General features: G+C 37.8%; 3 protein-coding genes across 8 annotated transcripts; 1 reads left to right on the top strand and 2 right to left on the bottom strand.

Annotated features, from left to right (window-relative positions):
• Nucleotides 1-7,085: 7,085 nt before the first annotated feature.
• On the bottom strand, nucleotides 7,086-45,063 carry LOC128613528 (collagen alpha-6(VI) chain). Its single transcript, XM_053634389.1, has 41 exons — nucleotides 44,823-45,063; nucleotides 38,988-39,075; nucleotides 38,205-38,813; nucleotides 34,107-34,691; nucleotides 33,350-33,979; nucleotides 30,733-31,353; nucleotides 29,724-30,284; nucleotides 29,003-29,560; nucleotides 26,313-26,888; nucleotides 25,451-26,032; nucleotides 24,938-25,284; nucleotides 24,660-24,738; nucleotides 24,434-24,579; nucleotides 23,833-23,925; nucleotides 23,662-23,715; nucleotides 23,427-23,498; nucleotides 23,301-23,327; nucleotides 22,672-22,716; nucleotides 22,509-22,562; nucleotides 22,252-22,314; nucleotides 17,018-17,083; nucleotides 16,722-16,775; nucleotides 16,550-16,585; nucleotides 16,359-16,421; nucleotides 13,902-13,964; nucleotides 13,749-13,811; nucleotides 13,584-13,646; nucleotides 13,411-13,461; nucleotides 13,269-13,304; nucleotides 12,451-12,513; nucleotides 12,297-12,359; nucleotides 12,161-12,196; nucleotides 12,034-12,070; nucleotides 11,902-11,913; nucleotides 11,284-11,777; nucleotides 11,061-11,154; nucleotides 10,247-10,915; nucleotides 9,999-10,119; nucleotides 9,015-9,166; nucleotides 8,527-8,697; nucleotides 7,086-8,395 (listed from the first exon to the last, which is right to left on the bottom strand). The coding sequence occupies exons 2-41, from the start codon at nucleotides 39,061-39,063 to the stop codon at nucleotides 8,208-8,210; spliced, it is 8,373 nt and encodes a 2,790-aa protein (XP_053490364.1). The 5' UTR covers nucleotides 39,064-39,075; nucleotides 44,823-45,063; the 3' UTR covers nucleotides 7,086-8,207.
• A 5,400-nt stretch (nucleotides 45,064-50,463) lies between these two features.
• On the top strand, nucleotides 50,464-55,133 carry LOC128613531 (uncharacterized). Of its 6 annotated transcripts, none has more exons than XM_053634432.1 (3): nucleotides 50,464-51,464; nucleotides 51,567-51,663; nucleotides 54,784-55,133. In XM_053634432.1, the coding sequence occupies exons 1-2, from the start codon at nucleotides 50,746-50,748 to the stop codon at nucleotides 51,652-51,654; spliced, it is 807 nt and encodes a 268-aa protein (XP_053490407.1). In that variant the 5' UTR covers nucleotides 50,464-50,745; the 3' UTR covers nucleotides 51,655-51,663; nucleotides 54,784-55,133. The 6 variants fall into 6 exon arrangements, with proteins under 6 accessions (XP_053490407.1, XP_053490414.1, XP_053490375.1 ...); XM_053634439.1 differs by having other exon boundaries at nucleotides 54,811-55,133; XM_053634400.1 differs by having other exon boundaries at nucleotides 50,466-51,663; nucleotides 54,784-55,131.
• A 526-nt stretch (nucleotides 55,134-55,659) lies between these two features.
• LOC128613563 (collagen alpha-6(VI) chain-like) lies at nucleotides 55,660-99,968 on the bottom strand. Its single transcript, XM_053634451.1, has 39 exons — nucleotides 99,412-99,968; nucleotides 94,981-95,080; nucleotides 92,774-93,358; nucleotides 91,263-91,835; nucleotides 87,585-88,199; nucleotides 86,903-87,463; nucleotides 85,147-85,707; nucleotides 83,131-83,706; nucleotides 81,389-81,964; nucleotides 80,938-81,275; nucleotides 80,667-80,745; nucleotides 80,301-80,446; nucleotides 79,721-79,813; nucleotides 79,555-79,608; nucleotides 79,320-79,391; nucleotides 79,192-79,218; nucleotides 78,582-78,626; nucleotides 76,264-76,317; nucleotides 76,036-76,098; nucleotides 74,706-74,771; nucleotides 74,422-74,475; nucleotides 74,299-74,334; nucleotides 74,111-74,173; nucleotides 73,729-73,791; nucleotides 73,575-73,637; nucleotides 70,288-70,350; nucleotides 70,125-70,175; nucleotides 69,947-69,982; nucleotides 67,018-67,080; nucleotides 66,859-66,921; nucleotides 66,739-66,774; nucleotides 66,618-66,654; nucleotides 66,487-66,498; nucleotides 65,875-66,368; nucleotides 65,657-65,753; nucleotides 64,841-65,506; nucleotides 61,262-61,370; nucleotides 56,691-56,827; nucleotides 55,660-56,151 (listed from the first exon to the last, which is right to left on the bottom strand). Exons 2-39 carry the CDS (start codon nucleotides 95,066-95,068, stop codon nucleotides 55,970-55,972), a joined length of 7,497 nt encoding a protein of 2,498 aa, XP_053490426.1. The 5' UTR covers nucleotides 95,069-95,080; nucleotides 99,412-99,968; the 3' UTR covers nucleotides 55,660-55,969.
• Nucleotides 99,969-130,093: the final 30,125 nt, after the last annotated feature.

Raw genomic sequence — 130,093 nt, forward strand, 5'->3', positions numbered from 1 at the left:
ACAAGAAGGTGTTCAGAAATTTATAGCTAGAGCTGCTAAAATGGTGTTTACATATACACTTTGAAGTGAATGACTCAAATAAGTCATATATTTAAGATGAAAACGTCAGATTTTTATTAAAGGAGACTTTTAAAACATTCAACAACAACAACAACAACAACAACAACAACAACAAAAACCTGAGTAACCAGCTGTCACGATTTCCCCTCGCGCAAAGAGCTAGAGAACGCAGAGCGCGACGGCGCGCTTCCGGGTTTGTAAGTAACTTTGACTTTGTTTACCAGGGGGTATTCCAGAAAGCAGGGGAGTATTCCAGAAAGCAGGTGGGTATTGTAGGCGGGTATTCCAGAAAGCAGGGGGGTATTGTAGGCGGGTATTCCAGAAAGCAGGGGGGTATTGTAGGCGGGTATTCCAGAAAGCAGGTTTTACCTGAGTAAGTTTATTCAGAGTTAACAGATATCCTCAACTTTCAGTTCCAAAACCAGAAACTTTCAGGGTATGTAAGTTTTCTCGCTGAACATAACCTGGTCCAGGGCAGGTTGTTCCAGGGTTAGTTTGTTTCAGAGAGCTGACGGAGCATAGTGTGGCCTTTTGAAGAAGATCCAGTGGACGAGGAAGCACGGCTTATACAAAATCTTTTTTACGCAGATAAATATTTGCGCGAGAATCGTTAATGTAACATTTTGAAACCTCACATCGCCAACGTGACACATCGTGGATCAGCGCTTAACACGAGAATATTTCATGCATTGCTCTTAATTTGATTTTTTTTTTGCCACATGGAGTTTTCTGTATATAACGTGGGTGATGCAGAGCATGTGGAAAAGGCACCTTTGTGTAGAACCGTTCACACAGTATGCCTTGCACTCAAACGGTTCCTACAAAATCTTGTGCAGTTCCCTGGCCATAAACCATGATGAACCACTGACTACGTTTACATGGACAGCAATAATCTAATTATTGACCTTAATCTGAGTAAGATAATAATGTGATTAAGGTGTTTACATGGGTCGCTTTTAGAATACTCCTGTCATCTTCCCGTTTTACATGTTATAGATCATAATTAGATTAAGAGCCCGCGTCATTACGTCACCGCGCCACGCTTTCCGACGTCCCTCCAGAATGTCACATATTAACATACAGCTCCTCTTCGTTATGGTACCGTATACAGTTTTGGGAGTTTCATTTTTAATTTTACGAAAGCTTCAAGAGCAGTTAATCATTTGTCATGCTAAACGTACAAATAGACGACTGCGATTACAAATTATCCAGCAACAGGCCTCCTCTGTACTTTCATTCGGCAACATTTCATTAATGCCACCGCGACAAACTCGGAGGTACTGGATGAGAGTACGAAGAAAGGACTGGTGGGAGAGAGTTGTTTTAATCGAATTTGATGACGCCGAATGGAAGGAGAATTTTCGCATGTCGCGGAAGTTTACATCATTTGTAAAATTATGTTCCGTGATGGAGGGTGTCATGAGTCCCCAGGAAGTCACTGTACGTGCACCTGTGCCGTTGGAGATGCGGGTGGCAGTGGTCCTGTACCGACTCGGTAGCTGCGGGGACTACCGAGTAATAGCTAATTAATTTGGCGTGCACAAATGCACGGTCAAGAAGTTTGTGTACATGTTTTGCAAAGGAATGGTATCCTATGCAAAAAATCTAATCAAGGTTCCTAGTCTGGTGGAGGCAAATGAATTGCCCACCGATTCGAAAAGGAACATCACGTACCACAGATAATCGGATGCGTTGACGGGACGCACATTCCCATACTTCCGCCAAAAGATGGATATAGGGACTTTGTTAATCGTAAAGGATGGCCCTCATACGTGCTTCAGGCAGTCGTGGATGACCGATATTGGTAAGTAGCCAAGAATACGTTTATTTCCCTGTATTAGCCCACATGAATCTTGCCTTTATTGTATATAGCGCGTATTACGTATTTGTTGTTTGATCAATTGTTTTTACTGGTATCTGTCCTATCATAGGTTCCATTTTAAGTATTTATCTCCCCTGTGAAGTGTTTTATGACTTGTCTGTAACAAGCACAATACACATTTTTTATTTACTTTAAAATATAAGTGATTTTCACTTAGATATGTACCTTTCTCTCAAACCTATATATCGTATGCAAAACACTAGAGCCTAAGTTGTTTATCTGCGAATATGACCAATAAACTCAGCTATACTTCTGTAATGCTGACGTTACTTTTTTCTTTTTTATCTAGCTTTTGGAGTGTCAATTGCCAAGTTCCTGGGAGCGCGCATGATGCCGATGTACTGCGGCAATCACAGCTATGCAAAAAGGCCCATCTACGCCCCAGGGTAAACAGTTTTGCCATGGTCTTGGCTGGTAACATTAACTGACATCAATAACTTTGTGTTGTTTTATGACATTTAGGAAGTGAGGGTGAAACCTGTGCGTTTCTTTCTCCTTGGAGATCCAGCTTATCCACTCATGGACTGGCTGATGAAGTGTTACCCACAGTCTCGAGGCCTAACACCTGAACAAGAGTCGTTCAATGTTCACCTCAGCTCAGCAAGAATAACAGTGGAGATTGCTTTTGGGAGACTGAAGTCTAGGTGGAGGGTGCTCCTGAAATGCAGTGATTTTCACTTAACTTTCTCACCTTGCATGATTACAACATGTTGTGCACTGCACAATTTTTGTGAATGAGAAAAGGAGAAGGTCCCCCAGTGCTGGTTGGAGGAGGCAACAGCTATGGAGAGAGCCTTACCTCAGCCCCAAAGTGCACCACAGAAACACACTCCCAGCGCAGATGCTCATGTCATGAGAGAAGTATTATCAGCATACATGGCAGCAACCTTTCCCCTTCGAAGGAGTATACATTAGGCACAAGTGGTTAACTTCCAGCATATTTGCTTGCTTTGAGGAGCTTGGAAAGTCACACTTCTTAGTATTTGTTCAATGTTATTATCTCCAGTCTCTGATGTTAACTGCATTCAAGAACTTATTTTATGAAGAAGTGCTGCACATTTTACTTTAATGTGAACTAGACAATTTCTTTAAGTACTTTGTGTTACTCATTAATCACAGAAATAAACACCATTTATGTTGGGTTTTATATGCTTTAATTCCAGGAACACTGCACACAGGTTTGAAGTGTAAAAAAGGACAACAAAAAGGACAATGAAAAAGGGACCTCTTCAAGTTCTGCTCACTTATGTTAAATATTACTTTACAAAAAATATAGGTTTAAATAAAAAAAAACATTTCAACCTCATCCAGGGTGTAAGTTTCACTTACTAAGCAATTTTATATAACAAAAGACAAGGCACATTCTTTCTTGTAACACAGGCAAATATGAGGTAGGCAAACATGTCTAAACTCAAGCCAATACAGGCATTCACAAACTATTTTACATAAGCAGGTTGTCTGCTAACCTAATGGCAGGCTGCTCACAGGTGAGTGTACGGTTGAGCATTGTTATTTGCTTCTTCTGACCCATGTTCAGCAGTGGATGTATTTGACACAGTAGAACCATGCATGGGAGAGTTAGATGGCTGTGTGTGATAACAATATTGAAAGTGTTGGGGGTGCAGTGAAGGAGGTGCAAACATTGGCTGTGGCTGGGTGCTTTGGAATCCCTCAAGTACTGATATCAGGCGCTCGTTGGAACGGACATTGCTCTCAATTAAAACACTAAGGAGTCTCTCCTCTTTTTGCTCAGATTTCTGGATTTGGTTTTGAAACCATTCATTTTGTTGCCTCATCATCTGCATGATTAACTGCTGATGCTGAGAGATCACAGTGCCTCTCGCTTTCTTCTTTCTTCGAGAGTAACCTACACAATATGTTTCCATTAAAAAAATTTTTAGAAACATCAGTTGAAGTGACAGGCGTTGATAGCAATAACATAGCTAAAAGTCTTGAATAAAAATTATATATTATTAAAAGTGTTTCCATTTTCTACATTATGCATATTTTAAATGTTGGGACAAATATGTGCAGCATACAGTAGCTAGCTTATGTAACAACTACTAAACCTGATGAGTCAAACTAATACATGCCTCCAGAGAGTTGTCTTATACATATACATAGCCCCTATTTAACTGAAATTGCATTTACATGTCACCTTGTATCCTGGGTGGGTCGACATCTGGTGCTGTGGCTGAAAAGCTTTCCTCTTGAGTACCAGACGTATCACCTGATGATGAGGTATCTTCATCTGCATACTCGTTCATTTCCTCCTGGCGAGCTAGAGAACTCACTTCATCCCCAACGACACTCTCTATATGGCAAAGTAAATACATAAAATTAGCAATGTTTAGACTATTTACTGTAACCTACTAGTTAGCTAATAGCAGAAAAACAAATACAACCCGCTCAAACATACTTACCGTCCACTGAATTCAGGTGTTCCGCTGCATCCTCGTCCTCGTCAAACCCAATGTCCACTCCACTCTCGGAAATGTTGGACAAAGGTCGATGACCGAGTATGTCATGCATACTTTCAAAATACGGGAAAGATGAAGGATTAGAACCACTGGTGTTATTCTGTTTTTTCGCCCAATAGTAGCTAGTTTTTAGGATTTTCCAGCGGGTGCGCACTTGTTCAGCCGAACGTACCTAACCTTCCTCTCCCATTCTGTCTGCAACTCTTTTGTCACCATTCCTGTTCTTACGGCCATCAAGGCACTTCATAATATCCATTTCTTTCAGAATACCTAACGTTACCATCGTTTCCTGCTCGGACCAAAAATGTGCCTTCTTGCTTGTAGCCATGCTCTCTTGTTCGCCGTAAAATCTTGAGAACTGCTGTGTGTGATCGTGTCCTGTCGCAAAATGTGGTGAAAACTCTCACATGACGTTCATAATGTGATTAAGGTGTTTACATGTCTTTAATACACGTCCATAATGTGACTAAACAGGAGTGCTCCACCTGTCTTAATTCGATTAGAGTTTACTTAGATTATGACCTTAGATTAAGGTTGGTGTTTACATGGTAGTTTCTTAATCAAAGTATGGTCTTAATTAGATTGAGTGGATTATTGTTGTCCATGTAAACTCAGCAACTGATGAAAATGGCAAGAGGAACCCCAGTAAACAAAAGAGATTACAGAGTGTTACAAGATGTGATCTGCCCACATCATTTCTGATTAAATGACTAATGCACAAGGTGAATATTTGAGGTTAATTGTTTCTTTATTTTCTGTAATTGAAAAAGACATTTGAATTCATAGCTTTACCATTCAAAAATAATTGACAGAATAATAATAATCAGTAGGCAAATACTTTGTCCACCTTTAACCAGTGCTTCAGCAATTTAATTTCAGGTCTGGTCTTTTTTCTGTTCACCTTTTCCCCTACATTTGAAGTTGTAGAAGGTCCACCTCCATGTCACTTTTTCTAATTTGCCTTTGAAGATGGACCTTATAAAGCTCCTTTGCAGGAAGACAGAATGATAATTCAATATAATTGATATTATAAATGTCTGTAACACATACACCAACCAAATATTTTTAATCAGGACAACAGCAATTTTTTTTACACAGCCAGGATTTGGTGTGGAAATAGAGGGACCCTCCTCTGTACAGGAATCCCCAGCCATATTCTTTAAGGGGACAATAACAAAGTTTTAATAATCACATCTTTAAAAAAAAAAAAAAAAAAAAGCATTATATGTTAAATACCTCTCAGCATCTTCATTTTGTACCTCAATACAGGACAAAAACTTACCAGGGAGGCCGCCAAGAGACCAAGAGCAATATTAAAGGAGCTGCAGGAATATCTGACACATACTTATTACTCTCTGCATGTGACAACAATCTCTCATATTCTTTTCATGTCTGGGCTGTGGGGTGGAGTGGCTCACAAAAACAAATAAACATCCAAGCTCAACTAAAACCATGTGGCAAAATGTGTTATGATCTGATGAGACGAATTCCTAAAGGTATAATAAAACCATAATTCCAAAAGGTATGTTTGGTTAAAAAAAACACATCAACAAAAAAACACCATACCCACGGTGAAGCATGGTGGTGGCAGCATCATGATCTAGGGCTGGTTTTCTTCAGCCAGAACTAGGGCTTTTATCAAGGTGGTGGAAATCATTGAATAGCTACAAATATCAGTCAATTTTAGTGCAAAACATTGAGGTGTCTGTTAGTAAGCTGAATGTGAAAGGGAATTTACTTTTCAGCACAACAATGACCCAAAGCATACATCAAAATCAATAAAGGAATGGCTTAAGCAAAAGAAGATCAAAGTTTTTGAATGAATTAGCCAGAGTACAGACCTAAATCCAGCTAAAAATCTGTGGGGTGACCTGAAATGGGCTGTGCACAAGAGATGCCGAATGAGGAAAATATTGCCAAGATGTGCCACACTGATAGACTCTTACCAAAAAAGACTGAGTGGTGTAATAAAATCAAAAGGTGATTCAACAAAGTATTAGTTTAGGGGTGTGCAAACTTATGCAACCAGGTTATTGTAAATTTTTAATTATTCCCATTTTTCCCTCAAATGATTTTGATTGTTTTTTCACAAAATTTTTATATCTAGTAATTTCACATTGAGGGTGGAAAATGTTCTGACATGATTTATCTTGGTTTCATATTTTTTACACTTAAAATACCTGCCATTTTAACAGGAGTGTGTAGACTTTTTTTTTATATCCATTGTGCATCTTTCTCTCTTATATGTAAACAATTTTCCGCACTTACAATATCTGTGCCTGTGAAGCTGTGTGCAGTACTATAACTGATTACAAATGAAAGTGCTTTGCTTTAAGAAGTTCTAAGTTCTATGTGTCAGAATGTGCTTTAATTTAAGTTTGTTGACAAAAAAAAAAATGTTCACTTAATAATTAAATAACCACATGTACTAAGCAATAACAATATATCTCCATATTTTCATCCAGCTTCAAATTAAAATTCACTAAGGTATAGAACACTGCTTTGGGTGTACCATGACAATGTAATGCATGGAACTAAAGCAAGAATTGCAGGGCAACCTGAAATTATTGTGAGAATGCAAAAATTATTGCCAGGAAATGTGAACTATTGCGTAGGAATGAAAAAGTATTTTTTTAAAAAAACAAACAAAAACAATCGTGAGGCTCAGTATAGGGGGCTTTATTTTTCGACATTCCACATTAACAATCTATAACAGACTGTTTACTTTAATCATCATATGAATGCCACTACACATGTTACGCACACTATTATAATTTCTTCACTCTTTCATTCATATTTAGTAACCGCTTTAGCCTGGTCATGGTTGTGGTGGATCCAGAGCCTTTAACGGGAACACCGGGCACAAGATGGAGACACCCTGAATGGGACCCCAGTCTACAGATCCCTATGCACACACACTCACATACTTATTCATACCTAAGGGCAGTTTTACTGTAGCCAATCCACCTACCGGCATGGCCCAATTGTTCCAAATGTGTGACGACACAGTGGTGCAGGCTACTTCACAGCTCCAGGGTCCCAGGGTTGATGTTGAGCTTAGGTTGTTAATGTGTATACATATGTGTGTGGTATCCTGCTGGTATCCCATCCATGGCGTATTCCCACCTTGCACCACAATCATGATCAGGATAAAGCAGTTACTGATGAACAAATGAGTGAATGAGTGAATGAATGAATGCTCCAAATGACATGGGAAGCGAGACCTGTGGTGACAAAAGGAGACTATTCCTACATTCATAATCACCTTCTAAAGACAACATAGTGAACATCTGGAAATGTGAACACTCAAAGTCAAACCAGAGTGGTAAGCAGTTTTAAATGTAGGTGGATTATTATACTGATTAGGGCTGCTGATTTTGGTTATCAGTATTATGATATAAAGATTAGCAGTAAATATGCTATTACAATGTGTGAAATAGTCTTATATATATAATCTAATTAAAATTGTAACTACATAGAAAATTTAATACAGTACCATATACTTCATTCTGTTACTAATGTTTCTTTCATGATGAACTGAAAAATTAATTCCAGTCAGTCACATTTCATTTTATAAAGCTACAGTGTCAGATGAACATCATTTGTCAGCAGCAACTATGAAAATGCCACCATCAGTAGAATATTGAAAACTTAAATGCTATCACTTGTGGTTTAACATGTGTAGGTTATTTGGGCGAAATATCCCGCTGTGCCACTATTTCATATAAAAACTGAGAAAAAGTGTGAGTGTAACTGCTGTTAGTATTATCAGTAATTTGTAAAAGTCACTGTACAATAGGAAGCTCCACACAGCAGGCTTCACAGTCCTTTTCACTGTCAAATCTGTTAGGGTTCCCATCACATCCTCCATACCAGAATTGAATGCATCGATTCTTCTCTTGATCATAGTACCATTTGAGTACATAATTTCTGCAGGGCCCACCATCTTTTTTCAGGAAGCACACATCTGTGTCTGGAGAGGGTGATGAGAGAGAGAGAGAGAGAGAGAGAGAGAGAGATGGATAGAAAGAGAGGTTAGCAAGAATGCTTTAACAATAGGTTGTAACATTAATACTGCAGTGTTTATAGATACAGATGACTTACTATTCATGACACATGTCTTGTAGCATTCAGTTTCCGTACTAAATCGGTTGCTGTTGCCATCACAACCACCATACAAGAAGCGTAAGCATGCACCAAGTTTTTTTTCATAGTACCACCTTTGGACATATTTCCCACACACTGTGCCCCTGTCCTTATGCAGTAAACACTGGGCTAGAAGCAAAACAGTACAGAAACATGCATGGTGCATGCAAGACACAGGAATCACATTACACATGCTTACATTTGCACTACTCACTAAGTGTCACGCAACTTTGCATTCTCTTTTGGTATAATGACATCAAAGTTAATCAAGTGTTAATCAAGTGTTAATCAAGTGTTGTTAATTGTTGGGATTTGTAAGCCTAGGTTTGTAGTATTCTTAGACATAACCTCAAACACTTGATGTGCACTTGTGTTACTGCTGTCATAATAGATGTTTTTGGTTTTTTTACATGCTCAATTCCACAGTGAAAGAGAATACGCTTTACCACTTGAATCTCCACGTCCCGAAGTCAGCAGGTCCCCATTTTTACACTTCATTTGTGGCCCTCTCTGTTCAGTGTACAATATGTATTCTTCCTTCTCCTCCAATTCTTCTGTCTCTGTATTCTCAGAATAAGTCAATATTGGGAGAGGAAATCTGATGGAAAAGAAGTAATTTTAATCAATTTGGCTTTCAGTACACATGTTTTTTATTTGAAAAGCAGACGTTAATAACTGTTGTTCCATATTATCTTGCATGACATAAGCATATACTGTAATATAAATGCTCCACCTGTCCAAAACACTAATTCCAAGCACCTAAATCAGAATTAATGATATAAATTAAATAAGCAAAATATAGAAAATATATATACAATCGAAAACATTCGAAAAACGTTTGTGTGTGCTTGACTTTTAAAAAACATGAATATGAGAAGTCATGGTAGAATTTTTTTGTAGAAAATAAAACATAAGCATGTGATGTTCGCGTGCAACAATGTTTTTAATTGACACTTATTCACTGTGTGTAACTCAGGGCCTTCATTGTGCCAGTATTGCCATGGCAACACTGTTTTTCATTTAACAATTGTTACTGGCAGTACTACTTTTCCCAGCAGGTAAAGGTGCAGTTTAGTCAGTGAATAATGTATGTTTGTTTGAGCATTATGCAAACTCCAATAAATCTTTCTATGCTATCAAACCATTTTAAACATTTGAATATACAACTTTTTTCTTTTTCTTTTTGAATAGGCATGCAAAAAAAAAAAAAACAATTTCATTTAACAGCACAGAATCATTTAAATATTTACTGTGGCACTGGGCTAAAACACTGCACTATGTTATGTAAGCAGTGAAATGGATACCCATGACATGCCATACCCCATGGGGATGTCCTATGCAGTTTGGTCTTAAAGTGAGCTATATCATCACAAAAAAAGGCATGTGAATGCAAAATGAGGATGTCTTGATGATACAGGAAAGTGAGATACCTGTGAATGGGTGGTCTCTTAGCAGCCTCAAAGACATCAGGGACATTGACTTGACCTTGCTGTTGCTGAGAATCCTCACACTGTTGTCTGAGCAATGGAGCAGGGTAGGTGTTCATTTCCCCTATATTCATAAAATAAGAACAAACCCAACTCAACCATACATTAATGCAATACTTTAGAGCACAAAACAAAAGAGGGTAAAAAAGCACTGTAAAAAAAGAAGAAAAAAAAACCCTAATTTCGCTTACGGCTCAGAATGTGTAGGAAAGTCCTTATGAAGCGCCGAGTGTACTCTTGTTCTCCTTGCTTTACATGGCCCAAGTGAACTATGTGCTGCTCTGTGGGAAAGCTGGCAAGCTCTTCCACCTGAGTGCTGTTAAAACGATCCCCGACTATAAGAGTGAAAAGCACCACACCCTGACACTTTGCTTTCATGGAGATAAAGTCCAGTTTTGCTCTATCAGAATATTCGGTCTCTCCTCCAACTATAAGCAGCACCATCTTGTTTTTTCGAGGCTTGGAAACAGTGAGAAGACCCTGCATGATTACGAATTCCATGGCATGACCCAGCCTGGAGTAGCCACCAGTCTGCTGTAGATTTTCGAAGATGCTCTGCTTCATCAGGTTGCGGTCTTGGAACTGCTGGAAAGTGAAGATCTGCTTGACTGGAGCCTGGGCCTCTCTGTATGATGAACTCTGCTGGTAAAGCGCCACCCGTGCCTGTCTGTCAGCTTTGCTGGGCTGACGACTCACTACAAGCTGGTCCAACACAGTGCCCAACACCTGCTTCACTCCCTCATACTGATCTGCCTGGATGCTGTGGGAACCATCCACCAGCAACGCCAGGTCCACATTTACCTGCTCTGGAATGATCAACTCACTGGGGCTGGGACAATCTCTAGCTGGATTGCAAGGATCTGAGAAAGCAGCAGATAAAATAAAACCCTGTTATTAATCCTCTCCATATGGTCTTTATGCCTGACTAAGCCTGCTTTTTTACTTTTTATTACATCACATGAAAATGTATTATTCAGATCAACATTAACTTATTTTACATATTACCAAAACAGATGATACATCGCTGAATCTTCTCCAGTGCTGCACTCTGGGACTCTGATCTCTCCAGAACATTAATAAAGCTTCCTGTCTCATCAGCCTTTATTACAACACAGAACAAAAGGAAAGTTGATAAAAGACTAAAAGGTGCATCACAGCAATCAACCTGATCATCATCAGGCTTCATCTGCTTCAGACATTACTTCAGACTGTTACCATTTTATATTACCTCAAAAGCACGCTGAACATTAGGAGTATCCCTAAAACCAATGACACCAAGGTTTATATCCAGAGCCTTGTATTCTAGAACAGCCGTGGTTATGGATGTCACATCCTGGGACTGTCCACCAGAGAGGAAGATCGCCACCTTCCTGATCAGAACACCCTGACGAATACGTTTGAAGACATTTCTGCCCACAAAGCGCATGGCTGCACCAATGTTGCGTCTGTTGGATGTACGTTCCAGAGGGATGTTCTTCACAGCTTCAATCAAGTCCTTCTTATGACGATGGTCAGAAAAACGGATGAGGTACTTGGTGTTAGAACTGTAAGAGACCACAGCCACTCGTGTCCCTGTGGGACAGTTGCTTTCAGTGATATCTATGCTGTCCAGCAGAGAAAGAAGAGTTGAGCGCATTCTATCAAATAATGCAGGAGTCACGTCATCAGACATGTCCAAACCAATCACCAGTTCAGTGGGGTAGACAGGGCAAGCTGCTTTATCTAGAGGTGCAGACATGCCAAAGAAGAGAGATGTGTTCATGTTTACTGATGACCTTTTAAACATTGAATCTTTATCATTCTAATTAATGGTGTGTTGCATAGCAAAAAAAAATAAGACACCTACCTTTACAGCAGACTGTGGGAGTAAAAAATGGTAAATTAAAGTTTACAAGTATGAGTTTCTAATTTAATGCAATTAAATAATAATTTTTAGGGATACAGTGAATCCAAATACACTATTATGCGTAAACTTTACCACAGTTGTCGCGTACGTAGTTGATCAATTGACAAGTCTAAAACAAAATACAAAGCAATAATTATAGATGTCAGAAAGAAATTGATCAATGACCCCTGAAAATCAAGGAAAAAAAAAAAGGACTTACAGACATTGCTCTGGTTCCAGCTGGTCCTTTAGAGCCCTTTTAGTAAAAATATATATAAAAAAATATATAAGGAATACTGATCAAATAAATAATAAATTTTCAAATATAATGAATAATGTTATTAAAGCTCGCAAACCCTGTGACCAGCTGGTCCGACATCACCAGGATTACCCGGTGCTCCCTGCCTGCCTGAATTTCCCTGTAATACATCAGGCTATCTTTGAGCAAACTGAGCAGTCAGAGAAAGGAACTATTATTAGTTATGGATCATTAATGACAACTATTCTTACCCCTCTTCCTCTCTGGCCCTTAGGACCATTATCTCCATTTCGCCCCATATCTCCATTTTCACCCTGAGCACAAACATGTAAGATTATTATAGTATCTGGGGCTTTGTGTACACACCAGTTATCTCTAGTAACTGCAGTGTAATTTAGTAATAATAAGTTTTGTTCAAAGTGCAGAAAAGTCTGGGCAGAGTGCTTCTGAGGCTGTAGTAAAACCAATCAATTCAAAATTTTGGAATTCTTGAAAGTGTGTTGCATAGCCTAGACATAAATTTTTTAAAATTAATAATTATTAAATTATATATATATATATATATATATATATATATATATATATATATATATATATATATATATATATATATATATATATATATATATATATATAGGTGCACCCACCTAAAACCAGGTGAAATAATTTTCAAAATTAAGATAAAATCTAAGAAGAGGACACCAAGATCTGAATCTTTGTAATGACTTAAACATTTAAGGTTAAGGTAAATGGTGACACAAGCTAGAAGAAAATCTGAATTTATACACTAGAAAATAAACAGCTAACACTTGATAGTTATTGATATCATTGATATTATAGCTATACTCTAAATGCCTCTTTTGATTATTAGCTGACAGTAGACTGATGTTTCTTGTCCTCTTTATCTGAATATGACACTGAAGATTGAAAAAGATTTTTGAATAATTTTACTGTTTTTTTGTTTGTTTGTTTTTTTTTTTTTACCAAAATGAGTAGGAGTAGTGGTAAAACATTGCAATACACAGTATCAATAACGGATATAAACTCCAGAATATATAATGTGGTTTACCTGAAGTCCAGAATATCCTGGAAAACCAGGATCTCCCTGTGAGTAGACAAAAATTGCAATTTAGTATTTTGTTTAAAAAGTCAAGCTGTACCACAAAGAAATCAATTACTACTAATAAAGAGCAATGTGACTATGGTGTAACCTTCTGTCCTTTAGGTCCTGATAACCCATATCCATCTGAACCGTCATTTCCCTGTTGTGGTGGTACAGCAAAGTAGGTTTAAGGAAAAGAAGTCAGAGAGAGAGAGAGAGAGAGAGAGAGAGAGAGAGAGAGAGAGACCAACATATCACCATTTGCTAAATTGTCACGCTTACCGGAAGGCCCCTGGGGCCTAGTGGCCCAGCTGCTCCTTTAATTCCAGGTTCCCCTGGTTGACCCTGCACAAGAACACAGACTTGTACATACAGTAGATAGACAAAAAAACTATATAGAAACTATATGTGATGTTGAATAATATATGGAAAGTTGTGTAAAAATACCTTTTGTCCCCTGGGTCCTACACTTCCTTTAGATCCTATGAGTCCTTGTTCACCAGGTGGACCCTAGTGGAAAGCGATCACCCTTATTAAAAACAAACAGCTTTAAAAACATCAGTTTATTGCAGTGGACTGAGACTTGATCTGGAAGCATACCTGTGGTCCTGGAAAACCAGGTATTCCTTTCTGTCCTGGAACACCAGAAGGGCCCATTGTCCCCTGGTCAAGAACAGAAAGAAAAATCCATCAAAGAAGTAATGCAAATTGTCATAGATGCTGGAAATGTTTATTTTGGAAATAAATGTCTGCTGAAGAAACTCACAGGTTTTGGATTTAAATGGCAGGTGTATTGATAAGTGTCACTAACCTTACAGACTTTCTCCATCTACACTGCAATGGATTTATACTCTGCCTCTAGTTTCTACTTTCCTTCCCCTCAGCAGTCATTAGCATGTTTTTGGAAAATGCCTTAACTATAAGCTAGTGATATAACAATCAGTCACTGGGCTTTCATCAGCAGGAGCAACCACTGTGTTCACCTGAATAAATGTAATATCTATCCTTGATAAACATTAGCTGAATTACATTAGTAGCCTTGCAGAACACTGGTCTAGTGAGGAACCTTCTCAGAAATTCAATTTAAATGTTATCTAAAGTAACAAAGTGTAGTGGGGTATGTGTCGTGCTTAGAACGTCACCCTTATTAACTACGTGGCCAATCTCTCCCTACTACAGTATATAAGTGGTTGTTTATGCCTCCCAGAATGCGTCATGGTCGAAAACCCGCCCCTTCCTTTCGTTGCTAAGGACTACAGAGGTATGTGTTTTTAGCTTTGTTGCTTACCTGTTGGATGCTAGCGCTGTCCATTTACCATGCAATTTACTTGTTTAGTGTGAAGTTGGGCTACCGAGACTGTGTGCAAGTGTGATGTGCTGCTCACTCCTAGTGTGGTGTGCCGTCAAGGCTCCCAACTGTGTAGCATGGTAGTTTAACGTAGCTCCGGTCGGAGCGCCAGCTGTTGCTGTCACAACTATTAAAGACGCTATCATGATTTTCGTATGTGCCATCGTGAGTACTATGTCATCGGATCACGGTAGGTAAATCACTTACTCCTATCACTCGAGCTAAATGATTTTGCATGCTTTCCAAATTGAGGTTGTAACACCTGTTTGTTCTTAGGGTTCTCAATTTTGCATAAGTTAAGGCGGGCTGAGTGAGATGTGGTCGTTTCGGTATAGCTCCTCCCCCTCACTCACAGAGCCACGTTGCTGCTTGTTTGGTTTTGCTTTGGGGCTGCTTGATTCTGCTTGATTTGGTCTTTGATTTGGTTTTATTTTGCTTTGTGTTGGTTATTGTCCCTGAGATCAGCTTTCTTTAATTCAACTGTGTTGTAACAGTCTTTATCAATTATACTGATACTGCTATGTGGTAGTAGGGTTTTTTTTTTTTTTTTGTGACAGTAAGTTTGTCTTTGTTTTATTCCTTTGTGTGTCTGCTTTGAGCATATTGTAATTGACTTTGTGTTTTTGTTTTCTCCTTGAAGGAGCTGAGTGCTTCCTGAGGCTGGGGGGGTTCTTTGCTGCACCGTAGGCTTTACTTAATTAAGGGTCGTTATTATTGCTGTTTTTATTTGCAGTGAATTTTGTGGGTATGACTAGTGGGGTGCTTTTCCCTTTTGTACAGCTGGTGCTGTCATACTAGCCTGCCCTTCATTCAGGAAGCCACAGTCCACCTATGATTATTGTTAATTTCTTCTTGTGACTGTTTGTTTTTATTTGACCAATGCCTGACTGTGTTGGTGGTGTTTTTTTTTTTTAAATAATTCTTGACCAGTCTTTTTAATTTAAAAATAATGTATATTTGTATGGAAACCCATGCCTCTTGCCTGTTCTAAGTGGAAAGTATTTGTGTCTTTATTTGGGTTATTTTCCCCGTTTTCTCGGGGTGGTGTAGTTGTTGTGAAAACGAGCCACATTGCTACAAAAGCAACCTCTGTCATGACAATGCTGGAATCAGCGTCTAAATACTTTCCAGAACTCAAACTCATAACTTGTTTGTAGGTCACGGAGAACTACAACACCCAGACCTTCTCACGTTCACACTCTCCTGATTACTGATTACACACACCTGGACTCTACTGGACCTTCACCACCACACAGTATATAAGGACTCTCGGTATTCACATTCGTTACCAAGTATACAAGCTGTGTCTCTTTATAGCAGCTGTTACCAAGTTGTTTTGATACATTGTTTGCTTCTCTGGTTTTGACCTATTTCTGCTGTTCACATTTTTGATCTTGCCTGCCCTTGTTTGTGCATCGTCTGACCCTTGCCTGTTGTTTGACCACGTTTTTGGATTATGCCCTTGTCCTGGTTGCTAAGATTAATAAAACCGTTGAGTATCTGCACTTGTGTCCTCAACTGAACTCTGACAATCTCATGAAGCTGAATCTGTCAAGTATTCTGAATTATGATCTTAAGCTGTAGCACAGTTTGAAAAAAGGACATATACTAACAAGGACATCAGAATTCAACACACAAGAAACCCACAGCAGCCTGTAATTTAAATAAATAAATAGATAGATAGATAGATAGATAGATAGATGATGCACCTGTGACCCTGGAGGTCCTGGAGCTCCAACTGATCCCAGTTCTCCCAGAGGTCCATTGATACCCTAACGAAAGGAAGAAAACAGCCCAATGAAAATGGAAATTCTTCATTTCAAATCTGGTGTTATATTTATCAGATGACTCATACTCTGTGGTTTGTCTCATTTTGTGATTAGTACTAAGCAAGACATACTGTTGGGCCTGCAGCGCCTCTTCTTCCCTTTTGACCCTGTGAAAGATGATGATGATGATGATGATAATAATAATAATAATAATAATAATAATAATAATAAAAAACAAACCTAAAGGTTAGTCATGTGAAACACATTACAACATGTATATTGTAAAGCCTTGAGGATACCTACAGGACTGCCAGTATCTCCAGGTATGCCTGGGCTTCCATCTAGCCCTGGTTCACCCTGTGATTGAAGCAGAGAGAGGGAGAGATTTATTTTGCAATGACTAGCATTGTGGTGCTCACTGCACTGAAGAAATCCACTGAATGGATCTAAATTTGATTTAAATGTATTATCTTAACAGTCATTGACACAACCATGTGTATATTACATATAGTGGCTTTAAACAGTGATAGTTCTTATTGGCCTTATAATTAGGGAACTGAAAGCCACAAAAAATAGTTATTAGAGGAAAACAGACATACCGGTAGGCCTGGGTTTCCAATCTCACCCTTAGGACCACGGATATTGCTGTGAATGCCTGACTCACCCTTTACAGAAGAGAAGAAGATGACAGGAAATTATTTGTATTAAAATATATACTGTCAAGCTTAAAGGTCATGCCTGGGTATGTTATTTGTCTGGAAAAACCCTTCATGGTCAAATATTTACATTTTTGACTTTATATAATTCTGAGAAGGTTTTCATGAACTGAAAAATGTTTGTTTTGCATCTTTTGAACTTGCTGTAGAGCTTAGATGCCTTCAAAATGATGTATGTATGTATATGTGTGTGTGTGTGTGTGTGTGTGTGTGTGTGTGTGTGTGTGTAATATATATGTGTGTGTGTATGTATGTATGTATGTATGTATGTATGGGGGGGGGGGGGAGAGAGAGAGAGAGAGAGACACTTGGCTTCAGTTAAAAGAGGATATGTTCTTTTTAATTTGTCCATGAAAAGGTACTGATAAATAACTGTGTAATAACATAACACTGTACAATGTATAGCATACATTGTATAAAAAAAAAACAACCAAAAAACAAACACAGTATAAATATAGCTAAATTAAAAATAAAACTTTTTAAAACCAGTAACTTTAAAAAATAATGGAAATAAAATAACTACATAAATAGCAATGGAACAGTTCAAACAGCCACCAATGATGGCAAACCATCCAAAGAACTCATCTTACTCCCACATCTCCATGCCCACATCCACCAAATATGCTGACCAAAAAGCTTCTTCAGATTTTGAGCTTAGGCCACTTGTGCGTCCAGCTCCTTTGTATAGCCTCATCATGCTAATGCAACAGTCCTCACCCATCTCAAATTGCAAAAGATCTGCCAAAGCTTCTCTGATATATGTTCTTGCTCTGATATCAGCCCCCATTCTGACCATGATATTGGCTCTTCACCTGACTCACACACTGGTCCTGGCCCACATCCTGGCCCTAGTCTTCTCTCATACACTGACCATGGCCCTATTCACAACTCAAACATGGAGCATGGTCCTAAGCCTGGTCCTAGCCTGGATGTACTTTGTACGCAGTATTGTTAATGCACACTGTACATCATTTATCAGTATGTATACCTTTTCACTGTCAAATAAAAAAAAAAAACAACATTTAATGTCCCCTTTTACAGTTTTTATTATTGCTTACACACTCAGATAAAAAATAACACACATTTAGTGAAACCTGACACTCAAGGAGCAAAACCCCAGCCCAGATCTGCACAACTATAAGCACATTCTCAGCCTCACACTTTTTGCAAAACACTACACAGTGTTTTGCAAAACACCAAAAACACTTCTCTACATTAGACACAGAAACCTAACATGATGTCACGTCATTGCCATTTCAAGGCACTGCTTGCCAATATACCACTCCTCTTAACCTCGGCCATCAGGTGTACAGACACTTAACTGTTAACAATCAGGTGTTCACACTACAAAAAGGCAACAGGTGAGTTTACCTGTCTTCAACAAAAATGGGTGATTCCTAATTTTTTTTTATTATTATTATTTTTTTTAATCATGCTTTTTTTTTGTCTCCACAAATGTTTTCAAAATCATGATTAAGCAATAGTAAAAAACTGTAACCTAAGCCCAGTATATATTAGAAGTAATGTCCAGTAATAATAATAATAATAATAATAACACAAAAATTACTACTATTACTACTATTACTGCTACTACTACTATTACTACTTCTACTACTACTACTATTAATAATTGCATGAATATTTACATCTCGTGCATTTCATAGGTAGAATAAGACTAGATTTAGATTTAGAAAATGTAATGTAAAGGAATACCAATGTATTTATATTTTAAAAAGGCATCACAATTATTACAACATGACAATGTTTTTCAGTTTATAATGTAATAAATTTCTCATTTATTTATGAGATTACATTATGAGCTCAAGATTGTGAACATTATATTACATTAATAATGTAATATTTATAAAATTATGTGCAGCCATTATATTATTATTTGTTATTACATTATGCGTTTCTACACGCTGTTTTTGACTATTTTTGGCCATCCTGAATAAATATAGTGGCATCCTAAATAAATATAGTAAACTGATAGGCTGTTAACTATAATGATGTTATTTAATGATATTTAAGTAGGACGTAGATTTGTGGTTTTTAGTTCACGTTCACGTTAATTTACCATGACAGAATTGTCAGTCATTTCTTCATCAGGGGAAAAATAATCTCTTTTACCATGTTTTTGTGTTCTGTTGTTTTAATGGAGCGTTCCTACACAAAATGTTTAAAACCTGGCAGGTCTGAAACTATAAACTTGTCCCATGTGTCCATGTGCACTTCCTTCACACCCCACTAGGGGAGAGAGTCCCACAGTTTGAATACCTTTTGATTTATAACCAAAATAAATCTGATCGATTTGTTTGATTGTCTGATTTGTTTGATTGTCTGATCGATTTGTTTATCTGATCGATAAACAACATTACTGATCAATTTTAAACAATTATAAGTTTACAGTAGGACATGATTATCAATTTGATTATTTTCATCATCCACATCAGTTTGTGTCTACTGTTTGACTGAGGGAGGCTCAGTGTTATTTCTTCAGTCGACTGATCTTTGTACACTCACATATCGGTAGGAAATGATCGATGATTAATTTCAGTCAGTTTTGTTCTGTAAGTCTACAGTTCTTGTACATGTCTTTTATTATGCCATTTAAACATTTTAAAACTCTGTAGGCTCACTGAACTATCATTTATCTGAACAGAATGTGTAAGTTTTAATGACGATATGAAAGTAGGAGCATTATGGACATTTTGACAGCCGTAATCTGAGCACAAACTATAGTAGATTAATTCCATTTCACTATGGCATATAGGTCTCCAGAAACCTGATTAAACTGATCAACTCAGTCTCTTGGCAGGCTGATTGTTTTTACAGCTGTGTTTGTTAAACTGGCTCTATGCGTGGTCTTTGCAGGAAGGTTAGAAATGAACCAAAATTAAAAAAATTCTTCATTGTTTTGGTAAAATACATCTATGTGTTTTCTTAAAGTAGATACTTCAAAGTAAATTATTAACAGAAAACTTTGTTCCGCACCTTTTTAAATTTTGTATTAATTTATTTATTTGGGCTGGTTTATAGAATGTACCCAAAGCTAAATTCCCACTGCTTAAAAAACAAAACAAACCAATTTTTAAAAATGGTTTTAATGGTTATAATGGGAATTGTATAGGTTTAATGGAATCTGTAATAGTCCCTGTGGGTCTCTACTGGTAATTTGTTGGTGGCATGTTAGTGGATACCATTAAGAACCAATAATGGTAATGGTTAGCTGATGGATTGTAATGGTATTTGTAGTGGACACCAATAGAATTTCTGTGATGGTTTCTATTGTTTTTGACACACACACACACACACACACACGTTTTAACATGGCACAGCCATTAGTGTTAGATGAAACTAGTATTTCTATTAATGCACAAATCTAAAATTGATAGCGGACACCTAAACTGAAAACTATTTTGGTAAAAGACCCTGACACATCAAGGGTCAATACTGAATAATACTTGAAATATTTTATGATCAGTGCTCCAGAAATATCAAATAACCCTTTACATAGGGTTACACAGTTCACCACACAGGTTTTCTATGGGGTTCAAGTCAGGGGACTGGGATGGCCATGACAGGACCTTGATTTTGTGGTCAGTAAACCATTTTTGTGTTGATTTTGATGGATGTGTTTTGGATCATTGCCCTGCTGGAAGATCCAACCATGCCCCATTTTAAGCTTTCTGGCAGAGGCAGTCAGGTTTTCATTTAACATCTGCGGATATTTGATAGAGTCCATGATGCCATGTATCCTAACAAAATGTCCAGATCCTCTTGCAGAAAAACAGCCCCAAAACATTAAAGATCCACCACCATAATTAACCATGGGCATGAGGTACTTTTCCATATGGCTACCTCTCTGTGTGTGCCAAAACCACCTCTGGTGTTTATTGCCAAAAAGATCTATTTTGGTTTCATCTGACCATAGAACCCAATCCCATTTGAAGTTCCAGTAGTGACTGGCAAACTGAAGACGCTTGAGTTTGTTTTTGGATGAGGTTTTCTTGAAACCCTTCCAAACAACTTGTGGTGATGTAGGTGACTTCGGATTGTAGTTTTGGAGACTTTCTGACCCCAAGGCGCAACTAACTTCTGCAATTCTCCAGCTGTGGTCCTTTGAGATTTTTTGGCCACTCGAACCATCCTCTTCACAGTACATTGAGACAATATAGACACACATCCAATTCCAGGTTGATTCATACAATTTCCAGTTGACTGAAACTTATTAATTATTGCCCCAATGGTGGAAATGGGCATTTTCAATGCTTGTGCTATTTTCTTATAGCCACTTCCCATTTTGTGAAGCTCAACAGCCTTTTGCCGCACATCATAACTATATTCCTTACTGTAACCCATTGCTATGAATGACTAAGGGAATTTGGCCTATGTGTTACCTCATATTTATACCCCAGAAAGTCATGGTTGAACAATTTCCAGTTCCTAGTCACCCAGGTCTACTAAAAAATATTAAATATCAATGGGAATATACTTCAAATATATATTCATAGGGGTGCCAATAATTGTGGCACATATATATATATTTAAACCTGTGTTTTGTTTGCAATTGTTTGATATCCATGAAAGCAGAGTATTTTTGTATTTTGTGATGTTTGTTTTTTTAACAAAATATCAGAAGGTTAAACAATAAAGATAATTTCTCACAGCCTTCTTTGCTCATATTTACTGAATATTGTTTGCTGATATTAGTGTAGGGCACTGTAGGATTAAGATATATAAGAAAACATGACACACAGTATAAGGAAATGTTTATATGCTTCTAGTTCACTTGTAAATCAAACTATATTAAAGTTAGAAAATTTACTGATAGACTGCACTAATAGTGATAAATATAAATAACTATAGATTTATAGACAGTGTTATATATTTGTAAAGAAAGGAGCACTTCATTTTTCACTAGTGCAGAATTACTAGGGTCTCTCTGAATTTAGTGGCTTACACTGTGACTTAGAGGACATCTTAATCCCTTCTTTGCAGTGTGCTTTTGTAAGATAAGAAATTCCTTTTCTTATTTTGTAAAATAAGAAATAATGATAATAATAATAATAATGATGATGATGATGATGATGATGATGATGATGATAAAAACTCACCGGATCACCTCTCAGTCCTTTTTGTCCTCGAATACCTGGAATTCCTCGGACACCCTTCTTGCCCTTTAGCAGAATATATATCTTTAGTAGACTAAACTTTAGACTTCCAAGCAGATTAAATAAACTATTCTCAAGTATTTTACCTAAAATTTAACATATTAAAGAGAGCAGAGCAGTGGATAAGAACTGTATATAATATATTAGATACGTTAGAATTCTAATATCCCACAGTGAAAAATATTGAGCAAAATCATTACTGGGCTGCCTAGATCTCCTGGCTCTCCTGGGTATCCTGCTAATCCAGTAACACCCTAAAGAAAGAAGAGACAGAATATCTGTATCCCACAAATATTGTAAAGATATGTCATGCAAAATAATATACTATCCAATTGTCTAATAAGAAATGTTGTGTTACATTACATGTTCTCCATTTACTCCATCCAAACCATGTTCTCCATCTTCACCCTATCAAATATACCAGAAAATATGTGATAATATTCTGCTTCCTTGCTATGCAAGTACAACAAACTACTGTACGTAATGAAATCCAAACAGAATACAAATAAAGATGTGTATTCATTTACATATGTATTACTTTGTCTGATTTCATCCAGTAAATCTCATTAAGCCTACATCAATATAACTTTGGAAAATATGCCATAATATCAGCATGAATTTCTCATTCCAAGATACCAAGATCTCTTATTCCTGGTGAGCAGTGTTCAAAATCAGTGATGTGATACATCAGTGAGAAACTATCCCCCCATCATTATTATTCTTGTGATAGTGGACTTGCTGTCTACATTTGAGGTTTCAAGTTAAAAACTGTCAGAAAGTAAAGAAACCCCCATTTCATTTTTCTCTTCAAAACCCTTCATGTTACATTTTAGATGGTCAAAATTACTTTTTAAAATATAGAAATTTGTATTTACATTGCACAGTAGCACAGTTAGATCCATGAGATCTGACATGAAACATTTTAATGGTTTGGTGTGTAAACATAAATATGTCTGATGATTATGACATAAGTGGCATATTTCAGTACTTACTGTATCTCCCCTGTAGCCTCTATTACCCTGTGGAGAATTTTAAGGCAAGAATTTTGTAGGTAAAAAGAAGATATGAGCTTGTTTTAATTGTAATATGTAGTATGTACTGAGATTAACCACTGCTACCTTTAGACCTCTTTTCCCTTGGCAGCCTGGATGTCCTTGGGTTCCATTCAGACCTGGTGGCCCCCTCTCTCCCTGCAATACCACAATGAATTCAGTGTGGAAAATAAATAAATAGGATGCCTGCTTTGGGACACATTTTAAGTCATATGAACAGTGGCTCAAGCTAAAGAACTGCTGTGAGTTTGAAATTTTCCGAAGATACATGTTAAACGATGGATCAATAATAGAGTCGTACAATTCCTCCTTCTTCTCCTGGAAATCCATAATGTCCATTCCTTCCAGGAAAGCCCTGTTAAGAAATAATAGACATGCAATTTAATGAAAGGTCATAATGCTTTGAAATGGTTACAATGCTTTGTACAGATTGTATCAAACAGTACAGGATATATATGATATAATGTAATACCTTTGTCCCTGGAGGTCCTCGAGGTCCTCGCATCCCTTCATGACCAGAACATTTACACATCACATTACAGCACTCTCGTGAGGCAACAGCATCCTAGACAGTTACCAAAAGAAGAGAAATGGGCATATATACCCCCTTTACACACAAAGTAATTCTTTACATTATCTATTTTTTTTGCTTACTGCAAATCTGCTTAAATCTAACATTCAGTACATTGAATTTTATATCCTCCCAGCAAAGCAGTGGACTGTGTACTCACAGGAAGTTGTCCATTTATTGATGCGGTTTCATGACAGGTATGGGTTACCTCAGAGTTGAATCGAGTTACTTTGTAGTATAATTGTTATAATAAGACATTAAGATATATTATTTACCATGTGTTGTGGTGGAGTTATAAAATCCTTTTATTTGTATGTATGCTTTCTTGGCAAGAATTTTAAGAATACATAAAATAAACCAAAATAAGCCTTTAATACATGAGAGCACTGCTTGATTCAATAGGTTTTGCTTTTGATATTAAGCTGATATTGTCAATATGAAAGCTAATGTTGATTCTGATTTGCACCTCAGCATTTAATATTGGATAGATATATTCACTCACAATCTGCTTCTGCAGAGCACTGGCCACATTTTGCATGCCAATCATAAGAGGCTCATTGGAGCCAAATCCTCGTCCAAATTCCAGCTTCTGTAGGTCTTTGGTGCTTTTGACTCCTTCCAGTGCTACTGTCATCAGTGCATGGACGCCTGTCATACAAATACAATAAGTAAAAAACACTAGGGACAGTGAGTACCACACTCAAAAGATCTAAATAATGTCCCCTTACCACTTTTCATGAGATTCTCTGAGGCAACCATGAGGCCATCAAAAGACACATCCAGGCCATCAGTGAAAATGATCACTACCTGAGCACATCAGCCAGTGAAGTTTAAGCATTTGGGTTTTTAAATCAGTTTAAGGACGTAGCTCAAAATTAAAATATCAGTAATGCTACTATTTTTACACTTTGAAAGAACACGATTGGTCTGTAAGGTTTTCCAAATATCTCTCAACATGAAAGACTACAGAGTACTCAGTTTACATAATTAAACTAATGCTGCTCACCTTTATACCTGCTCCAGAGGCAGCAAACTTATCCTGAAAAGAGCGCAGGAGCTGGGTGTTAAAGGCCAGATCTTGAGTCTTATTATATCCCATCACTTTCTTCACTGTCCCTTCATTGTATTGCTCAAAGCTAATGTCATGCAGTATCTTGCCATCGCTAGCAACCAAACGGAATCCAATGTTGGTTTGCAGAACAGGCTGCTGGGGTAGGCAGCATAAGTTGTGCAGAGTGGAGATGTATCTGATAATCTCAGGCAAGTAGGCCTGCAGCTTATATTGGCTACTAAATAGTGACTGTGAGGTACCACGGGAGATATCAAATCCAATACCAATATCTACAGTGCAACCTGTAAGAAGAAGCAAATACTGTGTTAATTGAAGGCTGTATATGTTTGATGTCAAAAGCTTATATGAAGCTTCATCACGTAATCAACAAATATAAGTCTTAATGATATTCAAATGCCACCACCTTTATATTCAGTTATATTAACAATGTTTGCCTTCTGTACTCACCCTCTTTTTGCTTTTGTGGTTGATTACAAATGCTATTGATCACCTCCTGTGTTGTTCTATTTAATTTGAGGTGGTCAAAATTGTCCACAAAAAACACCCTGTCAGGTGACCCAGCAATGTAGTTGAGTTGTGGGACTGAGATTTCACCTATTCCAATCACAAACATCTCAATCCCCCTGCCTCTCAATTTATCAGCTGCATCATTGACGTCATCATTTGATTCTCCATCAGTGATCAACAACAGGTTCTGTGAAATTCCATCTTGAATGCGGCTCCCTTTACTGGTGTGGAAGAACTCTTGAACTTGATTCAAAGCAGCTCCAATGTTTGTTCCATCTTTCATTTGCATGATGGTCTGAATGGCCCTCTTCACATCCCCTTCATCATCATATGCATTTAAGTAAAATTCCTTTCTGTAGTTTGAACTAAACTGAGCAACACCAACTCTAAAGAGGTCTTGTTTGATGCGAAGATTGTCAATGAGGCTAAGCATAAAATTGATCATGGTCTTCCAAGCCACCTGTTTAATACTTTCAGACCCGTCAATCAAAATGACCAAATCAGCTGCCTCTTTCTGACACTCTGAAAAACAGTAAAGTCAGACTTAAATCAGATGTTATTTAATGTGTTACTGGAATGTGGTACTCTATATGACAAATCATGCATATGGTACTCTGTATTATATATATTCTGGTTGTTTTCAAACATTTGAAATTATTCAGACTTGAGTAGCAGCATCTAGCAACAGCTGCTGCTTAAATATGTGTGTTATTTTGTTTCAGTTAACCTTACACAGTTAAAATAGAACTTAAAACTTAAAGTCTTATTTTTCAGTGCTGATATGGTAATATTATGCAATTACCTGGTTTTGTGTTGTTGCAGATCACACTGGAAATGTTTTGTTGCAGGGCCTTCAATGCTTCAAAGTCATCAACCAGGAAAACCTTGTTTTTGTCTTTGGTTATGGTTTCTAACTCGCTTGTTTTTGCATTGGCCACTCCAATGCCATAAACATTAACTCCATATTTTTGAAGCTCATTAGCAGCTTTGGGTAAATCATATGAGTCTGTGGCCTCACCGTCCGTGATGACAAACAGCATCTGTGGGACACCTTTTGCACCTCTCCCACCATTGGCTCCACTAAAGTAGTCCAGTGAGTAAAGTAGTGCCTTGGCTGTGTATGTGTTCCCACCAAGATGCTTTAAATTACTTATAGCATCCCGCACTTCTCGTTTACTATAGTACTGATTAAGGGGAAATTTGGTCTGAGGGGTGTCTGAGTAAAGAATAGTACCAAAACGGACACTGTCTTTTCCAACCTGTGTAGTGTTCACCACTGAGTTCATGAAAAACTTCATACTGTTAAAGCCATCATGGGTAATGCTGCTGGAATCATCCACTAAGAAGACAACATCTGCTACCTGTGATTTCTGGCAATCTAAAAAAAAAAAGAACCATGCAAAATCAGGACAATTTATAAGTAGAACATTTAAATAAATCTGTCATATAAAAGGAAAACTGACTATCATTTCTCTTACCATACTATAACATGTGGTTATTATACTGTATCAAGATATTTATTATATTCAGTATACCTATATATGAACAAAAAAGAAAGATAAAATATATCATTGTTTACAAGGAATATAAATGTCAGAGCTCTACTCTTGTCTGTAGAACAATAAACAGAACCAAATATCACATGCTCCCAGTTCTAAAAATTGTGCTGTTTTGCCGTGTCTGTGACTAACAGGCCATTGTCAACCTTTTATTTCTACTGTTTCCTTTTAAGGCTGTATGATGACTAAACAAACACTGCTTTTATTTTACCATGGCCTATACACAGATCAGCCATAGCATTTAAACTACTGAAAGGTTAAGTGAATAACATTGATTATCTCATTACAATGGCACCAGCCAATGGGTGGGATATATTAGGCAGCAAGTCAGCTCTTGAAGTTGATGTGTTGGAAGCAAGAAAAATGGGCACGCCTAAGGATCTGATCGACTTTTATCAACTTGAAGGGAGAAAATTGTGATGACTAGATGACTTTGTCAGAGCATCTACAAAATGGCAGGTCATGTGGGGTATTTCCAGTATGCAGTGGTTAGTACCTGCAAAAAGTGGTCCAAAGAAAGACAACTGGTGAACTAACAACAGAGTTATTGGCGCCCAAGGCTCACTGATGTGCATGGAGAGCGAAGGCTAGCCTGTCTGGTCTAATTCCACAGAAGAGCTAATGTAGCACAAATTGCTGTAAAAGTTAATGCTGGCTATGATAGAAAGGTGTCAGAACACACAGTGCATTTCAGCTTGCTGCATATGGAGCTGCGTAGCCACAGGTCAGTCAGAGTGCGCATGCTGACCCCTGTCCACTGCCGAAAGAGCCTACAATGGGACGTGAGCATCAGAACTGGACCATGGAGCAATGGAAGAAGGTGGCCTGGTCTGATGAATCACAATTTTTTTATATCATGTGGACAGCCGTGTGCATGTACGCAGCTTACCTGGGAAGCTGGCAGAGAAAGTGTGATGCTCTGGGCAATGTTCTGCTGGGAACCTTGGGCTCTGGCATTCATGTTGATGTTACTTTGACACATACCACCTACCTAAACACTGTTGCAGACCAAGTACACACCTTCATGGCAACAGTATTCCCTAATGGCAGTGGCGTCTTTCAGCAGGATAATGCACCCTGCCACACTGCAAAAATTGTTCAGCAATGGTTTGAGGAACAAAGAGTTCAGATACCAAAGAACACCTTTAGAGGTCTTGTGGAGTCTGTGCTTTGATGGGCCAGAGCTGTTCTGGTGGGACCTACACAACATTAGGCAACGGGGACCAACTCAATATTAGGCAGGTGGTTTTAACGTTATAGCTGATCAGTGTATGTTCTCCCTATATGCAACTAAAATATATCCACACTCTCAGAAAAATGTTCCATCTAGAACCCTATTTCAGTTTGTTCCTATTCCCGTAGGTTCTATGCAGTATCACTTTTAGAAAGCTAGACTTGTTAAGTGTCATATATCAAGGAGGTAACAGTGGACTTCAGTTACCATCAGCCACTGCACTGCACTACATGTCACATGACCACCTGCACCTGATTCACGTTTATGTTAATAAGCACACTTATATATAGCCATTGTCTGCACTGTTTCTCTGTCTTTCGTTTGTCTTAGACTTCCGTGTTCCATGTTACCATGTTTCTTGATCTTGTTAGTTTCTGTTTAGTTTTGCCACAGTATTATGCCAAGTTGTCTTAGTGTCTTCGTTCTGTTGTTCGTTTAATAAACTATTTTGAAATTCTGCGATTGCTTCCGAACTCCAACCTTGAAACGTGACATTAAGAATCTAAAGAGCTACTGAGAAACCCTTCTTCCTAAAAAGTAAAATTCAATTTGGTTTGTTAATTAGTTAGTTACACAAATTAAATAAAAGTTGTGAAAGAATGTTCATTGTGTGTCACAAGTGTGTACCAAAATTGCTGTTTACTTTCACTTTTACTGAAATTATATAAAAAATTAAAAAATTATATTTGTATGGCTCACCATCAACAGAAGTGCAGATCTTAAGTAAGATATCTTTATGTAGAAAGTCCAGTGAATCAAAATCTCTTTCCAGATAAACATTGTCCTGAGTTCCGCTGATCTCTCGCAGTTGTGTGCTGTTAGCATTAAGTACTCCTATGGAGTATATTGTAATGCCCTTGTTTCTGAGGGCTTGTGCAGGCTCAGCAACGGCATCCTGAGATTCACCATCCGTGATCACAATAAGGATCTGTGGAGTGCCGGGACGACCCCCTTCTGGTGGATCAAAGTACTCTGACAAAGTACTCAGTGCAGCCCCAGTCATAGTGCCACCGCCCAGCTGCTGCATTTTATTTATCTCCTGCTGTATCTGGAGCTTGTCAGAAAATTCTTTTAGGGGAAATTCAGCATTTGAGTCTGAGCTGAACTGCACTACTCCGACCCGTACACTATCCTTGCCAATTACAGACTTAGAAATTATGGTATTCATGAATTTCTTCATCTTTGAGAAGTCCTCAGGGTCAATGCTCCCTGAACCATCAACCAAAAAGATGACATCTGCCAACATGTCCTTGCAGGCTATGAAATAGAGAAATACTTGATAGTCAATATAATCCAGAAAGGCAATTTTTTAAATTTAACATTCTAAATAAAACAATATATACTGTATATTTATGCATTTATTGAAAGGCTGAAATGTTTTTGAAAAAATTATGATTAAATGCACATTTGACACCCTTACCCTCATCTGAACAAATATCAGTAACGATTTCATTCTTGAGGGGTTTCAGTGCATCAAAGTTGGTGACAAAGTACATCCTCTTTGGGTCAGCTGCTATCTCAAGGAGCTCCTGCTCATTTGCGTCTTTCACTCCAATGGCATAGATGGTCACCCCCTGTGCTCTCAGCTGTGCTGCTGGCTCTTTCACTTCATCCTGGGACTTTCCATCAGTAATGACAATGAGAATCTCTTGAACCTTAGTGCCACGAGTCTTTTCAGCCTCCTTAAAGAGTGGGCTCATGAAAGTCAAAGCCTGTCCTGTCTGTGTGCCTCCACCTATCTGCAGAATGCTGTCCACAGCTCTTTCGAGAGAGGCTCTGTCATTATACTCATTCAGTCTAAACTCTAGTGTTGGGTTACTTGCAAATTTCACCACACCCACACGGACCTGTTTTGGTCCAATAATAAACATGAGCAGAAACTCAAGAACGAACTTTTTCATGTCCTGAAAGTCTGATGGATAAATACTCCCAGAATGGTCAATTAGGAAATAGATGTCTGCTTCTTCTGTCTGGATACATCCTAAAATTGCAATTCAAAATGAATCCCAGCAGCTAAGCTTAACTCTTGTGATAATACTGCAATCCATTGTACTTGTAACACAACCTGACCTCTGACATGCAGAAGTGATTGATTCCAGATTTCACCTTACATCATTTTCTATTTCATAAAACATGAATTTATATATAGCTTTTGAGTTGTGAAAATGTGTTTTAACATCTTTCTAAGATTTGTGCCATAATTCCATTGTTTTCAGCCCAATTTTACTAATGTGACCATTGTGACAGAAACTAGCCATGAGTTCCTCAACCTTGCTCTGGGCATCCATATTTTTCTGAGCTGAAGCACTGAAATTTGTTTGGATTAGAACCAAGGAAAATTGACTTGGCACTTTCTGAGTTCTGAGTACAGTGGATTGCAAATTAGCTAAACTGTTATGATTTATCAGAGTGAAGGTACAACGTCTTACCTTGCTTTAAAGTGTATCTAACAGACTTGTCAACCGTTGAACGGACAACATTGTTACACAGAGTCTTCCTCAGTATTTTTTCCATTGTATTAAGCTTAGCAAAGCTCTCCACACTGAACACAAACCTACTGGAAGGATAAGATGCAATTTCTTTCAGCTGTTCCACATTATCTTTCGTAACTCCCAAGGCATAGACCTGGACTCCACTGCGCCTTAGCTGCATAGCCTGATATGTGACATTATCCAATGAGTCCCCCTCTGTTATGACCACAGCAATCTGCTGCACTCCTAAGGCATGTCGGCTGCCTGTCTCCTTGGTGAAGAGTTTCTCTCTTGCAAACTTAAGGGCCTTGCTAGTACTAGATTTTCCACCCCTAAAGGGCAAAAGTTTAATGTACTGCAGGATCTCTTCTTTGTCATCAAAAGTGTTTAGATAGAATTCATCTGTGGGTGTGTCACTGTACAGCACCATTCCCACCCGCACGCTGTCTGAGCCATCAATCTGCAATCCATTAATCATGCGGTGGAGAAAGTCACGGACCAGCCTGAAGTTTGAAACAGTGATGCTGTCCGACACATCCACAATAAACACTATATCAGCCAATGGAGCTGACTTGCAGTCTGTGATGCAAAAAGAGCAACACACACACACACACACACACACACACACACATATTTGTATTTTATATATATATATATATATATATATATATATATATATATATATATATATATATATATATATATATGTGTTACCAAACAGAGGTAGAAACTTCCTACTTCCTGTTCTTTCCAAACACAGGGACACAGCAAAATCCTTAGTGTGGAATTGACACTTGCTGCATTTATTTATGTTTATACAACAGCTAGTTCTGAATGAATTAATTTGATTGGAGAAGTGGCATTCCATGAGTGCTGATACATTTCTGCACTGGGACATTTCACTATTTGTATTAGGGTCATTCCATCTCAAGGGGTCCAATAATTACAAAAAAAACGTTAGTTTCTTAACCAATTTTAATTTTTCTAAATTATTTTTGAGTAATTACCTGTTTTACATGTATTGTCATTGCAAAACCAATGTTAAATTTTACTTGGTTTAACTGTGATGGCCATCTTTGTGTCATGCACAGAACAAATTTGGGTTATACAGCTGTTTACGGAAACCTCAATATCTTGGCTCAAGATGGTCCTTGCTCCTTGGAACAAAAACTGATCTCTAGAGCACATTACATGGTACATATATAAACATTTTGCACATTCATGACAGAACTTAAGTGCAAATATAATGTTCAAGATTGTTCACAGTTTCACTTTTAGGGTTAAATTATAATGGGAAGGGTTCGAGTCTCAGTCTAAATTTTGGGTGGGTGGGTGGGTGGGTGGGGGGGGGTATCTAGGTAAGTATAGTGTGCGTGCAGAACATTTCAGGTTTGAGTCTTTAATATGGGGGTGAGAAAGTGCAATTGAAAAAAAAATTCTCCTCACTTTCAGGTTGAATATCTCTGGTGGGGGACCAGACCCAAACCTCTATAGTAGCATTCTGCTGTTAAAATTTTTTTTATTTGAGATTCCCCTTTTTACAGAGCTAGGGCTAGTAGAAATCTGGGGGAAAACCTACTTTATTCATGCATTTTGAGAAATGAACAGATGTAATATAAGCCTAACAAATAATAAAGATGAACAGTATTTTACAGTAATTATGTTTATGATTGATATACAATAGCTTATGCTTGTCAACGAGTTCTATGGCAACAGGGAAGCATGATGTATAACAGAGTTCTTCACATCTGCAGAATTTAGCTCTAACCTTCAAACTTACCCGTCTGTAATTTTCTCTCAATCCTGAAGACCTTGGTTAGTTTGTTCAGGTGTGTTTGATTAGGGTTGGAGTTAAACTCTGCAGGACAGTGGACCTCAAGGTCCAGATTTGAAGAACGCTGAGATCAGTTTTTGTTCTAAGGACCATCCTGAGCCGAGATATTGAGGTTTCCTTAAACAGCTGTATAACAAAAATTTGTTATGTGCCACGACACAAAGATGGTTGACATAGTTAAACCAAGTAAAATATATATTTTTAAAAACCTGGTGGTTTTGCAATGCCAATACCTAGAGGTAATCATTAAAAAAATGGTTCAAGCACCCTGCATTGGACCACTTGAGATGGAATGGCCCATTACTCTGCTTGTCTGTGTTTGCTACATAAATGTCCAATTATAGCAATAGTTTGTTACATTGAAACCATAGACAGATATATTCAAAGCTGATATTTAGTACAACAGCCCTCTTGCTCAGCTGATACTACTTAATTAGCTTATGTCCAAATCCCTAAGCGTAAATAGTCTAATTTTACACTAGGGATTGTAATGTGCTACCTCCTATGTGTGTGTATAGTTTAAAGAATTTCATTAACAGTGGTGAAAAATGTACCTGACATTTTCACATTTCAACATTTTCTAAAGTGCTATAGGATGAACATTGATTAATTTTGGAAAGGTAAACTGTATTCTATAGAAAATAGCAGTTTACACCATAACTTTAATTGAGATGTAATTTTATCTGTAATTTTCATCTCATCCAAATATTTTGTCATTTTTAAAAATAAAGACAAACTGACCTCCAGTTACTTTGACCGTTTCCTTAGTTTCCATGAGAGTCTTCACATCTTGTGATATTTCTAAGGCATTTTTGTTTTTTGCACCGTAGACAAAAGGAACACCCTGTGAGCCAGGTATGCTCTGTGGAGGAACACCACGTGGACCAAATGTTCCAGGTGCAGCAGGTGAAAACTCTAGGGTGTGTTCTGTTAGTTCTTTGCTGAAGTCAAAATTGACAAGAGTCACTTCCTCATTCTTTAATGCACGTACTGCTCTAAGTATATTGTCATCTGATTCTCCTTTGCTTATCACCAACAGGTACTGCTTATTGCCCTGAGCAATTCGGCTGCCTGCTTCAGTATTGAGGAGATGAGTTCGCACATAATCCATCGCCTTTCCAAGTTTGCGCTGCCCAGTACCTCTGGGTTTGAATTTGTGGATAAGTGCAAGTGCTTCAGTTTTAGTTTTGTAAGCATCAAAACGAAATTCCACTGAAATCTCTTCACCAAACTGTGCCAAAGCCATCTGATTGGGTGTACTCCCCAAATTAAGTTGATTGGTTAGGCGAGTTAGCAACTGGATGACCTTTTGGGTCTGTTCAATTGAGCTGTCAACCAACACAAACACATCTGCAAACTTTGGAGCTAGAGCTGAAAGAGATAACAGTATAACAGTGAAATAACTGGTTTCAGTAGTAGTGTACTGCAATATTATAATATATTATTAAAGTGTATAATGATTGGGAAGGTATATTTGAATAGGTGAGTACAACATTACCTTGCTGCTGGGCCTCCACAGAAATACATACTTTGTCTACTGCGCTGGTGGTTGCTTTCAGCAGCTCCTCGTAGTCAATGAAACTCAGTACAAAACGCTGATATGGTTTGTTAGCAATGGACTGCAGGTCTGTAATGCTGGCTGCACCAACCCCAATGGCGAAGATTAACACCCCCTTTCTCCGTAGCTCCATGGCTGGAATCTTCATCTCATCAGTGGAACCACCGTCTGTGATCACCACAGCAATCTGCGGCACATTTTGATCGATCCGACTGCCAGCTGCTTTTGTGAAGTAATTATTTAGAATAAAGCTGAGAGCTTTTCCGGTTTCAGTGCCTCCTTTTAGGTAGGTGAGTTTGTCTACCTTCTCCAGCAGGTCATTCTTGCCTGTATACGCCGCCAACAGGAATTCTTGCTGAGGATCATTACTAAACTGTGCCACTCCTACTCTAAATTTATTAGGCTTAATATCAAGACCCTCTATGAAGGTGTGCAGGAACTGCTTCACCCTCAGGAAGTCTGCATCACCAATGCTACCAGAGCTATCCACAAGGAACACAATGTCAGCCAAATTAGCCTTGCACCCTAGAAATAAAAACACAAGAATACAACACACATTGTTTAGGTCATGAATTTTATAATTTAATTATTTAAACAGTTTATTTATATAAACATATCACAAGACACCCACACTTTGTTGGTGTTGCTGTGTTTGACAGGGGAGAGCGTATGCCAACTTTCCCACCCACAGAGCTGGCCAGTTTTGCTCCTGGCCACAGATGGCATTGTCAAGAATGCCATGACGTCTAGACAACAGGGTGAGCACTTTATTGGTTGCACATGGTATATGTATAGGCATACCGTGATTAGTGGAATGCATTGTGGTGGCCACACTCAGTTGCATAATGTGTACCTTTGGTCACAATTTCAGGATAACTCAATGGACTAAATGTCATGTGCCACATGTCAAGTCGACATGTAGCATTATAGTAGTGCATGACACATTTGATTGAATTTTTATTAATTTTGTTATTAATGTAACATTTTCTATTTTCCTCACTGCTTATATGCTAAAAGAAGGTGTTCTTTTATTTTCACAGGCAGTAGCAGATGCCTCATTGGCTAATCGATGTGTAAAAGAAGAGAACAACTAATGTGCAGTTGATTTAGGAAAGTAGTCCCCTTCACTTTTTTTGCACACTTTATTGTATTATATATTTAATTTAAAATTTATTTGATTTACTTTTTTTGGTTACACACAATCCATAATCAAAAGTGATTTTTAAAAAAATTCCCCAAAATTAAAAAAATATATCTCATTTAGCTAAGTATTCAGACCCTTGGTTAAAACACTCCAAACTGAGCTCAGATGTATCCTGTTTTATCTGATTATCTTGAGAGTCTCTAGATTGTGACTTGAGTTCACCTGGGGCTAATTCAATTGATTGGACATTGTTTTAAAAGGCACATACCCGTGTTATCTAATTGTGTCCAGACATAGATCTGGGCCTGGGTATAAAAACATTCTTTTAATGTTCCCAGGAACACAGAGGGTTCAATTGTTTTGAAATAGAGCAAGTCTGGAACCACCAGGGGTCTCATTTATCAAAGTGAGTATAGAACTAGTTCTAAATTTGTGAATAAGAACTGCATATTATACGTATAATGAAATCAGCATTTATCACAACTGTGTATGCACAGCTGTACATGGTAGCAGTTGATAAATCCCACATGTTCTAAACTCCTCTGCTCATCCAAGGCCACACTCATTTTAATAAAGAAATGCCCACAAATCGGCATATATGTTAAACAATTTCCCTTAAAAAGAAAAAAAACAAAGGAGGCTGCTTGTGGTCTTACATTTTGCTAATGACATGGAGCATGTTAAAAGATCTAAAAAAAAAAAAAAGTCAGCTTTCTTATAATGTGAAGCTATTGTTGAATGAAGTAGAGTAAAACAAAACAAAAAAAGATTATTTGGCACTTGTGGTTTGACTAAGGAATAAATGGGAAGTAGCATTTTAGGTTTTATGGCTACATGTGTGTATTCTATTGCACCCAATTACATTGAGAAAAGCTTAGATGATGTGAAACTCCCCCAATATTTTTGGCTTATTATTAATGTATTATTTGCAAATGTAACGTATTGCAGAGTGAGCGATAAGGATGCATATAAGAAAAAGGAATTAAAACTGTGGGGCAGAAATTGCAGGAGAATCCTAGTGAAGGGTGTGATGTAAAACACGCAAAAAAACATATATTAAATGTATGCATCAGTCCTACCAACCTTTATGCATTTTGCATAGGGGCTTTGTATTTTAACATCAGAGTATGCTAGTTTTCAGTCTTACTTTTTTCAAAATAGAAACAGCTGATGACCCAGTCAACATAAAATGATTGATCTTGGTAAGTGGAATGTTTTGAATTTATTAATGTAAAATAAAATCTATCAATGTATGCTCGCATTAGCTCAGATTAGACACGTATATAGTTAACATTAATTAACTGTATTAATTAGGGATGCAAATAAAATTTTTAGGTGAAAAATGGTCAAAAATGGCACTATATGTCCCTGCTGAAAGAGAAAAATGACCAAAAATTTAGACCAGGAACAAACACAAGCAGTTTGTAAAAATCTTATGATGAAAATGATACTGTATGTTTTTTACTGTTTTCTGCATTTACTCCGCCTCCTCCACACACATACACACACAGAGGGCAGGACTATGAATTATTCCTTTTGGGATTGTCAGGTTTGCTGTATTACAGGACTTACTGTCTTGTGAGCAAGCACAAACATCCATATGCATCCTCGCTCAGTGGAAAAAATTTTTACGAGTCACACAACAGATTTTCAAATGGCGGAATGTGACCAAAAACAAAACACAATGCATATTAATTTCTTGTTGCCAGTTTGATGACATATTGCTCTTTCAGCCATGTTTTCATTACTGACCAGTGCTCAAGAGATTAGAAGGAGTAACTCTTACAATTATTAAAATGAGGTCTCTAGTAAGAGATAAATTTCCACAAAATAAAATGGTGGATGCCTAAGATATTTAGAATTATAAATCAATTTAATTCAGTTAGATCAGTGGTTACTCCACCATGAGGGTCAAGGTTTGTTACTGTAAGACACTTGTATTTACAGTTTCTCATATGGTTAAAAGCCTATATAATTTCAGTTTGCACCCATATACTAGAAAGGTAAGTTAACCTCTAATCACTGGCCTAAATAATGCTTCTGTAAAACAACTGTTTTATTAAAAAAAAACTGTATCAGCCATATGTCCAGAAATTGGACAAAACACTGAATGTATATTAAACATTAATGAAACTTGAATGAAGCAATTCCTGAATAAAGATAAATAAACTTCTTGAAAGAACATAACTGTGGTAACCCCAATCATTCTTATGTCAATGATTAATGATTAATTAGAAGTTAATCTTGATTAGAGATTAAAAATTACAGTTCTTGTCAACAATATATCAGTAAATATTTTTTTAAATTTCATTTTGGTTGTTTTGTAATATTTGACACATCCTTCAATCCCACTCATTTCCAAGCACACATCCATCCCTGACCTACTAACGGTTTGTCTATCTGTGAGAAACTGGCTACGTTACATGCATATCAATATTACGATATTATTCGGAATTTGTCAGTATTTTGATTAGTATTGAGTCATGTAAACGCTGCAATCCAATTGCCTGATTCAGATTAAGACTATATTCTGATTCCTCAAATTCTGATTCCCAGCTCTGGAATATGCCTTTTTTAATCAGAAAGTTGTTGCATGTAATCAGCATATTCCGAAAATCCACTGAAAGGAGATACATGCGCATGCTCAGTTCACAAGGAATTGTGGGTGCAGATGTGTAGCTACAGGCTAGGTATTTAGGAATGGCAACTCAGGCATACTTACAACAACCATGTATACAGGAATATTCCGATGCCCGTACACATGTAAACATGATATTCGGAATATGGCTGCAACCTGAATATAGACCTTAAACGTAATCTGATGTGCATGTAAACGTAGTCACTGACTATCAAGTAATAAGGTAAACATAAAGCATATCAAAGTTCTACTTTACCTTGTGGTACCTGAGACACTAGACGTTTGGCTTCCTCTACTGTTGTACAAAGCACCTGGATGAAACTCTGGGAGATTCCTTGCAAAGCTGTGAAATCAGACACACTGTAGATGTGTTGGTCATGTGGCTTAGTGGCAATTTCCTTCAGCTGCTCCATATCAGCATCTTTAATACCAATGGCATAAAGTATGATTCCCTGGTGTTTCAGGTCCTGCGCATGCGGTTCCACATTGTCTTGTGACTGTCCATCTGTGATAACCACTGCAATTTGAGGCACCCCATCTTTAGCACGACTTCCTGCTTCTTTCACAAAGTGCTGCTTTAGCAAGAAGTTTAAACCTAATCCAGTCTTGGTGCCACCTCCTCGGTATGGGAAATTTGTGATGTAGTCAAGAATCTTTTGCTTGGTTTCAAAGCTGTTAAAGTAGAATTCACTATGTGGTGAATTGCTGTACTGCACCAAGCCGATTTGAACCTTGTTAGGGCTCACATCGAAACTGTTCAACAAAGTGAGAAGAAAGTCACGGATCTTCTGGAAGTTTTCTGTGCCAATACTCCAAGACCCATCCACCAGGAAGACAATATCAGCTAATGCTTCCTGTGTGCATACTGGCAAAGGAAAAAGTCCAGGTCACTTGTACAGTATGACTGTTTTGTTAATAAAAGCCATTTGCACTGTTCAGGTCCAGTAAACAACAACTTTTCTTCATCTGTTTCCTCTTTAAATTATTCCATTAATTAAATTAAAATGGCATGCTATTCACTTGTGTGAACTATACATACCTGTTTTCTGTGCACTGCTCACAAGGAAACATGATGCTAAAATAAAGAGAGGCAGCAGTCCTTTTATTTTTCCCATGGCCTCAGTGATCTAAGGGGGAAATTAAGAATAATAACACATATATTCCTAGAATTTACATAGTATGTCAAGACATTCAGTATGTACATTGAGCAAAATTGCTAACATGAAACATAATTCACACTGAATGTCTGGCAAGTTGGAAATTAATACATACTTCTTTACATCTGAGACAGTGTGAGGGTAGTAGACACCACTCAAAAGCCAAAAATTACAAACATATGATGTCTAATATTCTATCACAGTGCATATCTGAAACTAGGTCATATTCTGTTATGTTATTTGAAAACAGCATCTTTTTTTAGCTAAACTAACAAATAGACATCTATGTGATCTGGGGACTGTGGGAAAAACCTGGCCTGTGGTAAATTAAATTGCTTGTGCGTTCCAAACATAACTCTGAGGTTGCAAGCAACCACAAAGTCAAGCATTGGAGCACACGTCTCACATTGCAGAGAGCTCACAGCTCAATAAATATTATTTATATTTGATAGAATTCTGGCAATATATGTTCCAGTAAACATTCCAGTAAACATTGGTTCTGGCCCACAGTCTTCAAAGCCTTGTCCTTTCTTTGAAGCTGTTGTTAAATTTGATTTCAAGGCAAAAAATCTATAAGCATAACCCTGGTCAGAAGTAATCAGAGTAAATGAGATTAGCTCTAGCATTTAGAATCAGTATCTATAAGCATTATTATATATGAATAAATATATTGTGTGATTACTAAATCAAGTTCATTCATGCCATTGCTATTGTAAGTCTGTGAATTGAAGTTTTAACATGCTTTGGTTAGATTTGTGTGCTCAGCTAAGAAAAAGTGCCCATAATTTGAAAAAACACCTATGGAGTTGTATCTAATGACAGACATCAGTAAATCTAAGGATAGACAATGTGAGCTATATTGCCATTGCCACCTACAGCGTAATTCTCTGAGAACTATTGCAATATATCTTAAATGTATTTAATGGATTTATTCAAAATGGAGATTGAACTACTTAATGAAATGTTGTGCACAGTTTCTTTGGATGAGCAAAAATAAACCAAATCATAGGCAAGATTCTATAAAATTAAGAACATGAAATTTCAAAGTGAACATAAAGTAATTAAATACTGAGTAAGCATAATGATTTCATGACTCAGATTTCCAATAGCCACATTAAACTAAACTGCTCATTTCTTTCTACATTGTGTGCAAAAAAAACAAAAACTAACTAAAAAGATGAAAACTCTTAATGGCCTCTCCAGGCTTCTGTACCATTCTCATTAGCCAATCACTGACTCAATGATCATGGTTTTCATTCTTGGTATGTCTGCCCTTCCCAAGCAAAATGGGCTATACTAATCAAGTTTTCATGTTGGCCTATTTGGAATTCTGGCATACCTAATCTTATGTTGGGTTTTTTTAATGCAGTGTACAAAGAATAGGGCCCTGGAATAGTGAGGGCCTCAGGAACTGCTTAGTTACTTTCATTTAAATGTTCACAAATACTTCATATGGTCTTTTGCTTTTATGTTCTCACCTTTCTTATCCTCTTTTAAATTCTACAAGGCTGCAGACCATTTGTTAATAATTTATTTTCATTGCATTGTATTTTCAGTGTATTTCCAGAAACCTTTCATTTCAGTGCTCAAAGGTTCATACCATGTATCCCAGACTGAAACCCGGTAGGGAGACATTAAATCAGAATTCTGTTCCAACATCACCTTATTTTATAAAGAGATTTTCTTAATAAATACATTAAACCAAGGCCACATGGCAATACATATTTCCCAGGCATCTTTACAATGTTTTCCAGAACAATTCAATAATTCTGTTGGTCAATTTGTAATGGTTGAAGAAAAGGCAAAGGTTCTATAAAAATGAGGACTGAACCACTTCAGGGGATTTCACATCAGAGCATGACACCAAATCTAATCATTGTAAGCCAACAATTTTGTGCATAATAGGTGTGACTGGACCCAGAATGTGAGACTAAAAAATGTAAAACCATCAAAGGGCTGATCATGTTACTTACAACCAAAGGTCAATTTTTTTTTAATTAATCCACCTTGTCCTCTTCAGTTCTTAAATTAAAGTTCTCTTATCGATACCAAGAACAGGCAAAACCATGTTAGATTGTAATTAATATTTCTATATGGTGCCTTTTTACTACCACAGAGGCAGTATACAAAACCTTCTAGTATGGTTGTGAATCGAGGGGAGCAGCCCGTGGAGTATGTTTTAGTAGGACACAAGCCAGGTCTTAATCAACTCTTTCTGGGTCGTCTGGGAAAGGGTTTGATGTGTAAAGAACAGAAACACTCAATTGTCCTATTCTATTCTATTCAATGAGCTTGTGATGATGTTAAGCTACAGATGTTCCTCGTCCTTATATACATGGCTGTCTCCTAAATCACTGACATCACTTTGGCCTTTCTTCTTCAAATTCCTTTCTTAATTAAAAAAAGTCTATAAATGACTATCTTTAAGAACAGACGTTTTTATGAAAAGGTGGGAAGATACAGAGAAAGCACGAACGCAATGTGCACTCACCAGCCACTTTATTAGGAACATCTGTACACCGGCATATTCATGTATTTACTGAATCAGCCAATCATGTGGAAGCAGCACAATGCATAAAATCATGCAGATATAGGTGAAGAGCTTCCGTTAATGTTCAACTCAAACACCAGAATGGGGAAAAATTTAATCTCTGTGACTTTGATCATGGCATGATTGTTGGTACCAGACAGACTGGTATGAGTGTTTCAGAAACTACTGATCTCCTGGGATATTCATGCACAACAGTCTCTAGAGTTTACACAGAATGGTGCAAAAACAAATAAATCCAATGAGAAATTGTTCTTGTTGATGAGTGAGGTTAGAGGCGAGATAAGAAGACTATAGTAACTCAAATAACTGTTTTTACAAGTGAGTAGTAAAGCATCTTAGAATGTACAACATGTTGAACCTTGCCTCGGAATGGATGTTATTATTATCTTCACTTGACCAGTTTCGGTGACTCTGTGCCCACCATAGCCTCAGACTCCGATTCTTGGCTGACAGGAGTGAAAACCGATGTGGTCTCCTGCTGGTGTAGCCCATCTGCCTCAAGGACTTATGTGTTTTGTGTTCTGATATGCTTTTCTGCTCACCATGGTTGTAAAGCGTGGTTATTTGAGTTACCATAGATTTTCTGTTAGCTCAAGCCAGTCTGGCCATTCTCCTCTGAACTCTCTCATCAGCAAGGTGTTTCTGCCCACTGAACTGAGGCTCACTCGATTTTAAATTTATTATTATTTTTTTTTCACTTTTGCGCCATTCTATGTGAACTCTAGACTGCTGTGTGTGAAAATCCCATGAAACCAGCAGTTTCTGATATGTTCAATACAGTCTGTGTGATACCATGTGTCATCTGTCTGGAGCCATGCCACTGTTACTGAGGTCACATTGTCTCCTATTCTAATGTATAAATAAGCAGGTTTACAAGTGTAGATTAATAATTTGTTCACAAAGTTTTACAAGATTTTACATTTTAAATAGTTGACCAGAATCATTGCAATGCAACAGTCCATATACTGCTGAGTAGTGAACAGAGTGAGTGCAAGTGATGTAATGCAGCATGCACAACTATATCCATATTTTTTCTCTGAAACTTCAGTAACTCTATCACATTAACAACAGCATGTCATGAGCCGGATCCCTGCTTCCTGTCACTCCCTATAAAACCAAATAAAAATCCTAAGGAAGTTCATAATTATGCCTTATTATGTTTATCAGTGCAGAGGGAGAGAATTCAAACCCATTCTACTTATAAGGGCGCTAATTTGCAGTATGTCGTGTTCAGTACAGTGAACTACAGTGTATGACCAAAAAACAAGAAGTTAAAGACAAATGGAGCAACCTTGTGAACCATTAAAAGGAAAGACACAGGACATGATATTTGATTTGTATGTTTTTTTCTTACAACCCCAATTCCAAAAAACTTGGGATGTTGTGTAAAATGCAACTAAAAACAAAATGCAATGTTTTGCAAATCTAATAAACCCATATGTTATTCACATTAGAACATAGAAAACATATCAAATGTTTAAACTGAGTAAATGTACCATTTTAAGAACAAAAAATAAGGTAATTTTGAATTTAATGGCCGCAACACTTCTAAAAAAAAGTTGGGACGGGGCAAAAAAACTATATTTTACATTCTAATCCTTTAAAAAATTCTTTAAACCCTCACTAACAGCCAGTTCTGTTTGTACAACCAGATTGTTTTAGAAAAAAATAAATATTTTAGGTTGCTAAATGAGCAAACTACACACTTCCTGGACAGATGCATGGCATTGCTATATCAGTGCAAATGTGGTCTATCAAGATGAAACTGTTTACAGCCTTTTAAGTAAACATCCTAATCTCTTAAAGACTCAAGAAACACTGCAATCATTTACTACAAACAAAAGTACAGACTCCTTTTAAGTGAAGAAATGGTACAATGTTATCAGGCTTTCTTTAAAGGGAAAGGTATGGATCATGGAACTTGCACTTCACCAGTAAAAAAAAACAGGACTGGATAGAACTAGCAAATTCTGGTCCTCTTCACTGAATCAGAGCATTTGGCTCAACTAACAAGTAATAGTTGACTCTTTTGACTCCCAAAGATCTCAGGCAAAGTTTGCAGTATTATGACCCGTTATGGTTCTTATTTGTTCTTATTTTCATGTATGGTTTATATCGTTTATCAAAATCTTACTGTACCTAAATAATGAATTAAATAACATTTTATGCACTTGATTTGAAGAATCATGTTTGCTGTGTCTGTGCTTCATTAAGAAGATTATTCTCCATTTTTTTTCCTGATAAATGATTTCTTCCTTTAGGATACTGACCTGATGCATCAATAGATCGTCAACAAGTCAAACACACAATACCATTCATGGAAATGAACAGCTCAGAAGTTGAAAAGCGGTTTTCATAGAAGCAGTAAATTAGCATATACTTCAAGGATAATGGGATTGCCTAGAAAAAAAATCTTACACTAAGTCAAGGTTACACCAATTAAATAAATGACAATGCATACACCATTGGACAACAAATTACATAAGTAATTGTATACACTCTTAGAAATAAAGGTACCAAATTCTACTTTTCTTCATCTAATAGTCAGTACCATAAATGGAACATTTTTTCTACGTTTAGTATGCATCTTTATTCCTTTAAAAAATATTGCACATAATTAAACGTACATAATTGTACATAATTTTTTTTTTAAAAAAAGGTACATAATTAAACTCTAAAGCTTTATTCTTAAAGGTGATTAAAGTTAGAAATAAAAAAAAATGCATATTAAAGGTACAAATGTTTAAATGATGGTCCCACACAAGAGACAAGAAAAAAGTACAGTGAGGAGAGTGTACTCAGCCTAAACTCTGTTTAAGAAAATTAATTTTTATATTTTTTATTAGTAAAACAATTTTACAAAACTGTCTGCCTAGCCATGTTTGTGTTCAAAATTGTTGCAGAAATATACAGGGTAACTTTCAACTATTAATGATTGCAGGCCAGAGAGAGAGAGAGAGAGAGAGAGAGAGACACTGAAAACACGAGTTCTCTTCACGACCTTCCTTCACTACTATCTTAAAGACAATACTGTACAGTATAAAATAAACACGGCGATTTTATGCTTTACTTAAAAAGATAACAAATTAAACAGCATACTGTACCACTCTTATCCGCACCTAAAGACCACTATGTTTTTCAAAAGCTGCTTTTGGAAGTTGCTCACCTCAAAAGTTGCATGTAGATATAATTGAAGCAAAAATATCTTCAAGTTGTCGTTCACAGTCAATTGTGCTAGATGTTATTTACAAAATAAGAAGTATAAACAGCACAGGCGCGGACCGTGCGCGTATGAATTAAGTGTATTAATGTGAAGCAGAAATGTGAGGCAGAAATGTGAGGCAGAAAAGTAGGAGCCTAGGGAGCACTTGAGCCACACCTCCCTCCCCTGTAACACTGACTCTGTACACCACAGGATGAGGCTTCCCAGGCACAGCTTCAAGTCCTTTTTTTCCTTTAAGCTAAATTATATGCACCATTATCAATGCAACATCTATGGAATGTTTCTGGGAGACCCTAACAAATATTAATACTTTGCACAATGAAGGTTTTTCTTCACAGTTGTACTCTGCAAGGTTGATTTGAACTTTCAGTTAAAGGCTTAGTTTAACATTAAACATACATGTCATACATGCATGTTTATACAGCATGGTGTTTAGCATGGCTTTTGTTCAGCCAGACAGCACATTCTTCTGTCTATGATAGTAGGGAGTGTTTTTTTTTTAGGCAGTCATCCAACATATTCTGGTACATAGAGGGCCTCAAATGTTGCCTTTCATCATAAATCTTGTGAATCAACCCTGAGTCTGACACCTCCCTCTGCGAATTAGGTTTTTTTTGTCAACATGCTGGTCATTACAAGTACGCTTCTATGATTGAAATCACACAACTATAGCCATCAGATGAGTCTGTGGTGTTATTTTGACTGAAAATCAGTTTGGGGCCAAGAGCATTCCTGCTTCAATGAGCTTTCAAATAATCAAGAATTTTTCAGGTTTTTCTAACAGATGACCAGTTCTTGGCATGCCGTTTCCCCATGACCCTGAAGAAGGAGTAAGCGGTAGAAGATGGATGGATGGATGGAAAATAATCCTGGTCAAGGGGTGTCATGGAAAGATATTTGTAGCAACAGAAGATAGTGAAGAAAGCAGAAACCTTATCTCATGTACTCCTCCACGTTGTAGTAAGTCACAGAATTTCTCCAGAAAAGTCTACACAGTACTGATAAAACGCATAATGTGTGACACAATGATCATTTTGTAATCACAGATTATATTATTTGGTTAGTACTTATTATTATAAGGTTATTATTATTATATTATTAGAATAACTTATTTTATCTTACAAGAAATAGAAGAACTGCACAGCATGAAAGTCTTCAACCTCCAGACATGCACATTTGTGTATGATTCATGAAAAGAAATATATCAATTGGGAGTTTAAGTCAAGGAAATGCTCATATAGATTTATATAATATGAAGAGTGATTAAAATTACACAAGGGAGAGCCAGAACAACTGTAACAAGCTCGTTTTCTCTACATCATTTCTCAACAAACACCAGTGGGAAACTTGTAATTGTGTTGGAGATATATATTGGTCAAAAAAAAAAAAGAAATAATTTTCTCACCTGAAATATTTTTCTAATATAATGTGTCCAAAAACTGAAATGTATGCAGTTGTGTACACACAGATCTACACAAAGTTTTAGAACAGAGTTTGCTAGAAGGTGAGGAATCGTGCAATTTGTGGTATAATTGTAACACTTCTTATAATTACACAGAATCCAGCTTCAGGGGATTTCAGAGTGTTAAGTGTGGTGGAAAATGACAGAAAGAAAGAACCAAGAAAGAAAACACACTAATTTTTGCTTGCATGAAAACAAGTTGCAGTGGATGCAGAGTGCATGTATTATCCTTTTTACATGATAGAATTATAGTTAAACCCTAGAAACCATATACCCAGTATCTTCCCAGTATATACTGTACTACAGTAATCTCGACTACTATGATTATTTATATATATATATATATATATATATATATATATATATATATATATATATATATATATATATATATATCATAGTATCTTGTACCACAAGATATATATATATATATATATATATATATATATCTATGTATATATAATACATAGATAGATAGAGAGAGAGAGAGAGAGAGAGAGAGAGAGAGAGAGAATGACATATTTATGAGCTTTGCACCATCTGTCATCAATTTCAGAGACACTGTTCTGCACATGCTTAATGGTCATGCAATGATCTTTTGTAAATACCTTCTCTTGTAAATAATGTTTTCCTAAAGACATGTCTAATGAAGTAGTGAATGTATACATTATTTTACTAGTGTATGTGTAATTTTACAGCATTTGTGAATAGTGTTACAACTAAACCATACAATGTTACAGGTGTGCCACTCTATTGGAAACAGTTGTAACACTGGTCTCCTTTTCGTTGAAAATGTATGATATTCACTGACAATATAGAGAGACTTGCACTTTATTGCACACTGTTATGTGGGAAGTATGTAAGTCCGTAAATCGTTGAGTAATTGAACTCCAAACCAAACAATGTTACAGCTCTGCTGACTATCCCCTACATGGGTATTTTTTGTCATCTACTATCTTTACAGAAGATGTTCAATGTTTACTTCACTACATTTTTGTCATGTATGTAAGTATACCATTCCCATCAGAGAAACAAGCCAGACATTGTGTTCCAGACTTTATTTTCAGTGTATGTCTCTTTAAAAAAAGTTTTCAGTGTTCTCAAATCACCACATACCACACTCCTACTGACTCATGCATACATACAAGTAGAATTGCATACAAGAAGAAGAAAACCAAAGTGCAATAGGCCTAAACGAATGTTGCCTTGCAACCATCTGGTGCCCACACGATAAGATCTTTTGAGTATGCGATAATCACTTAAAAAAAATACACCATGCCCTTTCAGGGCTCTGTAGAAAACAAACAAACAAACAACAACAACAACAAATATAGCTGCAGGCAGCAATGGCGGATTCCTCCTCAAGATTGCGGCCCATTTAAAAATTGACATGGGAGAGAATTGTATCCCACCAATACAACAGTTCAATGCATTTGGATTAATGGCAGATTTTAAGTTCATTTTTGTAGTTTTCTGTCTTCTGCTCACGTGTTTTTGAGTGAGCATACACAGATCGCTAAACATATTTTTGCTTGTAGAGAGGCTTGAATGACCACTCAAGCAAAAAGTAAAGTTGATGCTTTTTACTTTGTTCCATAAGTGCAATCATATAAATTCTCTTGATAATTTTCTCTTACATTTCTTGTGAAACTGAAAAGAAATACAAGAACACTTATTTAACATACAGTAGTCAGTGAATACAGTTCAGTTTACAATGCAATCTTTTAAGCTATATGCACCAGTGTACTTTGGCTCAACCCAAGACAAACAATAAATCACGATAAATATATTGTTAAACATAATATAACATACCATTATTCCTTTTAATGTCAACGTTTTTGGAGATATGAGGTTGCCATCGTGCATGGTAACATACTGTAGCGTCCTCTTTGTGTGTGGCACAGATCAAGTCCATAGGTTAATGTTCCATTGATTTAGTGACACAAGAAATATGTGCAACAGTTTTCAATTCACCAATGTGTAAATAGTTTGGCCAATTTTTATTCGACGGTGGCTTAGTGGTTAGCGCGTTCGCCTCACGCCTCCAGGGTCCGGGGTTCGAGTCCTGCTGGGGCCATGTGTGTGCGGAGTTTGCATGTTCTCCCCGTGCTGCGGGGGTTTCCTCCAGGTACTCTGGCTGATTGGCATGTCTAAACTGTCCGTAGTGTGAGTGCGTATGTGATTGTGCCCTGTGATGGATTGGCACCCTGTCCAGGGTGTACCCCGCATTGTGCCCGATGCTTCCTGGGATAGGCTCCAGGTTCCCGTGACCCTGAAGAAGGAGTAAGCGGTAGAAGATGGATGGATGGGGTTAAAAGATCAGACAAGTACATAGGGGCCAAGCCATGCAAAGCCTTGTAGGTAAGCATGAGTATTTTAAAATATACACAAAGGCGATCCAAAGGACTCCAAAATAGGAGTGATGTGATCACCTGTCCTGGTCTTGTACAGGATTCTAGCTTATTAATGTGGACTTAGAGACCCCAACAAGTAAAGCATTACAATAATCAATTCAGGAGAATACAAAACTATTGATCAGTCTTTCAGCCACAGAGAAAGATAACATGGGGTGTGGTCTTTCAATGTTTCTGAGATGAAAGAATGATGTTTTAACTAAATTCTTAACATGAGGATCAAATGTTAAATTTGCATCAAAGATCATCTTTAATTTTGTTTTAAATTCCAGAGCAGAGCCATCCATATTTAAGGTTAATGGGCCTGCTTTACGGAGCTGGTGGGGTGTACCAATGAGCATGACTTCAGTTTTGTCACTGTTAAGATAAAGAAAATTTAGAGACATTCATTCCTTTATCTCAGGAATACAATATGCAAGAAAGGCAACAGCCACACAATCAACAGGTTTTGAATGGATGTAAATGTGAGTGTCATCTGTGTAAAAATGATAATTAAGACCAAGAGATGTTAAGAGCTGACCAAGGGGAAACACGTAAATGCTAAAAAGAAAAGAGCCCAAAATCGAACCCTGAGAAACACCACATTTAACTATGCCAACGTTGGACCTACAACCACCCAAGGAAACAAACTGCTGATGATCTTGACCAGTTTACGCAGTGTCGGTAACACCAAATACTGTTTCAAGACGAGTGAGTAGGAGAAAATGATACACAGTGTCAAAAGCGGCACTGAGATCAAGAAGAATCAGAATTGAAAGACAGCCAGAGTTCAAGGCCATGTGTGACTTTAACTAATGTCATTTCAGTGCAATGGAGTTTGCAAAAACCAGCTTGAAAGGGCTCAAAATGATTGTTTATAGTGAGATAAGTGTATAGTTGAGAGGCCACAATACATTCCAGAATTTTTGCAAGAAAGGGAAGATTAGAAATGGGATGAAGGTTGTTAAGATTGTCCAAGTCTAAATTTGTCTGTTTAAGTACAGGGTTTACAGCAGCAGTTTTAAGAGCTGCTGGCACAACACCAGTACACAGTGAGTCATTTATTATATTCATGATAACAGGACACATTGAAGTAAAACATGACTTGTACAAATAGGTTGGGATAGGATCAACTATGGAAGTGGCAGCTTTTGTTTGTGATACCTCATTTCTAAATGAAACCACACCAAGTGATTTCACATTCATATTTCATAATCATATAATGTATTTCATATAATATACAATAATGTTATTTTAGTTGTTATATCAAATGTGATTATTGCTGATTCATTTGAAATATCAAAATATGCTCCCCATACTCTTCTAGTACACTTATCCCTGTTTATAATTAAACAAAAAAGCAATAACAATGTCATAATGTTGTGAGAATTACACTATTATAGGATATACACAACTGAAGGTGGAAACACATTGGGTAGCATTTTTTAACAGAGTAGTGTGAATTGATAAACTCTGCTATCGACTCGTGCTACTGTAGCAAAATCTGAGAAGATAGCACAAATCGGCAGAACACCAGCACACACCTCAAAACTACACACTCTACTGATGACCTTGCTTAATTGACCACCGTTAAGTTTGATCAATTAAATTATTAATGTCAAATAATCAATCGTTGATTAATCATTAGCATCCCTGGTTTAGATATTAACCCCTGCATCATCATCATCATCATAATCATAATTATTACTGCTCTGAGGAAGCAGCACCCTTCGAGCTAACGCTATTACATTAATTTCTTCTAATCTCTATACTTTAAAATTATTTACCTTACGTTATATAAATATAACTGACACTACTTTAGATAAAACAATCGTAACGTTGCGCTGTCGCTAAATTTGATCTGGTTTTTTTTTTTTTTTTTTTTTTTTTTTTTAACATCCGCGACTAGCTTGTAGCCCGTAGCCCGCTAGCATCACCTACCGCTAGCCTTGTTTACGTTTCACATTTCTCACTTACCGCTGTTCTGTTTAAAAAAAAAAAAAAAACAAACATGTCTGCTGTCTCTCCGGTTTTGAGTGCAGATGAGGACTCGCTCGAGCTTCACATGGTGCGGCTGGAACTGGAGGATGTGGAGAAGCAGATCCGCGGCCTACTCGACAAGCAGGCCCAGCTGCTGGAGCGACAAACTGCGCTGGAAACATCTTGTGCCTCTGCCCATATATCCAAGGTAAGCACACAGCGTGGTATTTCCACTCCCAGCCCCTCTACGCCGTGTGTTTCTCTGTGCAGGGACCGTGCACCTAGGACTTTCCCAGCCGTGGTCTCCGTCACGCCGGCGCCAACACACCTCGGGCCTTGGGTGAACCAGCGGCGGAAGGCGCGGGCTGGACCCTCTCCACCTCCGGTGTTCGAGATTCCAACCAGGAACCGCTTCGCCCCTCTCCGCCAGACCAGACCCAACGCTGTGATCGTCGGGGACTCCATTGTGCGGAACGTCCGTGTAGCCTCATCTAAAGGTAAGGTGCGCACACACTGTTTTTCTGGTGCTTGTGTCCTTGATGTCGCTGCGCAGGTATCCGGGATCCTGAAGAAGGACGAGCGCATTGGAGCGGTTGTGCTGCACGCGGGGACGAACGACACCAGGCTGCGGCAGACGGAGGTTCTGAAGAGGGACTTCTCCAGCCTGATCGAGACGGTACGAGGCAGATCACCCACCGCGAAGATCATCGTCTCTGGACCTCTTCCCACATACAGACGTGGAGCAGAAAAGTTCAGTAGACTTCTAGCATTAAATGATTGGTTAGTCTCTTGGTGTAATGAGCAGAATCTGGTGTTTGTCAATAACTGGAATCTGTTCTGGGAGCGTCCTAGGTTGTTTCGTCCTGATGGCCTGCACCCCAGCAGCCTTGGAGCGGAACTGCTATCAGACAACATTTCCAAGGCGCTACACTCCAAGTGACTGCCTAGCGTAAGTACATCTTCCAATAATAACAACATTCAGTATAATCAATGTTCAATTAAAAATCCGGCACCGGTAGTACATACTATAGAGACTGTGTCTGTTCCCCGAGCTATACAAATATATAGAAAATCTCGGAAAGTCTATCTTCGTAACCTAATTAACATAAAATTAAATCATATTGAATGCACAGCCAGCACTTTTGATCTGAAGCTAGGACTATTAAACATTAGATCTCTTGCGTCTAAGGCTCTTATTGTTAACGACATCATTACTGATCAGGAATGTAATTTAATGTGTTTAACAGAAACTTGGATTAAACCAAACGAGTACATAGCATTAAATGAAGCCAGTCCTCCTGGATACCGTTATGTACATCAGCCTCGTTCAACTGGTAGAGGAGGAGGTGTTGGTCTCATCCATAGTAAAAATCTAGTCGTCACACAAAAACCTAAGCATAAATTTAATTCTTTTGAAATTCTTTATACCAGTATAAGTTATGTAGCCACAAAAAATAAGTCAATTCCTCTAATTATTATTTACAGACCCCCAGGGCCATATACTGAATTTCTTAGTGAATTTGCAGACTTTGTCTCAAACCTGGTTGTGTCTGTAGATAAAGCATTAATCGTCGGAGACTTTAATATTCATTTTGATAACCTGGAAGACCCTCTAAGATTAGCGGTTGTGTCCATCTTAGATTCAGTAGGGATTAATCAGAACGTAATCGGGCCTACTCATAATGGTGGTCACACTCTTGACCTCATACTAACATACGGACTAAGTATAGAAAATATTATCATTCTTCCGCAGTCTGAAGTTGTCTCAGACCATTATCTTATCTCGTTCATAATACGAATTGATCATAATATTTCCACCTCGCCTCGCTACCGCGTAAAACGTACCTACACATCAGCTACTGCACCGAGCTTCATAAATAACCTCGCAGAAACATCAATTAGATTTGGATCACCGTCAGATCACATAGAACTCGATCAGGCGACTGAAAGCTTGGAGTCAACACTCCGCTACACGCTAGATAGAGTGGCTCCACTCAAAAGGAAAGTAATTAGAGAAAAAAAAAATTAGCACCCTGGTATAACGATCAAACGCGAACCTTAAAACAGACAACTCGACAATTAGAACGTAAATGGCATCAAACCAATCTGGTGATATTTCAAACAGCATGGAAGGAGAGCCTACTGAAATATAGGAAATCTCTTGGCGATGCTAGAAAAATCTATTTCTCCGCCTTAATAGGAGACAACAAAAACAATTCTAGATTCCTTTTCAACACAGTAGCAAAATTAACTAGGAATAAAACCACTACAGAGAGAAACACTCAATCATTACATAGCAGTGAAGATTTCATGAAATTTTTCATCGATAAGGTTGAAAATATTAGACGTGAAATACAGGCCATTAAATTAAAACCGGACAGTACTGTAACAAACCCATTACATGACAATGTAGCAATATCAGATCAATGTTTAGAGTATTTTGCTTCACTTAGAGAGACCGAACTAGCTACATTAATCTCTTCAGCCAATTCATCAACTTGCATACTAGATCCCGTACCTACATGTTTGTTTAAACAGATTTGTCCAGGAGTAATTGAACCACTTCTAAATATAATCAATTCTTCCCTAAGCACTGGCTATGTACCTAAATCACTTAAATTAGCAGTTATTAAACCCTTGATTAAAAAACCTGATCTTGACCCGTCTCAATTGTCCAGCTATAGACCAATATCAAATCTCCCCTTCATCTCTAAGATTTTAGAAAAGGTTGTAGCAAAGCAGTTATGCTCGTACTTAGATAGGAATAACATTCATGAAATGTATCAGTCAGGGTTTAGACCTCATCATAGCACAGAGACAGCATTAGTTAAAGTAGTAAATGACCTTCTACTGACCTACGATCAGGGTTGTGTCTCTCTGCTTGTGTTACTCGACCTTAGTGCAGCTTTTGATACTATAGATCACACTATTCTCCTTGATAGATTAGAAAATGTTGTTGGTATTAAGGGAACAGTCCTCTCCTGGCTCAGGTCTTATCTGACCGATCGTTATCAGTTCGTAGATGTAAATGGTGAATTCTCCATGCGTACTGAGGTTACTTTTGGAGTTCCACAGGGTTCTGTTTTAGGCCCACTGCTCTTTACTTTATATATGCTACCCCTAGGTCAAATTATTCGTAAACATGGAATTAGCTTCCACTGTTATGCTGATGATACACAGTTGTATGTTTCAGCGAAGCCAGAGGACAGACAGAAGCTTAGTAAAGCTGAGGATTGTGTAAAGGACATTAGACATTGGATGTTAACTAACTTCCTTCTACTTAATTCTGATAAAACAGAAATACTTTTATTAGGCCCACGTGTAGCTAGAAGTAATCTTTCTGATCACATGGTTACTCTGGATGGTCTTTCTGTTTCATCATGTGCAGCAGTTAAAGACCTTGGAGTGATTATTGACTCCAGCCTATCATTTGATGCTCATGTAGATAATATTACTAGGATAGCCTTCTTTCATCTCAGAAATATTTCTAAAATAAGAAACATATTGTCACTACATGATGCGGAAATACTAGTTCATGCATTCGTCACCTCTAGATTAGATTACTGTAATGCCTTACTGTCTGGATGTTCCAGTAGGAATATAAATAAGCTCCAGTTAGTCCAGAATGCAGCTGCTAGAGTCCTAACTAGAACTAGAAGGTACGACCATATCACACCGATATTATCAATACTGCATTGGCTCCCAGTAAAATCTCGCATTAACTATAAAATACTTTTATTAACCTATAAAGCACTAAATGGTCTCGCGCCACAATATCTAAGCGACCTTTTGGTTTTATATAATCCGCCACGCCTACTTAGATCAAAAGATGCAGGCTATTTGACGGTACCTCGAATAGTGAAGGCTACAGCAGGGGGAAGAGCTTTCTCTTATAGAGCCCCACAGTTATGGAACAGTCTTCCTATTAGTGTTCGGGACTCAGACACAGTCTCAGTGTTTAAGTCTAGGCTTAAAACGTATTTGTTTACTCAAGCCTACCCTGACTAGATTCTGTTCTACTACTTCGCAGTCATAATAATCTTTTTTCTCCCTCTCTCCTTTCGCCGAGCCCCACATGAATTTATGGAGATACTAGAGATCCAGATCCTTTCTGCCTCTGGATGGAGCTCAAATCTTCTCTAATTCCAGACTGCTGGGACTACGGCTGCTCCTAAGGCCATACAGACTTCATATAAATCCATAATGAACTTTTTCACACTATCTGTTGTTACCCAGATGAGGATGGGTTCCCTTCTGAGTCGGGTTCCTCTCAAGGTTTCTTCCTCTTAAAACATCTTAGGGAGTTTTTCCTTGCCACCGTCGCCACTCAGTGGCTTGCTCAGTTGGGATAAATTCGCACCTTTAATATCTGTATACCATGTTGATATTTCTGTAAAGCTGCTTTGAGACAATGTCTATTGTAAAAAGCGCTATACAAATAAATAAAATTAAAAAAAAAAAAAAAAATCATTATTATTATTATTTTTTTAAGGCCCTCAGTGTTCGGAAGGAATTCATTACTGATGAAAGGCTGATGTTTACAGAGGTCACTGGCAAAGCAACACGAGCCACGCTGTAAAGCTGAACTTTTTTTTTTGCTTCATGCAAATTAGAAGAAAAGCAACGCGATATTGCCAGATTCAGGCATTAAACACTGATCTTTTTTTTACATTTACATAAACTGTGGTGATTAATTGTGAGAATATCAGATATTTGATGTAGTGAAAAATATATAAGCAGGTATAATGTAGGTGGAATATTATACTGGTGTAGTTGGGGGAACCCAACAGTTTAAGTGTGCTTATATGGTTATAATTACAGTGATATAAAAATGTAAAAATATATAAATATATAACGTGTGAATTATATCCAAAATTTGGATTAAACATTTTTCTTCAAACTATAAACATTTCATTAAAATGGTAACTACATAGAAATATGAATTCACAAAAGTATTCACTTTATTAAAGAATGAGCATCTTCATAGGAATTTTCTTTTATAATGAAGTGAAATATTGATTCTAGTGAGTCCCATTTCATTTACAGAGGTATAGTAACAGAAATGTCAGTAACAAGAAAATGCCTCTATCATTAGAGGGAAGTAAATGTTATTACAAGACTTCTGGTAGGGTAGCAAACAAGCTGGATGCTTTAATGTATGCAAGTTATTTGGATATCACATAAAAGTATTATTGTATCCTACTGTGCCATCATTTCATATAAAGCCAGAGAAAATAAGGAGTAATTTGAAAAGGTCACTGTACAGTATGAAGCTCTACACAGTGGGCTTCACATTCATACTGAGTGTCAAATCTGTTAAGGTTCCCATCACATCCTCCATAAACAAAGCGAGAGCATTTGTTCAGCTCTTGGTCATAGAACCATTTGATTACATAGTTCCTGCAGGGCCCTGTGTCTTTTTTCAGATAGCACTTATCTGGAAGGGGAGACAAGGAGAGAAGAGTTAGTAGGAATGCTTTACAGTTAAGTTATATAACAATGATACTGTTGATATTGCAGTGTTTATGGATACAGATGACACATGCCATGAAACATTCAATTTCTGTAGCAAAAACCGTTGCTGTTACCATCACAATTGCCATACTAGAGGTGTAAGCATGCACCGTCCACACTATCATAGTACCATCCTTTGACATATTCTCCACACATGGTGCCCCTGTCCATATGCAGTAAACACTGGGCTAAGAGCAAAACAGTACAGAAACATGCATGGTGCATGCAGGACACAGGAATCACACTACAACTGCTCACATTTGTACTACTCATGTTCATACACAAATCTCATACAGTCTCTTCATACTGATTTAAACTGTAAGCCTATGTCTGTTGTGATATAAACTCCAACACTTGAGGTGTAGTAAAATTACTGTTGTCATAATAGATGTTTTTTGAAATTTAATTTAATTAAATTTTTTATACATGCTCAATTCCACAATAAAAATGAATGTGCTTTACCATGTCCTAGAGTCAGCAGGTCCAAATTTTCATACTCCATCTGTGTCCCTGTCTGTTCAGCATATTCTGTCTCTTCTTCCGTCTCCTCATATTCTTCCCCTGAATTCTCAGGGTAAACTATTCTTGGGGGAGGGATCCTGAGGAAAAGGTACTTCTTTTATTAATGTTGTCTTTCAGTACACGTGCTCCTGATTTGTTAAACAGAAGTTAATTAAAAAAAAAATCAATTATATAATAAGAAGTACTAATGCAAGCATTATAATATAACTTAAATAAGAAATAATGGGTACAAACTAAATCCTTGGATAAAACTTAATGTGCCTGACTTCACAATGTGACTGCCTTTTGACAAGTGTGCATATGATAAGTGTATAATGTTTTAATTGATATTTATTCAACGTAACTTAGGGCCACCATTGTTAATATTGCCAGTATTGCCATGGCTACTACTACTTATTTAATGCCTGCAGTACTACTTTACATAGCAGGCAAAGATGCAGTTTAGTCAGTGAATAAAGGCAGTTTATTTGTTTGAGCATTAACCTTCCTGGCAGTTTTACTGAATCTAGGTGAAACCAGTTTTGATTTAATCTCAGTAATCTAGATGCAAATCATAACTTCAAGTTGTGCAACTGGAGCAAATCTTTCCATACTGTCAAATGGTCCAAGGTTTTGTGATTGAAAAACCTAAGATATTTTTGCTTTATGTTTGAAAACAACTGTATATAGCTACTTTAATGTAAGTGCTATAGAATCTCACTTCAGTGTTGGCACTGACATTAGACACTCTTTCCATAAATGGTCTCCTAACAGAAAACTTCACCATATCAATGATTATATGGTTTTCTTTGTTAAATAAAAACACATTTTTAATGTTTGAATAGGCTTAGATTATTTGGAGTGTCCATCATACAAATCCATTTGAATGAGCTGTTAGGAACATAAATTACATTAATATAAACATATTTAACATATTTTTTTTAATGTTATAAACATGCATAGCTATGATGTTTTAGAAAATAAATTAACACCTAATTCAAGAATTCAAATGTGATGTGGTATAATTCATATTGATCAAGACACAATTTCTGATATAAAAAAGGCTAAATATTTGACTGGGACATCATAATGCACACCCCATACTGCTTAAATTCCTGCACCTGCAACTTAAAACAGCTTCCTGCATTCCTACACACAATATTCCATTATGATAAAGTGAAAACATTTTTAGAAATCAAAACGTGAAATATCTCATTTAGCACCCTTATTTCATTCATACCCTTATGGCACACCAAATTCAGCTTAGGTGTATCTTGTTAGTTTTGATTATCTTGAGACGTCTCTAGAACTTGAGGGATAGACATAAGTATACAATTATTGTAATAATAAATAACTGTAATATCGTAATATGTCAAATTTGGAGTATACTTTGTTGTTCCATCAGCAGAAGTCAAGTACTGTTGTTAAAAGTTCACCGCCTCAATCTTTTGCTGCTAACATTTCTTGTGGGTTTTAAATGTGACCAAGATATGGCTGACAGATTAAGCCATTTGACAGAAGAGAGAAGAGAGCAAATGCTGTAAACAGCTCTGTTCTGAAGCTCTCACTTGAAATAAATTTTCAGAGCTCATTAAGAAAATGGTTAGTCAGGGTTTTGATTCTGATTGGAAAATTAAACAACAACTTGAATTGCTAGAAACAAAGAAAGAACCAGTAAAATTCCAATTTCTAGCCATTTGTGCTTATTCTTGGATTTGTGAGACGGGTGGGGTGCCATTAACCCCCGAAGGAAAAATCCCAGAAGGAACTGAGGGATGGTACAACCTTATTACCAAATGTGATAACATGGCAGAGATCACTGGAATTGACATGGGTTGTGATCTTAGAAGTTTGAGTAAAGGGCTTGAAGTGGTTTTTAAAAGAGCAAACAGAACCATGAATTGCAAGCCATTGCTGGTTCTCTGTTTCCTCTGCTACAGAGCTCTCTTCTCAGACGGTTCAAGCAGCTGCTGCCTTAAGCACCACCCCACAGACTGATAACCAGACTCATAGGCCTTACAATGAAGCACATGTTATTGAACATTGCTGCTGCAAGTATCCCTCCCCCTTATTAGGCACCACAGAACTTCCTATCATGCAAGCAAAAGTTAACACAGATCCAGAGGTCAGAATCCTTTCTCTCATCCCCAGAGAGTGGAGTGTATTCACACCCAAGGGAATGGCTTCGGCTGCTCCAGTCAGATGGTCTGACAATGATAGGAGAAACAGAGGTGGGGGCTGCTTTCAGGGATCATTTCCCTGGATAAATGTGACTCAAGTTAAACAGAAAATGGGTGAAAACCAATTAGAATATGTTGAGTGTTTCTGTGCAGTGTATGAAAATTACTGTGCTGCAAATGATAATGAAGAAGATTACGATTCAGCTATTGTGATTGAATCTGCCACAAGCGCACTGTCAAAAGAATAAAGAGAACTGCTTAGCAGTGGCTCTGTTAACTGGGACACACTGCTTCAGTGGTGTGCTATACTGTAAGCTGGAGCCGTTTACAAGCTCATGATGATCAAACGGTAGCATCAGCTGCTTTAGTTGAGGCTGAAACAAATCCACCAAATGACATAGAATGTTTTCGATGTGGCCAGCGAGGACACATGTCCCGTGATTGTTCTAAACCAAGTCCAAAGTGTAAAATGTGACAATTTGGCCATCTGGCTAGATTCTGTAAAAGACCCAGAGGGAAGAAATAAACATAGAAGGAAGCTGCCACTCTGTCTGAGAGTGAGCTTGTGAAACAGAAAATTGTTAGGTGAGGATTATGGGTCAGTGGCCTCCGGTTCTTGTGATCTTGTGATCCTCGACCTTTTGTTCATGCATTGTTAGGATGCCAGTTTCGCATAGCCTTGATCGATACAGGAGCAACAGTGTCTATCACAAATATTCCTTTTGAAACCATATCTGATTCTTTGTACATAGAAGGTATAAACGGCAAAAATGTGCATCATAAATCTGTTCCTGTCCCTCTCACTCTTGCAGACTCTGATAATGTTTATTGGACTGAATTCTGGGTTGGCAAAAACACTGTAGGCACGATAACTGGTGTTGACATTTTGAAAGACCTACAAGCTGATGTTTTGCTCTCAAAAGATAATGAAACAATGCAATGAAACAATTCACTTATCTCAGTCTGAAAATTTTGAAATTGGTCCACAAATTGTAGACACAAATTTTTTTGAAGAATGGTGACTATCTGCATATCTTTACTTCTGACAGACTCTGCCTCTCTAAGATACTCTTTTTATACCCAATTATGTAACTGTCCTGTTGCCAATTAAGCTCCAGCTGTTTCTTTTTAGTAACACTTACTTTTCCAGCCTTTTGTTGCCCCATCCCAACTTTTCTGAGATGTGTTGCAGCCATCAATTTCAAGTTTACCTTATTTTTTTCTTAAAATGGTACATTTACTCAGTTTAAACATTTGATATGTTTTCTATGTTCCATTTTGAAAAATATATATGTTTATGACATTCGAAAATCATTGCATTCTGTTTTTATTTGCATTTATATACATTTTACACAGCGTCCCAACTTTACTGAAATTGGGGTTGTATGTATGTATGTATGTATGTATGTATGTATGTGTGTGTGTATGTGTGTGTGTATGTGTATATATATATATATATATATATATATATATATATATATATATATATATATATATATATACACACACACACACATAAAATTGACAGACAGTTGTGTTAACGTAAAGTTTTATATGAGTGTTTATATTTGCATGTTGTATATTTGTAACACTCAGTTGGTGGATTTTATTTTAAATAAATGAAAAAATGGCACTGAAAGTTTGCCCCCCCCAAACGATTAATCAGAAAAATAATTGGCTGATTATTCGATTATGAAAATAATCGTTAGTTTCAGCCCTAGGCAAAATGAACTATTTGGTACCTTCTTTAAAAGAAAGAATGCAGTTGTGAGCTTAGAAACATCACAAAGACTGGAAGACTACCAAAACCAATTGTGGTTGAAAGAATTCCTTCCCTGGTAGAAAAATAGACCTTCACAATAGTTAGCAGGTGTATCTGTGTCAACAATCATTGACGTTTTCAACTGCTCATAATTCAAAGCGTACAGCCTCATCTTATGGCATGGGCATGTATGAAATCCATTGAAACTGGTTCCCATGCATTAACTGATGATGTGACTGCTGACAAAAACAGTAGGAGGAATTTTGAAGTGTATAGGGCTATATTTCAAATGCATAAAACCCACTGGTTGGCTCTTCACAGTGAGATAGACAATGATCCAAAGCATACCTCAAAAGCAACCAAAGAGTTTTTTTAAGGAGTAAAAAGAAGGAGAATGTCCTGCAATGGCCAAGTTTTCTGGCTAGACATCTGACTTGAATACAATTGAGCATGCATTTCAGTTACTGAAGGTAAAACTGAAGGCAAAATTAGGAATTGAAAAAGTAGGAACTGAAGACAGCTGCAGTAAAGGTCTGGCAGAGCATCAAAAAACAGAGAAAATATAAAATGGAGGAGTTTTGTAATATTACCTTTCAGTGGGTGGCCTCTTAGTAACCTCAGAGACATCAAGGACATGACCTTGCTGAAGACTCTCACATTGTTTTCTTAGCATCAGAGCAGGGTAGGTGTTCATATCCCCTGTATTCATAAAATCAGAACAAACCCAACTCAACCATACACCCATACAATATCTGAGAGCATGAAACAAAAGGAGGGTAAGAGAGCACTTTCATTTTAATTAGGGCTGTCAAAAATAATGCATTAATGCATACAGTTAATTTTAAAATCATATCATGCTATTATTTTTAATTGCATTAATGCACAGCCTTTGTTACAGTATATGCTACTAAGGTAGACACAGCCACTAGGACAACGCACTTTTAAAAGTGCATTTTATAATCATAGGCAATATTTACTGTAGTCAGGTTGTTAAGCATGTGGTTATGATTTTGTGGTTACCGTACTGCAGACATTTAAAATTGAGAAAATTGACTGAGAAGAAATCAAAGATTTTAGACAGTTCTTTTCATTTTAAAACATTAACAGATTTTTAAGACACCACTTAATTACACCTATAATTTCAAAAAGTGTGAAAACCGCTAAGGTGAGTCAAGGAGCAGACAAGACTAAGTCGGCATTGATTGATGACTACTGGACGCATTTTAGCGACCAAAATTACACGATATGGCCAAAAGTATGCGGACACCTGACCACTGCACCCATATGTTGCCACAAAGTTGGAAGCACACAATTGTATTGAATGCCATTGTATGCTGTAACATAAAATTTTCCCTTCACTGGAACTAAGTGGCGCAAACATGTTCCAACATGACAATGCCCCTGTGCACAAAGCAAGCTCCATAAAGACATGATGTACCCTGACCTTAACTCCACTGAACACTTTTGGAATGAATTGGAACACCAAATACATGCCAGGCCTCCTCACCCATCATAATGCTCTTGACCTCACTAACAGTCTTGTGGCTGAATGAGCACAAATCCACAAAGCCACGCTCCAAAATCTAGTGCAAAGTCTTCCCAGAATAGTGGAGGCTGTAATAACAACAGGGGGACCAACACTAGAATGGGTTGTTCAGTATACACATACATTCCATCCGGAAAGTATTAACAGCGCTTCACTTTTCCCACATTTTGTTATGTTACAGCCTTATTCCAAAATGGATTAAATTCATTATTTTCCTCAAAATTCTACAAACAATACCCCATAAGAAGTTTGTTTGAAATCTTTGCAAATTTATTAAAAATTAAAAACAAAAAAGCACATTTACATAAATATTCACAGCCTTTGCTCAATACTTTGTTGAAGCACCTTTGGCACCAATTACAGCTTCAAGTCTTTTTGAGTATGATGCTACAAGCTTGCACACCTATTTTTGGGCAGTTTCTCCCATTCTTCTTCGCAGGACCTCTCAAGCTCCATCAGGTTGGATGGGGACCGTCGGTGCACAGCCATTTTCAGAGCTCTCCAGAAATGTTCAATCTGGTTCAAGTCTGGGCTCTGGCTGGGACACTCAAGGACATTCACAGAGTTGTCCTGTAGCCACTCCTTTGTTATCTTGGCTGTGTGTTTAGGGTCATTGTCCTGTTGTAAGATAAACCTTCACCCCAGTCTGAGGTCCAGAGTGCTCTGGAGCAGGTTTTCATCAAGGATGTCTCTGTAAATTGCTGCATTCATCTTTCCCTCGATCCTGACTAGTCTCCCAGTTCCTGCCGCTGAAAAACATCCCCACAGCATGATGCTGCCACCACCATGCTTCACTGTAGGGATGGTATTGGCCAGGTGATGAGTGGTGCCTGGTTTCCTCCAGACATGACGCTTGCCATTCAGGCCAAAGAGTTCCATCTTTGCTCAATCTTTGGTCTGAGAGACCTTCAGGTGCCTTTTGGCAAACACCAGGCGGGCTGTCATGTGTCTTTTACTGAGGAGTGGCTTCTGTCTGGCCACTCTACCATACAGGCCTGATTGATGGAGTTCTGCAGAGATAGTTGTTCTTCTGGAAGGTTCTCCTCTCTCCAGAGAGACATGCTGGAGCTCTGTCAGCGTGACCATTGGGTTTTTGATCACCTCCCTGACTAAGGCCCTTCTCCCCCGATCACTCAGTTTGGCCAGTTCTAGGAAGAGTCCTGGTGGTTCCAAACTTCTTCCATTTACAGATGATGGAGGCCACTGTGCTCATTGGGATCTTCAATGCTGCAGAAATGTTTCTGTACCCTTCCCCAGATCTGTGTCTCGGTACAATCCTGTCTTGGAGGTCTACAGACAATTCCTTGGACTTCATGGCTTGGTTTGTGCTCTGACATGCATTGTTAACTGTGGAACCTTATATAGAGAGGTGTGTGCCTTTCCAAATCATGTCCAATCAACTGAATTTACCACAGGTGGACTCCAATCAAGTTGTAGAAACATCTCAAGGATGATCAGTGGAAACAGGATGCACCCGAGCTCAATTTTGAGTGTCATGGCAAAGGCTGTGAATACATATTTAAATGTGGTTTTTTGTTTTATATTTTTAATAAATTCGCAAAGATTTCAAACAAACTTCTTCATGTTGTCATTATGGGGTATTGTTTGTAGAATTTTGAGGAAAATAATGAATTTAATCTATTTTGGAATAACATAATATAACAAAATGTGGGAAAAGTGAAGCGCTGTGAATACTTTCCGGATGCACTGTATGAGTGTGATAGTTAGGTCTCCACATACTTTTGGCCATGTAGTGTACATTAGCATGGCTGTGCATTACACAGAAAGTTCATGAACAACTGTTGTGTTTCTGCACCATTTGAAAATTAAAAGAGTTTTATTTGAGCCAATTACAAGAACAAGAACTGCTACTGGAAATACATGTGTTTAATTCCATTATCTTATTTATTGCACTAATAAGCAATAATGGGCCTCATTTATAAAAGCTGGATATGACCGGATTTATGTGTAAATCGTTAGTATGGACTCTTACACAAGAAATTTGGCATTCACGAAAATCCTGTAAATTTTGAAAAATGTTCAGCTCCTGAGTGTGAATAAATTTGCGCATAAGATTTAAACCTCGAATTGACTTCAAATCATATAATTGGCTGGATCATTGTGCTTTTATATATGGAATATACAGGCAAGTTTAAATTCCTTATATCTATTATGTTTACAGCATTTAGCAGAACACCCTCATCCTCAGTTTATAAGGGGTTGAGTTACTGAGCAAAAGTATGGAGGTTCAAGCTCCAACACTCCCTTTTTTATTATTAATGTTATATATTATATAAAATATTTTTATTGGAATAGTAGTGAATCCAAATAATTTGCACTACTGTTTATCAGGCATCTATTATAGTCAAAAATCTTCTGTTTTGCAGGCTTTATCCTGATTGATTTTTGTGGGTGTTTTTTTTCTCTCTATATTAAGATCTGTGATTAAAATAAACAATACTCTTGGAGTTATATACTTACAGTTTATGGTTTTTCATGAAATGTCAATGTGATGAAATATGTGATTAATCACAGAAAGTGTGCATTAATTATTTACGAAAATGAAATTGACAGCCCTAGTACTAATACCAAAATATTTTTGTGAATCACAAATTTCGCTTACGGCTCAGAATGTGTAGGAAAGTCCTTATGAAGCGCCGAGTGTACTCTTGGTCTCCTTGCTTTACATGGCCCAAGTGAACTATGTGCTGCTCTGTGGGAAAGCTGGCAAGCTCCTCCACCTGAGTGCTGTTAAAATGATCCCCGACTAAAAGAGTGAAAAGCACCACACCCTGACACTTTGCTTTCATGGAGATAAAGTCCAGTTTTGCTATATCAGAATCGGTTTCTCCTCCAACTATAAGCAGCACCATCTTGTTTTTTCGAGGCTTGGAAACAGTGAGAAGACCCTGCATGATTACGAATTCCATGGCATGACCCAGCCTGGAGTAGCCACCAGTCTGCTGTAGATTTTTGAAGATACTCTGCTTCATCAGGTTGCGGTCTTGGAACTGCTGGAAAGTGAAGATCTGCTTGACTGGAGCCTGGGCCTCTCTGTATGATGAACTCTGCTGGTAAAGCGCCACCCGTGCCTGTCTGTCAGCTTTGCTGGGCTGACGGCTCACTACAAGCTGGTCCAACACAGTGCCCAACACCTGCTTCACGCCCTCATACTGATCTGCCTGGATGCTGCGGGAACCATCCACCAGCAATGCCAGGTCCACATTTACCTGCTCTGGAATGGTCAACTCACTGGACTTGGGACAATCTCTAGCTGGATTGCAAGGATCTGAGAAGACAGCAGATAAAATAAAACCCTGTTATTAATCCTCTCCATATGGTCTTTATTCCTGACTAAGTGTCATCCTGCTTTTTACTTTTTATTAGATCACATGAAAATGTATTATTCAGATCAATATCAACTTATTTTACATATTACCAAAGCAGATGATACATCGCTGGATCTTTTCAAGGGCTGCACTCTGGGTATCTGGTTTGCCCAGCACAGACAAAATAAAACTTCCTGTCTCATCAGCCTTTATTACAACACAGAACAGAAGGAAAGTTGATAAAAGGTGCATCACAGCAATCAACCTGATCATCATCAGGCTTCATCTGCCTCAGACATCACTTCAGACTGTTAACATTTTATATTACCTCAAAAGCACGCTGAACATTAGGAGTATCCCTAAAACCAATAACACCAAGGTTTATATCCAGAGCCTTGTATTCTAGAACAGCCGTGGTTATGGATGTCACATCCTGGGACTGTCCACCAGAGAGGAAGATCGCCACCTTCCTGATCAGAACACCCTGACGAATACGTTTGAAGACATTTCTGCCCACAAAGCGCATGGCTGCACCAATGTTGCGTCTGTTGGATGTACGTTCCAGAGGGATGTTCTTCACAGCTTCAATCAAGTCCTTCTTATGACGATGGTCAGAAAAACGGATGAGGTACTTGGTGTTAGAACTGTAAGAGACCACAGCCACTCGTGTCCCTGTGGGACAGTTGTTTTCAGTGATATTGATGCTGTCCAGCAGAGAAAGAAGAGTCGCGTACATGCTATCAAATAATGCAGGAGTCACGTCATCAGACATGTCCAAACCAATCACCAGTTCAGTGGGGTAGACAGGGCAAGCTGCTTTATCTAGAGGTGCAGACATGCCAAAGAAGAGAGATATGTTTACTGATGTTCTTTTAAACATTGAATCTTTATCATTCTTTTTAATGGTGTGTTGCATAGCAAAAAAGAGTAAGAGACCTACCTTTACAGCAGACTGTGGGAGTAAAAAATGGTAAATTACAGTTAAAAAGAATATAAACTTCTAATTTAATGCAATTTACTAAAAATTTTTAGGGATACAGTGAATCCAAGTACAGTATTATGAAACATTACCACAGTTGTTGCGTACGTAGTCGATCAGTTGACAAGTCTAAAAAAATACAAGCCAATAGTCATAGACGGCAGAAAGAAATGGATCAGTGACCCCTGAAAAGCAAAAAAGGCTTGAACTTACAGACATTTCTCTTGTTCCTGGTGGTCCTTTATGGCCCTTTTAGTGAAAATATAAGGAATATTAATTAAATTAATAGTAAATTTTCAAATATAATGAATAATGTTATTAAAGCTCACAAACCCTGTGACCAGGTGGTCCGACATCACCGGGGTCACCCTCTTCTCCCTGCCTGCCTGAATTTCCCTGTAATACATCAGGCCAATTTTGAGCAAAATAACCAATCAGAGAAAGGAACTATTATTAGTTATGGCTCATTAATGTCAACTACAGTATTCTTACCCCTCTTCCTCTGTTGCCTTTAGGACCATCATCTCCATTTCTCCCAGGATCTCCAGTTTGACCCTGAGTATAAAAATAAAAGATTATTACTGATAGTGTCACTGAACTACCTTAGAACAGGGTTTAGAATATCTGTTGCTACCAGTTATCTCCACAGTCAGTCACAGGGAAGTCTATATATTTTACTGTATTAAGAAATAGTATCCTACATACTGGTTGTCACGAGTTCCCCTGTAAGCAGCGCGCTGTGGAGCATGTGAGCGCGCGTGCACGAGCAGGTGCGCGAGCACCTGCTTTTCCCTTGTGGACAATCGTGACATTTCGACACGTGCATTTGTTTATGTTTCTGTCATGTCTCCTCCCCGTTCTGTCATTGGTTGTAGTTTCACGTGTGTCTGAATTGCCCTCAGCCGTCAGCCATTACAACGCTGATTATCTCCGCATATATACCGCGCGCCTCCCAGCACACAATGCGGAATATTAAATGAGTTAGATAGTAGATTAGTTTAGAGTCCTTATAGATAACCACAGTCCATAGTTTCATCTTTCGAGTCTTAGTCCATAGTCCATAGTCCATAGTCCATAGTTCATGTCATGTTTAGTTTCGTTTGTTAAGTTCACGCTGATTTCTCCACTACCAGTCCCTCGCTGTTGTTTATGTTTCATGTTTGGTATATCGACCCTGTATCCCGAGACCACGACTTTAATTCCTGCCTTGCCTCGTTTATGCCTGTTTGCCGATCGCCTGAACCTTGCATGTTACTGGATTACGTTTTTGGATCACGTTTTGGATTTGTCTGCCTGTCACTTTTTAAATAAAACTGTTGTTCAACCTGCGCCTGCATCCTACCTTATCTCCGTTGCGTTACGAAACGTGACACTGGTCATATCTACTAATTTTACATGCTTTTACAATCTGAATTTATAAGGTGTTTTGATACACCTGGACTATTTGTTTATTTACATAGCCTACATTTTATTTTTATGAAATAATCTGCATAAGAGAACCTCCAAATTAAAACACCACCAATATAGTAAAGATACATAAACAAACAATGTTCAACATACATTACCATTTTATGCAGTTGTATGTTACCATATGAGCAAAATATAAGGTAAAATTAATAATGATATATTATTATTGTTATTAAGTAAAAAAAATAGATAATATGACTTATATTACTTTATACTAGATGCATAATAATACACAATAAGTGCATACAGTGTCTTAGGTCCTTAATACCAACTCATGACACTACCACTCCCTGCCAACAGAGGACAAAATCTCCAGAATTCTAATGTGACCACTGCCATAACACTTCCAGTTCACATACTGACTCTCAAAGAGTGCAAAGTTCTTTCCCTTATTCATTTATGAAGTCTTGCCAAACATTATGGTTCTCAGCCTTATTCTCCTCCTGACTTTTTAATGCTGTGTTTGACTCTGCTGCATCTGATGTTATATAGGCCATGTTTCTGTTAGCCAGCTAAACAGGTTAAAATTCTGTAAAATATCCAAGATAGATTTAATAGAAAAGTTCTAAAAAATTTCTTTACAACAAGAATCCCATACTTTGGAATTAAAAATTAGAAAAAAAAAAAAACTTTTAAAGTAGTAGACAGAAAAGCTGGCCCATTTGGTTATAGAGGGGGTTTGTTCTGAATCTCAGATGTGGCAGAATAAAGAATAATGTGCAAAAGGTGTGTATTTTGAAAGCCTAAATGAAAGTGATGAATATTGATAATGAATATTTTCCAAATTCCATTACAATCTCTAACAAAATGTTTCAGTCCCATGACAAATCCAAACATTGGGCTTCATTTATCGAGCTGTATTTGAAAGGATTTATCATTCGTACTGTACGAGTTTACAGAAGAAATTAGGTATTTATGAAAATCCTGTAATTAAAAAAAGTGTCAATTTACGCATAACGAGACTAACCAATGTAAACACTCACTTAGGGTTAGGGTTAGGATATATATACAGCACATATAATTTGCATGGATTTCTGCACTTTTAAATATGGATTATATTGTCCAGTTCAGATTATAGTTCAGATTCCCATTGTGTACAGTATTTAGCAGATGCATTTATCCAGAGCATTGCAGTGCTTTGTAGTCTCTAGCAAAAACACATCCTCATGCTAAGGGACTAAGAGTTGCCAACCATTGAGAACATTTTGTGAAAACCAGTCAGTTTATGTTATTAGTATTATTTAAAGGATATGAAAAATAAAAAAGTAAGCCAACACAAACCCATAAATTAAAACAAATAAAATGAATCCTTCAGTTATTATCAAAGAAATGCTGCTGTATAAACCGAGAACAGGTCAGTCTAGTAGTAAACAAATGCCTAAGCTGACAGAAGGTTTAGCACTCACGACTAAATCTATGCAATTAGGCACTAGATATGAGTGTTAAGCTACACCATCTGTATGGTGTCTCTTATCTAACAAATTGTAACAGAAAACCAATAATGTAAATCTGAAAATTCGTCCAAATTTAAAGAAAAACAGTGTTAATTCCCAAATATGTAAGCCTATCCGGCAGCCACCTGAATGGCTTGCATTCTATTTCCCTGTAATCCAATTCGAATTCATTCCAACTCTAAGTTTGGGGTTGGAACTAAGAAGTAGCTTAAGATGTATACTAATGCTGTCAGCAATTACTAATAATTCAATTCAATTCAATAACTATTGTATATTTTGTAGATGGATGGACACTGGGAAGACCTGTCCTGTGCCTAAAAAACAAACGAACAAAAAAAGGGATCTAATACATAGAATAGAGGCTTCCAATTGCTAAAGAATATAGGCCTAAGCTCCATGTAAAATTGTATTTTAACAACAGCACTGGTAAAAATGTTTCATGAACCTGTAACAAATTAGGTCTGAACTCTATAAAAAGTCATTTTTAAAAGAAAACTTACCTGTAGTCCAGGATATCCTGGAAAACCACGATCTCCCTGTGAGCAGGTAGAAATTGTAGTATTTTGTTTAGAAAGTCAAGTTGTACCATAAAGAAATAAATTTCAAGTTTTACTGATAAACAGTACTGGGTGGAACAAACATTAATATATAGTTAATAATATATGGGTGGAATATAACCTTCTGTCCTTTAGGTCCTGATAACCCATATCCATCTTGACCATCATTTCCCTGTTGAGGAGGTACAGTGACAACTAACAGTGAAACATAGTTTGATATGACTTAAAATACATATTGTTATTTTATCAGCCTCTGCCATCAATAAACTGCACCTCACACTTACTGGAAAGCCTCTGCTCCCTAGTGGCCCAGCTGCTCCTTTATTGCCAGGTTCCCCTGGCTGACCCTGCACAAAAACATGGACTTGTACATAGATCCAATTAAAAAATGAAATTATATATATATATATATATATATATATATATATATATATATATATATATATATATATATATATATACATATACACACACACACACACACACACACACATAGTGTAAAATATATAAAATATATATATTTTAGTTAAATATAGGTGTGCCACAATTATTGGCAACCTTTTAGTAAATACTTTGTGCTACCTCCAGTTGTCAAGATAAAAGCTCCTATAATGCCTGATGAGGTTGGAGAAAACATGGCAAGAGATCTGACATCATTCCTCCATACTGAATCTCTCCAGATCCTTCAAATTTCGAGGTCCACTCTGGTGGACTCTCCTCTTCAGTTCACCCCACAGGTTTTCTATGGGTTTCAAGGCAGGGGACTGGGATAGCCATGGCAGGACCTTGATTTTGTGTTGATTTTGATGTATGTTTTGGATCATTGTCCTGCTGGAAGATCCAACCACGGCCCATTTTAAACTTTCTGGCAGAGGCTGTCGGGTTTTCATTTAATATCTGTTGATATTAAGTTCATGATAGTCCATGATGCCATGTATCCTAACAAAATGTCCAGGTCCTCTGGCAGATAAACAGCTCCAAAACATTAAAGAGCCACCACCATATTTAACCGTGGGCATGAGGTACTTTTCCATATGGCTACCTCTCTGTGTGCGCCAAAACCACCTCTGGTGTTTATTGCTAAAAAGGTCTATTTTAGTTTCATCTGACCATAGAACCCGATACCATTTGAAGTTCCAGTATTGTCTGGCAAACTGAAGGTGCTTGAGTTTGTTTTTGGATGAGAGTAGAGGCTTTTTTCTTGAAACCCTTCCAAACAACTTGTGGTGATGTAGGTGAATTTGGATTGTAGTTTTGGAGACTTTCTGACCCTAAGATGCAACTAACTTCTGCAATTCTCCAGCTGTGATCCTTGTTGATTTTTTGGCCAGTCAAACCATCTTCTTTACAGAGTGTTGAGACAATATAGACACACGTCCTCTTCCAGGTTGATTCATAACATTTCCAGTTGTCTGGAACGTCTTAATTATTGCCCTGATGGTGGAAATGGGCATTTTCAATGCTTTTCTTCTTATAACGACTTCCCAAAGCTTAACAACCTTTTGCTGCACATCACAGCTATAGTCCTTGGTCTTACCCATTGTTATGAATGACTAAGGGAATTTGGGCTATGTGTTACCTCATATTTACGCCCCTGTGAATCAGGAAGTCATGGTTGAACAATTTCATGTTTCCATTCACCCAGGTGTACTAATTATTATTATTTTTTTTATATCAATGGGAATATACTTCAAATATATTTTTCTCATATGAATTCATAGGGGTGCCAATAATTGTTGCACACCTATATTTATCAAAAGATAATTTTGCTGATCTTTGCTGATATTTAGCAAGGGTGCCAACATTAGTGGAGGGCACTGTATATGTAATTCTAAGGTAGCCCTCCTTCTTCATTATTTCATTCACTTTGTGCAATGCACCAGTTCCACTGGCAGCAAAACAGCCCCAGAGCATAATGCTACCACCACCATGCTTAACAGTTGGTACAGTGTTCTTTACTCCTCCAAACATACCTCTGGTATTTGTGGCCAAACAACTCAATCTTTGTCTCATCTGACCATAAAACTTTCCTACAGAAGGCTTTATCTTTGTTCATATGGTCAGCCGCAAACTTTAGACAGGCTTGAAGGTGTCGATTTTGGAGAAGGGGCTTCTTTCTTGGATGGCAGCCTTTCAGCCCATGGTGATGTAAAACTCACTTGACTGTAGACAGCAGCTTCCAGTTCATGGCAGGCCTGTGCCATGGTGGTGCCTGGGTTTTTCCTGACCATCCAATCCAATTTCGTCTCAGCTGAGGGTGACAGTTTGGGTCTTCTTCCAGACCTTAACAAAGTGGCTACACTTCCCAATAACTTGTACTTACATACAATTGTTTAAACTGATCATCTTGGAATCTGCAATTGTTTAGAAATGGCTCCAACAGACATTCCTGACTTGTGTAAATCCACCATCCTCTTTTTCAGATCTGCACTGTGCTCCTTGGAATTTCCCATAGTACTGTGTGTTGGTCAGTCCAATGAGTGCTGTCAAACAAATCCATTTTATGTTGGCACAGAAAAGCTGTCAGCTGTAATTGTCATGATCTCCCGTTGAGTCAGCGCTGCAATATTGCAGTGTGCTCGGAAAACCGAAGTGCAAGCTCGTGCATGAGTCAGGTACGCGAACCCTTAGCGAATGCACACATTTCGTTCTTCAATGACAGTGACTTTGTTTACATTGGATCCGTGCTTTTGTTATGGTTATGTTCTGTCACTGCCCCTGTTTTTATCATTGGTTGTTTCCTGAATGTGTGTCACATTGGTTTCAGCTGTCCTATGTTTAACCCATGATTACGTTTGTCATTTAAACCCCTCGTGTCTCGTAGCACATTGCGTAGTATTGAGTTTATCTCTTTAGCAAGCAGTTGTTCTTTGTTTCTCATTTCTCGTTTTGACTCATGTTATTGACCTTGTTTGCTCGTCTCGATTCTACCCTAGCCCTGTTTATGCCTGTTTGTATATCGCCTGACCTTTTACATGTTATTAGACCATGCTTTGGATTAACGTTTTGGATTTGTCTGCCTCTCTCTCTCAATAAACGTCTTTTACTACACTTGCCTCCGTCCTAAACCTCCATTACGTGGATCCGTGACAGTAATCAATCATGATCACTAAAAGGAAATTAAGAGGCCTTGGTCTTGGCAACTTAAAGGACATGTTGGAACTTTCAGCACCATTGAATTAATAATCTAAGTGTTTGTATGTATATTTTTGACAATGTATGTATAATTTTGGTCCTGTGTTGATTACAGAAAACCAAAATGAATTAAAACTTGTGAACTTCCGGCCGCAACTGTGTGTGTGTGTGTGTGTGTGTGTGTGTGTGTGTGTGTATATATATATTATATATATACACATACACACACACACACACACACACACACATATGCAGTCATCACAATGCACAATCAGCGAAAGCCCCCTTTGATTCTAGTACGTCAAACAGGAGTACAGCTCAAAGGTCTCATTTACTAACAATCATCACTGCGAAAGACCATGCAAAATAATTTCATGCAAATGCAATTTCTCCAATTTCAAGTAGTTAATTACACATATCTGTGTAAAAACAAAACCTTTTGTCCCCTGGGTCCTACACTTCCTTTTGATCCATCATTTCCTGGTGTGCCAGGTGAACCCTAATGGAAAGTCATTACCATTAAAAAACAATCAGCTTTGAATACATTTATTTATTGCAGTGGACTGAGAAGTTTTATTTTGGAAGCATACCTGAGGTCCTGGAAAACCAGGTATCCCTTTCTGTCCTAAATCACCAGGAGGACCCACTGGCCCCTGGAGAGAAACAGAAAGATAAATCTTCTAGTCAATCTAAATTGAGAAAAAAAAAAAAAAATATATATATATATATATATATATATATATATAATTTTTTTTTTTTAAATAAACCCACAGGTTTTACTGGGTTACAGGGAAACTGACCTCATAGATATTTTTTATATTATTAGCTTTTCATATTCCATCTTATGTTTTTTTTTTATTTTTTTATTTTTATTTATTTATTTATTTATTTATTTTACTGCTGCATTGCATTCAAAACAAACAAACAAACAAAAAACACCAGAAAATTACAGTAGTCTGAAAAAAAAAGGACCTGTGGCCCTGAAGCTCCAGGGGTTCCTCTTAATCCTCGTTCTCCGGAAGTTCCTGAAGCACCCTAAAGGAAAGAGATAGATAAGATACCCAACTTATTTCACTTCAAAACTGTTGCTATATTTAGCAAATAATGCATAATCTATTGTTTGGACTCATTTTCATTTATTAGTGCAAAGTAAGACATACTGGTAGACCTGCAGGACCTCGTCTTCCCTTTTGACCCTGTGAAAGATAATAAATAAATAAATAAATAAAGGTTACTCCTTACTCATTACAACATGTGTACTGATAAAACTTGAGGAGACCTACAGGAATGCCAGTATCTCCAGGCATGCCTGGGCTTCCATCTGGCCCTTGCTCACCCTGTGATTGAAGCAGAGAGAGGGAGAGAGTTTATTTTGTTATGACCAGCATTATGATGCTCACTGCACTGTCAGCAAATCCTGAATTTTATATAGATGACACAACTATGCACATATTAAATTTTAACATTCCATATAACTTTAGCAGCAGTGAAATGTTAGTAATAGGCCTTATAGTTAGGGAACTGAAGCCGACAGTACATATCATTTTTTAGAGGAACTTGGACATACCGGTAGGCCTGGGTTTCCAGTCTCACCCTTAGGACCAGGTTCTATGCTGTCAGAGCCTGACTCACCCTTCATAGAAGAGCAGAAGATGACAGAAGATTATTCCAATTAAAATATATTATGCCATTAATAACTTTATAGTGAGCATTTAAATCTGGAACATATTTGGTAAAATCCTGACACATCAAGGTCAGAAAAACTCTGAATAATACTTGAAAAATCCCACATGAGGGCTCCAGAAATGTGCCAAATAACCTTTTAAATCAGTCTATTCAAAGCTCTTCTGGCAATCAGTAAAGTAATGCAAAATATATTTTATATTAATTTTTGAAACTTTTTGCAAATAGGATTGAGATTGAACTATAAGAACACATGACATACATTTTCCTAGACAGGGTCATGGGGAGCCTATCCCAGGGGACTTGGGGCACAAGGCAGGGGACACCCTGGACAGGGTACCAACCCATCGCAGGGCACAACTGCGTGCACACTCACACACCATGGACAATTTACAGATGCCAATCAGCCTACAGCACATGTTTTTGGACTGGGGAGGAAACTGGAGTACCTGGAGGAAACCCCCAAAGATTGGAGAGAACATGCAAACTCCGTGCACACAGGGTGGAGACAGGATTCAAACCCCTAATCCTTGAGGTGTGAGGCAAACATGCTAACCACTAAGCCACCATGCCTCCTCACATGACCTACAGTATAAGGAAATGGTTACAGTACATGCCTCTTCTTCACTTGTAAAACAGACCCCAACAGATTTAGGCAATTAATTGATAGATCAAATATTCAAAGTGTCTGTAAAAGACTATAGATTCAAAGACTTACACAATGTTAAAATATTTCTGAGCATTGCATGTTTCATAGTGCAGAATTATAGGGTCTCTCTGAGGATAGTAGTAGACAAACCTATTGCTTGTGCTGTAGCTGGTTCCTCTGATGCATGAATGCTGTAATCCAATAGTAAGACCAAGACCCACCCCAGCTACACTCTTAAGGGTTATGCTTAAGGTTTCTTCAGTTGTCCTTCTGGGGAAATTCTTAAAGCTTCTATATAGAACACTACAACAGAGTGTTTCCCTATAACAGAAGAGGTAACCCTTTTTTCAAAGCTAAGAACTCTTAATTATTTATTGAAACCTTGAACCTTTTTTCCTAAGTGTGCATCAGCCTTGGGGAATAGGATTACTTGATATAACTTGACAGCATGCTTGGTTTTACTGTGACTTAAAGGACACCTTGTCACCTTCTAGTGTGATTTTGTCTCATTTGGATTTCTCTAATAAGAAGTAAAACAAACAAACAACAACAATAATAAACTCACCGGATCTCCTCTTAGTCCTTTTTGTCCCGGGTCACCTGTATCTCCTCTGACACCCTTCTTGCCCTTTAGCATAAAACTGTATCTTTAATAGTCTAAACTTGTAAGTACATAAACACTTTTCAAGTATTTTATCAAAGAATAATATATTAAAGTGGATAAAAACTTTATAGAGTACAATAGAATTCTAATATATGCCACAGTGAAAAATACAGAGCAAAAAGCCTTTACTTGGCTGCCTGGAACGCCTGGCTCTCCTGGGTATCCTGCTAATCCAGTCACACCCTTAAGAAAGTACACAGAAAATCTGAATCCCACAAATGACTGCATACACAGTTACACATATATACAGTTGCAGGATATTTTGGCTTGTTCAACCTGCACTGGCCTTCCAACACAGTCTCCGCTGAAACTATTGGAATGGCAAGGCCAATTAATTTGTTCTTGCTGTAGATTGAAGACATTTAGGTTTGAGATCAAAAGATGAACATGAGAAGAGAGTTTATAATTTGGTATTTATATTTAGATTTATATGTTAAACAACATAGAACATAGTACATTTTGAATCAGACTCCCCAATTTGCAGAGAGCAAAAATATTGGAACATATGAATATCTACTCTTGGGTTTAGCCTTCAGTTTCCCCTGTGAAGAGTGCACTTGTTGTTAAAAAGGATAAGTTAACATGAAGATCTGAGAGTTGTCTATGGGAGAAAAGCAAGCCATTTTGAAGCTGAGAAAAGAGGGAAATCAATTAGAGCCATTGCACAAACATTGGACATAGCCAATACAACAATTTGGATAGTGAAAAAATAAATAATATATAAACCACCGGTGTACTGTGCGACAGACACCGAATGGTTTGGCCAAGGAAAATAACAGCTGATGACAGAAATATTGTGAGAGCTGTGAAGAAAAACCCAAAAACTACAGTCAATCACATCACCAACAACCTCCACAGGGCAGGGGTGAAGGTATCACAATTCCAGGGGTGTAGGAGCAATTTTGTATCGCTCAATTTATTAATTAATATTACTCCAAACAGAGAATTGTTCCTTTAAAACACTAGCTACTATAATCATTAAGAAGAGCTGCTAGTGAATGTAGCTAGCTACAGTACATGTTGAGACCTGGGTGCCATCCTTTGAGGATTGCTGTTTCTGTTGGTGAGTTGAAGCTATGAGTATGAGTTGGAGGCTATTTTGCTATAGAAAAAACATCCCATTGTCCAGTTTTCTCACTGGATGACAGTGTAGCCTACTATGGCAATTTTTGATGCAGCAGCACTGCCCTACCATGGCTACGGTTTCCAGAATCATGACAGAAAATGAAAACATACATTCAGTCCCCTACATGCAGCTCCAACCCACCAACATCCAACACAGTGTGACCTGAACTAGCTGGATAACTGGTAGCTATCTATACAACTTATAATCTCGTCCTCCTCAGTCTTTTCTACTCCTATGACCTGCTGTTCATCCTCCTCTTTCCTCTTTCTCTTAAAATAAATTGTTGGATGTCATCTCTGTGTGAACATTTTGACTAACGTTACCATTAAATCTTTTATGGACACATTGCAATGGCACATACACACAATTTTGGTGTGCTAGCTCACTTGCAAACTTACGCATATTTGACATTTCATAGGCTAAATAAACAATCAGCATTGGGCTGAAATAACTATGATATCCTACCTCAAATACAAAGTGGTAAATCTTTCATCTATACATTATTGTGCTCAAGAGCGTCTGAATGCTATGTCGTAACTACCCTCACCTCAGTACGCAAGGTTTTTTTCACGGATGGTCACAGAATATTTGAGTCATCTCAAAATGAATCCATTACGCTTTCATTGTGTAAGAGTAGCCACCTCTCTGAAAATCCATACAGTCCATACCTAGCAGTGACAGCCACTTTGCTCTCATCAAGCTTGGCAACAGGCAAACAGTTCAGCGAGCCCTAGCTACTCAAGTCTGACCCCTGCGCTTATTATAGCAACATTTAGTTTATTTTTTGTTGAATTATGTTTCTAAAAGTTGCAGAGTGGATTAATTTGGAATTTGGAGTCTGTCCAACTCAGAAATTGTCAGAGACAGGCAGGCAATGCAAATTAAAGTTTGAGATTAGGAAAAGGTGTTTGAGGGTGGGGGGGACAAAACATAGATTTTGAAATGTGTGATTTTGAAATTTATAATGGCTCCTATGCCCGTTCAAAGAAGGCTTAGAGAGCAGAAATTTAGAGGCCATATGAAATAATGCAAATCACTCATGAACAGTAAGAATCAGAAAGTCAGATTGGAATTTGCAGAGAAATACTGAGAAATTAATCCACAAATTATCTGGAACCAAAAATAACTTCTACCAAAGTGATGGAAAGACCAAAGTGTGGAGAATGGAGGGTTCTGCTCATCTTTTATCTCAAACCCAAATGTCTTTGGTGTATAGCACAAACAAATGAATTGGCCTTGCTGTTCCAATAGCTTTGGAGGGGACTGTGTACTAGCCAGATGTTTCATGTTTTATAAGAATAATAAAAAAGTGTTACATTACCTGTTCTCCATTTACTCCATCTATACCAAGCTCTCCATATATTCCCTGTCAAATATAGTGGAAAATATGAAAGTACAACCTTATAAAGTATAAAGTACCTTATAAAGTACCTTATAAAGTACCTTATAAAGTACAACCTTATAAAGTAAATACAGCCAACTACATAAATAAATATAGATAGAATACATTTGGAATACTTTTATTTTATTCAGTAATTTTAATTTTTTAAATCTAAAATCAACATTTGCCGTTATATCTGATTACCCATAGTGAATGTAGTTCAAAACCAGTGGTCAAGTTTCTTTCTATATCAGCCGGAAACTTCACGGGCACCTCATTGTTATTGTTGTGATACTGATTGTAGCTGTCTATATTTGAACCTTCATGTTAAAACTGTCAGAAAACTTAAGAAACAAAATGTCAAAACCCTTCAGGTTTAGATGGTCAAAATATTTTCAAAATACATACATTTGTATTTACATTTGACAGTAGCACCATAAATTCTGACTTGGCACCTTTGAATGGTTTGGTGTGTAAACATAAATATGTCTGATGATTATGTCTGTTAGATCATTGGCAACACTCATATGTGGCATATTTCAATACTTACTGTTTCACCTGTGTAGCCTCTACTACCCTGTGGAGAATTTTAAGACAAGAATTTGGTAGGTAAAAAGCAGATATGAGCATGTTTTAATTGTAATATGTAGTATGTTTACTGAGATGAATCACTGTTACCTTTAGACCTCTTTCCCCTTGGCAGCCTGGATGTCCTTTGGTTCCATTCTGACCTGGTGGCCCCCTCTCTCCCTGCAATACCACAATGATTTCAGTGTGGAAAATAAATAAACAGGATGCCTGCTTTGGGATATATATTAAGTCATATGAACGTTGACTCAAGCTAAAGAACTGCTGTGAGTTTGAAATGTTGAGAAGATACATGTTAAAAGATGGATCAATAATAGAGTCGTACAAATCTTCCTTCTTCTCCAGGAAATCCAGGATGCCCATTCCTTCCAGGAAAGCCCTGTTAAGAAGTAACAGAAATGCAATTTAATGAAAGGTCCCAGTGGTTTTACACAGTGTGCATTCTGTCTTGTATCAAACAGTACAAAATCATATATGATATGATATGATACCTTTATCCCTGGAGGTCCTCTCGGTCCTCTCACCCCTTCATGACCAGTACATTTACACATCACATTACAGCACTCTCGTGAGGCCACAGCATCCTAGAAAGAATTAGAAAAGAAGAGAACTGGGGGTATATACACCTTTTTATGCAAATTAATGCTTTACACAATCAAATTCTGCTTACATTTATCTAAATCCAACAGAAAGTAAGGAAAACATTAACACGAAAGTAAGCGTTTAATACATGAGAGTACTGGTTGATTACAGAGTTTGGTCTATGATTTTAAGCTGATATTGTTGCTTCGAATGCTAATCTTAAACTAATTTGATCCTCTTTTTGTGAATTTATCCATCAGCATTTATCATATATATATATATATATATATATATATAGCACAAATGTGACTGTGGCTCAGGTGGTAGAGTGGGTTGTCCACTAATTGTTCCCGGTGGTAAGCTAGCACCTTTGCTACCATTGGGGTGTGTGTGTGTGTGTGTGTGTGTGTGTGTGTGTGTGTTTGTGTGTGTATATACATATACATATTATATATATATATAGATATGTACACACACACATTCACTCACAATCTGCTTCTGGAGATCACTGGCCACATTTTGCATGCCAATCATAAGAGGCTCATTGTAGCCTAATCCTCGTCCAAACTCCAGCTTCTGTAGGTTTGTGGTGCTTTTGACTCCTTCCAGTGCTACTAGAATCAGCGCATGGACTCCTGTCATAAAAATACAGAAGACAAAAACACACCAGTGGTTCAGTAATTGACACTCTTTATATGACACATTAATGTGTCTTTAATGCATCTCTAAGGTCATTAATAAGAAAAGGAAAAAAATAGTAATGTATGTATAGTCTCTAAATAATTAGCACAACCACCCCTTTGAACAACAATATAAAACAAGAAAACCAAACGTTTCTAAATAATGTCCTCTTACCACTTTTCTTGAGATTCTCTGAGGCAACCATGAGGCCATCAACAGATTCATCCAGGCCATCAGTGAAAATGATCACTACCTGAGCACATCAACCAGTGCAGTTTAAGCATTTCATCTTAAGGATGTAGCTCAAAATTAAAATATCAGTTATGCTACTATTTTTTACATTTGAAAGAACACAATTGGTATGTAAGGTTTTCCAAATATCTCTGAACATGAAAGTCTACATTGTACTCAGTTTACATGCAATAATTAAAATAATACTGCCCACCTTTACACCTGCTCCAGAGGCAGCAAACTTATTCTCAAAAGAGCGCAGGAGCTGGGTGTTAAAAGCCAGATCTTGAGTCATTTGAGACATCACCTTCATCACTATATCTTTATTGTAGTGTTCAAAATTTGTGTCATACAGTATCTCGCCATTGCTTGCAACCAAATGGAAACCAATGTTGGTTGGAAGAGAACGTTGATGGGTTAGACAGCACAAGTTGTGCAAAGTGGAGATGTATCTGATAATCTCAGGCAGCTTATGTTGACTACTAAAGATTGCTTGTGAGCTTGAACTACTATGGGAGATATCAAATCCAATACCAATATCTACAGTGCAACCTGTAAGAAAACGCAAATACTGTTATTTGGAGGCTGAATGTTAAATGTTAATTTAAAAATACCAATACTTTCATATTCAGGCATCTTGAAAAATGTTTGCCTTCTGTACTCACCTGCTTCGTCCATCGGAGTGCAAATTTTACTGGTCACCTTCTGTACTGTTCTATTTAATTTGAGTTGGTCAAAATTGTCCACAATATAAACCCTGTCAGGTGACCCAGCAATGTAGTTGAGTTGTGGGACTGAGATGTTACCTATTCCAATCACAAACATCTCAATCCCCCTGCCTCTCAATTTATCAGCTGCATCATTGACGTCATCATTTGATTCTCCATCAGTGATCAACAGCAGGTTCTGTGAAATTCCATCTTGAATGCGGCTCCCTTTACTGGTGTGGAAGAACTCTTGAACTTGATTCAAAGCAGCTCCAATGTTTGTTCCATCTTTCATTTGCTTGATGGTCTGAATGGCCCTCTTCACATCCACTTGATCATCATATGCATTTAAGTAAAATTCCTTTCTGTAGTTTGAACTAAACTGAGCAACACCAACTCTAAAGAGGTCTTGTCTGATGCGAAGATTGTCAATGAGGCTAAGCATAAATTTGATCATGGTCTTCCAAGGCACCTCTTTAATACTTTCAGACCCGTCAATCAAAATGACCAAATCAGCTGCCTCTTTCTGACACTCTGAAAAACAGTGAAGTCAGACTGAAATTAGTGAAGTCAGAGGTTATGTAAAGTGTTATGGAACACCATATGATAGAACATTCAGTGTATATTAAAAGTCTGCACACTCCTCTTAAAATTGCAGGTGTTTTTTGAAGTAAACAATGAAAGCAAGATAAAATCATGACAGGTCTTTTACCACCTTTAATGTGTTTAAGCAAGCAATAAAATTCATGTGAAAAGAAAAAGAGAAGAAAAGAAAAAGAAAAATACAAGAACCTGGTTGCACATGCTTTAAGTAATATTTTGTTAAAGCAACTTTTGCTTGCAAAATAGCAATCAATATTTCGGGGAAAGAGTCAACCAATTAAGCTCAGCTTGAATTGGCAATTTTATTCCACTCTTCTTTGCAAAAATGTTCCAGATCTATCAAATTGTGAGAGGATCTCCTGGGCACAACCCCTTTTAAAGTCATTTTTCAGCTTTTTAAGCTTTTTCTTCTGAGGCCATTCCTTTGTTAACTTGAATTTGTGCTGTTGGTCATTATCATGCTGGAAGGTGAAATTCATCTTTATCTTCAGCTGTTTAACAGAGGTTTGGAGGTTTTGTGCCAAAATAGATTTGTATTTGGACGTTTCCAACATTCCCTCTATCTTGACTATCTATCAGTCCCAGCTGAAGAGGTCACCCCAGAGCACGATGCAGACGCCACCATGCTTCAGCATGCTTGTTCTTTGGGTGATAATCTGACTTGTTTTTGCACCAGACATAACTTTTAGAATTATGCCCAAAAAGTTCTACCTTAGTCTCATCAGGCCAAAACAAATTTTGAATGTTGGCGGAGTTCTCTTGATAGCCTCCCTGATGTGTTTTCTTAGTTTGCCAAAGAGAAAGACCCACAATTTTAATAGGGGTGTGTAGATTTTTTTTTTATCCACTGTGCACATGGTACTGTACATAACAGAAAATTATGAGGAATCTTTCATCTTGGAGAAACATAAGATATATTCCAGTTGTTTTAAAACCACAAGAAATCATTAAGAGTTAAGCAGCAGTTGATGCTAGATGCTGCTACTGAAGTATTTGCATTGTCCATTTTCAGTTAATCTTACACAGTTCAAATAGAAAATTTTAACTGAATTAAAGTCTACATTTTCAGTGCTGATATGGTAATATGATGCAATTACCTGGTTTTGTGTTGTTGCAGATCACACTGGAAATGTTTTGTTGCAGGGCCTTCAACGCTTCAAAGTCATCAACCAGGAAAACCTTGTTTTTGTCTTTGGTTATGACTTCTAACTCGCTTGTTTTTGCATTGGCCACTCCAATGCCATAAACACTAACTCCATATTTCTGAAGCTCATTAGCAGCTTTGGTTAAATCATGTGGGTCTGTGGCTTCACCGTCCGTGATGACAAACAGCATCTGTGGGACACCTTTTGCACCTCTCCCACCATTGGCTTCACTAAAGTAGTCCAGTGAGTAAAGTAGTGCCTTGGCTGTGTATGTGTTCCCACCAAGATGCTTTAGATTACTTATAGCATCCTGCACTTCTCGTTTACTATAGTACTGATAAAGGGGAAATTTGGTCTGAGGGGTGTCTGAGTAAAGAATAGTACAAAAACGGACACTGTCTTTTCCAACGTGTGTAGTGTTCACCACTGAGCTCATGAAAAACTTCATACTGTTAAAGCCATCATTACTAATGCTGATGGAATCATCCACTAAGAAGACAATATCTGCTACCTGTGATTTCTGGCAATCTAAAAAGAAAAGAACCATGCAAAATCAGAATAATTAATCAGGACAGGCATTTAAATAAGTTTGGCATATAAAAGGAAAACTGTATAGATACACTATATGGCCAAAAGTATGTGGACACCCGAGTGACCCATTCCAAAATAATTTGCATGTTCACCCTTTGCTGCTATAACAGCCTTCACTCTTCTGGGAAGGCTTTCCACTAGATTTTGGAAAGTGGCTGTGAGGATTTGTGCCCATTTATCCTCAAAAGTGCAAGAGGCTGGGCACTGATGTCTTTCAAGTTGTCATTACGAGAAGCTGTGTTTCCCATCCCAAAGGTGTTCAGTGGGGTAGAGATCAGGGTTCTGTGCAGGCCACCTTGGTTCTTCTACACCAACCTTGACAATCCATGTCTTCAAGGATCCTACTATGTGCACGGGCGCATTGTCATGCTGGAACGTGTCTGAGCTAGGCCACTTAGTTCCAGTGAAAGGGAATCTTAAGGATACAACATACAAAGACATTGCAGACAACTGTTTTTTTCTAACTTTGTGGCCAGTATGGGAAATGTCCAGACATGCGTGTGAGAGTCAAATGTCCATATACTTTTGGCCATACAGTGTACTTCTCTATCCATACCATAGCCACATTTGGTTTCTTATACCCAGCTACCTATCTGTATATAGCATACCTCTATATGAACAAAAAAGAATGGTAAAAAAACATAAAAATAAAAATAAAAATAAATTAGAGAGAAAACTATGCAATATCTAATATTTAGAAAAAAAAATGATCAAAAGAAAATGTTAACATTTTTTATATAGTTATAGTCACCAAGTCAGTATCTTTTATCCTCACCTCTTACAAAAAGCCACACATCATTAAGCCATAAAAATTTATGAGCACGAAAATAATACATAGGCTGTTGTCTGCATGTTAACTATTGCATTAGATGCCTGAAGAACACTAAGCAGAGCAAAATCTCACATGCTCTTTTTTTCTAATAAATGTACTGTTTCACAGGTTTTTTTTTATAGGAGGGGAATAAAAAGTGTCATTTTATTAATAGCTAAATAGCTATTGTATAATATCTTTAAAGCTGTTGATGATGGATAAATAAGTATTGCGTTTAGTTTATCATAACTTATATGTTCTTCCCATATGCAAACAAAATATATCCACACTCTCAGCAAAATTTTTTTCAGTTTGTCCCTCTTTCAGAAGGTTCTATGCAGGATCAGGGCACGTTTATAAAGCGAGAATTGTCAATCATCTAAAGAACTCTTAAGAAACCCCCAAGAATGTCTTCACTATCACTAACCAATTAACAAACCAAAACAAATTAAATAAAAGTTATGAAATAATGCTCATTGTGTGTCACAAATGTCTACCAAAATTGCTGTGTACTTTTACTTTTACTCAAAAAATGATGTATGTGAAATAATATTTGTATATCTCACCATCAGCAGAAGTGCAGATCTTAAGTAAGAGCTCTTTATCTAGGTAGTCCAGTGAATCAAAATCTCTTTCCAGATAAACATTGTCCTGAGTTCCGCTGATCTCTCGCAGCTGTGTGATGTTAGCATTAAGTACTCCTATGGAGTATATTGTAATGCCCTTGTTTCTGAGGGCTTGTGCAGGCTCAGCAACGGCATCCTGAGATTCACCATCTGTGATCACAATAAGGATCTGTGGAGTCCCGGGACGACCCCCTTGTGCTGGACCAAAGTACTCTGACAAAGTACTGAGTGCAGCCCCAGTCATAGTGCCACCGCCCAGCTGCTGCATTTCCTTAATGGCCTGCTGCATCTGGAGTTTGTCAGAAAATTTGTTGAGGGCAAATTCAGCCTTTGGGCTTGTGCTGAACTGCACTACTCCGAACTGTACATCACCCGTGCCAATTGTAAAGTTGGAAACTACTGTATTAATGAATTTCTTCATCTTGGAAAAGTCCTTAGAGTAAATGCTCCCCGAACCATCAACCAAAAAGATGAGATCTGCCTGCTGCATGTTCTTGCAGGCTATGTAATAAGATGAAAGAGAAATAAATGATGGTCAACATAATGTGTGTGTGTGTGTGTACACAACTGCACACCTGCTCATTTATGCAGTTATTTAATCAAGCAATCATGTGACAGCAGTACAATGCATAAAATCATGCAGATACAGGCCAAGAGTTTCAGTTAATGTTCCCATCATACATCAGAATGGGGAAAAATGTGACTTTAACCATGGCATAGTTGTTGGTGCCAGATGAGCTGGTTTGAGTATTTTAGAAACTGCTGGTCTCCTGGGAATTTCACACACAAGAGTCTCTAGAGTTTACAGAGAATCGGGAGAAAAACAAAAAGCACTGAGTGAATGACAATTCTGTGGGTGTAAACAACTTGTTACAAAGAGAGGTCAGATTGGTTTGAGCTGCCAGGAAGATTATAGTAACTAATAAGCACTCTTTACAGCTGTGGAGACCACATCAGTTTCTACTCCTGTCAGACAAGAACAAGAATCTGAGGCTATCATGGGCACATGCTCACCAAAACTGGACAGTTGAAGACTGGGAAAAGACCAGGTGATTTATTTTTTCTAATCTTCAACTGTCCAGTTTACGCAAGCCTATGCCCATGATAGCCTCAGATTCCTGTTCTTGGTTGAAAGGAGTGGAACCCAATGTGCTGTGTGCATGCTGAGATGCTTTTCTGCTCACCACATTTATAAAGAATGATTATATAACTTACTACTGTATATCCTTCCTGGCAGCTCAAACCAATCTGGCCATTTTCTTCTAACCTCTCTTATCAACAAGATGTTTACACCCACAAGAATGTCACTCACTCAATGTTTTTTGCTTTTCGCACCATTCTGTGTAAACTCTAGAGACTCTTGTGTGTGAATTTCACAGGAAATCAGCAGTTTCTGAAATACTCAAATCAGCCCATCTGGCACCAACAAACATTACATGGTTAAAGTCACAGAACTGAAAGTCACAGAACATTGACTGAAACTCTTGACCTGTATCTGCATGATACGTTACATTGTGCTACTGAAACATGATTGGCTGATTGAATAACTGCATAAATGGACAGCTGTACAGGTGTTTCTTTTAAATTTGACAGTGAGTGTATATACAGTATACATGTACATAATTGAATATTTTATTTTGTAATAATTAAGTTAAATTAAAAAAGGATTAAATAGCATTAACACTAAATAACTTACCCTTATCTGAACAGATATCTGTAACAATTTTGTCCTTGAGGGGTTTCAATGCATCAAAGTTGGTGACAAAGTACATCCTCTTTTGGACACCTGCTATCTCAAGGAGCTCCTGCTCATTTGCGTCTTTCACTCCAATGGCATAGATGGTCACCCCCTGTGCTCGCAGCTGTGCTGCTGGCTCTTTCACTTCATCCTGGGACTTTCCATCAGTTATGACAATGAGAATTTCTTGAACCTTAGTGCCACGAGTCTTTTCAGCCTCCTTGAAGAGTGGGCTCATTAAAGACAGAGCCTTCCCTGTATTTGTGTTCCCAAATTTCTGGTCAATGTTGGTCACAGCTTTTTTAAGGGAGTCTTTGTCATTATAATCATTCAGGCTAAATTCTAATGTGTGGTCATCTGAATATTTCGCCACACCCACACGGACCTGTTTTGGTCCAATAGTAAACCTCTGCAGAAACTCAAGAATGAACTTTTTCATGTCCTCAAAGTATAATGGATAAATACTTGATGATTGGTCAATGAGGAAATAGATGTCTGCTTCTTCTGTCTGGATACATCCTAAAATTGCAATATGTTTGAATTGATGTACAGAACTGATTGGCATATTATAAACATGATTAACAATAGATAATAAGATTAACTTTTATGATTTATCAGCAGTAAAGGTTTATTGTCTTACCTTGCCCTACACTGTATGAAATGAACTTGTCACTCGAACGGGCAATGTTGTTACACAGAGTCTTCCTCAGTATTTTTTCCATTGTATTAAGCTTATCAAAGCTCTCCACAGTAAACACAAACCTATTGGAAGGATAAGATGCAAGCTCTTTCAGCTGTTGCACATTATCTTTTGTAACTCCCAAGGCATAGACCTGGACTCCACTGCGCCTTAGCTGCATAGCCTGATATGTGACATTATCCAATGAGTCCCCATTTGTTATGACCACAGCAATCTGCTGCACTCCTAAGGCATGTCGGCTGCCTGTCTCCTTGTTGAAGAGTTTCTCTCTTGCAAACTTAAGGGCTTTGCTGGTATTGGATTCCCCACCCCTGAAGGTCAAAAGGTTAATGTACTGCAGGAGCTTTGTTTTGTCAGTAAAAGTATTTAGGTAGAAGTCAGCTGTGGGTATGTCACTGTACAGCACCATTCCCACCCGCATGCCGTCAGGCTTTATCTCCAAGCCATTAATCATTCGGTGGAGAAAGTTACGGACCAGCTTGGAGTTTGGAAGGGTGATGTTGTCTGACACATCCACAATAAACACTATATCAGCCACTGGAGCTGACTTGCAAACTGTGATGCAAACAGAGACACATATATGATTTTAATATGAATCTAAATAACATTCATTCAGGCAGGTATCCAAACAGAGGAAGAAGCCACTGATTGTTCAACAATTCCTTCAAAAATAAAAAGGAAGCAATTATAAGAATTATCAGTCTTCTTGGTCATGCTTTTATATTGCTGTGTAAGAACATATAAGGAATGTTTAATATTGGACCATTTATTTATGTTTACCTTATGTCCAATTCTAATTTCACACTAGGGATTTTAATGTGCACTCTCTATATGTGTGTGTTTTAGGTATTCTGAAATAGTTTTGTTGCTCTCTTGTAACATATTTACCCCAGTTCAGTTGTACATACAGTATACTGTTTTGATTGATCAATGAGGCTATGTGGTTCTTGCATATCCAGAGTAAGAGCTACAGCATTAAGTGATTCAGTGCCCTTCTACAAACTGGTAAAGAGAAAGAATGCAAACTGCATTAATGTATTGCATGCTTTTCCCTTGGCTGCTCAGTTGGAAAATTCTGGAAGCTTGTTTCCAACACATATGACAAAAATATTGAACCGATTTATCTCATAGTTGTTAGAATATTGGGTTTTTGTTGTGGTTTCATCATTGGAAATAAATGCACCAATAATAATTTGCAATTGTGTGATTTGAATAAATAACTGCAAGTCAAATTGTGCGATATATCACAATTGTGAAATGAAAGGCTTGTGGAAGAGTGTTTCTGCCACATATGAAAAAATGTTATGCAGATTTATCTTTTATTTGTGACCACAACTAAACATTAATTCATTAATATTCATTAATATTACTCCAAACAGAGAACTGTTAATTTAAAACACTAGCTACTATAATCATTAAGAAGAGCTGCTAGTTAATGTAGCTAGTCACAGTACATGTTGAGGCGTTGGAGGAGGCCATCCTGTGAGGAGTGCTATTTCTGTTGGTGAGTTGAAGCTATGAGTATGAGTTGGAGGCTATTTTGCTATAGAAAAAAACATTCCATAGTCAGTTTTCTCGCTAGATGACAGTGTGACCTACTATGGCAGTTCTTGGCATTTTCCAGAATCAGGACAGAAAATGAAAACATACGTTCAGTCTCCAACACATAGCTCCAACTCACGAACAGTGGGAACGATGCTCACACAATGGCACACACATCCCAAACCTCCAACACGGTGTGACCTGAACTAGCTGGATAACTGGTAGCTATCCATACAAATTATAAACTCCTCCTCAGTCTTTTCTACTCCAATGACCTGCTGTTCATCTTCCTGTCCTCTTCCTCTTAAAATATTGTAGGATGCTCGTCTCTGTGAGAACATTTTCACTAACGTTACCATTAAATCGTTTATGGACACGTAGCAATGGCACACAGACACAATTTTGATGGGCTAGCTTGCTTTCAAACTTATGCATATTTGACAGTTTCATAGGGTAAATAATTATTTGACAACAAAATTGTCGATCAAAACCAGCAATTTCATGGGCTGAAGTAGCTACGATATCCTACCTCAAATCCATCCATGCATCTTCTATACCACTTATCCTTTTCAGGGTCATGGGGAACCTGGAGCCTATCCCAGGGAGCATCGGGCCTTACAAGGCGGGGTACACCCTGGACAGGGTGCCAATCCATCGCAGGGCACACAAATCACACACACTCACACACCATACACTATGGACACTTTAGACAAGCCAATCAGCCTACCTGGATTGGGGGAGGAAACGGGAGTACCCAGAGGAAGCCCCCACAGCACGGGGTGAACATGCAAACTCCGCACACACAGGGCCACGGTTGGAATCGAACCCCCGACCCTGGCGGTGTGAGGTGAACATATGAATGCTGTGTTGTAACCGCCCTCACCTCAGGATGCAAGGTTTTTTTTCCACAGATGGTCACAGAATATTCAATTAATCTCCAAACGAATCCATTCCACTTTCATTGTGTACGAGTAGCCACCTCTCTGAAAATCCATACCAGTCCATATCTTGCAGTGACAGACACTTTACTCTTTTCAAGCTTGGCAACATGCAAACGGTTCAGTGAGCCCTAGCTACTCGAGTCTGACCCTTGCACTTATTATAGTGAAATTTCATTAATTTTTATTGAATTATGTTTATAAAAGTTGCAGAATGGATTCAGTTGGAGACTCAGAAATCAGAAACCCAGAAATCCTCAGAGACAGGTAGGCAATGCGAAATAAAATTTGAAATTAGGAAAAAGTGGGGGGGGGGGGGACAAAACCTAGATTTTGAAATGTGGGGGGAACATGTCCCCCTATCAGAATGGCTCCTACACCCAAGAAATCAGCAGTGTGTAAATAAGCAATATAACTTACCTGAAGTATTCCTTTCAGCAGCAACTGGCCACTCCAGGAGAATATCTTGAACAGGATTGCATTTCTGCAGTATTGGTATGGTTTAGTACGGGGTAGGGGATAGTGTAATAAGTGGAAGCAATACCTCATAATTGCGAGATAACCGTGAGCTGTTAACTCATAATAGTAAGATAAAAAGTTGCAATGATGTGATACTATATTGCAATTTTTAACTGCGAAATTAATCTGCATAATACTTTCCTCATATGTGGTGGAAAAAAAGCTTCCATAGTAGAAAGTCCTTTGTTAAAGGAGTTTCAATAAAAGAGCTTATTTTTTATTATTTTCAGCTGACATTTTAGTCAAGAAACCAGCAAGGGGAAAGGATATCTCTCTATGATCTAACTCAACTAGTCTTCTTTCTAGGTCTCCTCTTAGGCCTCATTCTACAATTAGACTGATTTGAACTGTTTTATATTTTCTACATTTCTTGTCCTTGTTTGTGTGATGCTTGCATATTTGCTGAGTAAAATGTTGACATTTAACATGTTTGGTTTGTCTAGGTCAAACTAAGATTTGAAGAAATTCAACATGGGTGAAAAAATATATCTAGCATTTTCTAAGTGTTATAGGATAAATACTGATTAATTTAGGAAAGCTAATATGTATTTGATAGAATATTTTCATTTTATTATTTTTTCATATTTTTTATTACAAAAAAAATTAAAGACAAACTGACCTCCAGTTACTTTGATCTCTTCCTTAGTTTCAATGATAGTCTTCGCATCTTGTACGATTTCTGCAGGAGTTTTTGTTGCGGCGTAGATGGTTCTTTTTGGCAATGCAATCATAGGCTTCTGTGGATCAGTTTCTTGCTCTTTGCTGAAGTCAACACTAATAAGAGTCACCTCATCATCCATTAATGCACGAACTGCAATACGTATATTGTCATTCGATTCTCCTCTGCTTACCACCAACAGGTACTGCTTATAGCCCTGAGCAATTCGGCTGCCTGCTTCAGTGCTGAGCAGGTGAGTCCGCACATAATCCATCGCTTTTCCAAGTTGGCTCTGCCCAGTGCCTCTGAGTCGGAATTTGCGGATAAGTGCAAGTGCTTCAGTTTTAGTTTTGTAAGCATCAAAACGAAATTCCACTGAAACCTCTTCATCAAACTGAGCCAAAGCCATCCGATTAGATGTGCTTGCCACGTTAAGTTGAGTGGCTAGGCGATTCAGGAACTGTGTCACCTTTTGGGTCTGTCCAACTGTGCTGTCCACCAACACAAAGACATCTGCATACTTTGGAGCGAGAGCTAAAATAGAGATATTATTACAGTGAAATAAATTGTTTCAGTAGTGGTGGACTGTAATATTTCAAAATATGTTATTAAAGTGGATAATGATTGAGAATGTAACTCAAAAAAAAAAAAAAGAAATGTCCTCTCACATTCAACTGCCTTTTTTTTTTTTTTTTTTTTTACAGCAGATTTCTTAACGTGTAAATATTTTTATTAACATAAAAACATCCAACATCTGAGACGTAAACTGAACAAGTTTCACAGATATTTGATGAACAGAAATGGAATAATGAGTCCCTGAACAAGGAGGGGGGGGCAATATTAAAAGTAACAGTCAGTATGTGGTGTCCTCCAGCTGCTTTAAGTATTACAGTGCATCTCATCCTCATGGACTGCACCAGATTTGTCAGTTCTTGCTGTGAGATGTTACTCCACTCTTCCACTAAGGCATTTGCAAGATCATGTCAGGGGTGACCCATGGTTACATGTAATTTTCAACTGTCCTTCCTGTCTCCCTGTAGCACTCTCTTAGGCGTCTTACATTACAGACATTGCAGTTTATTGCTCTGGCCACATCTGCAGTCCTCATTCCTCCCTGCAGCAGGCCTATGGCATGTTCACACAGGTGAGCAGGAACCCTAGGCATCTTTCTTCTGGTGTTTTTCAGAGTCAGTAGAAAGGTCTCTTTAGTGTCCTAAGTTATTGTAACTGTGACCTTAATTGCCTACCGCCTGTAAACTGTTCGTGTCTTAAGGACTCTTCCACGGGTGCATGTGAAATAATTGTTTATGTTTCATTGAACAAGCATGAAAAACATTGTTTAAACCCTTTACAATAAAGATCTATAAAGCTTATTTGGATTTTACAAAATTATCTTTAAAATACAGTCTCCTGAAAAAGGGACGTTTCTTGTTTTACTGAGTATATATTTGAGATAGTGAGTATAACATTACCTTCTTGCTGGGCCTCCATAGAAATACATACTTTGTCTACTGCACTGGTGGTTGCTTTCAGCAGCTCCTCATATTCAGTGAAACTCAGTACAAAACGGTGATATGGTTCGTTAGCAATGGACTGCAGGCCTGTAATGCTGACTTCACCAACCCCAATGGCAAAGATTAACACCCCCTTTTTCTGAAGGTCCATGGCTGGACTCTTCGTTTTATCAGTGGAGTCACCGTCTGTGATCACCACAGCAATCTGAGGCACATTTTGATTGATCCGACTGCCAGCTGATTCTATGAAGTAATTATCTAGAATAAAGTGGAGAGCTTTTCCAGTCTCAGTGCCTCCTTTTAGGTAGGTGAGTTTGTCTACCTTCGCCAGCAGGTCATTCTTGTCTGCATACTCCCCCAACAGGAACTCTTGCCGTGGATCATTACTAAACTGTGCCACTCCTACTCTGACTTTTTCAGGCTTAATATCAAGACCCTCTATGAACGTGCGCAAGAATGTCTTCATCCTCAGGAAGTCTGCATCTCCAATGCTACCAGAGCTATCCACAAGGAACACAATGTCAGCCAAATTAGCCTTGCACCCTAGAAATAAAAACACATGAATATAACACATGTTGTTTAGTTAATGTTACAATTTTATTTTCTAAACAGTTAGCTATATATACTCATGAGAGTATAGAACCAGAATGACCTGGTAAAACATTCTCCTTCACTGCTAATGATCTGTCAGTGTAGACAATTGTAGACAATCAATGTGTAGACAATTAATTACTACTGATGTACCTAATATTGGAATGTTCTGAAAACTTCTTTAAACAGCAGTCCATGTAATTTGAATGTGCTTCACAGCACAGTTGTTGCTATTGGACCATTGGTTACAAAATAAACAGAAATTTGCATTGAAATGAAAAGCATGTACCACAGCAAAGTTGCAAGTGGACATTTAGCTTTATTGTCATGGATTTCTCCTCATGCTGAGTGCTGGAGCATTCAGTGAACGTGAACTGCCCTAAGTGCAATAGCACACGTTTCCGGTATGTTATTGTCTTTTTTTACATTTACTGTACACGTGTGTTTTTGTTTTGCTTTCTGTCCTGTCTCTGCCCCTGTATTGTTATTGGTTGTTTCCCTCATGTGTTCTCATTATTCACAGCTGTTCCTGTTACCCACTTGATTAGTTTGTCTATTTATACCTTTGTGTTTCTGTTTTACGTCACCAAGTATTGTTTCAGTGTTTTACCAGCTGGGCCATACCAAGCCTTTGTTCTGTGTTTATTTTCTTGGTTTCTCGACTTCTCTTAGTTTCTGGGTGTTCACATTCTGCCTTTGCCCTATTCACTCTGTTTGCTGATCCACTGACCTGCTCCTGTTTTTGGACCTTGATATTGCCTTCACGTTTTGGACTTGTCTGCCTGCTTCTCTTAAATAAAGCTTATACTGCACTTGCATCCGCCTCACCCTGCATGTACATGACAATTATATTATATGCATAATGCATTTTCTTGAATCATTTTTTTAGTCATGTAACATTTCCGATTTTCCTCACCAATTATATGCAAATATATGGACTATAAGGTCAGTGAATTTTTATCAAGAGATTACTAGTAACAAACTATACTTTGATTATAAAGCAACCATGCAGCATTGTTACAGATCTTAAGGTATGTTCATCTATTACGTCCCATTCAAACCGTTCTGCGGCTATACAGCAAGCTGCAATGCACTGTGTTTAGACACCTTTCTATCATAGCCAGCATTAACTTTTTCAATTTCTGTTGCCAGTTTGTCCTTCATTGGACCACTTTTAGTATGTACTAACCACTGCATACTGGGAACACCCCATAAGACCTGTCGTTTTGGAGATGCTCTGACCCAGTCATCTAGCCATCACAATTCAGCCCTTGTCAAAGTCACTCAGAAACTTACGCTTGCCCATTTTTCCTGCTTCCAACACATCAACTTCAAGAAATGACTGTTCACTTGCTGCCTAATAAATATATCCCACCTCTTGACAGGTGCCATTCAATGTTATTTACTTCACCTAGTTTTAATGTTATGGCTGATCAGTGTATACAATATTGCGTGCATAAAATCAATCTCATATCAAAAACGGCGGTGTTTAATTGGGAGTAATTATTTTATCATTTTTTGACATGCCCTTAGATCTTCCATGCCCCCCACCAATGTTTACTCCAAGTTAATACCTTTGTGTACATCTGTTTTTTGTGCACTGCACACAAGAAAACTTGATGTTAAAATGAAGAGAGGCAGCAGTCCTTTTAGTTTTCCCATGGTCTCAGTGATCTAATGGATAAATACAGAACAATTAATAACATATCAATATGATTTGCACACAATGTCAACACTCTATTTTTATTGAAATGCTTGCAGAGGGTCTCAGCTAAATTGCTAACATGTTCAACGTCAAGTTCAAGTTTAATTATTATACAGTGGCGGAAATAAGTATTGAACGCGTCAATATTTTTTCAGTAAATATATTTACAATAAGGCTATTTACATGAAATTTTCACCAGACTTTGGTATTAACTCAAGAAATGCACACATATAAAGAAATACGAACATTAAGTTCATAAATGAAGTTACGGGTAATAAAGAGGAATAACACAGGAAAAAAGTATTGAACACGCTAACTAAAATTGATTTAATACTTAGTGGAGAAGCCTTTGTTTCTAATGACAGCTTCAAGACGCTTCCTGTATGAAGAAATTAATCAGCCTCAGTATTCAGGTGTGATTTTAGCCCATTATTCTAAACATATTGTCTTATATAAATATAATACAATACAATAATCACCTTGATTTTTTTCTCTGAAATCAATTGAGAGTTTCCTTTGCTGTATGCTTTCGATCGTTGTACTGCTGGAAGGTCCACCCATGTCTCATCATCATCCTGGTGGATGGCAGCAGATTCTTCTCAAGAGTCTCCCGGTAAAGAGCTCCATTCATCGTTCCTTCAATTATATGAAGTCTGCCAGTACCATGCGATGAAAAACAGCCCCACACCATAAATGGTAAAATGGCACACTTATATAGTGCTTTAATCCAAATCACTTTACACTGTCTCATTCACACACACACACTCACACACACTCACACACACTCACACACACTCACACACCAATGGTAGCAGAGCTGCCATGCAAGGCACTAACTTGCCATTGGGACCAACTTGGGCGTTCAACTTGCCCAAGGACCCTTCAGAATGTGGGCTGGGAATCGAGCCGGGAATCATGCGAGTTGGGAATCAAACCGCCAACCCTATGATTAGTGGACAACCCGCTCTACCAACTGAGCCACAGCCGCCCACCTCCAAACGTCAACCTCCACCTCCAAACTTCACTGTTGGTATAGTGTTTTAAGGGTTATGTGCAGTGCCATTTCTTCTCCAAACATGATGTGTAGTATGACAGCAAAAAAGTTAGGCGTGTCCAAATGAGTTGTAGCAAACTGTTAATGAGCTTCGACATGCCTTTTCTTTAATAATGGAGTCTTGCGGGGTGAGTATGCATAGAGGCCATGGCAGTGGAGTGCGTTGCCTATTGTTTTCTCTGTGACGATGGCACCTGCTGCCTCCAAGTGTTTCTGGAGCTCTTTCCGAGCGGTCCTTGGCTCTTGGGCTACTCTTCTGACTCCCTGGTCAGAAATCTTGCGAGGAGCTCCTGTGCATGGCCGGTTGATGACGGAGTGATGTTGCTTCCACTTACGGATAATTGCCCCAATGGTGCTTACTGGAGGATTCGGAAGTTTTGAAATATGTCTGTATCCAATTCCATCAATATGTTTCGCAACAATAAGGTTGCGAAGGTCTTGTTAGAGCTCTTTGCTTTTACCCATCATGAGATGTTTCTTGTGTGACACCTTGGTAACTAAAAGCCTTCTTATAGACCATCAGTTTACTAACCCAGCTGATATTAATTTGCACAGATAGGGGGTATAATTACTTACGGATTTCAGCTGGTTAATTGGCTTACCTTGCCTTGGAGAACTGCTTTTTCTTAGCGTGTTCAATACTTTTTTCCTGTGTCATTCCACTTTATTACACATAAGTTTGTTAATGGACTTTAATGTTGTTAATTCTTTATATTTGCAGATTTCTTGAGTCAATACTGATGTCTTGTGAAAATGTCATGTGAATAACCTCATTGGAAATATATTTACTGAAAAAAATGTTGACGCATTCAATACTTATTTCCCCCACTCTGTGCTTTAGAACACTTTGTTTAAAAAACAATGAAATTCTTACTCAGAGCCCCATACTGCTGTAAGCTAAAATTGTTCACCCATGGTCGAGTAACACATTTGTTGATTTTTGAAGTGCAAAGAAGTAAACACAACCTATGCAGCAAACTATACAGCAAAAAAGAAACATCCTCTCACATTCAACTGCTTTTATTTCCAACAAATTTCATAACATGTGTAAATATCTGTATTAACATAAAAACATTCAACAACTGATACATAATCTGAACCTGTTTCACAGATATTTGAGGTCAGAAATGGAATAATGAATCCCTGACCAAGGGGGGGGGGGTGGGGGGGGAATTCAATATCAAAAGTAACAGTCAGTATTTAAGTACTACAGTGCATCTCATCCTCATGGACTGCACCAGATTTGTCAGTTCTTCCTGTGAGATTACCCCACGACGATCAGCTATCCTTCCTGTCTCCCTGTACTAGCACTAGCTTAGCTGTCTTAATAGCCTACCGCCTGTAAACTGTTAGTGTCTTAAGGTGCACAGGTTAATGTTCTACAGGTGCATGTGCGATAATTGTTTATGGTGTTTGAGCAAGCATGAAAAACATTATTTAAACCCTTTCCAATAAAGATCTATAAAGTTTATTTGGATTTTACAAAATTATCTTTAAAATACAGTCTCCTGAAAAGGGGACGTTTCTTTTTTTTTTTTTGCTGAGTATATTAAAAAAAAAATTCTGCAAATGTTAATGCACAGTTACATTTTGATCAACTTATTAATATTATAAAAATAGTAATAGTGGCATGTGCAAACATTTGCACACCCTTCCCATTGTAAAATCTCATAACCTAATTAACCTAACCTTAATTGACTCTCAGGTAAAATTGACTCTCAGGTTCTCAGGTAAAATACTCAAAAGTCACACTCAACAATGGGCTTTTTTGTCATAGGTGTCCAAACCTTTGCATACAAATGTACATTCAGCAGCGAATGTGGACTGGAGTGGCCAGTCAACATAAAATATAAAACTGACGAGGCCATAAAAATGACATAAAATCTAAAGCAGTAAATACAGTATTTAAAATAGAATTAAGTGACTGTGCAGTTGAGGTAAAACAGAAGTGGTCCTCGTTTACCAAGCTGAATATAAATGGATTTATTTATAACTCATTTGTAGAATACCACATGATATTTGGTATTCATTAAAATGTATGCTACTTGTACTCCTGAGTGTGTGTAAATTTATGCATACTAAGACTAACTAATGTAGACTCTTTTGCTTCCCAGATGGCTCAATTGCCATTTTTTTTCAACCTGGCCATTGTTTTGACATATTATGAGCAGTGAATGTTCTTTTTTTTTTTTTTGCCTAACTATGGCTGATATTGTTTAATGAAATATTACTCTATCTTATAATCAACAAAATAACATTATATAAAATCTATCTAAAGAATTGTTCAATCTGAAAGGCACTACAAATGTACATTAACATACAGTATGCATTAATATGCATAAAATGTTTGCTGTGTCTATGCTTCATTAAGAAGATTCATTTCCATTTATCCTGATCATTGATCACCTCCCCTAATACACTGATCGCATGCAGCAGATCGTCACCAAGCAGCAGTGTATTGTGTCTTCTCTGTCATACTGCCTCATACACACAAACACATAGGACTATTCACAGAAACAGCTCAGAGGATGAAAGAGAGGTTTCTTATAGTTCAAGAGTAATAGCACTGCCTGCATAAAAATCACTACACTAGGTCAAAGATACAATTATGAATAAATGAAAATGCATATGCAAATGGATGTTTATGACATAATTAACTGAATACACTCTCAGAAATAAAGGTACACAGTTGTACTTTTCCTTGTTACTTGAGTGGTACCATCAATGTGACATCTTTTTTTTTATCTTGTGTGTATGAGGCAGCGTACCTTTATGCCTTTAAAAATAATTAAAGGTACATAACTGGACCACTTAAGGACCACTGATGTACCTCTAAAGCCTTACTCTGAACCGTAATTACAAGTGCCCAGTATGTACTTAAGCATCAAGATGAACCCCAGCAAAAAGAGAAAGTTCAGTTTGGTACCTTTAGGATATTTCTGAGAGTGTACACAACCTAATTTTTTTTTCTTTCAAAAACAGATTTTCTAAATCAATCACTCAATCAATCAATCAATCACCAAAACAACACCTGTTTCGGGAAATGGTTACATTGAAAACATGCACGAGTTCTTTTTACTTCCATCTTACACAATGCAGTATTCAGTAAATATTTCCCATTTTATATTTTATTTATAAATATATAACGGTAAATTAAATAGCACATCACATAGCGCACCTATAGGCTACTCCCTTTAACATGCAACAGGAAATGTTTTTGCAAACCTGTTACTGAAGGCTGCTTACCCAAAATGTTCAGTGCAGATATTAGTGAAGCATATTGTGTCTATCCAGTTGTCGTTCACAATCAATTACACTAAATGTGTGTTTTTGTTTTGTTTTTTTAAGTACGAACTATGCGCTTGTTCATTAAGTACAGTGATGTGAAGCAAGCGCGCGCAGACACAGCACTCTAATAAGTAGGAGCACTTGGACCACGCCTCTCTCTCTTCTCACACACTTTCACAGCACTGTATGGTCCAGATCAAGACGAGTGGGTGTTACTGTTATTCCCTCACAGTGTGACCCGAGTACAAAAATATTTGCCAACTCTACGACTCTTGGCCGAGAAAAGTGTAGCAGCATCTTCAGCAAAGTGTTCTGTAGAATCCAGTCTTCTAATTGTTCCCAGACATGTTAACCATACATGTCTGCTGAAATGAGCGAAAATAAAAAAGGAGGCGATATGGGGGGAACTAAACAGTATAAAACATAGTTGATGAATTAAACTCCCTGTTGGGAAAAAAAACTAACAAAAAAACAAACAAACAATAGAAACCCTCATAGAATGGAAACTGTAATGATCCCTGTTTATCTCTACTGGTACTCTGTTGCCTTCTATTGGTAGAATGTTATGTGTGGTGGATACCATTAAAAATCAATAATAGTAATGGTAATGGTTTTAATGGTTAGCTGAACGAGTTTTATCCCCTAAAAGATTGCTGTTTGTGTATTTATCGCAGGATTATAATACATTTCATACTTTAGCATTCAAGTAGTCTATGACCGTTTTCATATTTATAACAGCAAAGTTAATAATCCAGGATACAAGGGAACTATCAGGTCTAAACAACAACACAAAATTAATTTCGAAATTATAGTTTAATAAAAAAAAAATCATTCTTAATATGCACATTTTTATAGGCTACTAGTTTTTATTATGAACCTGTAACAATGAGACAGACTGTTTCAACATTATTTATTGAATAAATAAAGGGATAATATATAGAATTATAGAAAACCAATATAAAAATTAGGTTTAACACTCTCATAACATTTTTTAAAAATGCAAAGAGATTGGCACATTATGTAATTTCTTCTGTTTGACAGAATAGTCTTAGATGCACGACATCAACTATTTGTTCAAGGAACATATGCATGTCCTTCATCTCAGTAAAGACAAGGCTGAATGGTTCTAGCATCAATTCTTTCGTCTAGAAATTCAGCTTTCCCTAATTTTTCCATGGCCTCAGAAATGTCTTGGTCTTCCATGCAGAGTATTTTAGGTAACTGAACAGAACCAAGCAGCACACTTGGTTGTTCCAAACACCACTTTCTGGCTGTCTTCAAATCTCTCATCAAACGGTTCTGTAAGCATAAACATGCATGAAAACATAAGGCTCATGAGGACAAGGGAGTTAATATTGTAATAAACAATAGAAAAAAACCCCAATAATAACATGCATTAATATTCAAAAAACAAAACACTGAAGCAACTATTGCTTTGTTGCTAGTCCTCTAAAAAAAATCATGCCTCTTGTGGTGATTCAAGTGGTGGATTCTCCAACACGGGATATAGAGCGCAACATGATGTGCACTGTGGTATCACAGGGTTTTCAGAAACAAATATTGATTGGCACATCTAAGATGAGGACACAGGACTGAAGAAACCAAATTTATATATAAAACTGTTTAAACTGATATGTGAATTATACACCGTAGCTTTTAATGTTTTGTTGTTAGAATTATTGATATTAAAACTGTGTACAGGAAGCATTCAAACGACATGAACTGAACTGAAACGCAGGATCAAATGTGTTTTTGACTATTGAAATATTAAATGATGTGATTTCAAAATCCCAGTACATATTTTGCTAATAAAAACACTACATTTAATTGTAATTTCATTCAGTGTAGTTATTAAATCACCACTATCACTTCCACTGCCACTCTTTCCATTTCAAAACAAACAAACAAACAAATAAAATAGGGACAGTAAAAAAATAGGGACAGTATGCCATGTAATCAGAGAAGGAACTCTGACTACAGTTCCCAGCAGCCATTGCATCACAGTCACATGACCACCTGCACTTGAATTCAGGTTCCTGTTAACGAGCACAGCCACAGTTTGCGCTGCATTCTTTGCCATTGTCCCTGTTGCTGTGTTTATGATTATTCTTAGCTTTAGTGTTTTTCCTGCTGATTGGTTGTGCTATTAATTAAAGAAATTCTGCACTTGCATCCGTCTCCACCTTGGAATCGTGACATCGTGCAGTAGTTTCAACGTATAAATGACACAATAAACTTAAAAGAGTATACCATTCTGTTAAATAGTTTAGCTTATGTATTCAAGACAATAACGTAATATTTTCGCGTTTGGGTAGTTAGGCTATACAATTAACGTTAACAAAGACCCATGCATTTTGTAGTCCAGCATACGTTTGTATTTCAGATATTTATATTTCAAAACATATAATCTATAAAATCTTTATATAATCTAATATATGTCAAGTATGTGTGTATATTTACATATACTTACGGCAGTAATTCTTGAATGACATTGGAAGTAATATTCCATTAATATTCCAGTAATTTCTCACTCCGAAACGTGGCAATATTTGTCGAGTGTAAGTGCCGTCGAAGGAGGTGGAGACTGTAAGTGACGTCACTTGCAGAGGAAGCGCAGGTGTCTGAGAGTGCAAGTGCTACTTTGCAGCCAGACTCTTCTCGTATGGGTTGGTGAATATGTTGCCCCACTTTTCACCAATTCGTTGATAATTTCTCTTGTTCAGATCCATGAGTATGCCACATGAACATAATTAAAAGTAGAAAGCTATTTCTGGCAGGTTTATGGCTTAAAGCTCCTGTCAACAAGGTAGCAATGTCAAAGAGTAAGGTTTCCACAGTGTTTTTGTTTCCCAAGCCCAAGTAAAAAATATTGCAGAGTATATTTTGTAGAGTATATTTTGAGGCATATATTTTTGCAGCAAGTGACAAAAATATGATATGACTGCAGCATAAATATATTGTGAGATTAGAAAGTTTGAGTGCTGTGTCCATTTAGTTTAAAAAACTACACTGGAGTTTTACACAGATTGTGTGCAAATTGAGGAAATTCAAGACCATTGTTACCCTCATCAGGAGTGGTCCACTAACAAATATCACTCCAAGAGCAAAACGTGTAATAGTCCACAAGGTCACAAAGGAACCCAAGAACCCAAGACTTCTAAGCAACTAAAGGTCTCTCTCACATTGGCTAATGTTCATCAGTCCACCGTCAGGAGAACACTGAACAACAATGGTGTGCATGGTAGGGTTGCAAGGAGAAAACCACTGCTCTTCAAAAAGAACATTGCTGCCCATCTGCAGTTTGCTAAAGATCATGTGGATAAACCAGAAGCCTATTGGAAAAATGTTTTGTGGATTGATGAGACCAAAATAGAACTTTTTGTTTTAAATTAGAAGTGTTATGTTTGGTGACATGAAAGTATTGCATTCCAGCATCATAACATTATCTAACAGCTTTATCCCATCTGTGAAATATGGTGGCCTAAGCACACAAGTCATTCTACCAAAGAATTTTTAAAGAAGAATAAAGTTAATGTTTTGGAATGGCCAAGTCAAAGTCCTGACCTTATTTCAGTAGAAATGATGTGAAGGACCCGAAGCAAGCAATTAGCTGTTCTGCACTGAAGAGTGAGATAAAATTCTTCCAAACCCATGTGCAGGACTTAGTTGCAATTATTGCTGCACAAGGGGGTCATACCAGATACCGAAAGCAAAGGTTCACACACTTTTGCAGTTCACAGATATGTAATATTAGATCACTTTCCACAATAAATAAATTACCAAGTACCACATTTTTATCTAATTTGTTTAATTGGGTTGTCTTTGTCTACTTTGAGGACTTATGTGAAAATCTGATGATGTTTTAGGCCAAAGTGACACAGAAATATAGAAAATCCTAAAGGGTTTACAAACTTTCAAGCACCACTGTACGCAGACTGCTGAAGTTTGTATGTACCTCATTATAGGTCCATCACTCTGATACTTGGCTTCACTTTCTGTAGGGAGTGGGATATGTTAGCCCTCACCTCAGTGTGTCATCCAAGTGGAATGATTTGCTCAGTGTGGAAGAAAATTTTCATGCTGATGTGATAATGATGGTTATCAAACTCAGCAAATGTTTGGTCTTAGTATCTATAAACAGTTACATTTGTTTCAGATATGCAGATTAGTGTGGGCAAATATTCAAGCCTTTGTGAGAAATCATTAAAACAACTATTCATGTAAATATATTTTTAACACGTTCTGGTTCAAGTTTCAATTAGTCAACAAATGTGAACAATTTTTTCTCTACATAGGCAATTAGACTGTGGGTGTACAAACTAAAAAAAAAAAAATTTATGGACTTTTGACCAGCAATCATAAACTGGGAAAATCTGTATTGGTTGATCTGGGTGGGACTGCCAGTGGGTGGAATTGCCATACGGTCCCTTAGGGCAACTTGCACTGTGATACGGGTCAGAATATTCTCAGGTGTAAATATGCAGCTCTTATACGCGTTGGCATTTTTGAGTAGCCTAAATGTTTTATGTTCATAGTAAATGAATATTATTAAAATTAATGGTGGTATTGATATCTGTGTAAGACTGTTGCCTCTATAGTACAAGGGCAGAGGAAAGTGAATATCCAGCAAATATAGAAGTTTATTGCGGTGAAAAACCTGGTTAATTTTTTCGGTGGACATGTCATCCTCCCTTACTGTAAGCTTCTTGCTGCATTTGAGAACACAATGAACTTCTCAGAATGAAGCCAACATATGTTTGACAAAACCACTGATGCAGTTTTTCAGTTAGCCTAGTTAATACACTCGCGTTATCGAGCATGCCAGAAAAAACTAAATAACTCAAACTCAAAAAATAAGACGGGAAGAAAGTATAAATGAGGCATCTTTGAAATATTGTGCATTTTTGAGCAAAAATGGGTTTTAACCCTTATGCGTCAATTAAAAAAAGTTACACATAGATAGAGGACAAAAATGTCCATGTCAAAAAACTGTCATAGAAATATTATATATTAATAGTTTAATTCCACTTTCACTGACTGATTTTTTACCAGCATCAGTTTTGATCGTAGCTACCAAATATTCATTCGTTTTCAGAATTTTAACCCTTTAAATGTCAGTTTCTTTACATAATGCAAAAATCTTCAAAGCTCAGTAACCATATTTGACTCGTATACATGGAGTGGGATTTGTGATTTCCAGTACAATATAATTTCTTTCTTTCAAACAATCACACACGCACACACACACACACACACACACACACACACACACACACACACACACAAAATTTTCAGTACACACATACAAACCACAACTCTGACATCCATACAAACATGCCCACACAATTATAGCTGCATCATTTATTCAGTTGGTCTGCAGTGCTCTATAATACAGCGGAATCAGAAAAAAAGGAAAAGCATGTAAGCATGTATAGGCTAAACCTGAGAAAATAGTACACCATCCCATCCATCCATCCATCCATCTTCTACCGCTTACTCCTTTTCAGGGTCACGGGGAACCTGGAGCCTATCCCAGGAAGCATCGGGCACAAGGCGGGGTACACCCTGGACAGGGTGCCAGTCTATCGCAGGGCACAATCACATACACACTGAAAATAGTACACATTTCAGAAAAAAAAATTCAATGTTTTGAAACCTTGTCAACAAAATAAAAGCCTGTTAAAACAGCATGCATGTTTTTATGCTTAAACGTGACAGGGATTAAATACTGCAGCTTGAATCCGTTTCAATGGGGACATTTTTGTCCTTAAAGTCCAGAGTGTAAATATTTTGTGTACCTAGTTTAAAATAGATTTCTGAAAGCAAACGAGGGTGAAATATTAGAATTCCAATTAAAATACCTTTTGCAAAATGTATGCAGTTTGCATTAACGCAGACAAAATGAAAAAAAAAATAAAAAAGACAAAAATGTCCATAAGGACACACAAGGGTTAAACATAGTATGCTAATTAGTAATTTAATTTTCAATATTAAAAAAAATACTTAATGAACACGTCATTTTGTTTTTCAATTTTGAAACCAAAAACGGATGAACGCAATGTACATGGACTGAAAGACCATACATCAATTACATTGGAATGTTGTACAGTCAGGTTGATAAGTATTTGGACAGTGGCACAATTTTAGTAATTTTGCCTCTGTACACCATCACAGTGGATTTGAAATGAAGCAATCAAGATGTGATTGAAGTGTAGCCTTTCAACTTTAATTCAATGTGGTTTAACAAAAATATTGCATTAACTGTTTAGGAATTACAGACATTACAGTCCCTAACAGTATCGTAAATATTATACTTGGATGTAAATCCTTGGATGTAAATCCTTTGCAGTCAATGACTGCCTGAAGTCTGGAACCCATGGATATCACCAATGCTGAGTTTCCTCATTTGAGATGCTTTGCAAAAATCACAAAAGTCATGTCACTGTCCAAATACTTATGGACCTGTAGTTCACTGTTAGTGATCAATTACCACAGAGACCATGGAGTATTCTGGACTTTTCGGAACATACAGTAATGTAATTCTTTCCAAAGCCAAATTTATTCCATTTTACAGTTCCAGAGAACCACTGCACCCTTTTAAAGTTTTCATAAGAACTCATATCACAAAGCTGAGTTTGTCTAAAGCATATGTTAATGATTCCCAGGTTCTTGGCTTTATGAATAACAGCTGACACATTACAGCCAAACTTCCACTTCTGCTCTTATATGGGAACTCAGATGCTGCTTTTCACTTTTAAATCAGCATGAAGGATTTAATAAACTTAAGGAATGGTTATACCCCTAAAGTATATTTAGTGTGTTCCATGACTGTGGTAGTCAGATGTGAACTCATGAGTTGATGGCAACTCTAATTATGACTTTAAAACTAGTTTAAGGATTAGATTGGGAATATTTAAAGAAGAAATTGATTAATGTTTTGTTCTGTAGTTATTGGTGTGTTAAATGCAGCCTCTCAAGGTAATTAAAAACAACTAATACTCTAATAACTAATTTTAGCCATAATAATAACTAATTTTAGCCAATCCACCTACAGGAGTGAACACTATAATAAAACAGTAACCATGAACTAGTCATAAATCTTTAATAATTTAAGGTAACTGTTGTTACCATTCAGTTATATTATTCACTTATCTGGACCTACATAAACAAAGGGTTTTATGAAATTGGACTTTTTCAAAGTGTAATTGCATGTTTGTGAGTGTGAGTAACAAAGTGGACTTGAACCACGCATGCAGTGTATTTGGGTTGCAGCATTTTTTTTCTTCTTAATTATACAGACAAAGGAGGTATAGCATAGATATGAATTAGATCATCTTTATATAGAGTATTAATATACAGTATTATTTAGGTAATATTTTCAATAAAGGTCAAACCAGGTTGCAATATCTTGTAATTTGCATTTAATTAGTACGATTTGCCTTACAATGGAGTATAGCAAATGCAATCAAATGTTCTCACTATACCAGGCCAAAGATGTGTCAGTACAAATAGGAGCTCACTTCCCTCAGCTTCCCTCAGCTTTTTCTGGGCCAGTAACGTGTCTGAGAATGGAGCAAAAGCTTCTAGGTTTGACTCCTGGCTGGCTGCAGCTAATTTTCTGGCAGAGGAGTACTTTTCTTTGCCCAGCAGTGTGGAGTGCCGTGATTGTGTAGAAGTTAGTACTCTGCGTTGTGGCCGCATCAACCGTGGATCAAATCTGGGTCACGCCATTGGGTTTCCCACTTCACTGTTGAATGCTAAGATTGAGCATGGCTTATGCCCTCTGGCCCTTTTTTGCTGGAAAAGCACAAGTAGGTAGGATCTCACTTCGCTCAGCTGGGCCAGTGGTGCAATGGATAATGCATCTGACTATAAATTTACATTTACATTTACATTTATTCACTTAGCAGACGCTTTTATCCAAAGCGACCTACAAATGAGAAAGATACAAGCAAAGCGATACATCAAGCAGAGAACAATACAAGAAGTGCTACCATACAAGATCTATTAATTGAATTCCAGAAGAAGCAAAGTGCAGAGTAGAGGTGTAAGTGCATTTTTTTAATTTATTTTTTTTTTATTATGAGTTGGTTAGGTGTTCATGGAAGAGGTGGGTCTTTAGCTGTTTTTTGAAGATGGTGAGAGATTCTGCGGTCCGGATTGAGATTGGAAGTGCATTCCACCACTGAGGAACAGCTAGTGTGAAGGTTCTGGAAAGGGACCTTGAGCCACGCTGAGTTGGAACTGCTAAACGTCGGTCGCTAATCGATCGCAGATTGCGAGAGGGAACGTAGGCCTTCAGGAGAGAGTTGAGGTAGGAGGGTGCTGTTCCTGACAAGGTCTTGTAGGTGAGCATCAAGGCCTTGAACTTGATGCGGGCAGCTACAGGAAACCAGTGGAGGGAGATGAAGAGGGGTGTGACATGGGTTCTCTTGGACTGGTTGAAGACGAGGCGCGCTGCAGCATTCTGAATCATCTCAAGGGGTTTGATGGAGCTGGCTGGGAGGCCTGAATAAATAAATAAATAAATTCCCTTCCTCCTTCACATCTGCCACAGTCTCAAACAAAAAGTCCTTTGATGATGTGATGGAATTTTGTGTGGAAATGTAATTAAATAATAATATACCTACAATGAGTATTGTAATGAATTGATCCTTGCATGTTTGGATATGCAAAGCTGCACAAAAGATGTGATAATTTATGTATTGCTTTTTAATTCATTGTTGATTAACCCAGACATTTCACATACTATCAGTGCATTTTGCTACATTAAGAATATTGTTATTAACCAAACTCCAATAACATAACAGCACATCAAAAAAAAAAAAAAAAAAGCATGACAGCAGATCCCTGAAGCACAGTGAGGTAATCCAGCTGAGCACAGACATCATTAATTGATGTCATGTTGAATTTATGCTTGAGAGCGCTTGAGATTTGACTTGCTTGGATTCTTCTCTACTTGCATCTCATCCTTGCATCCTTCCCTCACATCCTAATGGGGTGGCGCTAAGATGCAAGGAAAGGAAGTGAGGAAAGGAAATGAGGATGCACAAATAAGAACTGAGAAGCACCCAAAAAAAAAGACTTGACATGACTGGAAGCGTAAGTAGATAGGCTCTCACTTCCACAAGCTTTCTGTGGGCTGGTGCTGCAATGCATAGCACGTCTGATTAAGGATCAGAAGATTCCAGCTTCGACTTTTGATTGGCCCAGCTTAGCTCTCTCTTACCCCAACATCCTGGACCCACCTGATTGTTAACTCCAACAAACCAACAACGCTGTTACTCGCTGGTACTATCTGGCCATAGTAGTCCCTTTTTTGGGGTAAAGTTCATCTTAACACTCAGCTCAAACCTGTGCAGGGGGGAAATGAAATGCTCTTCATCCAGCATCCGGTTTTCTGTTAAAGTAAGAAAAAATGATCAGGCTATGTTATGTTAATGTGCCTAAGGTACAAGGAACCTCTTCTCTTGCAAATGTTCAAATGTCAACCTGATGCTCAAAACTAGCAAAATGTTCACCAAATCACTTAGTTAATAACAGATGGGAAGCGTATGACGTATTCCTCAACAGAACCTGAAAATGGTCGTTGACTACAGTCAGAAATTGTTGCTGTGTTTCCTTTATTTCAATTCATTTCCTAAAACACTCTATAAATAAAATTAAATAACAATGAATTATTTTATTTAAGATGTATTTACGTTTGATCATTAATTGAGATGAACTCTCTGTGCCTTTCATTTCTCTCTGTGTTTGTGAGTGTGAGTACCAAAGTGGAATTGAACCATACATGCAGTGTATTTGGATTGCAGCATAAAAAAATAAAATAAAAATGATACAGACAAATAATTACTCAGGTAACAGTAAAAGTAATAATGTTATTACTTACTTGAGTAAGCATAATAAAGTATCCAATGAGAAGACTACTCAAGTAGCAAGTTACTAGTTGCTTCAGATCTGATTAAAATGAAGGGAATATCCTGAATCTCAGACTACGTGGAGAACTGTAAGTCACACCTCTCCTTGAAAGTCTGTCTGTTCTGTTTATATGATATAAAACCTGGGTTCAAGATGAAGTAGCATATCCCAGTCCTGTGATGGGTACAGTAACAAAGAACCTGTCATTCCCTTTCAAAGGGAACTCCAAGTTGTGTTTAGCATAACACTATGGGGAGCGCCCTCACACGCGACCGGCATCTGAAGCTTGTGTAAAATCATGCCTATTTATAGGCCTGCCATGATCAGGTGACGTGGCAATTAAGCACGTCGCGTGATATATATATATAGCACTTGTGAACCGTGCCGTCAGCCTTATTATCTTCAGCGAGACTGCATGTCGGTTGTTTGTGTAAAGAAACAAAAAGACGCTCCATTTCCTCTCTATCTTTTCTCAAAATATCTGGACTTTTTTTTATCCCTTTAAAAAAAACAGAAAAGAAAAAAAATGAATGAGCGAGAGAGAAAAATATGAGTGAGAGAATTCAGGAAGTGTGTTACGCCTTTCTCCCGTTTCATCACGGGGGAGTAGGGCACACTTTCTGTGTGAAGTGTCTAGGGTTGGAGCATGCAATGGCAGCCCTCAAGAGTTCTGACTACGCATTGTAACGCCTAAATTAGGCAGCTCCGCTTGCAACTTGCTCTCTTTTCGGAAGCCGAAGTTAGTTGGGTTTCAGAGGCTCGCGGATCTGAGCCAGCCACTACCGATGCAGCTAGCCATCTCAGGTCTGGGGGATCTCTTATGGATCCGGAAGAGGAGCCGGATATGAGCTCTGCTTTATCTTTTGCTCTGTCTTCTGGGTCCGGCTCTCCACTGGGCTTTGGAGCTCACGTCGCAACTCCTCCTTTCACTATGGAAAGCCAAATAAATAAATAAATAAATAAAAAATAATAGTAATAATTCCTTTCTGACTCTGTGGAGCTAGAAGGATGTGCTAAAAACTTAGAGCAGCATATAAAGAGTTTCTTGGAGTGATTACTAAGGCTGGATGAGCTTTTTTCTCCCCAGTGTAAGTAAATCCCTCACACTGCAGAAAACTCCCCTTTCTTCCAGAAGTGCATGACAAAATATTAGGCTGCTGGGAGAAAACCATGCATAAGCCGTGTCGGATTATTCGGTCATTGTGGGGAATGAACGGCATGGCTATTTAGCCATGCTGAACGTGGAGGAGGTTGCGAGCTACCTCTCTCCACCGTGTAAGGCCACCGTGGCATTGATGGGCAAGGCCTATGTAGTAGTAGTCTTGTTTGTGGGTCACTGCAGACAATGACAGTGTTGCAGGCCTACCAAGCAGACCTGCTGAGTTAGCTCGGCATATGGCGGTATTCAGCCAGTTCCTTCCTTGCTGTGTCGAGTTCACCCGGGTATCCACGAGTGGAGCCCGGGCTAGCGCTAGTGCGAGGGAGACACAGAAGGCGAGTATGGCACCCGCCAACCCCCGCAGACAGCCATGGGCACCGGGTGACCACAGTCACGGCCTGCTACTAGGCCTGATCTGAGAATGGTCATAAAGACCAAGCAGAAAAAGAGGAGTGGTCCTGAGGGGCCGTGGAGGGACGTATCAGGGAACATGAGGCTGTTAGGGCAGTTAGCCCCCAGTGCTACTGCAGGGCCTCCCCTAACCAAGGCTGTCCCAAGTTTTCAGTGTTCTCTGGTCAGCGAGCTGTCACAGGGCAATGAAAATCTGTTGCTTTCCCTCCAATAGAATGTGGAATAGTTAACATCACTGAAAGACTGTCTGGCAGTGTGGAAACTACTGCCAAATGTGTCTCCATGGGGGGGGTGCAGTTTAGAGCTCGACCCCCCCGGTTTAGAAGTGTGCTCATCACAGTAGTCAGCAGTAGACCAGAGCCCGACGTTAGCACAGGAAGTAAGACCCCACTTGGACAAAGGGGTCATAGAACATGTACTCTGTTCCCTGATTGAGGGAGGTTTTTACAGTTGTTATTTCCTGGTCCACAAAAAATAGACAAGTATGAGGCCAATTTTAGATCTGTGCCATCTGAACTGTACTCTTCGGACATACAGGTTCAAGATACTGACGCCCAAACTTATCGTTCCACAGATTCAGTTTGAGGATTGGTTTGTGACGATAGATCTAAAGGGTGCATATTTCCACATAGAAATATCGCTAGCTTTATCCCCTCGCACCTTCACAAAGTGCATGGATGTCATTCTGGCTCCATTGTAACTCCACGGCATCCATGTACTAAACTACCTGGACTACTGGTTAATTCTAGCATGATCCATGGAACTGGCGGTTCAACATTGAGAAGTTGTTCTCGCCCACATGAAGAGCTTGGGGCTCAGGTTTAACCTCAGAAAAGTATGCTTTCTCCAGTGCAGTGGACAACTTTTCTAGGGGTTATAAGGATTCTACTATGATGAGGGTGTTTCCATCCCCAACATGCATAGGGTCAATCCTATCAACATTGAGCAAGATAAAGATGGATGTTGGCATCCCCTCCAGTCTCCATGGGAGACTATTGGAGCTTATGGCAGCAGCAGCCAACGTCATACCATTGGGCCTATTGCACAGGAGACCGTTCAGTGGTGGCTGAGAAGTTGGAGGTTTTGTCCAAGGATGAAACCTCTGAGAGTAATCAGTGTCATGTGGCAATGCCTATGTGCTCTGAGAATTTGAGTGTCCCCGGTTTCTAGCCTTGGGTCACACTCTAGGGGTGTCTCCTTAGCACAAGACGGTATTAACAGATTCCTCCCTCACGGTCTGGAGCTGTCCAGCTCACAGTCTCTGGAGCAACCCTCATCTGGAGCGGCATATAAATTGCCTAGAAATGTGGGCCATATTTCTAGCACTGAAATTCCTTCTTCCTCAATTGAGAGGTCACCATGTGTTTACAGACAACACTGAGGTGGTCTCATATATTGACCACCAGGGAGGATTATGTCAGCGCCCCCTGTGCAACTAATTCTTCTCTGGGCAGAGGGAAAGTTTTGTCAGTGAGTGCAATGTATGTTTTGGACAACTGGAATGTGGAGGCAGACATCCTGTTGAGGCAGGGGCTGAGGCCCAGGGATTGGTGGCTCCATCCACAAGTGGTGGAGTCCATATTGCGGAGGTTTGGCCAAGCGGGACTTCATGTGTTCGCCTCCGATGAGACAACACACTGCCCGCTGTGGTCTCACTCACTCCTCCCACACAATTAGGGCTGGACGCCATGGTGCACATGTGGCCGAGGTCACATCTGTACGCTTTTCCCAAGGTCACTCTGCTCCCACAAGTTCTAGCGAGAGTTCGCCAAGACAGTCTACGTCTGCTGCTAGTAGCACCTTACTGGCTGGCTCGAATATGGGTCTCAGAGATAATATCCCTGCTAGATGGCACTCCTTGGGAGATTCCCATCCACAGGGATCCACTGTAGACCCAGTGAACTGCGCAATAGCTACAGTCCTGGAGTTCTTACAAGGACGTTTCTCAGTGTGGTGGGCTCCTTCTACAATCAGGGTCTACATGGCTGCCATTTTGGCCAGCCATGCCCTTGTTGATGGAGCCTTTGTGGGGCAACATCCTCTAACTTCGAGGTTTATGCGTGGTATGGCGGCTACAGTAGAGGTGATGCTGTGTCAAAGCAGCGCATCTCTAATTGGATAGTGTAAGCAATCTCAATCGCTTATGAGGCACGTGGTCTTGCTACGCCTCTGGGCATAAGGGCTCATTCCACTAGGGGGGTTGCCTCCTCGAAGGCTTTGTCTAATGGGGTATCCTTACAGGATGTGTGTGCTGCTGCAGGGTGGTCTACACCACACACATTCATTCAATATTATAGCCTGGATATTCATTCCACCCCGGGCTCGACTGTCTTGCAGTGACCCTTGGGCTTGGGTCTTTTTGAACAGGCCGTTCCCTCAGTATGACGGAGTGGGTATTCTCGTTCCCATATTGTTATGCTAAACGCAACATGGAGTTCCCTTTGAAAGGGAACGTCTGGGTTATGCATGTAACCCTGTTCCCTGAGAACAGGGTCTTCGCTTCAGATAATAGAGGCTGACGGCGCGGTTCGCAGGTGCCATATATATATATATATATATATATATATATATATATATATATATATATATATGTATATATAACGCGACGTGCTTAATTGGCACGTCACCTGATCATGGCAGGCCTATAAATAGGCATGATTTCACACAAGCTTCAGATGGCAGTCACGCATGAGAGCACTCCTCAGAGTGTTATGCTAAATGCAACTTCTCATTCAATTCTCAGGGAACAGGGTTACATGCGTAACCCAGACGTTTTCAACACAAAATCTGACATACACACCAAAAAACAAACATTTTCCCAACAGTCGATTGTCTTTCTTTTCACAACATGTTAACAGTGCAAACTTGTCAGCATCTGCATTTAAACAAGACAACAGAGAACATCCATCCATCTTCTACCGCTTACTCCTTCTTCAGGGTCACAGGGGAACCTGGAGCCTATCCCAGGGAACATTGGGCACAAGGCGGGGTACACCCTGGGTGTACAGGGTGCCAGTCCATCGCAGGGCACAATCATATACACACTCACACACCCATTCATACACTATGGACAATTTAGACACGCCAATCAGCCTTCCTCTGGGTACTCCAAAGAGTACCCAGAGGAAATCCCCACAGCACAGGGGAGAACATGCAAACTCCGCACACACATGATTCCCGGCAGGAAGTGAACCCTGGAGGTGTGAGGTGAACGTGCTAACCACTAAGCCACCGTGCGCCCGACAACAGAGAACAAAACAGCAGAAATGAACAGAAGAGAATGTGTGTATAGAGAGAGTGTGAGTGTTTGTGTGTGTGTGTCCTGCCACCGTTTGCTTCTTCCCTCTCTCCAGGACTGAGCTGCTCAAAAAGTGAGTGGTCGCTGCGGCCGCATTCAGACCACTGCGGCATATTGCGAGACTCGTGACTTCATTATACATGATATAAAGTATTTATTAAAACTTGAGTAAGAGTATACATCCATCCATCCATCCATCTTCTATACCGCTTTATCCTTTTCAGGGTCATGGGGAACCTGGAGCCTATCCCAGGGAGCATCGGGCACAAGGCAGGGTACACCCTGGACAGGGTGCCAGTTAAGAGTATACGTATGGCCAGTTAAACCTACTGTTAAAAGTATTTTTTTTTCAAAAAGTTACTCAAGTAAATGTAAGGAAGTAAATGTAGCACATTACTACCCACTTCTGCTGATGACTTGCAGTCATTTAGGAAAGGATACTTTCAAAATTATAAGGAAAATGAACAGATGATTTATTTATATAAACAGGTTTGAAACTCAGAAAAGGATGTCATGCAACATGCCACCGGAGAAACATAAGACATTCCATACTCTTGTATTTAATCCCAATGACATGCCGTGGTAGGATCTGAAACAGTTTGTTCGCAAAAGATATTCCAAAATCTATGCTATGCAGGACTAATCAGCTAAAATGAGGCTACATGAATAAAATCTGGGAAGTCATACCATGCATGTCTTATATATATATATATATATATATATATATATATATATATATATATATATATATATATATGTATATATATATATATATATATATATATGTATATATATATATATATATATATATATATATATATATATATATATATATATATTTGGAAAATATATAAAGTATATTATATATTAAAGGTTTTGCAAAACAATGCTTTTGGGCACTGCAGTATTGTATTTTGATTCTAAACTATACAGTTAACAATATACACACCTAAATCCATGCTCGTAGCATAAACAATACTGATATACACCAGATGATAAAGGGTGAAGGAGAAGAGGAAAGACACACACACACACACACACACACACACACAAAATATGCAGAATATATACAGTAGGGAACTGGTATGTATGCCTAGTTTGTAGGTAAGTAAATGTGCAGTCACAGTATGTGAACAAGAGTGCAAAAAGTAGTAGAATAAAATAGTAGCTGTGTGTATTTGTAGTGTCTGAGCAGTCATCTATAGACATAGAAGAGTATAAAAAGTGTAGTACTGTGTGTAGTGTTTAATAAATATGATCAATATATCAATATATTGCATGATACAGGATTTAGTAAAGTGGTAATAATGCCCAAAAGTGACAGAAACATGTGAACATGAGTGTCCTTGAGCTGTCACCCTAGTGTGTTCTCAAAGCATGTTATTCCACAGAGAGATTCCCTGTATTATTGAAACTGGCCATGACAGAATTTGGCTTCAGTTACTTAAGCAATTAGTTTTTCTGTTAAGAGACAAAGCCATAGATAAGATACAAACAGCAAGTAATCATCTCTAATGAGACATTGGATTAATATAATTTTTCTTGGCAGGATATACTTGCTCAGGAAAAAGCATAAGTCTAATTAATTATAAATATCTTTGAACTGATTAGATCTTTTAAAACACTTATTTTCATCCCAGACTCAACACTGAGTGTTTGCACTGTTTGTCTATATCGCTGCAATTTTGATCCAGAATAAGGAGGAATACATGCCTTATATTAATGGGCATGATAGTTCAGTGAATGGTTTGAGGAGTATGAAAGTGATGTAAATTATATGTTATAGTCTTCAAAGTCACAAGATCTCAATCCAGTTGAATAACTGTGGGGAATTTTGGACTGACACTTTTAACCAGTACTCTCTCCACCTTCATCATCAACACTAACTGAGGAAATATCTTTAGGAAGAATAGTCTCTACAGTACATTTCCACAGTGCTTTGAAGCTATTCAGATGGTTTGTCATGACCCAACACCTTATTGACACTCTCACGCACTCACTCACTTTCAGTAACTACTTTATCCTGGTGAGGGTGGTGATGGATCCTGAGCCACTGGGCGCAAAGGCAGGAATACACTCTGGATGGCATGGCAGTTCATTGCAGGCCAGCAAGCACACACACACATTCACAGGGGCAATTTACTTTAACCAAACCACCTACTGGCATGTTTTTGGAAGGTAGGAGGAAATCTGAGAACCCAGAGGAAACATATATAGGCACGGGGATAAAATGCTCAGAAACCAAACCCACTGTGTCACTCAGCTGCTTACTAATGCTCTTTATGGTATTTTTTCATTTAATGTCACCTCTCTGTATCTGTTAATAATTATATTGAAATATACATTTGATATGGATGTATTGGTGTTATTATTATAATTCGTTCATTTCCAGTGTTGTTCACATGAGCGCAAAGCAAGCAAATTCCTTTTATTTATGTCAACCCCCCACCATCCCCATCACACCCACTGCAACCGACCCTCCTACACACACACACACACACACACACACATCTAAAATCACATTCTTCGTTGTAGGGACAAATTGACAATTCTTGTATTTATGGGTCAACAGGCCCCCAGAGGACCTTCAGGGTCCATTGGAGATCCTGGAGATGCTGCAACCCCATTTAAATCTATTGGCTATTATTAGTTATGGGTCACAACTTGTTTTAATATCTTGTACTTATTGTTTTATATGACACTGAAGCTCTGAGAAGATAGTGAATTTTTGTGATACTTTAGTAATGCAGATGATTCAAGTGGTTTGTTTGTGATTGTTACGCTCCCACCAGCAGATGGCACTGCAGCGTCGACATGCACGAGCGGCTTTAGAGAGCGCACGTGCACGAGACTCTAGTATATGGACACGCACCTTTGTTTGTTGTGGTTCTCCCCCTGTTTAAGCATTGGTTGATGTTCGAGGGTGTGTCTTGATTTACTCCAGGTGTTTGTGTTTTAGTTTGATTCTGTTTGTTATTTAAACCCCTCGTGTTGCTGTGCACTTCGTGCAGTATTATCTGTAAATGAGTGTTTGAAGGAATGAATGTAGTGACAAATACGTTTAGTATGTTAAGCGGTCTTGTTTGCGTGTCTTGTTCTGTTCCCTGCCTCGCATCCAGTTTCTTGTTTTAACCTTGTTAATCTTGCTCGTTATAGACCGCGTTTCCTGTGTTTTGTCTGCTGTGTAAAAATAAAGACGCTGATCTGCATCTGCTCCCACTTCCAGTCCTGGTTCGTAACAGTGATTTGTCTTCTCTTCTCTCTATCTTAGTGTATAAAGAATGTAAATAAAGAAAGTGTATAAAGTTAGAAAATTGTCTTTTCCAGTTTAATTCAACCTAAACTTGCAACCATAGTATTCTCAAGATGTCATGTCTGCCCCTATAAACTCTGTTAACTCCAACTCCTATGATACTCACCCAGGGTTGCACAACACATAACTTGCAATCACATGATCAAACAGAAATCAACATATGGCCCCAGTCTTTCAACTTCTAATTACGCACATCTGGATTCAACCACATAAGCATCTTTTAAAAAGCCCAGAATGTCACACAACTAGTGAACTCTCACTCCAGCTTTGCCTAGTCATGTTACTGTTTGCATTTCTGTGATATTTTCTGGTGTGACCTCCATTAATTTTATGACTACTTGTCTTGTCTGTCCTAGTTGTAGGATGGTGGTCTACATGGAACCCACTAGTGGAGCACATGGGCTGATATATATGAGTATTGAACCCACAGACAATTTTTTATGGGCCCCAGTGGATGGGTGGGCTAACACTGACCCAAAAGCCAGCCCATCATTATCCCATATGTGGTCCAGATTGCTGCTTCCCTGACCTTCTGCCTGTTTTCCACTTTGAGCATTGGTCCCCTGATTTGTTTGTGGTGGTCTTCTTTATATAAAGTGAAAGCTGCACTTGTATCTACTTTGTATACATGAAACAAGATTAGATAAAACCTAAGATTTCATGAATTATCCTGCAATTATACAGTGTTCACTGCTGTATGTGTCCGTGAAGATGCATTCATCTCTGAAATTGTGTGTGCGCGTGCGTGGGTGCGTGTGTGGCTACTATTTATGTATTTATAATATATTTATGTATATATTTAATGGCTGCTATTTATTTAGATTTTTTTTAGGGCTATATGGATATGGCAATCTCTGAGCAATTTTGTTGAGCTCAGTTTGAAATTTCATGAATAGTTACTATCAACATATCGGCTCCTTCTTGGAATAAACAGCCTGATTGGAAGCAAATTGGGCAGAAATGTCAGACCACCAACTAGGCTTTCTAATTGAACAGTTTAACCTATAAACACATGTCTAACATAAAGCGAGCCATGATGTGTATATTACTGTAGCTTATAGTAGGACCTGACTTTGTTTAGTTAGACTCTGCACTTGTTAAACTTTTAAATAAAAGTAAATGGCTGTTCATGAAACATGAAGTATGTTGATGTTTTTTCCCCCCACAGGGAACCCCAGGAAAGCAGGGGATAGCTGGAATCCAGGAAGTCTGGGAGCAAAGCTTTTTTTTCTCTCTCAATAATGACACCAGAACACAAACCATTCCTAGCTAATGCTGCCTCCTCTCTTCCTCTTGCTTCATTGAATTTGGCCAAGATGTTCAGTGAAGACTTTGTATTAAATAACAGGAAAAAAATGTCCAGTTTGCATGTTGTTTACATGTTAATTTTTAAACTTGCTTTTTATTTACATTGCTGTTCTGACAAAGAGATGGCATAATGATGAATTGTTTGAAAGTAGTACTAGAATATTTTTATTCTTTGTTTTGTATCATGGAGCTTGTGACCAGGGCCCCTTAGGACACAATGGCAACAAGGTCATTCTTACCTTCATAATGTGAATAATTTATTCAGTTATGTTTTAGACCATATTTATTTGGAATGTAACAATTATGATATGCATATTATGCTGCGTGATTGGGCACCACCTGGAGATAGAATTTGTTTTTGTTTTTTTACACACCGCCAATGTTACACATTGTTATACTGTAGAGTTATTATATAATTTATAAATGTCTTACAGTTGTCACTTTCAGTTTTATGTTATTGTTGTTTTTTTAACAGGGCTAAAGAGAACAAAATGTTTCTATTCACAATATCTCAGCTACTCTTTTTAACAGTTAACTGATTAAACTGTGTGTTTACTCTTCTCCACCTTGTAAGTTATGACTGTTGTTGTTCGTGTTGTAGGGTGAGAAATGTGCAAGAGGAAAAGAGTCATGTTTATCTTTCTTTCTGGATAAGAAATAAAGACATACCATCCTTGGTTCTAAGAGGAACATTTATTCAAGCACGCATTTGTACAGAATCCAGGTGTCCAGATAAGATTACTCATAACTCTACTGGCCCAGATTACACATTCTTACACACAGTACAGGAAACATGGAACATTAGGGGGACCACTACCACTATGGTGGTCATTGCAGTAATGCTACCCAAACATAATATAAGTAAACTGACTTCTAAGTTTCATAAAACCAGATGAAATAGCTATTTGGACTGTTTACAAAGTCTACCTGAACTGTGCCTGTTTTCATGCTTCATAATTTATAGCACAGCACCAGCCTGCTAATAACAGGCTACATAGACATCAAATGTTATTGCTTCAGAAATGTTTTGTGTATTACATAATTTCATCTTCAGTAACTTTAATCTGGTTAGTGTCTTACTGGTTTAAATTAGTATTTCTTTATATGTTGGGAAATGGAATCAACAAAATTCATTATAAAATATTGTGTTTTGGTGCAAACCAAATAATGACTGCAGGAACAGAGTCATTTGTAGGTCACTTTGGATAAAAGCATCTGCTAAATGAATAAATGTAAATATAAATGTAACAGAGGGTCAAGAGTGGTCAAGAGTTTTAGTGGGAGTAGACAGGATTAGTCAGAATTCATTCGGGAGTAGGATTAAAAGAAATACTCACACACATATCTATTGCACAGTGTCATCAGTAATACTGATACAGGACTGGTTGGAAGATGTTGAGTTTCTTCAGCTGTTGCATGAAGAAAAATTTCTGTGAGCGGTTTTTTTGTATGTTACTTATTGTTATGATGGTGTTCCCTATATAAAGTGTTGAACAAACAATATTGATGGTTCTTGATTATGAGGGGAAAGTAGAGAATAGGTTCCTTAAAAAAACACACACACACAACGACTTTATATTATCAATCAAAAAGTGGGCTGTCATCATAGTCAGCAAGTTTATCAAATGTCACTTAGGCTACTTGTACACAAGACCGATGATAGATTGTCTAACTGATTATATACTGCTTATTGATCTAGCATGTTCTTTAACAGATTTTACTTCTAGTTCATTACAGATCTTTCTGCTTTGTCTTCCCTCCTTTCCCTCCCTATTAGAATGTCTGCATTCTTCTCTTTCACAGCTTTCAGAGTCTTCCAACTTGCACATTTTTTATTAATTCAGCCTAAAGCTCTGTAGCTTTAACACTTCAGCTAAAGCTTGCAAGTGATTTTTTTTAGTTCACAGTGATGTGCATAGTTGCTGAAAATTGCTGCTGATTTGTCAGATTTGTTTTAATTTACTGTGATGCCTAAATTGCAAATGTTGTAGTACAAAAGACAATGGTGCAGCACTAAAATAAAAAGTAAATACAAGCAATAATACATTCTTTTCATCTTCAACAGGTCTCTGGGATATATGCCCAGTGGTCAGTGTGCAGTCTAAATATCACTGCTTGAGTTTTCCCATTGCACCTTTATTCACTGAACCATTACATTTATTTCTAGGCAGTTTGCTAAGAGTTTTAATTTCTTTTTTGCTGCGTTCAAATTAAACAACACTGTAGATTATCTGTAAATGTACATAGGAGAAAGATTGTGGGCACAGTGTTTCATATTTGTACATTATTATTATTATTATTATTATTATTATTATTATTATTATTATTATTAAGGGGAGTGGATTACCAGGAGAATCAGGACTACAGGGAATTTCTGGAATGAATGGAGTAAAAGTATTACCAGTTACTGTCTCATACATACAGTCTTATTCTCATGTGTATCAAACAAATACCTTAAATGTTACTAGTGGCTGGTTTTATCAGTACAGGTAATTAGGCCTTTCTCATCATCACAGGGGGAGTCTGGGAGACCAGGGCTGTTTGGGAGTGCTGGAGACAGAGACGATGATGTTAATAACTAATTCACAATTAACTTGCTGCGAAAGAAGTTAAACATTTAATCATTTATTCAATTGTCCATGGATTACAATTTTTGAAGCCAGATAATTCAATATTTCTGCTCAATGGCTGTAGCCCAGATGATGACGGTGAGCAAGACAGTTCAGGTAAGAGTTCAGTGGTCCAGTATATGTATGTTACTGCACATGATAGCTTTTTGCTTTGATATGTCTGATTAAAGTTAAAATAAAGCATATGAAGCATTACAGTTTGTTTAAGAAGGCACTCACACATCTGGTACATATCCAGTCTTATTCTAAACATCTAAACAGCTACAACCATATCTCTTTTATTTGGGCCCACCATTAGGAAATTCCATCCATCCATCTTCAACCGCTTACTCCTTTTCAGGGTCGCAGGGGAACCTGGAGCCTATCCCAGGAAGCATCGGGCACAAGGCAGGGTACACCCTGGACAGGGTGCCAGTCCATCGCAGGGCACAATCACATACAATCTCACACACCCATTCATACACTACGGACACTTTAGACACGCCAATCAGCCTACCATGCATGTCTTTGGACTGGGGGAGGAAACCAGGGCACCCGGAGGAAACCCCTGCAGCACGGGGAGAACATGCAAACTCCACACACATATGGCCCTGGCGGGAATCAAACCCCAGACCCTGGAGGTGTGAGGAGAACGTGCTAACCACTAAACCACCGTGCCCATTAGGAAATTATTACATGTAAATAAGAAAATAAATAAATAATAAAAATATTTCACACTATTTATTCAGGCTGGTGACTAAGCATAAACAAGAATTCATGAAAGCAAGTTCTTAGGAAAGCTTCAACTTTTTTCAGAATGCCGATGAGATTAGGCAAAAGACTTAAAAGTCCAATGTTTATGTGATAGTTTGAGCCTTCAGCAATATAAACTAATAAGATCTAGTCTATTAATTAATACACAAAGACGAAATAACTTGTTAAACCAAATATAGTTTACAGTCTTGAGAAAGTAGGATGCCTGCCCATTTGGCTGTTTTAGAACGTTAAGCAATTTTCTGCTTTCCTAAGAACTTCCAGTGAACAGCACAGGAAATTCTGGTTTTCCTTCACCCTTTTAGCAGACTCCCCTAAGCTAAACATCTGTGAAGTAATGTCTGCCAGTAGAGGCTTTGGTGGATTTAACTCATTCTAAGCATGCAGAAATAATTTTTCACTTAAAAGTGTTTGTACAGTAATTTGGCATATTTGTCTTAATGGGTTATCTATCTATCTATCTATCTATCTATCTATCTACAGTTACTGTCCACTTTATTAGGCATGCCATATTAATACTGGGTAGGACTCCACATTGCTCTCAGAACATTCTCAATTCTTCATGGCATGGATTCCACAAGTTCTTGGAAACATTTCTGTGAGCATACAGTGGTGCTTGAAAGTTTGTGAACCCTTTAGAATGTTTTATATATCTGCATAAATATGACCAAAAACAACATCAGATTTTCACATAAGTCCTAAAAGAAGAATAGATCCCAATTAAACAAATGAGGCAAAAAAAATTATGCTTAGTCATTTATTTATTGAGGAAAATTATCCAATATTGCTTATCTGTAAGTGGCAAAAGTATGTGAACCTGTAGGAGTTAATTTGAACGTGAAATTAGAGTCAGGTGTTTTCAATCAATGGGATGACAATCAGGTGTGAGTGAGCAACTATTTTATTTAAAGAAGAGGGATCTATCAAAGTCTGACCTTCACAACAAATATTTGTGGAAATGTATCATGGCACAAACAAAGGAGATTTCTGAGGGCCTCAGAAAGAGTTGTTGATGCTCATCAGGCTTGAAAAGGTTATGAAACCATCTCTAAACAATTTGGACTCCACCAATCCACAATTAGACAGATTGTGTACAAATGGAGGAAATTCAAGACCATTGATACCCTCCCCAGGAGTGGTCGACCAACAAGATCACTCCAAGTGCAAGACATGTAATGGTCAGTGACGTCACAAAGGAACCCAAGGTAACTTAAAAGCAACTAAAGGCCTCTCTCACATAATGTTATGTGAGAGAGGCCTTTAGTTGCTAGTGGCTAATGTTAATGTTCATCACCAGGAGAACACTGAACAAAAATGTTGTGCATGGCAGTGTTACAAGGAGAAAGCCACTGCTCTCCAAAAAGAACATTCCTGCCCATCTTCAGTTTGCTAAAGATCACATGCACAAGCCAGAAGGCTATAGGAATTTTATGGATGGGTGATAACAGAATAGAACTTTTGGTTTAAATGAGAAGTGATATGCTTGGAAAAAGGAAAACACTGCATAAGAACCTCAACCCATCGGGATCTTAATACAATAGAAATGCTGTGGAAAGACCTGAAGCAAGCAGTTCATGTGAGGAAACCCACCACAATCCCAGAGTTGACGCTGTTCTGTACTGAGGAACGGGCTAAAATTCCTCCAAGCCAATGTGCAGGACTGATCAACAGTTACTGGAAACATCTGGAAAATCTGATGCTGTTTTAGGTCAAATCTTTGCAGATATATGAAAAATTCTAAAGGGTTCACAAAATTTCAAGCACCACTGTATGCATGGGAAGTGTAGACTGCTGGAGCTGCAACTTCCCTGAGTCCCTATAACAAAGAGGTCACAATTTTTCATTCAGTTGCCAACTGCCCCTACTTAAAGCATCTTCTCATGTGCCTACCTTTTGATATTATGGGTTGTATTGACATGATTGTATCACATAATTGCTACAGATGTGTTGGTTGCACAAATGTTGCTAATATCCTGTTCTAGCACATGCCAAATTTGTTCTATTGAATGATGATGATGATAATAATAATAATAATAATAATAATAATATTCAATCTGTCTGTCTATCAAACTATCTACTGATCTATCTACTAATAGATATATCTCCAAAAATGACAAACCTTAAGAATATTATATTATGCCTTTAGGGAATTGGTCCCCATATCAAATTCCATTTACATATGAGTACTCGTTCTCACAGCAGCACAGAGTGCTGTATAATCAGAGGATCCTTTGATGTCTGAGTTATGCAGAATATAAGGTGTATCATTTTTCCTTAATGTTTGGGAACTTACAAATGGTCAGACCACCTGTTAATAAAAAGTGAGGTCAAATTACCCTTGACTTTTGTAACAGCTACAGTGAGTATTTCCTAGTCCGTTTTGTGAAAGCAAAACCAGTCCATGTGAGTTCTTGCCTATTTGAGTCTGTATTTTAAGCATTGTCATTAAATAATAAGAGCCATATCAGTGGTTGCTGAACGGCTGTTATAGTAGTGGGAAATGTTGTTGTGTGTTCCAAATCACTTCTTGTAACAGTATGACTATTCATCTCCTGCTCTCTGTACAGCATCCAACAAATAGTATAAAAAATATTTGAATTCAGTGTTCTTTCTTGCACAGGGACTTTTTGGCAGCACAGGGCTTATTGGCATGCCAGTATGTATTCTTGGCTGTGGGAGGAAATCTTTAAAACAGAAGAGCAAATTATTTTTGGATGTTTTCTCAACATATTGAATTAATAGAAAAGGAACTTCACAGTAGTGTTTGTTTTATGGATCCTGTCAAAACATTTAACTTAATTTAGTAATTTCTCTGGGTCTGAGAGGAGAGAAAGCGCTAAGGGAACCTACAGGACTCTGTGTTGTCCAGGGTGAGAAGGTAAAGCAGCTCTGTGCACTACACTCCCAATATGGAAGTGTTACATTTTCATTGCAGGTTTTTAACACTGCTGGCTTTACTCTCACACACCCTAGGGCAGTGTGGGCCCAGGAACTCAGGGACATAAGGGTCTGGCTGAGGAAGTGGGCTGTAATAATAAGTGGGGAGTAATTCCTCCATTCAGAGTATTTGGTTTCCTTTGATATCCCTTTGATATTTTATCATCACGATTCTTCTTTCTGTCTCATGGCAGGGTCTCAGCAGAGTCTCTGGTCTGAAAGGTCATAAAGGAGAGCCATTCAAACCAAAACTTGAGGTGAAACAAGGACCTATTATTTTTTTTATTTTTTTTAACTTCTCTCTCTAAACATGGTTCTGGTTTATTATGCATGGGCTGCATTTTTGTTCTGTGAGAATTTAGGAATGGTTGATTAAGGGTTGATAAAATCAAATAAAATGATCAAACTGATGATTATTTGTGTGTGTGTGTGTGTGTGTGTGAGTATGAAATTTCTTAATAGCCTGACAACAAAACTATTACACACACACACGCACACACACACGCACACACACACGCACGCACACACACACACACACACACTCACACAGAGGCAGCTGCATTTGTGATTTCTATCTTTTTAAGTGTTTCATATCCATAATGTTTACCCAACACGGTAAACAGACGTGCTGTAGCTCTGTCATATATCTTTTTAATTACTTTGTACTTCAATGGGGCAATTTAGTTTCTTTTTCAAACCTTTTCTATTGTATTTCCATTTGCATATTTTATAAAAGTCAATCCACACTTATAATTTATTTCCTAATACCTTTTCACAGTCCAAATCTGCCAAATCACAGAATAAAATTTCTCCAAGTAACTGTAGTAACACACTCTTTTCTCCCCACACACTTTTTCTGCCACCTATCTTTTTTATTCTTTATATAATATTTTTTGAATATATTTTTTTTATCTGCTTGTATGCAAGTAATGGTCAATGGGCAGTTGTTAAAAACATTTCACTGGATGCCATATTGTGCATGGTTGTGTGTGACCAATAAAATTTGTATTTGAATTTATAATTGCCACTGTATGCATTTTCATGTGCCTTATTTGTTTCCACTGTCTACATCGTACTGTATTAAAGGTTCATGAAGACTAGGGGGATCTCCTGGAGGCCAGGACCAGCAGTAGTCATTAGTGGATCCCATGAGTTGTGAGTTATTTCAGCATATTTATTAGTTTGCTATGTTTCACCCACTCATGTTCAGGGTGTAGGGTTTGTTATGGTCATTCAGGGGAAGGTGTTAAGATGCATGAAAGATTGTAATGTTCACATTTCATTTAATTAAATATGTTCATAAAAAAGTTCATCCAAATATTGCATATGAGCTAACGCCACCATAGACATTATTGTTTATCAGTCATGCAGACTATAGGCTATACATTCATACTAAGACATATATTCTGTATGATCTACTACAATGACGTATCTAAAAGTGAAAGTAAAAACTTTTAATATTTGTACTCTTGTAATCTTGCATCATTCTTCACATTATATTTGTTTCTGCCACCGATTTAAAATATTTCCTTCTCCAATAACTAGGGTGCTATAACTAGAAGCTAATGGACTAGGAGAACCTGGATATCCAGGTCTTCAGGTGTGCACCATTCTATTTATATCATATTTAGAACATGTTGTGTAATCACATTGATGATTATAATACCTTTTAAATAATTCTGCTTATAATAATCATAGAGAAACAGAATAAAATAGAACATGCATCAGTACCTAAACCCTCAATGAGCAAGCCAGGCTTTGCAATTCCAAGGAAAAGTTCTTGGAACTATGTTACTCCTTGGAGAAACCATGAGCGAAACAAAGTTGCAGAGAAAATATAACCTCTTCCTATTTTGGACAGCAATGCGAACCATACACAATTTATATATATATATATATATATATATTTATATATTAAATAGTCTAGAAGTTCTAGTTGATATGGAGTATATGGTAATGGTTAGTGATAAGGATATATTAGTTATTACCATAATCATTACATTAACAGCAGACAAACTGCAGGTGAAGGAATCATGCATGCAGTTATGTTTTTTCATTAATCTAGTGGTGTAGCAACATGCAGAAAGACATTTTTAGAATTATGTGCACCCACTATCCAAAAACAGCAAGCAATATTTCCAGGAACTACTTGGTTCAAGTGAAAGTGTGGGGGTGGGGGCAAGACTCAGGAGGAGTAGAAGATGTTTGTTTTCTGACAATTGAATCCTTCAGTAAAGTTGTATAGAAAGTCTTATTGAGAATTAAAAAACACACATGTGCCTCTTCATCAATTGTTCAGTATTGGACTACACATTGTACCTTGTATAACAGTGTATGTGGCAAATAAAACCATTGAAGTTTGTGCAGTGAAGTAACTTAAATTTAATTTGTAATGTAGGAGACAACAAGGTATAACAAGCTTTGAACATGGCACATTTATTTAATTGTTTAAAAACAAAAAAAACTTTCGCTGATCTCATTAAATTATTTCGAAATTACAGAAATAATGTATAAGTAGCTAACATATATATATATATATATATATATATATATATATATATATATATATATATATATATATATATATATATATATAAGTTGTATTGTATATAACTATTTTTAATTTTCTATGGATCCAAGTTTAAGAGGACTAGCTGGAGTAAAGGTTAGCACCCTATTTTATAATGCTATAATCCTACTAATTCCCTGTTGTACCTTTTTGTTTAATCGTTTGGAGTCTGTGTTGGTGCATGTGCTAGACAAACTGCTTTGACGTTTTATACAAAAAATTACTTTAGTATTTCTACATAAACCTCCTTCCTTAGTATGCCATCTGTTTTCTGAAGTGAACCGGTCTCATTTCCAAGCACTTCCAACGAAATCCCTCCTGGGTATTACTGCATTCTCTATTACATTATGGCCTTATTCTTTGTAATACTTGGGGAAAAGGAGGAGTTTGTTTTCATTGAAACATTTTGACATCTGTAAAAAAGTTAGATAAATGTAGTTTAAAATGCACTCAGTTTAGTACATGGACAAAGGAGCTGCTTTTTAGGTCATCAGTACATTTTACTCATTTGCTTACTGCAAAGCTACTTTTAATATTAATCTCAAATTGTCTGTATTATACCTAATTATTTAAGTTTTGATTATTGCAGATTTTATAGACCATGCATTAAAATCAAATTCTATCAATGCTATTTTAATTACTCACATGATTTAATGTTAATCATGTCTATATTTTATTGACCAGATTCTCAAACTGCTACACCCCAGAACACATCTGCCAAACAGTCATCTTAAAATGATGTTTGAAGTTGTACATTAAACAGGAAAGTCGTTTTATCGTGCCAGCAGCTGAAACTGAAAGCTAAACTTCTGATCTATTGTCACATATTCATCTTTTGATCTCAAACCCAAATGTTTTCACTATGTTTTAATAACGCCAAATCTTAATTAATCAATGGGCTTATGGGCTATTTCATGCTTCTTCTTCTTTTCTTTTTTTTTTGCAAGACTGCTTAATTTGTTCTGTCTAGCACTATAGTTATACATAATCATGATGGCAATTTCCAGTACATGTATAAAGCTTAACAGTGATATGTTTCCAATATAAGGATTTTGATTAAATGTCACATGTGAAGATGACAAACCAGTCTTAATCTCCAGAGGGCTGAGGCTAAAAGAGATTCATGTTCTCCACTAAATCACAGGCTGTTGTACATTTAAGAACAGCAGCCCAATCCTCCACTGGTGTATTGGAGCTCCTTAAGTGTGAAGATAAACTACAATGGCCTGACTGTTACAGTTTCATATAATGATTCATAAGACATGGGACCAACTTTGGTATTGGTGTATAATTTATACACAGTATCAGTGGCGGTTGGTGCTAAAAAATTTGGGGAGGGTGCAAACAAACTGAAAATCACACTGTTAGTAATGCAGGGTTGAATATAATTGTTAATAGCCATTTAACAGGTGATAACAATGTATCACCACTGCTTAGCTAAAAATGGAAAAGTCAAATGTTAAAGCATGCAATAAAGTACCACTAATCAGTGAATTTGAGTTCAATGTGGGTTTATTATCAGTAATAAAATAATGAAGGTAATTACTCAAAAAACTTTAATCACTGTAATCACAACACTGTAATGTTGCCTAAGCAACGGCCAGTAGCACTACCTGAAAATAAATTTTGCCTTTGCCTTCTAATGCCAATTCTTTAGCCTTCATCTAGCTGTTCTGAAATACTAAGCTTATATGCTTTTATTTATATATTTATATATTTATATATATATTAACATTAACTGGCTATGAAGTATACTACTCTACAAATATATTTTTCTGTGCAATATATACTTTTTTTGTCAACTGAAGCAAACAGAGCTTACAAACTGGAGTTTTTATCATCATTCCACACAGGAGACATCTTTACACACAGCACGAGATCGATGTGTTTTCCCGCCCTCTTTTGATTGACAGGATATAATCGCCCCTTATCATCGGATGTTTTTAAACTATCGGCCTGTAGCCGATAGCGTGAAAAATATAAACATCAGTGCATCTCTACTAACAACAAATGTGGGAGTGTCTGATGCGCAATGAGCTGCACCCCGAGGACAATCTGAAGTAAGCCAATTAGAGAGCAGCCTCAAGTCACCTGCTTTTCAAAAGTAAAACGACCTACATACACACACATTTGGCGGGCACCCTGCACACAGATACTGTATGATAGAAATACAATGTTGATTTAAAATTGCAGAGAAGACCGGGACAGTTTTGACAGGCCATTGTACATGAATGGCAGGACTTGGAGATACATGTTCACATGTAGCAGCGCTGATGTTTGCAGTTATGTCTGGAGTGAGGAAGCGGGATGACACATCATTTACTTTTCCTTTCTGTGTTTTTTG

This window comes from Ictalurus furcatus, chromosome 1 (genome assembly GCF_023375685.1).
Source record: "Ictalurus furcatus strain D&B chromosome 1, Billie_1.0, whole genome shotgun sequence".
Lineage (NCBI taxonomy): Eukaryota > Metazoa > Chordata > Actinopteri > Siluriformes > Ictaluridae > Ictalurus > Ictalurus furcatus.

Bases quoted from the DNA above. Each gene is read 5' to 3' on its own strand.
- LOC128613528 (XM_053634389.1), bottom strand. From the start codon at position 39,063: ATGGGAAAAATAAAAGGACTGCTGCCTCTCTTTATTTTAGCATCATGT. The intron at 13,462-13,583 runs GTAAGCGTGACA...CCACCACAACAG, and splicing joins TAGGCCCCAGGGGCCTTCCG to GGAAATGACGGTTCAGATGG. The intron at 8,396-8,526 runs GTAAGTCATCTG...CACCCTCTCCAG, and splicing joins CAAGACATGTGTCATGAATA to ACACAGATGTGTGCTTCCTG.
- LOC128613531 (XM_053634400.1), top strand. From the start codon at position 50,746: ATGTCTGCTGTCTCTCCGGTTTTGAGTGCAGATGAGGACTCGCTCGAG.
- LOC128613563 (XM_053634451.1), bottom strand. From the start codon at position 95,068: ATGGGAAAACTAAAAGGACTGCTGCCTCTCTTCATTTTAACATCAAGT. The intron at 74,772-76,035 runs GTGAGTTTATTA...TCTTCTATGAAG, and splicing joins AAGGACTAAGAGGAGATCCG to GGTGAGTCAGGCTCTGACAG. The intron at 66,775-66,858 runs GTTTGTGAGCTT...TTTCACTAAAAG, and splicing joins TCGGACCACCTGGTCACAGG to GGCCATAAAGGACCACCAGG.